This window comes from Castanea sativa, chromosome 12 (genome assembly GCF_040712315.1).
Source record: "Castanea sativa cultivar Marrone di Chiusa Pesio chromosome 12, ASM4071231v1".
NCBI lineage: Eukaryota > Viridiplantae > Streptophyta > Magnoliopsida > Fagales > Fagaceae > Castanea > Castanea sativa.
The window spans coordinates 48,165,902-48,306,221 of NC_134024.1; the positions used below are offsets into that span (position 1 = coordinate 48,165,902).

General features: G+C 34.7%; 6 protein-coding genes, 2 long non-coding RNA genes and 5 pseudogenes across 16 annotated transcripts; 5 read left to right on the top strand and 8 right to left on the bottom strand.

Annotated features, from left to right (window-relative positions):
* Window positions 1–21,257: 21,257 nt before the first annotated feature.
* On the bottom strand, window positions 21,258–23,198 carry LOC142619244 (7-deoxyloganetic acid glucosyltransferase-like; annotated as a pseudogene).
* A 4,190-nt stretch (window positions 23,199–27,388) lies between these two features.
* Window positions 27,389–31,310, bottom strand: LOC142618480 (7-deoxyloganetic acid glucosyltransferase-like; annotated as a pseudogene).
* Window positions 31,311–39,541: 8,231 nt separating this feature from the next.
* LOC142619981 (oleoyl-acyl carrier protein thioesterase, chloroplastic-like) lies at window positions 39,542–47,938 on the top strand. Of its 3 annotated transcripts, none has more exons than XM_075793400.1 (8): window positions 39,755–40,237; window positions 41,199–41,332; window positions 41,421–41,534; window positions 43,723–43,818; window positions 45,603–45,690; window positions 45,767–45,835; window positions 47,135–47,419; window positions 47,793–47,938. In XM_075793400.1, exons 1-7 carry the CDS (start codon window positions 39,884–39,886, stop codon window positions 47,411–47,413), a joined length of 1,134 nt encoding a protein of 377 aa, XP_075649515.1. In that variant the 5' UTR covers window positions 39,755–39,883; the 3' UTR covers window positions 47,414–47,419; window positions 47,793–47,938. The 3 variants fall into 3 exon arrangements, with proteins under 3 accessions (XP_075649513.1, XP_075649515.1, XP_075649514.1); XM_075793399.1 differs by having other exon boundaries at window positions 47,494–47,854; XM_075793398.1 differs by having other exon boundaries at window positions 39,542–40,237; window positions 47,135–47,854.
* A 4,977-nt stretch (window positions 47,939–52,915) lies between these two features.
* On the top strand, window positions 52,916–63,327 carry LOC142618641 (eukaryotic translation initiation factor 6-2-like; annotated as a pseudogene).
* LOC142621064 (uncharacterized) lies at window positions 55,208–59,418 on the bottom strand. Its single transcript, XR_012841693.1, has 4 exons — window positions 58,759–59,418; window positions 57,028–57,105; window positions 56,388–56,472; window positions 55,208–55,708 (listed from the first exon to the last, which is right to left on the bottom strand). It is a non-coding gene; the product is annotated as an uncharacterized LOC142621064 (long non-coding RNA).
* A 776-nt stretch (window positions 63,328–64,103) lies between the features above and the next one.
* Window positions 64,104–69,541, bottom strand: LOC142620978 (putative disease resistance protein RGA1; annotated as a pseudogene).
* Window positions 69,542–75,087: 5,546 nt separating this feature from the next.
* On the bottom strand, window positions 75,088–80,595 carry LOC142618351 (putative disease resistance protein RGA1). The gene is made up of 2 exons (XM_075791275.1): window positions 77,992–80,595; window positions 75,088–75,342 (listed from the first exon to the last, which is right to left on the bottom strand). Exon 1 carries the CDS (start codon window positions 80,551–80,553, stop codon window positions 78,004–78,006), a length of 2,550 nt encoding a protein of 849 aa, XP_075647390.1. The 5' UTR covers window positions 80,554–80,595; the 3' UTR covers window positions 75,088–75,342; window positions 77,992–78,003.
* A 284-nt stretch (window positions 80,596–80,879) lies between these two features.
* LOC142618642 (vacuolar protein sorting-associated protein 60.1-like) lies at window positions 80,880–90,568 on the top strand. Of its 7 annotated transcripts, XM_075791611.1 has the most exons (8): window positions 80,880–81,271; window positions 82,094–82,273; window positions 86,607–86,694; window positions 86,770–86,892; window positions 86,990–87,067; window positions 88,238–88,413; window positions 89,748–89,818; window positions 90,477–90,568. In XM_075791611.1, exons 3-8 carry the CDS (start codon window positions 86,611–86,613, stop codon window positions 90,491–90,493), a joined length of 549 nt encoding a protein of 182 aa, XP_075647726.1. In that variant the 5' UTR covers window positions 80,880–81,271; window positions 82,094–82,273; window positions 86,607–86,610; the 3' UTR covers window positions 90,494–90,568. The 7 variants fall into 7 exon arrangements, with proteins under 7 accessions (XP_075647726.1, XP_075647720.1, XP_075647724.1 ...); XM_075791605.1 differs by lacking the exon at window positions 90,477–90,568 and having other exon boundaries at window positions 89,748–90,012; XM_075791609.1 differs by lacking the exon at window positions 90,477–90,568 and having other exon boundaries at window positions 86,788–86,892; window positions 89,748–90,012.
* Window positions 84,108–84,767, top strand: LOC142620815 (pentatricopeptide repeat-containing protein At3g26630, chloroplastic-like). The gene has a single exon (XM_075794120.1). It carries the CDS (start codon window positions 84,108–84,110, stop codon window positions 84,765–84,767), a length of 660 nt encoding a protein of 219 aa, XP_075650235.1.
* Window positions 90,569–92,450: 1,882 nt separating the features above from the next.
* On the bottom strand, window positions 92,451–98,706 carry LOC142620816 (uncharacterized protein At3g06530-like). The gene is made up of 11 exons (XM_075794122.1): window positions 98,675–98,706; window positions 98,483–98,536; window positions 98,246–98,394; window positions 97,883–97,965; window positions 97,682–97,795; window positions 97,511–97,585; window positions 97,021–97,189; window positions 95,312–95,451; window positions 95,066–95,158; window positions 94,176–94,356; window positions 92,451–92,546 (listed from the first exon to the last, which is right to left on the bottom strand). The coding sequence occupies exons 1-11, from the start codon at window positions 98,704–98,706 to the stop codon at window positions 92,539–92,541; spliced, it is 1,098 nt and encodes a 365-aa protein (XP_075650237.1). The 3' UTR covers window positions 92,451–92,538.
* A 6,182-nt stretch (window positions 98,707–104,888) lies between these two features.
* Window positions 104,889–107,058, top strand: LOC142618644 (uncharacterized). The gene is made up of 4 exons (XR_012841323.1): window positions 104,889–105,007; window positions 106,092–106,156; window positions 106,358–106,423; window positions 106,516–107,058. It is a non-coding gene; the product is annotated as an uncharacterized LOC142618644 (long non-coding RNA).
* A 4,517-nt stretch (window positions 107,059–111,575) lies between these two features.
* Window positions 111,576–116,959, bottom strand: LOC142618353 (putative disease resistance protein RGA1; annotated as a pseudogene).
* A 7,525-nt stretch (window positions 116,960–124,484) lies between these two features.
* On the bottom strand, window positions 124,485–129,864 carry LOC142618354 (putative disease resistance protein RGA1). Its single transcript, XM_075791277.1, has 2 exons — window positions 127,250–129,864; window positions 124,485–124,709 (listed from the first exon to the last, which is right to left on the bottom strand). Exon 1 carries the CDS (start codon window positions 129,812–129,814, stop codon window positions 127,262–127,264), a length of 2,553 nt encoding a protein of 850 aa, XP_075647392.1. The 5' UTR covers window positions 129,815–129,864; the 3' UTR covers window positions 124,485–124,709; window positions 127,250–127,261.
* Between the last annotated feature and the right edge of the window lie 10,456 nt (window positions 129,865–140,320).

A 140,320-nucleotide genomic window follows, 5' to 3' on the forward strand; every position in this document is an offset into this window, starting at 1 on the left:
ACTCACGTCAACCTTGTCAAACGACTCAAACCCACTATCTCCAATAGAGATGACAATTTTGCCCTGCGTGGATTTTCTCCACCTCGCAAAGGTGGTGGGGCGAGGATGTGGCGAAATTTTAGCCTCGCATTACACGGTGGGGCAAGGATGAGTTTAGATTTTCTAGACCTGCCCCACATTGATAAAAGATATAGACTTTTTGGACTATTTTGATATATGTTATAATATTGCATTGTTAAACATTTGGATAATATTATTCAATTTTTGCTAAAAATTAGTTTGATTTGATATGATAAATTTAGTTGTAATTTCAAGTATATTTTTATTAATGAAATATGTTTTATTAGAAAAATGTATAATAGTTGTGGAGCAAATTGACATGTAGTGCTTTACCGGGTGGGGCGGGGCTTCGCAGGGTCCCAAGGGGTGGGAATGGAGTAAGAAAATTTTCTCCAAGCGGAGATGGGACAAGACAAAACCATATGGAGCGGGGACGAAGACCCTTTCCTTTGGCCCCATCCTGCTCAAATATTACCATCCCTAATCTCCAACCCAAAGATCTCACTCACTGTCCACAAATCCTCGATCATGCAACCAATTGACGTTGCCCGAGCTACAAAAATCAAATACCTGTTCCCATAGTAGCTATTTCTTTGTTTGGCCAAAACCAAAATCAAAGAATAGCTCCCACGTTAACAAATAAAAGCCATCCATTTCGCCACACCCAAATCCGCCGTCTCATCTCTCGAATCCAACTACAAAACCCTTCACTCCATATCTGAATGCTCCCCAATCAATTTCAAAGTGAAGTGTCGACCATTTGCACAAAAACACTTGAGAAATTTTATCTTTTGACAGGGGAAGAGATAGAAGTGAAAGAAAGTTTGAAGGGCATTTCTTTTTCCCAGTTTGAATATACTTTTTGTTAGAATTTAGACCCCCTATAAAAACAAGATTGTTTAACCTAATTAATTAACCAAGTGAATATTTAGATTTATTATTCAAATCTAGGTTAAAACAATAACAATCATATCATGCAAAACAACGGAAATAATAAATAACACAATGATATAATGACCCAGGAAAACCAAACCGGTAAAAAACCTAGGGAGGATTTAACCTAGCTATCCTCAAGGTAAACCTGAATTCACTATGAAAGAATCGAAATGTACAATAGCGACTTAGACCACTAACATCCTATTGCTACCCACCAGTAGAACTTGCTGACACGACCACGTGCAAATTCTGAGACCATGGACTCCTTCTTTCTTGGATTCTCCAGCAAGTACAAGCACTCCCGCTTATGTATCTTTAAGCTCTTATGGCAGCAATTGAATAATCATCAAGTTCTTAAAGTAATCTCCTTCTTGATAATCCTAAGTTTGTGTGAAGGCAAGCACCTCTCTGATCTCACAAGAGATTCACACAAACAACAATATGAGCAACAAAGACTCTAGAGAGATTTTGGGTACAAACCCTAGATACAAAAAGAGGCACACTCTTCTCTCTCTTAGAAGCCCTTAAAAACGTGCTTAGGGTTTCCTTTTTATAGTGAGAAAAGTAGATCTGAAACCCTAATCCTTAATGGGCTTGGGCTGAGTTGGAAAAATCTGCAGAAAAACAATCTGTACGACTTTCGATCAGTCGAGTCTAATTCTCGATCGATCGAGCCAGGCAGAATTGCACAGTAAATTCTGCAGCAACTCGATTCCAACTTTACATAAAAGACACATACTTTGAGCAGTCTAAACAAGACTTAAACGTTTTGATCATGGTTTGCCAACATTACAAATTAGTGTTCTAATACATTTAAACCTAAAAATCTTAGAACCTAACACTTTCCAATGATAAATTACCAATTATTCCAAAAACTTAATCTTATAGAAATTTAGGAATTTAGTCACTTAACCATAATTTTAACATTTTTTTTTCAAATGTGAGACCAAACTCTACACTAATAAGTGAGGCCTAACATGTGAGATTTTTAAATAAGAGGTTGAATGGAAATGAGAATCGAATTCAAAACTTCCTACTCTAATATTATGGTAAATGGTTGATTGTCCTAATAACCTAATTAAGCTATTAGGAAATAATAAATTTAATCACTTAACTATAATTCTAACATTTAAAAATTACTAATCTTTTTTCCAATTGCTCTGTGTTTTTTAGCCTTTTGAAATCAATTTCCCATTAATCTAAAATGGTCTAAGTGTGTAACTAAGGTGAAAAACAACTTTCGCTCTTGTTTTAACATTAACATGTTCTAAACAATGAGTAGTTCCAACCCTGCTTGAGAATATGGAAGCTTTATTGTGCACTTGACGTTATATATATGGATTTAAAAGAATTTTAATTCATTAATTAATAGAATAGATATTGTTATGAATATTTATTCTTTATTAACCCACTTTCATATATTTAAGTTATATTAAAATTTTGTGTTGTAAATGAAAATACTGACGAAATAATGTACCAACTTGAGATGCAATTCTCAACTATCAATATTTCCACTACTGATCTACTATTAAGGTTAAGTAGATTGAGGTATAATTCATGTACAATATTTATATTTTTTGTACCTTATATGTTATGTTTTATTCTTAAAGCTTTTTTTTTTTTTTTTATAGTAATCCTTCTAAACAATTGAACTTTATTATTATTTTGCATACAACATGTGCACTAGAGGAGGTTAACAACTTGATGTGGTCTATGACATCTAGTTTTTTTTTTTTTATGGTGATGATATGATGATATCATTAATGACTTTAGATTGTATATTTGTATGAAATTAAGAATTTATATATTATATAACTTTTACTTTTAAGTTTTTTTTAAAAAATTTTTGTGTTGGAAGGAAGATAAAAACAATATGATCATATTATTATTATTATTATTATTATTTGTTCGTAAAATATACAAATCAACATGTAACCCGATTGAACTAACTTGTATGCAATCTGTTTAGGACGATTTGTGTTGTGTCAGTGGCTTATATTGGTCAAGGTATATTGATAAAGCCCTTGTTAGATTAGGTCGTTGTGTCACCGACTTTAATAAGTGTTGTAGCAATTGCAAACCTATTGCCTAGCCGCGTATGTTAGTATATAAATATACGTAGGTTCTCGCATATTGAGTGTGCCGCATATTAAGAGAAAGGGTGTTGCAATAGTAGAGCAAATATTATGTGTCTGTTTAGTAACAACTTATTTAGCTGAAACTAAGAACTTTTTACTGAAAATACTATAGATAAAGCTAACAGGTAATTGAAATAGTATAATAAAACTTATGAATAGTACCAAAAAATGCAATGAGACTTATAAATAATAGTAAAGATAAACTAAATAGTAAAAAAAAAACTGGTTTTTTAAGCTAATGTCAAACACATGCATAATAGGGTGTTCTCTATTCTTTATGATAGAGAGTCAATGGTGTATATGGGGTTCAAGTCTTGTGAGAGAGCATGTGTGCTACTGTTGTCTCTTTATTTTATAGTGGAACTTTCTCTTGTTGCCGCCCATGGGCTTAGGCATTTTGCCAAACCACATAAAATTTTTGTGTCTATTTTGCTTAACTCTTCTTTAATCTTGCATAAATGGATTATTTTAATAACAACTTGTTTTTGGCTTGAACCCGATTTGACTCAGGACACTTCTTGGTTCCAAGCAAAAATATAACCTTCATATATCTACTCTAAGGCTCTGTTTAGTTATAGCTAGGGTGAGGGAAGAGAAAGGTAAAAGAAAATCATTTTCCTTAGCTGTGTTTAGATACAATAAGGAAAGAAAAGAGAAAGAAAAATATAGAAATCCAAACATAAAATTTATTGAGCATGTAATTATTATAGGATCTTTTTTTTTTTTTTTTTTTAAGGTCAGAAAAGAGAGTCTCCGGTGTGGATTCACCGACCCCACACCCCATTGGTTGTTGTAACTTGTAACCAGTCAATGGGTACCACTCAACAAGCCATCATGGGGCTACTTGGACACCTCACCCCCAAACTGGATAAGCAAGGGGAATATAAGTGCCACTACTCGAATCACAATGCCCGTACCCGTAAGCGTGATGGAACTGTGGCTCCTACCACTAGGCCACACCCTTGGTGGTTTATTTTTATAGGAACTTTATTGTGAATAGATTTCACTATCAAATCTTATTCAATAGTACACTAAAACTCAAAGTTATTCAATAAGTAAAATTTTACAAGCTTGATACAGAAGGGAAAAAAAAGTCTACTATATATATATATATATTTTTTGAATAAATAATAATACTTATTAGAACACACACAAAAATAATAATAGTGTTTTAAACCGAATTTATAATGCATTACATAATCAGAGTACAACTATAAAAGGGTCTAACCTTTGTAGTTGTAGACTGCAGTTATAAACAGCAGACACTAGACACACACAACCAATGTGAGATATATATTCCTTTTTTTTTTTTTTGCTCTAATGCTGTATATCATAAACTTCGACAATCATGTGGACAACCTTGATAATAAGTCATCATCATCGTGTACCTATAATGAAGGAAGAAACTTTCAATGAGAATGATAAGTTTAGGATTTTCAAAAAATTACTGTATACTAAATGATGTTTTCCTAATGTAAAATGCATTCAAAACATTCATTATCAATAATTTAATTTGTAAATTATACGTTCTATTACGTTTTTACTAGCTAGTAAGAAAATTCATGATGTCTCAACTCATTCAATATTTCTTGAATTGGTATCAATTTACTTATATTTTATGTAGAATTTTACATATGCAACTAGCCAAACAGATTCAATAACTTTAACTTTGTAGCCATCAAATTAGTGGTGGAGTCAGAAAATTTTCTTCAAGGGGCCCTGGTTAACCTAAATATTATATTTTATTTATTATGAATTGAATTCAATTACAAATTTACAATGGTCTAAAAAGAATAAGTATCAAGATAAATTTTGATGAGGCTACATTCCCTGACCTAGGCAAAGCAGGACTGGGTGTAGTGGTCAGAGACTGCAATGGTAGTGTGGTGGCATCCCTATCAGAACAGGCCCCTCTTCCGTTCTCACTTGAAATTGTGGAAGGCCATGGCTGCAGACAGAGCAATCCGGTTTGCCTAGGAGCCTGGTATCAGTCCCTATATCCTTGAGGGGGATGCAGAGGTTGTAATCAACACCCTCAAGTCTGATGAAGAATCCCTCTCTTCATTCGGGCACATTATTTTGTCTGGCCAACTCCCAACAGTTGTATTTCTTTCTCTTATGTACGTAGCGTTAGTAATAAAATTGCTCATAACCTAGCTAGACATGCTAGACATGTTAGAGGTTTGTCGGTGTGGCGGGAAAATGTTCCTCCACACCTTTATTCTATACACTTTGCTGATTCTGGCTAATAATATTTGACTGTCTTCTTTCTTAAAAAAAGAATAAGTAACACAAAAGCATACGAGATTTATTGTCAAAATAAAATTTATTTTAAAAATAACCTTATTGTACTATGATATACTGCTTCACTAAAATAGTTACAACGTATATTCTAATTATTGTAAAAAAAAAGTTTGGGTGTAATATTTAAATGGTTATAATAGATACAAGAAGTTAAAATGTACCCCTATTCCTCCAACTTTGATTATTTTCTAATAACATCTAATAACACCACCTTCATTTTACTATTATTTTAATCTGAATGTGGGTTTTTATTTTTTGCTTTGTTTTTTTAAAAGCATCAGAGCCATGTGACTTGGGAAATTTTTTTATTTTTATTTTGAGAAAAAATATGACTTGGGAATTGGGGTTGCCTTAATCACACTACTTTTTTCCATTACTTTTGAAATATAGTCATTGGAATTCATGTAACTTATAAACCAATAATTATTTGATGAAACTTTAACCAAAAAAATAATCATCTTTATTTTTTATATTCAAAATAAGTAAAATAATTTTTTAATATTTTATGTTATTATTTTTAGATATTTTTATACGTAAAAGAAATTTATATAAGTGGAGATTTTATGTCTTAAAATACATGTCATGTATCAATGATTTATAAGTCACATGGGTAATATTTTAAACTTTTTTTTATAGGAATATTTAAACACTTTCTTTAACAATTTGTTGACAATAAATTATACCAGGATTCTGACAAAATAAATTCTAAAATTGTAGAGTCATTATCAAAATATTTGACACTAAATTGAATAATAAATAAGGAATCAATTTACAAGAAACATTATTATTACATTTTGCACAAAAGCAATTACGTTTAATTTATATTCTAGTACATTTTCTATATATTTATATAAGATCATATTAACGGATGCCATTAGGGCAATGGTTAACAAACCATAATAGAAAGTTTTGACACCACTTTCATGAAAAATATAAAAAGTTGTCAACAATATTTATTATTTTATCATTCTCCCAATAAAATGTTTCTAAAAATAGTTCTTAAACCAATACTGTAAGTGCACAGTTGCACCTGGACCCAAAAACAATCAAGGGCTCAGGCCCAATGAGCCTTAAACAATAAAAATTTGTAGAGCATGGGCTTAGAACCTAGGTTAGAAGTACTGGGAACTTCACAACAGGCTTTTGTAAATAAACACAAGTAAATAACGAACGACAATGACAAATGGATCTCCTCGGACTCGAGCCGAGGACTACTTCTTTGTTATTTCTCTTTCTTCCTTTAAGATTACAATTTCTTAATTTCTTTCTTAGTTTTTCTCCTCCCCCATTTCTTTGGCCTTTACCCCCCTTTTATACTTCCTTCCCTGATACATTTTGAACAATGACTAGAAGTTTTCATCTCACTGTTCAGGGGTCACCTCCCCATTAATGCGGCCAGGGAGGTAGGTGCAGAGCCTTTAATGCGGAGGTGGCAGCCTTTACTCTTGATATTTTCTTTAATACTGGTGCATCTAGAAGATTCAGGATGTCCCATTTTAACCACTGGTCTTTCCAGAGTTGTGCTTTGACCTTCATAATGAAACTTTGAATTCTCTAAGGCTTTTCCGAGGAGAAACTCGTCCTCGGCTGTGTCCTCGGACCCTCGGCGTATGGGCCAAATCATAAAGATTAATCCTGGAGCAGGTCGGCCCTCCATGTTACAGCCCAAAGGCCCATATGCCCATTTGGGCTCTTTTACTCCCCACAATAGCCCCTCAAAACTCTAATTTTCAACATCCGAGGAGAAAATTAGGGTTTGATCCGATGAGGACTAACTCTGCATACTACGTGAATGATTGCACGTGTGGAAACCGTTTCGCGTTCCAGAAGACGCCATTTGGCGGTTTTATTTTCAAAAACGCGCGCATTTATTACTATGAGTTACACCTTGTCCCCCACGTTCAACGGTGAGATGGGCATCCAACGGTCCTCGTTATTTCACGAAAAATTGGGCGGGACAAATATAATTTCGAGGCCGCTTTCCGCACACCATGACGCTTTGGGAACCTGCGCCTTCATTTAATTCATCAAGGACTAATCCCATCAAAACATCAGTAAACATACTTTACCCGCAGAAAACCATGGAACTCTGCACAACTTGAGATTCGTAAGTTTTTTATTCTCCTTTTCTTAACCTTTTCTCCTCGGATCTTGTCCTCGGCTATACTTGTAGACTTTTTCCCTTTTAGAGTTTAGTCTTTCGTCCCTTTCTGATGGGAAAATTTAAGTGTCTAGTTGATACCGCCGCTGGAATGGAAGGCTTCAGAGCCAAGTATCACATTCCCGGCGATGTAGGTTTAAAATATTGCCCGGCAGAAGCCGTGGCCGGCTCTAGAAAGGAGGGAGAGGTTATCATCCCAATGATAGCCTTTGTAGAGGGTGGGATGACCCTCCCAATGAAGCCTGTAACTAGGGGGTACCTTCGCAACCACCGGTTGTGTCCCGATCAGTGCCTCCCAAACATTTTTAGAGTTTTGGGTAGCGTCGATGCTCTAAACGAGCAAATGGGTCTAAACCTCACCTGGCACGATGTCGTCTTTCTGTACGAGTCCCATAAACTCTCCAACGTAGGTTACTACATTAAATCCCGCTCCAGCGTCGTTAGGCTAATCTCCTGTCTGCCCAAATCCAACAAAGGCATGAAGGATGACTACCTGATCGTCTCTGGGAACTGGCACAACGGCCTCCACTGCCCAATTGAGTGGGGAGATCCAGATGCGACACCTTAGGATTAACCTCCCCCCGCACAAATTCCTCTAACACTCACAAAAAATGCGTATTCACTTGTATTCACGTTTATTTAGGTTTATTATGTGTTGTGTGAATCTGACCATGTTTATTTGCTTTGGTGTCTTTCTTTGCAGATAAGCAACACGTGCGCCCACGCTTAAGCCACTGCAACGTTGCAGATCTCAACCGAGTACTGCGCTCCGAGGTGTTTGTCAGCGAGGACCTACAACTCAGGGCTGCTCATCTGATTCTGGGGTACAATCCCATTTCTTCGGACTTCCAGGAGATAGAAAACGCCATAGTCGCGGGTGACCGAAGGTGAAAGAAGATAAACGTAGCCCGGCCCCACTTTTTGGACGACCACGATCTCCCTGATGCCCCCCACACCGTTTTGTACACACAGCCTATAGCGGCAATTCCCCTCGCCGTGCACTCTCAGGGCATTGCTGTCCCAGAGGAGCGAGTGTCCTCTTCAAACACTTTGGACGAGGAGATAGAACAGTTCCAACTTGAAGACACCGACAGACCTCGAGGGAACCAGTTCGTTGTACTCTCTGACGAGGAAGAAGAAGCCACTAAGGCCTCTGGAATTGCAGGGTTAGTCGTTGCCCGACCAGAGGACGAATCCGAGGAGGATATGGACAAGATGCAGGATCTCCTAACCAAGAGAGCTACGAAGGTTGCTGAGAGAAAGACGGGGAGGTCCCAAGCTCTTCCATCTTTGCCACCTCCCCCTCCTCTAGCTGAGCCAAAACTTCCAGCCGAGGATCCCAAAAAGAAAAGAAAGGGGGAGGCCGAGGGGACAGGCAGCAAGGAACCGAAGAAACCGCGACAACAACCGCCACCCGTTCAGCAGCAGAAGTTGGATAAAGGCAAAGGCAGCGCCCGCTCAGTTGAAAGCGGGGAGATCAGGGACGAGGCCGAAGTGCGCCGAGCACCGGCTGCCTGGTCTCTTGACTTAAGGCTGGACGGCGCACCTATCTCCTGCCAGTCCAGTATCAGGGCGGCCCAGCAAGGTCATGCCCATCACTTGGCAGAAATGTTGGAATGCCCTCTTCTGCTGCCGAAAGATATGGAGACCTTGGAGAGGATGAGCCAACCTCAATTATTCCTGTCTCTAAAAAGGGATCTAGCCCTGGTAAGTTTAACTTTTTAGGAAGATTACATTTTTAACAGCATTGGATTATTCATGAGTGTCCTGCTATACCTAATTTCCTCACACTTTATTGCAGGCCGTGCAGGAAGTCTTCGTGGCCGAGAAGTTTATAGAAGATACTAGGAAGAAAGCCAGAACAGAGCTTGAAATTCGGATGGAGACTGAGAAGTCCTTAGGCACGGCCATTGCTGAAAATGAGAAACTTATCTCTGAGGTGGCTGAGCTAAAAAGAGAGAGGAATGGGGCCGAGGCAAACCTGAAGACCATGAAGACCCAGATAGAAGGGCAGCGCAAGCTCCTTCATGAAAGAGATGATGAGCTCTCCCGAGTCCAAAGGGAACGCTCAGATTTGGAAAAGGAACTTGCGCTGATGAAGAAAGAAGCCGGCGCATTTCAACGCTCTTTAGAAGCTGCCAAGCAGGCGAGTTACGAGGAAGGGGTAGTTGCCACCGAGGAGCAGCTGACAGAGGCTTTCGCGGCCTTGTGCCGGGAATACTGTCAGAAAGTCTGGGGGGAAGCTCTAAACATAGCAGGAGTTCCTCTAGCCTCGGAGCTGAGGAAGTCCGAGAATGTTTGGCTTCCCCTGGAGATTCAGGAGATTGAAGAGGCTCCTGCTGCTGTTCCTACCCCTGAAACAACTCTTCCTGCTCTTCCTCCCATGGTCCCAAAGCTAATTCCAGATCCTACAGAACCTTTAGGTTCCAATAAAGAGAAGGAAGGAGGCGGGGATGCCGAGAAGGGCCTGAGCCAAATTGTAGAATCCAATGTCCCTCCAACGAAGGCAGCAGACAAAGGAAAGCAAGTTCTGTCTCCTTTTGAGTTGGAGCTGAAAGAGACCGAGGCAACCAGCACTTCTCAGCAAGATCCTCCTCCAAAAGCTTAGGACCTAGCTTAGGACTTCTCTTTCTCTATATTCAGACTTAATATGTAATGTATATCTAAATGATTAATGAAGAACAATTTTGTTTGATTCTTACTCGTGTTGTAACTGTTTTTACTTTATTCTTTTTGTACTTGTCGAAAAAGTTTCCCATTAGTACATAGCTAAAAAAAAAAAAAAAAGGGTCAGAGTAAACAAATCTAACTCCAAGGATTGCACAATCATAACCTCCACGCAGTCATGCGCATGTTTTAGCATTAAAAACTTAACAGCAGATGACATGGTTGAGATATTTTAAACAATGCCTTGGTTAAAAAAAAGACCTCATATAATGATTAAACCCTTATAATGTGTGGTAGTGTTTTCAGTAGGATGTATGATCCGAGGACCATTCCTTGTATAAATTTGCTTAACGCTTAAAGATATAGAACTTAAGATCCGAGCTAACGACCAGTAAGGCGCTAATTTCCAGACGCAATAAGAAATTAACTTTAATCAAGTTTGTGGTCCGAGGACAAGACTTAACCAATTTCCTATTTGATTCTTAAGATCAGTAACTTTAAATGTTAATTTTCCCAAAGTAGGAGGTCCGAGGGCCCGGCATAACTAAGGTTTTGTTTAACAAATGACAAGACATCAATTTCCACAAGGTTTGTGGTCCGAGGACGACACTTAATCAAGTTTCTATTTGATTCTTAAGAACAGTAGCTTCAAATGTTAATTTCCCCAAAGTAGAAGGTCCGAGGACCCGGCATAACTAAGGTTCTGTTTAACAAATGACAAGACATCAATTTCCACAAGGTTTGTGGTCCGATGACTGCACTTAACCAAGTTTCTGTTTGATTCTTAAGAACGGTAGCTTCAAATGTTAATTTCTCCAAAGTAGGAGGTCCGAGGACCCGGCATAACTAAGGTTCTGTTTAACAAATGACAAGACATCAATTTCCATAAGGTTTGTGGTCCGAGGACGACACTTAACCAAGTTTCTGTTTGATTCTTAAGAACAGTAGCTTCAAATGTTAATTTCCCCAAAGTAGAAGGTCCGAGGACCCGGCATAACTAAGGTTCTGTTTAACAAATGACAAGACATCAATTTCCACAAGGTTTGTGGTCCGAGGACTGCACTTAACCAAGTTTCTGTTTGATTCTTAAGAACAGTAGTTTCAAATGTTAATTTCCCCAAAGTAGGAGGTCCGAGGACCCGGCATAACTAAGATTCTGTTTAACAAATGACAAGACATCAATTTCCACAAGGTTTGTGGTCCAAGGACTGCACTTAACCAAGTTTCTGTTTGATTCTTAAGAACAGTAACTTCAAATGTTAATTTCCCCAAAGTAGAAGGTCCGAGGACCCGGCATAACTAAGGTTCTGTTTAACAAATGACAAGACATCAATTTCCACAAGGTTTGTGGTCCGAGGACGACACTTAACCAAGTTTCTGTTTGATTCTTAAGAACGGTAGCTTCAAATGTTAATTTCTCCAAAGTAGGAGGTTCGAGGACCCGGCATAACTAAGGTTCTGTTTAACAAATGACAAGACATCAATTTTCACAAGGTTTGTGGTCCGAGGACTGCACTTAACCAAGTTTCTGTTTGATTCTTAAGAACAGTAGCTTCAAATGTTAATTTCCCCAAAGTAGGAGGTCCGAGGACCCGGCATAACTAAGGTTCAGTTTAACAAATGAAAAGACATCAATTTCCACAAGGTTTGTGGTCCGAGGACTGCACTTAACCAAGTTTCTGTTTGATTCTTAAGAATAGTAACTGCAAGCGTCAGAGATAATCATAACTTTAAAATGTTAATTGACAAAGGCACATTTTATTAATAATAATACCTTCTAAGATTATTTACATTCCATGGGCGTGGTACAATTCTATCATCTAGGTCAGCTAGCCGATATGACCCTATGCCTGCTACTGAAACAATACGATAGGGTCCTTCCCAGTTGGGTCCTAGCTTACCCCAAGCTGGGTTCTTAGAAGTGCCTACAACTTTCCTTAGTACAAGATCACCAGGTGCAAGTGGCCTTAGCTTCACGTGGGCATCATATCCCCGTTTTAGTTTCTGTTGATAATAAGCCATTTGGACCATAGCTGCCTCGCGTCGTTCCTCGAGTAAATCAAGACCTTTCTCCAGGAGTCCATTGTTATTCTCCGGGCTAAAAGAGCTCGTCTTTAGGGTGGGAAAACCAGATTCCAGAGGTATCACCGCCTCGGCTCCATAAGTCATAGAGAATGGCGTTTCTCCCGTGGACCTGCGCGGTGTGGTCCGATACGTCCATAGAACATGAGGGAGCTCTTCTACCCATCTGCCTTTCGCATCGTCCAACCTTTTCTTAAGCCCACTGACTATGACCTTGTTAACGGCCTCGGCTTGCCCATTTCCCTGAGGATAAGCTGGGGTGGAGTATCTGTTTATGATACCCATGTCGCCACAATATTGCCTAAAGGCCTTGCTGTCAAATTGAATGCCATTGTCGGAGATAAGTGTGTGTGGTATACCGAATCTAGTGACAATATTTTTCCAGACAAACTTCTTGGAATCAATATCTCTGATATTTGCTAAGGGCTCGGCCTCAACCTATTTGGTGAAATAATATGTTCCCACAAGAAGCCATCTTTTGTTTCCTGCAGCTCTCGGAAACGGCCCCACTATATCCAATCCCCATTGGGCAAAGGGCCAAGGACTGGAGAGAGGGTTAAGAACCCCCCCCAGGTTGATGGATATTAGGGGCGAACCTCGGGCATTGATCACATTTTCTGGCATAGTCCTGAGCCTCTCTCTGCATATTAGGCCACCAATAACCTTGAGTCAAAGCTCTATGGGCTAAGGATCTTCCCCCAGTGTGGCTGCCATAAATCCCTTCATGCAGTTCTTCTAGGAGCCCTTCCGTTGAGTCAGGGTGCACACACAGCAAGTACGGTCCTGAAAAGGATCGTTTATACAGTTTCTGATCCTCGGACAACCAGAAGCGTGGCGCCTTTCGACGTATCTTATCCGCTTCAGATTTGTCCTCGGGAAGGATGTCATTCTTAAGAAAAGACACGACAGAGTCCATCCAGCTAGGACCAGGCCTTATCGAATGAATGCGAGGCGCGTTGACAATGATAAGAGAGGGTTCTAGCAAATCCTCAACGAGGATAACCCTAGGTAAACCTTGAGCCGAAGACGTTGCCAGCGTGGCTAAGGAGTCTGCATGGGTGTTTCCGCTCCGAGAGATATGAGTTAAGACGAAGGAGTCAAATTCAATCTGCTGACGCTTGACTTGGGCCAAATATTCCTGCATCCTTAGATCTCTAGCCTCCATGGTCCCCGTGACCTGGCCGACCACCAGTTGAGAGTCCGAGAACACATGGATTTCCTTTCCACCCATCCTACGTACCATCTGCATGCCTACCAAGACTGCTTCATACTCGGCCTCATTGTTAGTAGCCGAGAAGGCCAATCTTAAAGATTTTTCGAAGACAATTCCTTCAGGAGACATTAGAACAAGTCCAACACCAGACCCTCTCTGATTAGCAACCCCATCCACATACACTTTCCATGCCGAGGGCACCGCGGCCGTGATTACTCCAACTGATTTTCCATCCATGTGTGCTTCTTTTAGAGTTTCTTCTAGCAATGGTTCAGTAAACTCTGCCACCAAGTCAGCGAGGACCTAAACTTTCACCGAGGTGCGAGGCTTGTATTTAACATCAAAAGCTCCTAAAATGGTTCCCCATTTTGCCACCCTACCAGAGTAATCGGCGCTGCGTAGCACTTCTTTAAGAGGCAATTGGGTCAGAACCACCACAGTGTGAGACTGAAAATAATGAGGAAGTTTGCGCGTGGCGTGGACTACGGCCAGAAGCGCTTTTTCCAAGGGCAGATAGCGCACCTCGGCCTCATTCAAAGACTTACTAACGTAGTAGACCGGTCTTTGCACCCCGCTTTCATTCCTTATAAGGACAAGGCTGACCGCGTGGACAGCCACTGCCAGATAAGCAAACAAGACCTCTTCCGCCTCGGGGCGAGACAAAATGGGCGGCCGAGAAAGATATTGCTTGAGTTGTTGGAAAGCTAACGCACAGTCCTCGGTCCATTGGAACCCTTTCCATTTATTCAATAATTGGAAGAAAGGACGGCACCGGTCAGCTGACCAAGAGATAAACCTATTCAATGCAGCAATCATTCCGATCAATTTCTGGATCTCTTTTGGGTTCCGAGGCGGCTGCAAATTCTAAATAGCCTTGACCTGTGCTGGGTTCACCTCTATGCCTCTGTGAGTAATCATGTATCCCAAAAAATTTTTGGACCCTACTCCAAAAGAGCATTTTGAAGCGTTAAGGCGCAGCTTATATCTTCTTAGTACTTGGAAGGTGTCGGCTAGATCTTTGACGTGTGAAGGTATCGTTTTGCTCTTCACCACCATGTCATCTACATACACCTCAATGGTCTTCCCCAATTGCTGTTCGAACATCTTGGTCATCATTCTTTGGTAAGTAGCCCCAGCATTTTTCAAACCAAATGGCATGACCTTATAATGATAATTCCCCGTCGGAGTAATGAAGGCAGTCTTTTCTTGATCCTCCAATGCCAAGGGAATCTGATGGTAACCCTGGAAGGCATCCAAAAAACTCATCCGAGGATGTCCGACAATGGCATTCACCAGTTGATCAATACGCGGCATGGGGAACGAATCTTTGGGACAGGCCTTGTTCAGATCAGTAAAGTCCACACATACCCTCCACGTTCCATTCTTCTTTTTAACAACGACTGTATGGGCCAACCATTCGGGGTAGAAAACTTCTTTGATAGCCCTAGCCCTTTTGAGTTTAAGCACCTCTTCCTTCACAGCCTCGGAATGTTCTCTGGAAGAACACCGAGGTGGCTGCCTTCTCGAAACAATGGCTGGGTTGACATTTAAATGATGACAAATGAAGTTCGGATCGACGCCCGGGGCTTCGTAAGGATCCCACACAAAAACATCAATATTGTCCTTCAGAAATTCTAACAATTCGATCTTCTCTTGGTGTGGCAAAAGTATGCTGACTTGGAAGAACCTCTCTGGGTTATCGGCTATTGGAAACTTCTCTAGCTCCTCACAATGTGTCTCCTCTCCTGTCACCATCCCAGATGAACCAGGAGCTGTTAACTGCTATAAGTCCTTGGTGATTAAAGCCGAAGACTCGGCTTCTGTCTGATGCAATACTACAGCCGATATGCATTGCCTGGCCACCGATTAGCTGCCGAGAACTTCCTCAACATATTCCCCCGAGGGGAATTTAACTTTAACATGCAAAGTAGAGGAGACAGCTCCCAGAGCGTGCAGCCAAGGCCTGGCGAGGATGGTCGTGTATGGAGAGTACGCGTCAACCACAATGAAGTCCACTTCAACCGTTTCTGAGCCGGTTTGAACGGGCAAACGAATCTGTCCCTTCGGTATAACGGCCTTCCCCTCAAAACTTATCAACGGCGAGTCGTAAGGGGTGAGATCCTCCAACTTCAACCTCATCCCCTTAAATAGATCAGGGTACATGATATCTGCACCGCTGCCCTGATCTATCAACACCCTCCTCACATCATAGTTCCCAATCCTAAGCGTAACTATAAGAGCATCGTCATGGGGTTGGATAGTCCCTACTTTATCCTCCTCAGAAAATCCCAAGACGGGCAAATTGAGCTTCAACCTCTTCGGCCTGCAGCCTGTATCCTCGGCCTGGGAATGGGAAACTGCCATCACCCTAGCGGGAGCTGAACCGGTCCTGCCAGGTGCAGCAAAAATAACATTAATTGTTCCTAAAGCCGGCCGAGGTGAATTATTCCTCTGATTGTTTGAACCAGATCGACTGCCCTGCCCGCTGGGTTGGCACAGGTGCTGCTTCAAGTGGTTCCAAAGGGTCCGACAGTTCTCAGTAGTGTGGCCCACATCCTGATGGTACTGGCAAAAGAGGTTCTGATTCCTCTTCGCAGGGTCTCCTGCCATCTTATCAGGCCATTTGAAGAAGGGTTCCTTACGAACTTTCTCCAGCAGCTGATGTACTGGTTCTCGGAACACAGTGTTCACGGCCTGAGGAGCTGCCGAGGCGGATTGCCCAACGTAATCTCTCCTCGGCCTGTTATTGTGGTACCTGTCCGACCTGAAATCCCTTCTTTCCTGCGAGATAACCTTCTCCTTACCCTTTCCTTGCTGTTGGTCTTCCTCCACTCTCTTATACTCGTCAATACGGTCCATGAGGCGACGTACACTGCGGACGGGCTTTTTAGTCAAAGACTTTCTCAGGTCGTGATCAGTAGGAAGGCCTACCTTGAAGGTATTAAGCGCCACCTCATCAAAGTCACCATCTATTTCATTAAACATCTCCCAATAACGGTCAGAGTATGCTTTCAACGTCTCCCCCTCCCTCATGGTCATGGATAACAGCGAGTCTAATGGCCGAGGGACTCTGCTACACGTAATGAACCGCGAAGCGAATGCTTTAGTAAGCTCCCCAAACGAACCTACAGACCCCGATTTAAGGCCGTTAAACCACCTCATAGCAACAGGTCCCAGGCTAGAGGGGAAAACTTTACACATCAGGGTCTCGTTGTGAGAGTGCACCGCCATCCTCTGGATAAAGTGACTCACATGCTCCACCGGATCAGTCCGGCCATTGTAGATGGTAAAAGTGGGCTGGGTAAACCTCTTGGGAAACCTTCCTTTCTCAATCCTCCGTGTAAACGGAGATTTGGAGAGTTGGTGCAACGCCCTACTCATAGCATCGTTGTCTAAGCCCCTAGAACAAAACTTCTTACGTCTGCGGGTTGGCTGGTCGTCCTCCTCACCGGAGGACGTTGCACTGGTGGGGGAACGCGACCTTGAGCTGTAGCCATCTCCCCTATCCTCCTCTGAGGAAGGATTAGATGAGGACGGTGAAAACCTACGTTTAGCACGACGTAACTTTCTCTTCAAACGATTAATTTCCTTCTGCATGGATTTAGAACCCTCCTCGTGGGTGGTGCTACCCCCACCATGAGTATGGCTAGCACCGGGGTATTCTGTATGGACACTTCCCTCACGATCCCTCTAATGCTCAAGGCGCTCGAAACGATCCTCCGGTTGTGATCCCTGTGACTCTGCATGGTGAGAACCCAGGCCTGCCATAGTATCCCAACTCCTTCTAGACTAGATTCCCACAGACGGCGCCAATTGTAAGTGCACAGTTGCACCTGGACCCAAAAACAATCACGGGCTCAGGCCCAATGAGCCTTAAACAATAAAAATTTGTAGAACGTGGGCTTAGAACCTAGGTTAGAAGTACTGGGAACTTCACAACAGGCTTTTGTAAATAAACACAAGTAAATAACGAACGACAATGACAAATGGATCTCCTCGGACTCGAGCCGAGGACTACTTCTTTGTTATTTCTCTTTCTTCCTTTAAGATTACAATTTCTTAATTTCTTTCTTAGTTTTTCTCCTCCCCCATTTCTTTGGCCTTTACCCCCCTTTTATACTTCCTTCCTTGATACATTTTGAACAATGACTAGAAGTTTTCATCTCACTGTTCAGGGGTCACCTCCCCATTAATGCGGCCAGGGAGGTAGGTGCAGAGCCTTTAATGCGGAGGTGGCAGCCTTTACTCTTGATATTTTCTTTAATACTGGTGCATCTAGAAGATTCAGGATGTCCCCTTTTAACCACTGGTCTTTCCAGAGTTGTGCTTTGACCTTCATAATGAAATTTTGAATTCTCTAGGGCTTTTTCGAGGAGAAACTCGTCCTCGGCTGTGTCCTCGGACCCTCGGTGTATGGGCAAAATCATAGAGATTAATCCTGGAGCAGGTCGGCCCTCCATGTTACAGCCCAAAGGCCCATATGCCCATTTGAGTTCTTTTACTCCCCACAAATACCTTTAGGATATTTCTCATTTATATATACTATCAGTTGACATGGATTTGGGAGAACAATAAGTTAAGTTTTTTATTTTTTTTTATTTTTTAGTATTGTTTATATATATACTTATACAAACAAGAATATTGGGGAAAAATTAGAAGTACTTTTTTTTTATACCATGCATAATAAAAAATCTTAAAACATTTTGGGAGCCTCTATATAGATCCGACTATGCTTCAAATGTCTATGTATAATTTAGTACAATTGAAAGTCATTAAATCTTATGTCCTCGATAGAGACCACCTCTACATCTAGAGTAATAAGATGCAGAGCCAATTTCTTGTCTTCAACGACAAAATTCACCAAATATATAGAAAATAGATTCCAATGGCATATTATGTGTTTAGGTATCATAGAAAGGTTCTTCTAAAAAAAAAAGGCATCATAGAAAGGTACTTGGGCTTATTCTCATACTAAGTATAGCACAAAGACTTTATAAAATTTCAAGGGGCATCAATCTTTTCATCTTTGCTAGAATAAAAAAATACTAACATAAAGGCATTTGACTACTAATCGCTATATGAATGTCCCTTTCTTCCCTTAAAACATTTGGAGTGCAAATTAGATCATGCAGTAATTAGAGGATATGCTATCAAATTATAACATTTACCAAGACAAACAAAATTTACCTGTAGCTTGAAACCTTTGTCTGTGTATATATATTAGCAATAAACAAAATATAACAAAAATATTAGAGGAATTTTTTATGGTTTACATTTATTGTCAAAACTACAAGTTATAAAAGAGCTTTTACAAGTTATGCATCACACTTAAAACAATTTAATCAATAATAAGTTTTTTTTTTTTTTTATCTGATATAGAAATCTTACTCAAGCCTAATCTAAGTGTATACGTGTAAAGTTTCCTTGTGAAAACTTGAACCTTTACCCTTACTCCCCCCACCTAAAAAAAATTTATACATGTAAAATGATTATCATGCTTAGGGTGCACGATAATTAATCTATAATAAGTGTGTTTGCATTGATGAAAGTTTCGTCATCTTTGACATGCACCTGTGCATGGCTAATTTTATTTGAATTTTAAAATGATATTTTACTAGTACGTCTAATTGTCTATTCCTTAATTACTAAATGGGTAGCTCATGATAAACAAAAGAGGCCGCTGTCATTTTGAGTCCAAAATATAAATAGCTTAGCTGCCATGCCATCAAGCGTCACACTCCTTAGCTACCTAAATGGTCCATATCTTAATTACACTTTTTTGGCTTTTTGATGATGGCTGGCCCCTCTATGTTAAGTCTATTATTTGGAGGGAGGCTGCTTGCTTGGCTGTTTTGCAGTGTTTGTTGTGTTAGACAGAAAAGAGGTCACTGTCTTGACTCTTGACAGCCTCCTTAAGAGCATTCTCATCAAAAATGCTAAAAGCTAAATTTTACCACCAACACACAAAAATATCTACTACATCAAAGATTTTAAATGCCAAAAATTTTGACACACAACTACAGTAAGCTGTTATCAATAACAACTCACTGTAGCATAAATCTTAAACCAAATATTATATTTTTATTCCCAACGGTCACTTTTTCTCTTTCTTTTTTATTTATCTCTTCTTTCTTCTATCTCTTCTCTCACTTTCCTCTTCTCTCTTTCTCGTAGCTTCTGTTTCTCTCTATTTCACGGTTTAAGCTCCTCCCCTCTAAGATTTGTCGGTCGAGAACTTTAAAACCCAAATGCCATTGGACACGAAATCCACTTCGCCTTTGGAGTGTTGCCGCCGATTTGGAGGTAGAGCTTGACAGTGAGGTGATTTGATTTTGTGGGTCTGGGTTTGTGGGTCTCTAACTGGCGTGGGCATTGGCGTTGAGGGGAGATCGGTGTGGGTCATCGGCTAAGAGTTTGGCATGGGTCATTGAGTTGATTGCGTGGGTCTTTGATCGGCGTGGGTCATCCAGTTGATGTGCTTTCGCTCTCTCTCGGTGGTTGTTTTTCTTTTTCCTTTTTCTAATTGTTGGTGGTGATGAGGTTGTGGGTTTGTGATTTAGTTGTGATTTTGGAGGGTTGTTTGTCTTTTTCTTTTTCCTGTTGTTGGTGGTGAATGGTGATGAGGTTGTGGGTTTGGGTTTGTGATTTGGTTATGATTTTGGTGGTTGGTGGTCATGGTTATGGGTGGTGGTGACAGTGGCAGTTGTTGTAGCTATGGCGGAGCTAGCGGATGGTTTTTTTTTTTAATTTTTTTTTTCAATGGTGGTGGCCAATAGCGGCTAGCCATGGGTGTGGGTTTGCAAAGAAAGTGGTGGGTTTTCAGAGAAAGGGAGAGACACAGATAAGAAGAGAGAGAACAAAGAGAGAAAGAAACATTCAAAGAATAAAAAAAATAATATTTAAATGAAGTGGTAAAAAAATAGAATCTTTGATGTATGATGTATTATAAAGTGAGGTGTTAAAAGCTAAAAAGTATGGTATATGCTAAAAATTTTAACTCCCTTGATGGGAATGCTCTAACACTTTAGAATAATAAAATTGTGATCGTTGAAATATTATATTTATATGAAATTAAAATAAAACATATATATGGGGCGGTATATATATTTTTGACAGGTAGATGCATGTGACTAAAACTTGTTGCACATGTGTATGTGTTGTACAACAAATGCTGCCAATATGGATGCAATATTATTATCATTGTGTTGTAATCACGTTCAATCAGAGCTATCTATATTTTTTTTTCAAAAACTCTAAATCTAGCAGTCACAAAATTAAAATAAATAAATAATGTGGCCGTCTAGAATCCATATGAAGCAGTTTTGATTTGATAATAAAAACCAATTGGCATCTTGGTTTGATAATAAAAGACAATTATCTTGGAGCAGGCAATATAGGTTGAATTTTTTTTTTTTTTTTTTGTGAATCATATGAAGCGGACATCTTAATTTGAAATACTATCGTATTTTAAAATAATGATAAAAATAAAGTAGGACTAACCTTTTACATGAATTCATTAGTGGCATCATTTTTATGGAAAATTAATTACAATAAATCAAGTCATTAATCATGAAAAAGTAGGTAAAAAAATTGTGTCGCCACACTTCTGACCATAAAAATTTGAATAGTGCCATCTTTCTTAATTTGCAATTACTAAGGGAAACCACTTGGTACTAAAATTTTAAACAATAACAACTCAAGAAATGATAGTACATACTATTTTGTTGTAGCCATGCTCATTAATCTTATATCCTTAATCAAATGGTCCAAATTACAGTAAGAGGACCCACCTTCACTCACACTTTCTTTTGCCAACCTAGCCTTCTCAGCAATTGATTTTATGAAAATCTCCCTCGTCTCCTCCATCAGATGATTCACCATTTTTTCTACCATAACTCTATCACACACATCCTTCATGTCTGTTCCCAATTTCCAAACCTCGCTCACAAACCTACTATTTATTTGTTGATCAGCAAAGTAAGGCCAACAAATCATGGGCACCCCAGCCACTATGCTCTCTAAGGTAGAGTTCCATCCACTATGCGTCAAAAACCCACCTACAGCCTGGTGGGCCAAAACCTCCTCTTGTGGGACCCAACCCACCATATACCCTCGATCCTTTGTCCCTTCAACAAGTTCTTGTGGAATTTGACCTTCACCATCTTTTTGGGTCACCATGTTAGGCCTTATAGCCCATAAAAAGCGTTTTTTGCTATTAACCAAACCATACCAAAACTCCATGAGCTCGTCCTTTGTCATGACTGTAATGCTTCCAAAGCTTACATATATTACAGATTTCAAAGGTTGGGCATCAAGCCACACCATGCAGCTTCTGTCCACCTCGAAGAGGCTATTTGGAGACTGAGATTGCAACAATGTCGTTTTGGATTCAAGTTTAGATTTAAGTATTGCGTGGAGGGGTCCAATGGTATAAATTTTGGGACATTTTGTGCGAATGTGGGAGAGTACAGGTCCTTCTAAATCTTCAAACGTGTTGAGTATGACGCATGGGCTCGAGGGGATTGCATAGTCTTATTTGCAATGCGCTGAAGACTTGGGTCTGCTAGGTTGCTTACTCGGCAAGAACTAGGTAAGTCTCGGATTCGGAGAAAAGTTTCCATGCCTGGAACACTTCTTATTGGGCAGTCCATGTCTTCATTTTCTAGGGTGGTTACCATACTTCTCGTTAGTAAGAAATTTGACTCAATATTTCTTTGTGGAGAAACGAAACAAATGTTAGTAACAAATTTCACTAATATTTTTAATACGTAAAAAATAATAGAACTATCATAGAATTATTCATATTGTAACTGAGAAAATTTTAGCTATGTTCAAAAGGTATTGTGAGATATTAACACTTCAGAATAATAAAATTGTGATTGATATGTAAAATTGTGATTGCTGTAATATCATATTAATATGAAATTATTGATAACACACAATGTTTGTTATGAGTTCATCAAAAAAAAAAAATGTTTGTTATGCACCAATAACAATAGTCATGACTACAATAATTATGAAAAAGATTTTAAATTTTTTAATGTAATTAAACAATAAAGCAATGCCACATGACTGAGTGAAAAAGATTACCTCTAATGGGAAGTTCACCAGTTTCTATCATATCTTGAATACAAAAGCAAGCCCAGAAGTAGCAAGCACTGGCTGTACGAAAATGAATGACTGGAATTCCAAGCTCATTGCCAACATCAATAGGAAAGCTCAAGATTCCATCTGCTATAATGCAAGTCACTGGCTGTCCAGTAGCTGAATTTAATTGACCAGAACACAACATCTCTCTAAATAATGGCTTAGTTACCAATTTAATGGAATCAAATATTTCCCTAAATCGGTCACCAGCTCGTGGGTGATCATCTGGAAGGCCATCTGGGATGGTCTTGAATTGGAATCCAGGAAAACATGCAAATTGGTGTAGAATATTGGTGTGAAGGACAAGGCGATTGTGGTTGTGATCGGTGTTGAGAAAGGTGATGTTGAGGCCAGCAAGTGAAAGAAGTTGAGCTAGATTGAGCATGGAGTTGACATGTCCTTGTGCTGGAAGTGGAAAGATGAGAACATGTGGAGCTTTTGATTCTGGAGATTCCATATGCATATACTTTTCTTTAGGTTTGCTATAAGAAGTTGTGAACGAAGCTCAGGTTTGCTTACCATTTTAAACTCTCTTCTTCAGGGCTGGCCCTAGGCCTAAGCCACTTAGGCCATCACCTAGGGCCCACTAGAGAAAGGCCCCAAATTTTTGGGCAAAAATTAATATATTTTTTTGAGATATAGGAAAAAGAAATTAGTTTTACATTTTTTTATCTACTTTTAAGAAGTTTCAAAGAATTAAATAGAGTTAGAGATAATACAACTTTTAATATATAAGTCTTACAGATATATGTATACTAATCACAATAAATATTTCAGATAAAAAAATACTAGAAATATTATTAATTTTACTTGAAAACCTTTACAAATTAATATGACAATCAATATGATATGTGAACGTCAACAACCTATTAACTACATTTTTTAATTACTTTTTGTGATTGTTGATATATCTTTGTAAGTTTTATGTTGTTAAATTTACAATATCTCTAACATTATTGTTTTAAATATTTGTTTATTATCTTCTTGAAATGTCATTAATCTTATCCATTGCTACATCGTTTGTAAGTTGTTTTTAGTAAATTTATTATAGTTTTAGTATTTTTCCAAAAAAAAAGTATATTACAAATAAAAAAGAATGGATATTTGTTATACAAAAATTATGATATTAAACACTAGTTAAATATTATTTAAATGATAACAAAAATGCCTAATTTAAATATATCGCCTTAGCCCTCCAAATTTGTTGGGCCGTGGGTGGCAAAGATAGTAATTTCAATTTAGTGCATGTGGTCCTCATGTGAGTGAGTCATGAGTGGTCCTGTGACTGTGTCAGTGGATGTGAGGTGGTACGTTTTTCACAGGTAGATGCAATGTTGTCTCTTCTCGTTGCGGTTAATAATGTTTTCTTAAAAAAAAAAAAAACAATATTAATGAGTGATTATAACGATACAAATCAATTTACAATTTTTTTTCTACAATTTAAATGGTATATTGTGACTAGTTGTATATTGTTTACAACTCTTTCTCACACCCTATGATAAAAATTAAAAAAAAATGCTAAAATTACAATATTTTACAAACTGTTAATGTGGTGAATGATTATTAATAAATGAAAAAATGATGTTAGTGGCAAACTAATATGACAAGTTGACAACTAGTAAGAATTGGTCAAATCAATAATTTATAAACATATTGTAAAATAATTTGTTCTTGTAATATTACTCCCCTACTGTGTTATACTTAAAGCAAGAAGTTAGTAAATAATTTGTAATCTTAATTTTTTTTTCATATTATTATCGTTGTATTGTTGCATAAGTAAATTCCAAGTTCAGAAATTAATATACCTCTTACGTAAGCTAATATATATATTTTCCCAACTACTCCAAATGTGGCGGTCTTGAGTCCACATTGATCATTTCAACTCTTCAAAAGGAAGCAAGTCTTATCAAAAAAAGAAATGCTTGGGCAGAACTTTTATTAGGTATTAAAAAATAATAAATAGTGGGTCTCGTTGTTTTAATGAAATAGGGAAACTCAATAGGAGGTGCTATACCCCATCTATCATGGTTGGGTAGCCAAAAAATATAGATTGATAATTCAAGGTATAGATTGCTATACCCTACTGTGTTATACTTATAGCAAGAAGTTAGTAAATAATTTGTAATCTTATTTTTTTTTTCACATTATTATCGTTGTATTATTGCATTAAGTAAATTCCAAGTTCAGAAATTTATATACCTCTTACGTAAGCTAATATATATATATATATATATATATATATATATATATATATATATATATATACATATTTTCGAACTACTCCAAATGTGGCGGTCTTGAGTCCACATTGATCATTTCAACTCTTCAAAAGAAAGCAAGTCTTATAAAAAAAAAAAAAAAAAAAAAGATTGGGCAGAACTTTTATTAGGTATTAAAAAAATAATAAATAGTGGGTCTCGTTGTTTTAATGAAATAGGGACAACTCAATAGGAGGTGCTATACCCCATCTATCATGGTTAGGTAGCCAAAAAATGTAGATTGATAATTCAGGAATAGGAGGTGCTATAAATAGGAAGCCTGAATTATATGGTCCTCCAACTATGGGTTAAAGCTAATTTGATCCCTCATGTATTATGGTCCTCCAACTGTGGGTTAAAGCTAATTTGATCCCTCATGTATTAATTGTTTGAATTTAGTCTTTTTTAGCGCACACACAAAAAAAAAAAAGTCTTTTAAATACTAATTGTGCCAAATTAAATGCTTCAACTTTCAAAATAAAGACAATTTCATCTTTAGAACCCATCTTCAATTCTTCATATAAACCTTAATAAGATAATGTCACATGCCCTTGCATAAGAGCATTGAGCATCTGGTCTCTTTAAAAAAAAAAAAAAAAAACTACTTTAATACCCAAAATATTTAGTTTTACTACTTAAACGTACGATTTCACAATTTATCCTATCACTCCATCTTCTTTTCTTCTTCTTTTTTTTTAACTCATTAAAATAATATAAAACAATTAAGAGAGAGAAAGTGTCGAGAGGAGAGAGAGAAATGTATATATAATAAAATAAAATAAAAACAGTTACTAGTTGCTGCATATATAGTGCTAATGCTCACTCCATCAAGTGCTAAACATTTTGCAAAATTTTTGTGAAAAGCACACCAGTTGAAAGCCTCTTTTTGGTATTTGGTGCACTTAAATGGTATTTGGTGTGTTTTAGCAATTATTACTTAGCACACTAGATACTAAAAGCATTAACATCCGATATCTTCAAACTTTTCTATTTTACTATCTCAAAAACTACTTTATCTATTATACTATACCATTTTACAATATACATAACATATTAACTTTTATTTTATCATACAACATATTAAAATAATATATCTACACAGTAAAATAATATAACCCAAAACCATACCTATTCTATCCCATCTCTCTCCTCTCTCTAATTTTTGTCTCTCTTCCTTTGTCTTTCTCTACCACCACCTCCACCATGAACAAACCCAAAAAGGCTACTGAAACTCAAACAAACCACCCTTGCCTCACTGTCCATCACCCACCACTGCAAAAAAAAAAAAAAAAAAAAAACCAACAAAACCTAGCAAAATCAAACAAAACCCACAAATGACCAACAAAACTTAGCAAAGTCAAACCCACACCAATCCAGCAACATCACCGAAATCGGAACCAAAATCAGACCCACACCACCGCGCCTCCATCACAGGACCTACCAAACTGTGCCCTCAGTGAAACGCAACAACCTTGCCACGCCACGCCAATCGCCGAACTAGAAACCAGAAACCTCCACACCACCACTAGACCCACGACCCATGTCAGATAAACACCACCACCATGAGAGAAATATGTGAGAGAGAAGCTTGGAATGTTGAGAGAGAGAGATGAGAGACTAATAAAGAGAGAGAAAGAGACAGATATTTAATGGTGGGGCATAAAAAATAATAAATTGGTTTAGAACATTGCTATAGTTCTATCATAAATATAGGATGGTACTGTAGCATAATTATAAGTTTTTTTATAATTAGAAGACCGGGTAATTGGCCTTTTTGGTGCTTTGATGCTAAAATATACCAATGTATACCATTTGCATCACCGGGTACTGATGCTCTAATGCTCTAATAATTTTTATGTAGGTAAGAAGCATGCTAAAGCGACGTCATGTCATTAATGATTATGACTTGTCATTAATGCTATGATGTGATACGTTGGGGATAATTTATTTTCCTGTCATTTATGGTTGTAATTGGATTAACTTGTCGGTGAGTACCAATTAGTTTAATTAGTAAAGTCTCTAACGTCAAATATAAAATCTAAGGTTTAAACACCACATTTACCAAAAATCAATTAGTATATTGATTTAATAATAAAGATAAATCATCATATGATGAATGCCATAGGTTGATTTTTATTTTTAAACGATATAGAGCAGATGTCATATGTTGAAATTCTATAGTATTAAAAAATGACTAACCTGCCCTTTTACATGAATTTATTACTAACATCACTTTAATGATACATTAATTACAATAAAACAAGTCATTAATTATGAAAATGATGGAAAATAAAATGTGTCACCACATTTATGGCCATAAAATTTTTTAAACAGTGCCATCTTTCTTAACTTGCAATTACAAGGGAAAACTAGTTGGTACTAAAATTCTAAACAATAACAACTCAAGAAACAATAGCACATACTATTTTGTTGTAATCATGCTCATTAACCTTATATCCTTAATCAAATGGTCCAAATTACCATAAGAGGACCCACCTTCACTTACACTTTCTTTTGCCAACCTAGCCATCTCAACAGCTGATTTCATGAAAATCTCTATCCTCTCCTCCATCAAATGATTCACCATTTTTTCTACCATAACTCTATCGCACACATCCTTCATGTCCATTCCCAACTTCCAAACCTCACTCAGAAACCTACTATTTGTTTGTTGATCAGCAAAGTAAGGTCAACAAATCATGCGCACCCCAGCCACTATGCTCTCTAAGGTAGAGTTCCATCCACTATGAGTCAAAAACCCCCCCTATAGCCTGGTGGGCCAAAACTTCCTCTGTGGGACCTAACCCACCATTTACCCTCGATCCTTTGTCCCTTCAATAAGTTCGAGTGGAATTTGACCTTCGCCATCCTTTTGGGTCACCAAGCCAGGCCTTATAGCCCAAAAAAAGCATTTCTTGCTATTAACCAAACCATACCAAAACTCCATGAGCTCATCCTTTGTCATGACTGCAACGCTTCCAAAGCTTACATAGATTACAGATTTCAAAGGTTGAGCATCAAGCCACACCATGCAACTTTTGTCCACTTCGAAAAGGCTACTTGGAGACAGAGATTACAACAATGTCGTTTTGGATTCAAGTTTAGATTTAAGAATTGCATGGAGGGGTCCAATAGTATAAGTTTTGGGACATTTTATGCGTATGTGAGATAATACAGGTCCTTCTAAATCTTCAAACGTGTTAAGTATGAGTGCATTGGCTCGAGGGGATTGCCTAGTCATATTTTTAACCTGTTGGAGATTCGGGTTTGCTATGTTTCTTGCTCGGCAAAAACTAGGTAAGTCTCACATACAGAGAAAAGTTTCCATGCCTGGCACACTTCTTATAAAGCAATCCATATCTTCGTTTTCTAGAGTGGTTACCATACTTTTCATTAGTAAGAAATTTGACATAAACGTTTCTTTGTTGAGAAACAAAACAAATGTTCGTGACAAATTTCACTAATATTTTTAATTCATAAAAAATAATAAAACTACCATAGAATTATTTATACTTTCAAACTGAGAAAATTATAGCTATGTTATATATATGCAAACAAGTGATCATCTGCGACAGTGACAACACCAAGAAATGAAGGAATGGCAAATTAAAAGAAAGAAACTATCACATGATATCTCGGTAGGATCAAATATATCTATGATTTTTCTTTTTATTTTCCGGTTATTAATATTTTGCATTTTAGTGTTGAAGAATGTCAATATGTATAAAATCAATAACTCATACGAAAAATTCTAGTCTTCTCTATCCAATTAGTTTAGCCAGAAAACAAAAAGGTTCCAGTATAGCTCATGAAAGTTTCGTCATCTTTGACATGCACTTGCGCATGGCAAATTTTATTTGAATTTTAAAATGATAATTTACCAGTCTAATTGTTTGTTCCTTAATTACTAAATGGGTAGCTCATGAGAGCATTTCCATCAAGTGTTCTATAAATATGCCATTTTGACACATCAAAAAACTTACTTTATTATTTCAACATACCATTTTACAATAACGTATTCCCTTTTTCAATTCTATACATTAAAATAATATATAAAAATATTTAAAAAACCATTAAAAAAAATACAAAATAAAAACCCACCATTATACACAAGCACAGCCTGCCACCACCACCATTACATGCGATCTCCACCGGTCGACCTCATCGGTGAGGCTGAACTCCATGGCAACAGCCGATCTCAATGCATGGCAAAGGTCTAGGTGGAGAGAGAGAAAAGCGTAGAGAAAGTGACAGGAAAAAAAAAAGAAAAAAAAAAAGAGAGAGAGAGAGGTGAAGATTCTGGAGAAGAAAGAAGAAGAAAAAAGGAAGTAAGAGTGATGAAGGGCCGAGAAAGAAAGAAGAAAAAAGAAGAGAGAGAAGAAAGAAAGTTATAAAGGAAGAGAGAGAAGAAAGAAAGTCATAAAGGAAGAAAGAGAAAATGAATAATTTTTTTTTTAGCATTTTCGTTCGTACCGTTCCAAAGATGAAACAATACTGTTTATACATGCCAAATATTATAGCATTTAAAACATCTCATGAAAAGGGTTTTTTAGTTTTTGGTGTTTAGTGTGCTAAATGTCAAATATTTGATATTTGGCACACTTGATGGGAATGCTCTGTTATTGTCATTTTGAGTCTAAAATATAAATAGCTTTGCTGCCATGCCATCAAGCATCACACTCCGTAGCAGGGACGGAGCTACAGTTTGGCATTGGGGGGCCATTGCCCCCCTTGAGATTTTGAAAAACCAACAGCCATATATATGCAATAGGCTTGAGTTACAATTTAGGCCCAAGAAGAATTAAACCTGCCCCCCATCTCCAAACTCTTGGCCCCTTAAAAAAAAATGTCTAAGCAACATAACAAACCAACCCAAATAATAAGACAGATCAGCCCAAACAATTTAGTGTACGTGAATAGCAAACATTTCTTTTCACTTCCTCCATGCCCATTTATGTATTTTGTTTATCTCTTGGAATCTCCCTCCATACCCATTTATGTTATTTGTGTCTCTGTTTATGATTGCATTGTTGTTGTTTTTTTTAATTTTATTTTAAATTTTTCTTTGTGAAATATGTTGTAAAACTATGAAGTGTTGAGTGTGTGTGAGCGTGACCTAATATAACTTATAACGAGAATAGATTGAGTGAGTAATTACTAAAAAGTTACTTAATAAAGTTAAAGAAACTTATTAAAAAAAGTAGTTAAAGAAAAAAATAATTGTACAATTAATAAAAACATTTGGTTGGCTAATGGGTTGTTGAGGGAAATGTGTTAACTATAACAAGCTAATAAATTTATAAATTGAAAACTAAATTATGAATTGATAAGAAATAAATTTATAATTAATTTTTTATGCATACTATCCGCATTCTTATATTTGTCTTTATTTAGTAATAATAATTAGTCCTTTTGTTCTTATAAAAAAATAAAAATGAGTCATTTTGTGAGATTCAATCTTAGAAGAATTTTGCCCCTCCTAACTCGAAGTTCTGGCTTTCCCTAGCTACCTAAATGGTCCATATCTTAATATCTATGGTCCCTAGCTTAGCTGCTTGCTTGGCTGTTTTGTAGTGTTTGTTGTGTTAGACAGAAAAAGAAGTCACTGTTTTGACTCTTGACAGCCTCCCGAATAATTTAGAATAATATATAAAATTGTGATCGGTGAAATATTATATTTATATGAAATTATTAATAACATAATGTCTGTCTCTTAGGCACCAATAATGACATTCACTACAATAATTATGAAAAGGATTTTAAAATTTTTTATGTAAACAAGAATGCAAATACGAATTTAGCCAGAGTGAGAAAGATTACCTCTGATGGGAAGTTCGCCAGCTTCCATCATATCTTGAATACAAAAATAAGCCCAGAAGGAGCAAGCACTGATTGTATCGGAAATGAATGACCGGAATACCAAGCTCATTGCCAACATCAATAGGAAAGCTCAAGCTACCATCTGCTATGATACAAGTCACCGACTGTCCAGTAGCTGAATTTAACTGACTAGAAGACACCATTTCTTTAAATAATGGCTCAGTCACCAATTTAATGGAATCAAACACTTCCATGCATCGGTAACCAGCTCGTTGGTGATCAACTGGAAGGCCATCTGAGATGCTCTTGAATTGAAATCCAGGAAAACACACAAAACGGTCTAGAATGTCAGTGTGAGGGATAAGGCGATTGTGGATGCGATCGGTGTTGAGAAAGGTGACGTTTAGGCCAGAAAGTGAAAGAAGCTGGGCAAGATTGAGCATGGAGTTGATATGTCCTTGTGCTGGAAGAGGAAAGATAAGAACATGGGGAGCTTTTGATTCGGGTTCCATCTGAGCTCGATCCAGGGTGCTAATTGCTAAGTTTTCAGTGTGTCTCTGGCAAGAACTAGTGCCATATACATGCATATATATGGGGTGGTAGATATGTTTTAGACAGGTAAGTATGTTAGGATGACTAAAGTCATGACCAATGTTAGGATGACTAAAAAGTCAGGTTTGGTTAACTTGCACTGGCCAATCACAGTTTGGAATTTTGGTTTTGAAACAAAGCACCATAATAAACAAGGACTACAATATAGAACCCAGAAAGGCTCTCAACTCTCAAGCCTAACCCAGGCCCAGGTCCTTTATCTCTGGGCCTGAACTTGACCAGATGCATTAAGCAAACTGAACAATACTACAGTGTCTGAAATTGCCTATGCGATGCTCTCTAACCAGGTCATCATCATGGCTGACTATGACTTGCTTTGCAGTTCTTTCCTTCAGCTGAAATTTGCAGCATTGATTACAATTGACTGTTAGCAAAATGTAAATTTTCAATAACAAGACATTTAGAAATTTCAGTTCCTCAGTCAAATGACCCACAAATGAGAAACTTCCTCCCTGTGTTTGTAATTCCTGCATAGTAACAAGAATTTCTTTTCAAAAATAATTCTCTGAAGACTCAAATCTCTAGCAAACAACAAAGCTATCTTGTAAACTGCTAATTAACACCGTTTTGGGGGCCCCAATCCCTCTCAACCCAACCCAAATTCTTTATTTCTCATTTGTTACTAACAATAAACAAAATATAGCAAAAATATTATTATTATTTTTTAAAAGAGATTTTACAAATAGAGAAAACATTTTATTGATGAAGTTATAATAATAATAAAAAAGAGAAGATTAATTCTTTTCCAAATATATTTATTGCTTATAGAATTTTATTGATAATATAGTACTATTGAAGAACTCTAATATTAAAAAAAATATTCAAAATTAAAATTGATAAAATCTTACTTATGATTTATTATGTCACAAAAAAGACTAATAAATTGACAATATTACCAACTGAAAAAAAAAAAAAAAAAAAAAAATTCTAACAAAATTTGAATACAAACACTTCATTTTGGCGTACAATTACAAGCTCAAGTGCCAAACCATAGTCATTGAGCCTCTGTTTGGATTGCACGTTTGGTGTTTTTCAGTGCGCGTTTGGCGTTTTTACGTGGGTCTCGTGCACTGTTTACGGGACCCTCAAGTACAGAAAACACATTTATTATTTTAAAATTGGGTCCTACAGTACTATTTACACATTTAAAAACTATTTTGCTACAGTGTTTTTCAATTTTTAACAATAAGTGATATTCAAACAGACTCTTAATCTAATGGCACTCCTCTCGTTCCTTCTCATGCCATTTAAAATGATAGTGCCTCTTAACACTACATTAGATCAACAGTGCCCATTCCCAAAATTGATCTAGCCATGGAATAAAGGCACCTCATTATCCAGTTTGATTTCTATTTATACCTTCTTTTTATTTTAATAATATGATAGTTAGGAAACTGGATTTAAATCTAAAAACGTCTTCATTCAAAAAAAATCTAAAAGTTTTAGTTGAGTTACAAAACTCTTAACTTATTCTTTATGTATGTTATTTGTCGTTTTCTTTATTTATTTTTCCTACAACTTTCTGTTTTACCGTTTATTAATCCTCTTCTATGGTTAAATTTATGCATCAAGCTTAAAACAGTTTAATCTATAATGAGCGTGTATACAAAATTTGTCAAATCATATTTAATTCAAAGTTTGGCAGGAAACCAAAAAGAGAAGAAGAGGGACTTACTTGAGAAATTTGATTTCCACAATCTATTGAATCCACCATTTTTAAATGCGCCTGGACTATTGTTGGAAAATATGCAAGTGAAGTCTTACAAATTTGAAAATAGCCGAAGTTTTCAGTGGCGAAAGACTAAAAAATAAAATTGGCTTGAACCAATGTTAAGATGACTTTAGAGCCCGTTTGGTATATGTGTTTAAACAACAATTTTCAATTTTTTAAAAATACATATGGGTGAAAAAGTGTGTGAAAATACATATAATGTTGTTTAAAAACTTAAAATATATGTTTAAACACATGTACTAAACATGCCCTAAAATGTCAATTGATTTGGTTAGCTTGCACTAGTCACATCACATAGCACCACTAATATATATATATTTTTTTTTTGACAATTAGTACCACCAATAATAATGACAAAGACTAAAACTCAAATTCTTTTGGGTTGCGTTTCGGAACTTAAATTTGGATTTGGATTTAAATTTGAATTTTAAATTAATAGATTTCAAATCAATTGATTTTAGGAGTTATTTCAAATCCAAGTATTTTAAAGGGTTTAAAATCCTTGGTGAATTTGTCAAATCCAAATCCTTAACCTTTTTTAAACTTTCCAAACAAGTTATTTGGATTTTAATCACCCAAATCCAAATCCAAATCCAAACATCCAAATCATGTCATCCAAACACACCATTGATGTTTTTGATGAACACAAATTCCTTTGATGTATATGTTTTTTAACAACAGAAAGTTATTTTGTTAAGCATATATACCTAGAAATCGATACTGATTGAGTTGAGCAAAAACCTAGAAAACCTGACTCAATCACCTACTCGAACCTGACTGAAAGGTCTTAGGCGGGTTAAATGGTTGTTAAGGTTAGATTCGGGTTAAACACATGGGCTTCCTTCGGATTTCAAGTCAGTCTCGGGTTTAGCCAACTTTAACCGACCCACCCAACCTAAGAGAGGGGGTGAAAAAAAATCACTAATTAATTTCATCAATCTGGCAATTTTACAATTTATGGCAGAGACTTTTAACCTTTATGATGAATGATATTTTCCATGATTGCAAATCGACTAGGTTCATATAAAAGAGCTTGACTTCTATATTAATAATGTAGTAATATTTATTTATTTTCCTCAAAAAAATATTTATTTATTTATAACATTTTTTAAAGTATTTTTTTACTCCATATTCCTATTTAAATTCTCAAATAAAAAATATAAAAAATATTTTTATGCATAATTTTAATCTACAAAACTTGTGTTTGGAGGAAATAACACACTTTGTATCATTAGGGGTGTACCATTATTAGGACTGAGTACGGGCTGGGTTGGATCATGTTATGACTTGACTCGCAACCCAACCCAATAGATATGACCCCAAATCTCTCTCATCCAAATTAGCACATCCAAGGCGGGTTGGGTAAATAAGGCTTGAAGTCAGCTCTCCCTCTCTCTCTCTCTCTCTCTCACACACACACACACACAAATAAAAAATTGACAAAATTTATCTACCAAATTAGCTATAGTCTTAGACTACAACCTTATTTAATATCTCTTTTATTAGAAGTGAATTTTGATAAATCCACCATTGGATTAAATTTTTTTCTTATATCTTCAATGTTTGCAAAATTTCTAAAAAATTGAAAATCAATATCTATGTCATCAATAAATTGTTTAAATTGTGAGTTTTTGTAGTTTAAAATTATGCGTAAAATATATTCTTATAGTTCATATAATAAATAATATCCAATTGGTACAAAATTTGACATATGTACTAAAAGCGTAAAGAACATGCAATATAACGGTTAGATTTTTAAAATATATATTAATGTTAATGTTTTTAAAGAAAGTTATAGCCTTATGTTACAACCAATTTTATAACTAAATTTTGTCCATAACTTAATATTTTTTCACAATAATTATTTTAAATTTTAAAGTGATTCACTAATTATTATAGTATAATATTTTTTATAATATTTGAAAAATATCTTTTGTGCTAGGTGTTAATTTTTTTTTTTTTTTGGGTGGTAATTACACTTTACCATTATCTTGGACGAAAAACCAAATTTTAGGGTGTAAAGGTGTAATCGGGGAGTATAATTTAGGGTGGTAAAATGTAATTTCTCCTTTATTTTTAAGGAATTGAAAAGATAGGTAATTGAGTTTTTTCACATGGTGCCATGCTTTTCAGTCTAAATTAACAGAGGGTTGCAAAGTGAAAAATGGGTTATAGTTTAGGGTGGTAATTGTACATCTTGAAAGTTTAGGATGTAAAGTGTAATCAAGTGTATTGTTTAGAGTGGTAAAATGTAATTTTTTTTTAATAGATATGATAAAATTTCAACCAATGAGACATACTTCGTGATTATTGCTCTTAAGCCTTTATAATTAGACCTAAGACATCAAATAGTTTTTAGTATTATCAAGATTTAAATCTCAAATCTCTTATTGCATGACAAAAAACTTTACAAGTTAAGTTAACTAGAATCCACTAAAAATTTGAACTTTAGACAAGCAAAATTATGGAAATCAAGATAAAAAATTGAGAACTGAAATAGAATTGCATTAGAATTAGAGAAGTGATATGTCCACAACATTTTTACAACAAAGCACAAGTGGTAAGTTGTTATTGGTTTTAATTTGAACCCACCACTTGAATTACTTTTGTACTCATTGATAACAGTCAATAACACCCAGCCACTTAAAATTTATTATGAAAATGTTGTGGACATAGCATTGAGAAAACGGAGAAACAAAGTTTCTGTTCAGATATGAAACTAAGTTAAAGTTATATTAAAAAATAAAAACTAATTATTCTCTTATACAATAAGCCTATTTATAATCTCTAAGAGTATTCACATCAAATGTCTTAAAAATTTTAGTTTTTAGCACCTCAAAAAGCTACTTCATCTATTTTAACATCTCAATTTACAATACACCATGCATCAAATCTTCTATTTTTACATACAATATATTAAAATAATATAAGCAACTAGGGATGGCCAAATCCACTAGGTAATAGGTACTTGACCCGACCCAAAAGTTTCGAGTATTACTCAATATATCATGGTAAAAGATAACCTGGTTGAATTTTACTTCAACCCAAAAATCTCGAGTCAGGTTTGGATATTACCCGAGCCCAATCCGTACTATTTATATATATAAAAGAAAAAAAAACGTAGGGCATTGTAACAATGAAATGATTAATGACTATAAATTATGACAGAAGAAAAGAAAAACAAAACAAAACAAATTCGGATTGGTCACACTTCACTGTACTTGCAATTTGCAAAGTGAACCTGACCTCCAACAAAAAATTTGCAACTATCAACGGCCATACAGCCTTACATTAATCACTGAAAATTCAGAAGTTAAGAACCAGCCCAGACCACACAAGCATGTAGTAAACAAAATTTGAAAATGAATTAAACAAAGATTTAACAAAAACTAAAACAAGACAGCAGTAAGGTTATGGAGTCACAAGATAGCAAAACTTTGGGCCCGTTTGGTAATGTTGTTCTAGTAATGTTGTTTGTATTTTTTTAAAATACGTGTGGGTAAAAAAAATGTGTGAAAATATGTATATATTGTTTAAACACTAAAAACTGTTATTTAAATTCACCAACCAAACAATTCCTTTTATTTGACATTGTAACCTTTTCTTTTGTTTGCTATTGTTATTTGTAGCTTATTTTGATGTCCATAGTAATCATACTTGCAATGAGGAGTCCATTGTTCAGCATCCAAAAGAGCCAATTTGGATGGTCGGTCGATCTGTTCTAGAAGCCTTAACACACGTTTTTTTTGCCAAATCTGTGTTTTTTAAATAATGTATTTTTGTGTTTTAAAAAAAGCAATTTTCTTGTGCTTTTTCAAATTCACATGATTTTTCAAGCCACTTATTTAGAAAAAATGAGGGTTTTGGCAACAACCTATGCAGCCGGGCCCAAAGTTTTGACTAAATGAATACTTTGAGCACAAAAATTTTCCTATATAACGCACATACATAATTGTTTGGGTGACCACAAACAGTAAAATTAAAGATTTTTGTAGGACATGAGGACAAGATTATTATTATTATTATTTAAAAAGAAAACTAAAAATTCTAGGTAGTAATTGGGCATGGGTGCTAATCAGGTATCTTTGCTACTCACGTTTAAACATTTTTTTTTTCTTTTCCTTTTCTGAGTTTTTTGCTCCTTACTTTGAACCATTTTACATTGAAACATTTTTTCATTTTATTTTTTTATAAAATATTTATATATAAAAAAGTTATGTAATAGGAGTATAAGAGTAAATTTATACAAATTTTATTTTCTATACCTTTATTTTTTCACCATCCAATCAAACACAAACGAAAGAAATTAAAATTTTTTTTTATCTCCCCCCTTTTTCACCCCCTCCCTAAGGATGGAGGTTTGTTACATCACAAAAGTAACCAATTAAAATAATATAAACAACCCATGGGCATTGGAATCAAGTTTTGGTTAGGTCTGGGTATCCATGGATAAGTATCCAGGTAACAATCGAGTACCAGTGCTAATCGGGTATTGGAATCAAGTATCCACAGGTAAAATATTCAAATCGGGTTTGGGTATACCCGATCTAAACTTGGTCCATGACCATTCCTATAAACAACCAATTAAAATAATATAAACAATCCAACATATTAATTTCTCTATAACCTCTCTCTCTAAAACCCAAAAAAATAAATGAATTAAATAATAGTAACAACGTATTACAATGATTTGCTCCTAGCATGTTACTAATTTTTTTTTTTAGCTTTAGCACCTTTGATATAACATGTATTTTGGTGTTTGAAGTGCTAAACATAGGCTTTTAGTGGTTTTTCAACCACCGTCACGAATACTCTAACTATTAAGAGACAAAGTAGCTAATAGTTATAGCTACGTTGGCTGTCAAGACCACACGTGGAAGCTTTATTAAGAACTAAACTAACTAAAAGTTATAATTAGGCCGGCTCTCAGCACCAAAAGTCAAAACTCTACTAAGAAATAGACTAGCTAATATTAGCTCTCAACACCAAAACTTGAAGCTGAAATTTAGCTAATAGTTTCAGCTAAATTAAATTCTCAACACTATAAGTCAAATTTGAAATTAAAGAGGCATAATTGAGAAGACAAAACAAGTGGCAAGTTCCTATCAAAAAAGAAAAGAAGAGTGGCTAGTTGTACCCTAAGAGATTAGAAATGGTGGCTGTCTGCTTGGTTTACGAGTAAAGAGACTGACTATTAGTCCTCGAGTGAAGGGTGGCTAGGAGAGGAGAAATTTCTGTTTAACTTTTTTTTTAATCATTAATTAACTCAACAATTTTAAATAGGTGTGAGTATTTTAGTAGAATAGTAGATTATAAAGCAAAAGTGACGTAGTCCATAAGGACAATATAATTTTTGAAGAGTAGTGTTAGGGACATATAATTTGCCACAACTCGCCACTTGACGAGTTGTGATTCGCAAATGTGTGATGATGAGTCATGTGGGAATACACTTTTACTAATCACATGACAAATTGTGACATAGTATTGTAGCGAATTACGTGTCTTTAGCCAATGGCGGCTCCAGGAATATTTTCCAAGGTGGTCAGTAAAAAACTTAAATTATATAAAATTTAATAAAAATAGAACTTCATATATTGACTTAAAAAAAAAAACACATACACATGCACCGAAAGACATAAAGTCTAACAATTTTTTTAAATTTTTTTCTTATTTTAAAAATCTTTGCGTGACAATCTTATTATCAATGCTGCAAATTACATATTTTTTAGAATTTTAGTTCCATAAAAATTTTCTTGGGCATTTTTTTTTTGTAAGGATCTAATATAGTTTTAAGGGGATCAAAGTTTAAAGAAAAGTTTGACTACAAACTAAGCTGTATCCTAAGGCTACAACTCTCACTAAACAAATTAACATGGTTACATATTTTGAAAATTTAAATGTTAAATTGTATGTTCTTAAAACACTAATCAAATTTCATGTCAATTAGAAGTTATTTACTATTTACTTTAGAAATTTATTTTTTACGTATAATTTTAGCTAACAAAAATTTGAAATTTAAAGATTTGAGTGATGACATAGCTTTTGATATTTGATTTTTTTTTGAAATTTTGTAAGTATGGAGGATTTAAGAAAATAATGTAATCTAATGGTGGATTTGCCAAAATTCACATCCAACAAAAAAAAATTAAGTGAAATTGTAATCTTAATTTACAACAAAATTTTGTCCTAAGTGTAATTATATTGAGCCTAAGAAAATTTAGGGTGGTCTTAAAAAATTTTTAAGAATAAAAAATCATTAAATTTTTAAAATTTACATATAATAATTAATTTCTTCAACCTTAAACTCTATGCGGAGCCGCTAGCGTTTCTAGCATTACTCATGTACGAGATTAGAGGGCTTTGGTGGTGCCTTTGCTTGCTTATAGAGACGGTTCCATCTCCACTTGTCTCACTTTATGTCTATTTAAAATTTTAAATCCCAACACGCAGTTTTCTCCGTCTCTTGTACTTGTACCTATCCAAAGTCCAAACTCTTCTCAAGTACAGTTTGGAGAATGGCATCGTCGTTATTTCCCACCAACCCCAGTGGCATTTTCCTCTCTCCAACTCCTTTCTCCTCGGTCTCATCGACCAAACCTTTCATAGTAACCTTTTAAAAACACAGACTCAGAGACCCAAAAAAAAAAACATTTAAAAAAGAAAAAAGAAAACACACACACACTCTCTCTATCTCTCTCTCTCACACACACAAAAACACAAACACTTTGTGTGCGTACGAAAAGAGAGAGTAAAATGTTGAAGGTCTCGTGCAATGTGTTGAGTGACCAAAGTCAAGCGATAACCCAATGTGGGTTTCTGGGCCGTGGGCCCATTTTGACACGTGGGCACCGGAGAAATGCCGTCGTTTTACGCTCTGGTTCTGGTTCTGGTTCTTCGTACAGAGGTCCAATTTTGGCTGTGGTGTCTGACCGGGTAATTGGATCCGGGACAGGGTCAGGGTCAGGGTCGGGGTCTCTGGCGGACCGTTTGAGACTTGGGAGCTTGACGGAGGATGGGTTGTCTTATAAGGAGAGATTCATAGTGAGATGCTATGAAGTTGGGATTAACAAAACTGCCACTGTTGAAACCATTGCTAATCTCTTGCAGGTTCTTTCGAAAATCCCACATTGTGTTTTTTGTTCTATTCAAAGATTTTTTTTTACTTTGAATTGATTTAATTTTGGGTTTTTGTTAATGGGTTTATCGGTTGGGATTTGTGGGTTTTGGGTCTCTTTGACATGCATTTGCAACTTGTTCTAACATTTTTGTGGGGTTTTCTCAACTGGGTATTGTCGGTTTTGGATGTCTGGGTTTGATTGTGATTGTTTTGTTCTCTGTTACATGCATTTGCTACTGATTGTTTTGAATTTTCAAGATTGTAAGTAAGTTTTTTCTTATTGTTGGTTTTACTATTTTCTCTCATTTGTATCCGTAAAGATCTAAATTTTTTACAATCCTTTTTTTTTTTTTATAATTTTTTTTAAAATGTGTGTGTTAGCAAATATTGGTTTTTTAGCAACTGGGTGTGTTGTAAGTTGTAAATCTCTATCTGTCTCACTGTCCATTTCTTTGTCATGTAGATTTCTGAATTTTAGCGCCTGAGTAATGTTGCATGGCTTTGTTGTTGACTTGCTTAGGCTGGTCACTGTGCTCTGAAAACATTTCACTCTGCTTTCTATTATTATCTGTGTCAAGATGCATGCTTGTTAGTTACTAGACTCTACATTTATTTGAATGCTACCATGCTGGAATTTGAATTCTTTTGTCTTAATATCTCTGATTTGGATCAAGAAATTGTCAGTGAGCATTGAATTCTCAATAACTCTTAGTTAGGGGCTGCTGATTAGTTCAATATCTAGAGATTGGTAAATGGTAATTCAGAAGTTATGGTCCCATTGTTTTTGATGCTACCCATGTTATGAATGAAAAGTTGGTTTCCATTTTCAGAAATCTAAAAAAGGAGAGAAAAAATAAATATGCAGTTACTCATTTCATCTTATTGGGCAAGGGAGAGATACCTTTTGACCTTAAATAAATATGCAGTTACTCATTTCCTTGTGTGATGTAGGAGGTTGGATGCAACCATGCACAGAGTGTAGGATTTTCAACAGATGGCTTTGCAACCACCCCCACCATGAGAAAACTGCATCTCATATGGGTTACTGCTCGCATGCACATTGAAATCTACAAATACCCAGCTTGGTGAATTTTCTTCTTCTTTTTTATGTTGTGAGTTTGATTGGGATTCTTACATGATAAACTCCATTTTGATACATGGTCGGTGGTACAGGAGTGATGTGATTGAAATTGAAACTTGGTGCCAAGGGGAGGGAAGAATTGGAACTAGACGAGATTGGATACTCAAGGACCATGCTACTGGTCAAGTTATTGGAAGAGCAACAAGGTGCATAATAAGCTACTCTTTCTTTTTTACGTCCATTCCCTTGCAAAAGAGACTTATAAGGTGAAATAAATGAAGCAACGATATTGAAAGAGAGGAATCTTTTTTATAATCTTAAATGGGGAAAATGTTTTTGACAAATGCATCACTTAATTCAACCACATTTCACTTGTTTATATGATTTTCAAGTCCTGAGTGTCACTTCTTTGATGACTATAGAATGCTCTTCTGGGTGATTTTGATGTATGTTATAAACTCATGTATCAATTAGTCTCTTGTTGTGGTTTTGGGAAACTGCCCTCTTTCTCCATTTCAGTGTCATCTAATTTTAGAGCAATTTTGTTAATAAATCTCATGATTTCATGTAGCTGTTGCTCAAACTACCCATTATAGCCTTTTATTTTTATTTTATAAGTAATAAAGTTTCATTAATAACAAAAAAATCAAGTCGCCAAGTATACGAAGTATACAATTGGGGACCATACAATCAATTATGCAAATTACATAAATCTTTCAAATCAGTAATTGAACAAAGAATTGACTATGTAAAAATCCAACAAAGTTCTAAAAAAAAAAAGTTTTAGATCAGGAATAGATCTCTCTGTATCTTCAAAGCACCTGGTATTCCTCTCTCTAGAGATACCACATCAAGCAATGCGGGGTAGCCATCCAAATAGACCCATTCCTATCTTATGACACCCAAAATGGCCTTTGCCAACCAGCTTTCAAAATTATTTATATTTCCGAAAAATTTTGAGATGCCTTTGTAGGAGAAGAATAAGAATGCAGTATAGTCCATAATTTCCTTTATCTTAATTTTTATTTTCTGGGTAAGTGACTTGATCATACTGTTATGTTATTGCTAAGTTAATTTATTATATTGATATGAAATTCCCCCGAAAGTGATGCATAAACATGATTTTCTACCTAAAGTTGCCATGATAGAACCATATATAAGATCATTCACATCCAGTTCTGCAAAATCTTTTCATGTTTTGAAGAAAATACCCACTTTTCTACCTAGCCAAAAAATAAAAAATAAAAACCCACTTTTCTATTTTAGCTAGCCACTTTTTAAATACACCTTACATCACACTCTTCATTTTCGATACGCTTTAAGTGGGCCAGGGGGTTTCAAATCCTAGATGTTTTCCTTGGAAACACTAGGAGATGATGCCGATTGGCCTAAAGGTTGTTGGCATCCCACCCTTAATTTTCTTATACATCCTATTAAATATTCAAAAAAATTCTTTTTGTATTTTCCTTTCTTCCCATCACTTTTTTCACTCCTTCCCCTATTCCCACCCCCTTCTGTTAGGCCCCTCTCCTAGGCTCCCCCTACAATGTCTGATGACACCAATTTTCCACCCCACTGCCAAATCAGCAGCCTAATGGCCAGATCAGCCACCCACCAACAACACCAAGTTCAAGTTGGCCACCCAACGACTGGTGAAGCCAAATGGCCAACAACATCAGCAGATCACTTTGCAGATGAGAGAGAGAGAGAGAGAGAGAGCTTTTTTGAATAGCAATGAGTAATGATGAGCAGGGTGTGGAGAGCTTTTTTTTTTTTTTTTTTTTTTTTGTGTGGTGATTCCTAGCTACAGTTCTCAACAATTTAGCTAAAAAGATCATTTGCAAAAATGGATGTGACTGCTGTTATGGGGATTGAAGAGCGACCATGGATTTATATGTATTTTGTTGCATTTTGTCTTTCCTTATAATATTCTGAATATATATATATTCTACTCTAAGGTTAAACATTTCAATTCCTTCCTGTAGTAGCTTCTTTGCAAATCAGAAAATAAATGAGGCCACTATAAATAGATCTAGAGGTTATTTTGCTGGAACACAATTATTCGTAAATTTAATGCTTCTCTTGACCATTGACAAAAAATTATGCTAGTCTGCTGTGTGCCAGAATGTGCTTAAATTATCCATCTTAATATTTTTCTTTTTTTTACTTTGTAATTTACGACCCCCCCCTGCACACTTTTTTTGGGGTTAAAATTCTGTTTATTAATTAATCAATCTCATCTTGATTCAAAGATCACCTTTGTGGAAGCTATCAAACATTTGTTGTCAGATTAACTCAACAACTTGACTTAGCAATTCTTGCAATTATGTCTAACTTTGTCTATCTGATTTGAGATGCATTGTCAAAGTTTATAACGTGAACCTTATGTTTCAGCAAGTGGGTGATGATGAACCAAGACACCAGACGTCTTCAGAAAGTTAGCGATGATGTACGGGATGAGTATTTAGTTTATTGTCCGCGAGAACCCAGGTAAGGATGCCTTGTTTTCTCTAGGTATAAAATATCTGATTTTCTTGTAAATGGTTTTATACAGTGTACAAAATGTAATTCACATGGCATATTGGCTTCATCATAATTAACACTTGCAAGATGGCATGATTTTGCTTGGCATATTTTATTGTGTGATGGTGGAAACCCTTTTGCTCACATCTTTGTCATATGCGTGATTGGACATTGTAAATAAGATAATATTCGTCAATATATTAAAATTTGATAGGAACTAATTTATTTATTGAGATTGGGGTTATAGATAGTTTTACAATACATAGGTTCAAGGTTCTACCTGTTCATTTGAATACCGCTTATTTTGCTGAAACTGAAAATTTATTACTGAAAGTAATGTAGATAAAGGTAAAAGTTATTTGTAATAATACAATGAGGCCCAAGGTTAATACCAAAAAGTGTAGTAGGGCCTATAAATAATAGCAAAAATAAGCTAAATAGTGAAATAATTTTTATTTTTAAGTGGTATCCAAATGTAGGCTGAGAGAGAGCATTTTGAAAATGTAGAGTACACCGTTGGAAATGCATTAAATCATAAGGAATCTAATTATCTAAAGCAAGAGTGTGAGAAATAGTTAAGTTGGTATGATAAACTGACTAAATTATTAATGAAGGTTGTTGAATATTTTTACATTAAAAAATGTCAGAAGATGTTAGTGTAGAGCTGGAGCAACTATGTTATTGAATCTTGCTCTACAATTGCAGACATTTAACAAAGCTTGAGTTTACATGTAACAAATTGAAAAAGTAATGGAGATTGATATATGTGTAATGTTTTTAGTAACATTTAATGAAGCTTGGAAAAATTTAAGTCATGTGAGGTATAATGTTTTATAGTAATATTTAATAAATTTTGAGGTTTTTTTTTTTTTTTTTCCTCTAAGTAATGATGATTGAGTTTTATGTAAGTAACAAACTCAAAAAGATGAGAGTTGCTTTATATGGTTTGCTCACTTGCAAAGGAGAGTAATTAATTCACCAATTAAAGAGTTAGTTGATTTAAGTCGATGGAACTAGAGAAGGTAGAGGAAGACCTAAACTAACACTTAAACACATGCATTGCTATTTTTATATCCTATGATTAAGCATAACCAAAAAAAAAAAAAAAGAATGTCATGCATGGAAAGGGCATAACTTCAGAAAAGTTGAAAGGCTCAAGAATTAAGTTTTGAACTCCCCCCACAAGAAAAATTCCATTCTCTCTTAATATTCTTTCTTTTTGGGTAAGGTCTCAATATTCCTCAAATCAATGGTTTTGCCTGGTATATTGTTGAAATAATCACTTGCAACAATAAATGGTCAATCCTTTGGTTTGTTTTTATTTATTTTTTGGCCTGAAAAGCTTTGCTTGTAATAAAAGATTTTACTAACATGGAAGCAGTGCCATTTTTTTCTTGATCTACCCATGTAGGAGCTACTCTTGATAAATTCTTCTGTTACTGGAAATTGTCTATATTAAGGACTATGACCTTTTTTTTTTTTGGAAGAGTGGGGGAGGGATTAGATGGGGATGTAATTTTATGCGAAATGAAATAACTGAAGATTGTGGTAGATATTGTTACATCATAAGATATAATTGGAAACATCCCAGGTGAATATAACATGGGGTTTATAGATTACTTATAGCTTAAGTTGATAAATTCTGATCATCTCTAAACATCTCTATATTTTATACTACTGTTATTCTCATTATTGACTTTTTTTTTTTTAATATTTTTAATTTTTATGATTTGTTGGTTTGGCTTTTCTAGATTAGCAATTCCTGAGGAGAACAGTAGTAGTTTGAGAAGAATACCAAAACTGGAGGACCCTGCTGATCATTCTAAGCTGGGACTTGTGGTAAGATCATTTGGTTGATCTAAATTATTTGAACAGTTTTTTGAGGTCCCACATCTCAGTATTTGATTTTTTGCAGCCCAGAAGAGCTGATCTGGACATGAACCAGCATGTTAATAATGTCACCTACATTGGATGGGTTCTGGAGGTTGGTTGAAGCCATCTTTTTTTAATATTAGCATTACTCTTGTTAAACAGATGCCAATGCTTCCTAATCCCCACCCCCTCTTTTCTTTTAGTCACTGACTTTTAATTAAAAGTATCCTTACAACGGATCCACTTTCTAAAGCACTTCAGCAACCATGATTTGTATAGGGTTGGAGAGGTCCGTAGTATATTCCATGGCTTTGTTTCCAGGTTGGGTGCCTTGTAAAGTGGGTGAAATAAATGGTACCTAGAAAAACTCCTGCTGAAAAACTGCTTTACTTCTCAGACATGGGTGGAGAGTGCCTTTTCAAGCATCTGAATTTCTTTTGTTTCTCCAAAAGGAGGACCACAAATTAAAGAACTAAAATTAAATTAAAAGGGGAAACTTTATACATAAAAAGCTTGGTAGTGATAATATTTCTTATTACTCATCAACAACTAAAAAAAAAAAAGAAAACAGAAGAGCAGACTTATCAGGAAAATAAAGTAATAAACTCTAGATAAGGTGTCTCTACATAAATATGCCTTATATAAATGGTCTCTATAAAGTGACCATTGAAGGGAATGCAAAGTCCTGCATGGATTCAGCAATACATCATGCTATAAAGGCTAGTCGGCAAATAAGAATATTGTTCATGAAGTCTAGACCTTTGCAGCACTGTTTGATTTTCGTAGTTTTTTAACTTCTCATTGGGTTAAAGTGAGGCAAACTTGGATGCAGTCTACCAACTTGTATGCTCCCTCAGAGCAATCGAGTTGAAGCCCTTAGGGGCTTGCTTGTAATTTATATGTTTTTTTTCCATGTTTAATGGATTTCATCTATATAGCCCCCAAAAACGAAAAAGAAAAAGAAAGATGGCATTATTCACATTTTGTTGTTTTATTAGTAAGTTACCTTCTCCTAGTCTGTTTTGAATTCACAACCTTGCCCTCCACCCATAATTATGGGAGGAGGAAGTACTGTTATTTTTAATGATGACATTATTACATATGAAAAATTCATTGCTGATTCGACCCAGTTCATCCAATTATTGCTTTCTAATTTTGGAAATCAATATGAATGTATGAATGTAATGATTAACATCTGATAGAAAATTATCTTCTTATTGTTACGAGTGTTGAAAGGTTTGAATTCATTAGAATTTAAGGGGATCTTTGTAGCCTTCCCTACCCACCTATAAATATCTGTACACTGCATCATTCTTAAGTGACTTATTATGGCTCGTGTTTTTGTTATTGATGATACTTCCTGTCAATATTATAAAGCTGGTTGAGTAATACATTTTTTTTTCTACCACAGAGCTTGCCTCAAGAAATCATTGATAGCCATGAACTGCAAACTATTACTTTAGATTACAGACGGGAGTGCCAACATGATGACATAGTTGATTCACTTACCAGTGTGGAACCAGTAGAGGATGCCGAACTAGTTTCTAAGATTCAAGGAACTAATGGGTCTACAGCTGCAACACAAAACAATGAAGATTTACGTCAGTTTCTACATTTACTGAGAGTGTCAGGTGATGGGCTTGAAATAAATCGAGGACGCACTGAGTGGAGAAAGAAACATGCAAGATGATACATAGTTGACTTTACTTTTCTATTGCTTTCAATGGTTCTTATTCAATCTTTCTTCTCATGTATTTTTTTAGTTTTCAGCTCGAAGGATTTTGCTCTAAAAATGTATTTGGAGGGAGAGAGTTTCTTATGCATCCATTGCACACAACAGATGTCTTGCAGTAATCGGGGACGGAAACGCAGAAAATTGTGGATCTCATCTGTTGTAAGACATCAGCTGCCTGCAATGGATGCACTAGATACTGACTCCGGTGGATCATGCATACAGATTGCTTTGAGAGACTCCCACGAGTCATTTGATGTATTTATTTCCAGTTTTTCTTTGATATTTATAAGCTCAATGTTCCATGTATGTTGCTGATATTTAACAATCTTGGCAGGGATATGCCTCCATTCCATTGCGAATAGACTAGTGTTTTCCACTAGTTTATCATGTAGAAAATGATTTGTGAACAAATCATTGCTCAAATGGGTCAGAAACTGTTATACTGGTTCCAAATATCAAGTGGAAAAGTCTCTTCTTTAACCCATTACGTTGTGGATTTTATAAGACTAATTATGTGTATAATTTAAACAAGTCACATAACTTATTAAAAAATTTATGTGACCAAAACTATGTGTTGATAGTTTTTTCAATTGTCATATTGTGGGTGGGTTTGCCGGAGTTAGCTTCAAGCCAGATTTGATATAAATTATTTCTTCTTATTTAAGCAAGATAATCCACATCAATAAAGCTTGTATATATATCTATCTTTTCTCTCAAATAAATGAATAAAGCTTGTCTAGGTTGGGGTTTGTTGTGGCCTAATGAAGCTCCAATTCAGGTTAATTTTGAACATGGACAGTCTCGCCAGCTTGAAGGCTTATGATTTGCAATAGACGTCTTGCATTCTCACTTTGGTTGACTGTGTTGCAGACATCGAAACATGTGCTACTTATGTTAGTGTCTGAAATATAAAACATATAGAAAAGCATTTGAAAGACGAACCGTTAAAATTAAAATACTCAACGAATACTGATTGAAACGTACGTATATATGTATTATAGTATTATATCATTGATTAGTGAAGTTCCATAATTGGTTTTTTTTTTTACCCAGTTATTAGAGCTGTTATATCCTCATATATAGCCATCAATTGACACAATTCTTGTTGGAGACTCTTTGTATTGTTGCTCAGATACCAATATTTGAAAAAAAAAAAAGGTATATGCACATGTAGGATTGATTAATTCGATCAAGTAACATCAACAACGAAAGCAAGGCAAATGAATCTCACCCTAAGGAGCCTAAGAACCCTTCCACCGAAAGTAGAAATAGAGAGTAGTTTTCCTTCTTTTTCTCGTATTCACATTCACACATTCACTTCCATCAATTATAGATTTTTGTCATGAATAGTTATATAGTTAATTACTGGTTGAAAGTCAAGAGAGGCCACTCTTGATTATGGACTACAATGCAGACTGCCAAAGGGAATCACGTTAATCTTTTATGTTCTTTGTCTTTATAAGCTCCTTTTTATTTAGACTCGCTTTTCCCCCTTGTATTTTAGTAAGAACAATATGAGCAGTTAGCTTTCAAAATAAAATATCTTACTACTTTTTTTTCCTTATTTTTTAGCTATCAAGAACCATATAAGAGCATCCATATTGGTGGTGCTAAATAGCTAGATTGCTATTTTTAGCACTACCAAATACCAAAATATGCCCTATAATGGTGGAGCCAAAGCTATATTTTTTAGCTCCACAGTGCATTACTTTTTACTGTGCACTGTAGCAACTGAAAGGTTAAAAAAAAAAAATTATTTGTGCGTTCACACTACTGTGAATTATTTTACTTATTTTTATTCTTTTATTCTTATTTCTCTTCTTCTACGTTCACACTGCTATTGTGTGTGCGTTCACACTTCTTTTACTCATTTTTTTTTCTTTTTTTTATATAGCGTTCACATTGCTATATATTGTTTCTACGTTTACATTACTATGGTTCTTTTATTCTTTTATTTTTCCTTTTCTTATATATTGTTTTTTTATTTGTGCATTCACATTGCTATTGTAGTAGATATATTATTTTATTGTGATGTTTATATTATTTTATTGTGTTGAATGCTAAAATAGATTCACTAATACTGGATGTTTTGTAAAGTGAGTAGGTAAAATAGATAAAATAACTTTTTGTGGTGTCAAATAGCTAGAAAATAGCTCCACCAATGTGGATGTTCTAAGCAGTTAGCGCTGAAAATAAAAGAGGGCATAAAAAAATCCACACTAATTAATACTTAAAAAAGAATTGTATTCAGTGTATAAAGCTCTCACTTAGGAGAAGTGATTGGCAGGTTACCTCATACCTCATGATTCTCTTATGGAAATTTCATGAACCATTGTTACTAGTTTCATAATAAAGGTTAATTTGAGCAACATCTCATCAATGGAGTCCATCACTGACCACAATTATCATGCACTAATTACACCATATTTATCAAGCTTACTATTTTTTCAGCCATGAGGCCAAATTTTTGACCTACACGCTACACCTGCTCAACTTCTCTACCTATGCTCTGATCCATCATATTATTCCACTTAAAAATTATATGCTTGAAAATGATTTTGCAACCTGACGCATTAACTTTATGGGGTCATGAATCATGATGCTACTAGCAAAGACACAACTATTGGAAGATTAAGAAAAATCTACTACCAAAACGATAAAGGAAATGCCCATGCAGATTTAATTTATCAACTATTTTACGTTAAGTCACCTCATTATTCTTTCTAAAATAACCAAGCCTCCCATGCATAGAACATTAAATTTCATGCCCAGATCAAGTTAAGTAAGAAAACCTTATTTTCACAAGTTGCACTATAAATTCGAGTGGCCATGAAGCAATTCTCTCCATACTAAAAACAAAGACAAAAGATAAAAATATAATGGAGAAGACTACTAAGGCATTGCTCGTTTTCACTCTATTTCTTATGGCATTTCTCACTGGTACTGAAGGAGGAAGAGATGTGCCAAAGAAAGATGATCAGGTCTACCGGCCTCAGAATTTCGACTTCGGCTTTACTTGGCCATTCTTATTCCCTTTCGGGACTGGATTCAGTATTTTTTCAGGCATTCCTGGCTCAGGTTATCTTGGAGGCTCTCCTGGTTTTGGTTCTGCGGGTCCTGGTATTGGAGGAGATGGTAGAAATGGGGACATTCCTAATGCTGGTATTGGAGCTGGAGGCAACTCTCCCTGACCAATCAAATGGAACTAGCATGTTTCGAAGGTGTTTAATATAAGGGTGTGTTTTATGATAATAGTAAATAAGCAATGAGCCTCCAATAGGCTGTGTCCTATTTGTGCTTGTTCAATCATCTTCTATACATATGGCTAGTGATATGCAATGAAATAAAAGTGTGCTTTAGCTATGTTATCTCCTCAACACTTTCAATAAATTAGGACCCTGTCTCAAGGGGTCATTCCTCTTAGGAATGTGATTGTCTCACTCTTACACTCCCATTTCACACCATCCCTGATGTCCATATATAGATTGTGTGAAATGGACTATGAAATAACTATTTTCCATCCTATCGTACTGCAACTCAAAGTACAGTCCAAAACTTTTTTTTTTTTTTTTTAAAATCTCTCTTGAATTTAATCCTTTTTTAATAATGTTAAAACCCTACCAATTTTAATGCAATCACGATGTTAAAGAAATGACATAACCAGTTGACTGTGAATACTAAATGTGAATGTATTATCAATTTTTCTTCAATGACGAAATGAGTCCTCATTTTGAGTAGTTTTAGGTCTTCTTAATTATTTAATGAAATCATAACCTGTATACATATAGTATAAATGATGAAAATTGCATTGAAAATGTGAAATTATCTAAATGGTGATATAATATTTTAAATTTCTTGTATCTTTGGTAGTAGAGATTTACATAAAGCAAACTATATTAGTAATTGATTTAATAGGCTAATGGTAACAACTACAATTTTGACATATTTTTATCTTTATTTCTTGTTTGAATCATAAGAAAATAAATTACTAAAATTTTGTGAGATTAGTTGGCTTATGTACAAACAAATAGAATAAATTTTTTTTATCACACACACCAAGTTATTACAGCCATAGGAAAAATCCACTTGGAGATTGATGATCCCAAATTGCTAGCAAGAAGTTTAAAACATAGAATTTCATATATATCACGAGGTTTAAGAAACCAACAAATAGTCATAAATTAAAAAGGAGGATTAGTGATTCTCAAAATAAAAAATAGTATTTTAAGAGGCCCTATGTTAATTTGCTTGAGTGGATTTAATTTAAGCTCTAAAAGGTTTAATTACCCTTTTGGGCTGATAGTTTTAAAACCTGGACCTTTTAATGAACCGTAAAAGCTTTTGAGATTGAACTGCAAAGGTTTGACCGATATCGAATAGTGATGATGTCATTGTTAATTTAATAATTAATTAATATTAAAAAACATATAAAAGTTAACGATCTGATCAAAAATAATATTTAAAGAGGTTCAAGTCTATCTTAATTAAAAAAAAGGTGATATTACTTTACAAATTTATACAAAGATAATTATATATTCTACTATTTCAAATACTTTAGCAAAATTGTATTACCACATAACAATTTTTTAGTATACCAATATAATTTAAAAAGTAACTTCAAATGTTTGGATTACTGTATTCCGGCCATTTAAACTTTCAAAAGAAAAACAAAAAGAAAAAAAAAACCAAAACTACAAATGTCTTGTTTCATCTCAAATAATTAGTTTAAATACAAAATACTACTACCTTTTTTGGAGTCTGGACCCTGGCCTTGTAAGTTGTAATTTGAACCTACTCACCTAGAGTTTCAAACGGTAATAAAGAGAAGAGAAAAAGAAAAAAAAAGAAAAAAAAGAAAAAGAAAAAGAAAAAATCTATATATATATATATATATATATATATAGCCAGCCACTCAACACGTATCATCTTATTTAATTTTAAAAATTAAACCATGTTTGGGCCAAGTTGCCGAACCTACTCACCTAGAGTTTCAAACGGTAATAAAGAGAAGAGAAAAAGAAAAAAAAAAAAGAAAAAAAAAAAAAAAAATATATATATATATATATATATATATATATATATATATATATATATATATATATATATATAGCCAGCCACTCAACACGTATCATCTTATTTAATTTTAAAAATTAAACCATGTTTGGGCCAAGTTGCCGAAACCCTACTCCATTGAGAATGTTAGTCAGGCAATTTAAGAGGGTGTTTGACAGAGTAGTTTGAGATGATATTTTTGTAATTTTTTAAAATACGTGTAGGTGAAAAAAGTGTGTGAAAATGTGTGTAATGTTGTTTAAAATGTAAAAATATAAGTTTAAATATGCTTACCAAACAAGCCCTAAAAAGTCCTCAGCGCGCTTTCATTCTTCTCACGTTAGTATTTAAAGAGTGCAGTTTTTTTTTTTTTTTTTTTTTGACTCTGCCTCAACCTTGCCAATCATGGCCAACAGCAAGTGTTTATGCTATTTGTTTTATTATTGCTATTATTATGTTATTAATTTGTGATTTATTTATTATATTATGGAGTTAGAAAATGATTTTGATAAATATATACGTACTTATACAGGAATTCTATATGATCATGTGGGTGTATATTCAAAGCTCACCAATGCTTACTGTTTGGTTGTCATTGATGCTTCTGAGAACTTCTATAAGTTTCTTTTTCCTTTCTTATTACGTTATTTATTTCATGTTTTTATATGTATTATTTGAATTCAAATTATACCTGGTGTAATTCTAAGTTAAAAACCTTTTTATAAGATTAATATTTTAAAAAATTTTAACATTGGATTACATATTTTTTGTATGTTGTTAACATGCCCACCAAGTTTCTTGTCAATTAGATGTTACTAATCGCTAACCCGTGCGATGCATAAGATATTTAAAAGAAAGTTATACACATTCACTTTTATTGTTGAAACCAATCAAATTTGATAATTGTAATTCAAAACAATCATTGAAAATATGAATAAATAGATTAGTCAAATAAACACTATTCATCTAAAAGCCACAATGATATGGTTCAAGCATGTTCCAATAAAAAACCATTTCAAATAATTACAACATATCAATTTTTGGAATGAAACCTCGTCCCCAAGAAATAATGAGCTATCCACATCAAACATTGTAATGCTTTCTCTTTTTTAAATTATCTAGATAAAAAAATAAAAATAAAATATAAGCAAACTACATACTACCTATAGATTATTACCAATTATCACAATAAAAAATGATATGACTGAAAATAATGGTGGAAAAATACTAACAAAATTATATAAATCACAACAATGAGCTATTATACATTTATAGGATTTGAATACCACATGATTTAAAAAGAGGTTGAATTTAAGGGTAAAGTAATGATCCTAGACCAATTAAATATTTTATTAAGCCACTCTACCACTCTCTACGTCCTCAAATTACAAACAAAGTCCATTAAACACACTCAATTCAAAATCACTAATTCCAAAGAATTTCCAAGTATTATTTTCTATACTACAAACAACATGTAACGTCTTATCTACTTTTGACTTACAAAAGAGAATTTGTAAAATCATATCCCAAAAGGCATATGGGATACAATGGAAGGACTCTGATGTGGCTCTTGCACCACAGCTTGTGGCAAGATACAATGGTTCAGATGAAAGTTTATTATAATGGCAGACCCTTAAGGTATGTACTGATGCTATAAGAGCTGGAGGATAGGTGGGTATTAGCAAAGGAGCTTGGTAATTGTTGTTTTGTTTGAAGAAAAGGAATGCAAACTAAGTAGTTCATAGTCTTAGTACAGTGGTTTGTTGGAGGGAAAAAAGAGTTTTGTACTGTTTAGTTGGCTTGTAAATTTTTTTTTACCAGAATATATATAATTTCTCAATTTAGTTTGGCAAAATAATTTCTTTTTGCAAAATAGGCTTAAATTTTAATCATTCAATCACTTATTGCTCCACAATTGATTGTCCAACTGGTATAATTGCAGTTAGCGCTGTCCCTTTGAATGAGTAAAATAAACAGTACAAAAATCTCTAGTGTTACTGCTCAAGGCACCTTCTGAGGGAATTTTGCTGGAGAAATATAGCTACATAGGGCTCTACCATAAATGGAACTTACTTATGTTACTGTTTATTGACTAAACATAATGTCAGTCTCTTGGCCTTCATTGAATTAGAATAATTTCCGTTGGGATAACTTTATGTGTGGGGTTTGGAGATAGGAACTGAGGTGCGGAGGCTTTGGCTTTATAACCTAGTGGGGCTGATCCTTAGATTCAAATATGCAATTGTTGATTGGGTTTTCTAATGTGGAATTGCACAGGGTAAAAGTTGATCTCTATATTGGGTGCTACGGGTTGAGAATATATATATATATATACCTACCTAATCTTGTATACCTAACAGAGGTATAAGTAGATAATTATTGACTTATACAAACTTGATTAATATATAGATCGGCTATATTAACTATTAAGTAGTGTAAGAGAATATAAGGCTAAAAGAGTTTACCTATAAGGTTTCCATAGAGTTTCTGATCAGCTGCTACAGTATTGAAAACTCTAATCCAATTACCTTGGTATCAATCTACGCTGACACAGATACATACACAGATTTCTAATCCAATTACCTTGGTAATACATACACAAATTTCTCATCCCACTATCACAAAGGAAATTGGGAAATTTTTTTCACCTGTTACAATATTGATTTATATAAAATTGCCTTATTTCGCACACACAAATAAATTGTTGAGGTATCCACACTACAGGACTACATGAATAGAGTTGCACTAAGTCGTTGTAAGCACACAAGCACTACAAAAAAAAGGTTCTATAGCCGCGTTTTTAAAATATGACTATAGCTCAAAAAAACGTGGCTATAGGATGATTTGGTCTATAGCCACGTTTTTTTTAGGCTGCGTTTTTAGTCGTGGCCTAAAATACGTAACTATAGGCTTGAGGTGTCTGTGGCCACATTTTTTTAAACGCAGTCATAGTTGTGAGCTAAAGCCGCGTTTTTAAAACACGGCCATTGTTGTGGGCTAAAGCTGCGTTTTTAAAACGTAGCTTCAGTCCATCACTATGGCCACGTTTTTAAAACGCGGCTTTAGCCCACAACTATGGCCACGTTTTGAACGCAGCTATAACCCCTGAATACTTTACAACAGCCTGCTCTACACCCTCATCCCCCTTCTGCTTTTTGGCAACTTGCTTCTCTAGCTCTTGTTCAGCTTCTCTCTTGCCTTCAAGAAGATCAAAAGGAACACAATTACAATAGGAACATTTTTTTCCTTTGACTTTCCTACAATTTCTCAGCAATGAAACACAAAATTGATGCCCACAGTTCAAACAGCAGGATATAACAATCATAATAACAATCAAAAAATAGATAAACTTTCTAGTTTTCACAAAGCATCTATACACTGAAATTCCAAAAATTTATTTGCCTACATCACAACAATAATGCTATTTTTGTGATGGCAAAAAGCCTCCCAATGAACCAAACCTAGCATAACTCATCAACTCTAATAAGACAATAAGACAAGTGATATTAACCAATTTCTTATAGGTAGCAAGAAGAATAGCAAGAAAAATATCCTAGGAAAGCATTTCTAAACTTATGTAGGAAATCATGCTGGATAAGCCACAAAATCTTTGCAGGCTCAAAGGCAACCACACACATACAAAATCTAGGAAATGACTATCCTACTATTCTCATCCTCAACTGCAGATTTGGTCCTTACATAAACTAAGAAAGTAGTTCAGTTCCAAGCAAGAGAAGTTAACAAAATGATGAAGAAGTAAAAAATAAATCTCGTAATTCTCTTTTCTTTCAAGTCAAAATTTCCTATCAACAAAACAAAGAAAAACAAATAAAGAGATTGATCCAGAGAAAAGAAACAAAGAACAAGGGATTCTTACAAAATTCTCTTTTCTTGCACATTCACGCAGTATTGTGTTCAAACTCCTAGCTAACATCTTAAGGCCATCCCCAAGGGATTCTTACCTGTAATTATTAGCAAATAGTTGGGTACTTGAAGAGCTTTTGAACATTCACATAGCCAAAAAAAGAAATAAATAAATAGAAAAGAGATTCAATGACTTATGCATAGGATTTTTGCATTTGCCCATTGTCCACGTAAGCTATACAAGCAGAATCAACTGAATTATAAATGAGTAATGGTACAAAGAAAATATTTTTGACAAACAAATTTCACTAAGTTTTCAAGTTATTATTAATTCCCATTTGGGTCCACCACTAACACTACTTTATTATTAACCATTTACAACTCTATTACACCTCAACTATTGTGAAACAATTTGTATCTTTTAGACTTATTGATTATAAATTGAGTTCTTTGGTTCATACGCACCTCTACACACACACACACACACACACACACACACACACACACAAATTTGTTCACAGAGGCTATGAAATTTGATAACTTTTGATTAAATTATAAGTTGATGATAGAACAAACACTCATGCAAACAAAGATATTCCAAAATTCCACCACTAAAATCAAATGTTCAGTCAGCAGAGTGTAACAATACCCACCTTTTTAGCTGCTGCTGCTTCAGAAGAGTAACATTTTGATGAATTTAGTAGATGTCCAAGTCCAATCCTTTGTAATGACTGATCCACACACACATGCAGAGCAACCCAAAAAAATAAATAATTAATTAAAAACAAAAAACGAAATGAACAAATACTTAAAAATAGTAAGTAAATATATGCTAATAACAAAAATGTTGATTCTAATAGTAACATACATACATAATAAGCAGAGTAGCCTCCAAGTCTTTGTGACTCCTCTTCAATTTCTCTTTATTTTTTATAATTTTTTTTTGAGAAGATTCTTTTTTCATAGGATTTTTATTGTTTAATTGTACATATTATATATATAAAATATATAGCATATAATTAAATTGCCTATCAAACCATCCAACATTGGAACTAACACATAATGTGACATGCGTAGGTGCTTTCCTGTAACCAATTTTTCTTTATTCAAAAAATATGTAAATAAAGCCCTTTCTAAATATTGTGGCACACCTTTCCACTTCTGATGCCTACATTTACTAAAGAGGCTGGTCTCCTAAATATAATGAAGGTAACAAAGTAATAAAAAAAATCTACACATGCCCACACAAATGAATGATAGGCAAAGGAACCAGAAATCCAACTCATATAAACACAGGAAAACTCCCAAACTGTCCTTATAGCGTAGCTTCAAAGGTTTTTATTTTTATTTTTAATATAGTTGGGAGATATAAGGTGCATAGAACTTAGTAGCTGAAAAGAAGACTAGTTGAAATGCGCAATCTATATGAGTATATAGAGAGCAGCCAACACAATACAAAAGAATTAAGTAATATAAATTTAAGTTAAAATATAAGAAATATCACTTGTAAGGCATAAATGTGCAAAACGCTAAAACCATAGTTTGACATACACATCAAGTGGCATAGAACAAAAGCCAATGTGTTTGGCTGCACTTGATCAAGCACAAATCATGAATCTAATGGGTCATTCAACCTGCAAGGAAAGGCCCTCTCATAATTCAGATCAAAACCTCAAAACAAATTATGCTTACCTAAGTTGCTAACCTTAAAAAACAAATTATTTCCCAATTTTCATAAACAAAATCCAAAACCCAGATAAAAGCATTCACAAAACAAAAAACAAAGGACCACAATCTTAGCTCATAATTTCTCTACAGCCATAAATTCAGCATGTAAATCAAAATAATAATTAAAAAAAAAAAAAAAGTGGGTCTACCAAACAATCATCCAATTAACAAAATTCAATTAATATGAGAACTCAATAAAGAAAGAAAGAAAAAAAAAAAGTCTGAAACTTTGAAGGTAATTCACCCATCCCATACACTCTTGGTAATTACATTGAAGAATCTTTTAGGACTGGCCCTAAGGTATTGATTAAGAGACTTGAATTTGGGACCCCATGGATGGCATGAAGCCATGAACCATTAGACTAACCCCTTGGATGTAAGTTTAAAATTAATTTCCTCTACATTAAACTTTGAAATTTTCTGTCCATTTCCCCCTCATATATTAAAGCTATACATAGTAGCATAAAACAATCCAATGTTGCAACGTTGCTTTTGGGAGCTAAATTTAAAACATCAAGAACTAAACTTTTCGATGTGAAATAAACTAATGAAGAATAAGATAACTATATATTTCAAGTCTATGGTGCTTAGAAAGTAGAAGAATATGAAACCAAATAGAGAAAAAGGGAAAGATAATAGAAGAGAGACCCATTTACCAAGAAGCCACGAAAAGCAATTTGGATTCGGATAGCAGCCCATTCTTGTCATACAGCCCTGAAATCCTTAGGATGAGCACGAACCACTGTGGCCATTGCAGCTGTAAAAGCATTAGCCACTGGAGAATCAGGCCCTTCAGAAGCTGCTCTGTGGTTTCCTTTGAAACCTTTCCATCAGGACCCCAAATCCCTTGAAGAACTCCTCCATAGCCTCTATTTCTTGCTCTTGCCACTCACCTTCTCCTAAACACAACACAAAGTTTTAGACTTTATGCATAAACGGAGAATGAAAGTGTTAGAAAGTAGGATGTCCAAAGGTGGGGAAGGTCTAAAGGTGGGGGAGGTCTGAAGGTAGGGGATCCGAAGCAATAAGATTGGAAGACTAACGAAGAGGACAGCGCGAAGATCTTGTGGGCGAGATCAGCGAAGGCTGGGCTAGCATGGGCTTGGGGCGAGATCGACGATGGCCGATGAGATCAGCGGAGGCTAGGCAAGAATGGTGCTAGCTGGAGAGATTGGTGGCGGCTGGAGAGGGTGAGACCATTAGAATGAGAGAATAAAAGAGGAAAGAAAGAAAGTGGAGGGTGAGGGCTTGAGAGATGGAGGCTTGGAGGGTGAGGGTTGAGATCGGATGGAGGGTGAGGACTTGAGAGATGGAGGTTGATGATGTGCGATGGGAGAAGGGTGTAAATTCTTTACTATACTATTTATACAAAGCCTAAAGCTGCGTTTTTAACATGCGACTATAGGCAAAATCTGAAGCCGCGTTTAAGAAACGCGGCCCCATCCCAAACTAAAGCCGCGTTTTAAACACGCAGCTTCAAACTAAATTTAAGGCCGTGTCTATAAAATGCAGCTTTAGGCAAGCTGGAGCTGGGGTTTTTTAAACGAGGCCATGGTTAAGATTTTTTATAAAAAAAAAATAAAAAAAGGTCCTATAGCCGCGTTTTTTAAACGCAGCAATAACTCTGCTCAGAAAAACGCGGCTATACACACTAAAAACGTGGCTCTAGACATGGGCTATAGCCGCATGTATAAAACGCGGCTTCATATGGATAACTTAAGCCACATTTTTAAAAAACGCGGCTTTATCTCGTCTGTAGCTGCGTTTTTGAAAACGCGGCCTAAAACCCGCGTGTTTTGTAGTGAGGATAAGACCCAATCAAAAAACTAAAAAGGGAATAAAAAACATCAAGCAAAAGAATAAAGCACAAAACAAAATGGGATTTAGAGATACCTCACCCGAAGCATCCAGCTTCTATCAGTATTTATATACTGTGAGGAGAGGAGGAAGGAAGATAGAGAGGCTACCGTTAGAAGGGAGAGAGGCTGGAATTTGAAACCGTGCAATAAAAGACTGGGATTTGAAACCGTAGAACAAAAGCCGTGCAACAAATGAGAAAGTGGGGAGACTGGAATTTGAAACCGTGCAGCAAAAGAGAAGGAAATACAGAAAGATGTAACCTATAACCGTGAAAACAAACCATGCAGCAAAAGAGAAGGAAATACAGAAAGTTGTAACATGTAACCGTGAAGACAAAGGGTTTCACAAAGGGTTTATGTTGAAAAGAATTAAATTTATAAAAAGTGAGCAGGTGGAATTAAATTTATAAGAAGTAGGCTTTATGGTGGAGATGGGCTGGAAATTATTTTAAATTTATTAGTATTTAAAATTGATAAAAATTATTTTAAAATTGTAGGACAAATTTAGAAAAGATGATGGAAATGACATGGCTGCTAACATGGCTCAATATGAGAGCAACAACATTAAACACTACGTTTCAGCTTTTAGTATTATATAGATATAGATAGATATAGATTTGTTATTTGAATTAAACTTTTTAGAGCTTAAACGGTATACTTTTGAATTTTTTTTTTTTATATATTTGATCAGATAATTTTACATGTAGAGAATAAGAAGAGAATCTAATCTTAGTGTGGATTTGTTATAATTTGTTTCAAATTAAAAATATTGAGTGGTGTAATATAATTTAAATTTACATTAGGTATAACTTGAACCAATTCCTTATATATTATATTTGTGTGTGTATGCATACTTACGATGAAATGCAAAACTTTGCAGGGCGTATGAGGCTGAGTTAGCAGATGTTATCCCTGTGGTTAAGACTTCCATAGCTGGCACTAGCATTATTGGACGCCTTTGTGCTGGTACTATTAATGATTTTTTAGAAATATAGATTGATATATTAATGGGTACAATACAATACAAAAAAGTACCCTCTAGGTTTTGGCTTATGTATGTATTCTAAGACTTTTCAAAACTATTCAATTTGCTAACTAAGCATAAATGGCTTGAAACACTATTTGAAAGTTCTGTCTAGAGATGGAAAAGGAAGCAAGAGGAGAGGGGGATTTTTCAAATGGTGTTAAGTAGCAATTGTGTTTAGAGAGAAAATCGGATATTTTTGAGACGTTATGGTTGTACATGACATTAGTGAAGACCTCAGGATAGTTTTTGTATTTTACCCAATTTAAATAATTGCTTTCACATTTCATAACTACTTTCAACCAAAATGAATTATCACCTTGCTATCATTCATGCTTTGCAGGAAACAAAAATGGGCTTCTATTTTTTTACAACACCACTGACCAAGGTTGGTTTAAATTCTCATTCGGGACTGAAATAAAATGCATTGTTATTATTATTTTTTCTGATATAATTAACGATCTAAGTTAACCACTTTATGCTAATCCGGTTAGCTTCTACCCTACTAAAACAGTAAATTTCACAACAATAGATTTGCAATATTTGTGTGTGTCCGCTATGTGTGTAGTCATCTTGATCTAAAGTTGCTTCATAATCATAAGAAGTTCCAAGTGAAATATTGGACTCTTTTGAATTGCCAAGTACTTTTTCTGAAATTTTTTTAATTTAAACTTATTTGATGGCCGGTTTTGCTTATTCCTGTTCTCATTAAAAGCATCAGCATTTGGATTTGGCTGAAAGATATGTTATAGGAGCTGTGAGTTTGTTCAGGAAAATTCTTTTGGCCTTGATGTATACTGGAATAATGTGCAGAGTTTGTTGGAGATATGAATATAAAAATTGGACATACCATTAATTTATCTTTGAAATATCTTTCTATTTACATATTTCTCAAAAAATAGGCAATGCACCGTAAGCTTGGCCTTGAGAGCAATTCTGAAATTTCAAATGAAGGTAGAGGGAAATTCATAATATTTTGAATTCAATTCATGTTCTCTGGCGATAATGTGGTATTGGCATGAATAGATTCCAATTTTAATGACACAGAGCCATATTTTCTTTAAAATTCATAATTAATGGGCAATTGACTTGCAAGTTGCAACTCATTTTACATTAGCAATAGTGATGCATTTTATCCTCCAATTTTACAATTTGATTGTCTCCAAGAAGCTCATGACTTTAGATAGGATAGAATGGAGGAAGGGAATACATATGTTTGACTTTAACTAATTTGTTGAGGTTCCATAGCTGACCCCAAAAATTTTGGGATTAAAGCTTTGTTTGTTTGTTGTTGCTGTTGTGTGGTCTCCAAGACGCTCATGCATAGCTTTCTGTAGCATTTTATCATTTTTAATGAGATATTGGGAAATGGCATGCCTGGTCTTTTAAAGCTTGCAGCATTTAAAACATTCACTCTTATGCTCAGTAAAGTCTCAACTTTTAACTGGGGTCAGCCAAATGAATCATTTTTCTGTTGAATAAGAGGGAAAAGGGCTTTCTAAAATTTTATTCTCTACTTGATATAGACATCAATGAAATTTTTATTATCACAAATCTAAAAGGGTTTTGTTTATCCATACTAATTTACCTGCCATGGTTAAATTGTATTCTATTGATGTCTTACTCTTATTGTTTTCTGCCTAATATTGCATGCAATGATCATGTTGCTCTTGCTCACACAGATCTTGGAAGGGTATTATTGTTTTATCTGTAGAATGAATATTTTTTAAAGCTGTTTGGCAGCCCAATCTGAAGAAGAGATTGATGAAAATATACTCAAATATTGATCTCTCCTTTCCTTTTTAGCTAGCACCATTAACCCCATTTATCAGCTTGAAGTTGGTCACTTTTTTAGGATACTCATGTTGAAACATTTTTTTTTCCAGGAAACTGAAGAGATCATTGCAGATGTTCTTGGAGTCGAAGTTTTTAGGCATACAATTTCTGATAAAATGCTTGTGGGCATTTATTGTGTCCTCTCAAACAGAGGTGCTCTGGTAAGGAAAAATGGTTCTCCTTGGAATGGTGTTTATTGAGGCATCTACTGAGTCATGTTTTGTATAACTTACTCTGTTTTTGCTGAATACTATACAGGTTCATCCCCATACATCCATAGAAGCAATGGATGAATTTGCAACACTTCTTCAAGTTCCAGTGTCTGCTGGGACTGTGAGCCGAGGCAGCGAGGTGATAGGTGCTGGTTTGACTGGACAGCATTTTGTGGTTGGGATACCACAGCAGCAGAACTCAATGTTATTGAAGCTGCATTCCAATTGAAGCAAGCCCAGCCTAGCACGTTTATGGATGTGATAAGGAAATCATTGATTGAGAGCTATGTTTGAGTCTTGCATCTCAGCCTTCAGCCAAGGATTGATGACAATATATTATAGTTATGAAATTGAAGCACTTTTGTTCATTTGGACTTCTTTCTTTTCGTCATTTATATTTTAGCTCTGCTGATGTTTTAATTTAATCAAGAAGCACTAATTTGGACCGATCAAAAAAAGGAAAAGGAAAAGATAAAAAATTAATTTGGGAGTTTGGCAATTGTTTTTGACATTGGAATTTTGGTTGTGGTTATGATGGAATGAATTGAGTCTCTGTTAAGTAGAAAAACTTTTTTTTTTGAGATATTAAGTAGAAAAACTTTAAAATCACTAACAATGCATATTTGTGGCCCACTGGAATATTGGTAGTGCAGGAGCCGTATATCAGGCCTTCAAAACAGTCACTTGCCCTTTGAAGCCCGAAGCATCCAGTCTATTGATTTTCTTCGCATTATCAAGCATTATATAGAACAAAATCATGAGACAAAAGTTTTCAAACCATTGTCAAAAACTTAGAGGTCCTTTAAGAGTACTAGTTATCAAGCCAAAGGAATGTGTTCTCCATTACCTGGCCAAATGATGTTTAACTATACTCTATACCCATTAGCTCCCCTTCTCGTCTGAGCTCATGAGTCATGAGCAAGCCATGGGCACTGCTCTAGTGTATGAGCAATCCGTAGATATTATGCATGTTCTAGATTTAAAGGCATCACATATGTAATGCCATAACATTGTGCATCTTTAAATCAAAATATTATCATTGTCTCACATGTTAGGCTAAGCTTACCGTTAAAAAATAAGATTTAATATCCATAAACTCCAAAATAACATTATAATCCAACTTCTAATGATAAAACATAAATAAAAATCTCAAATAACTCATGATAGAGTAAACTCGCAAAACAAAAGATTGAATTTCAAATACAAAAAGAAAGTCCCCGAAACTAACAATGCACTCAAGATTTCAATGATAGTCCACCTGACGCTCAAAACATCATGTCCTAAATGATCTTGTAAAACTGTAAACACAATCAGCTAATCTGCAAAAATATTGAAACAAGAAATAAGGCGCTAAATAAACCTTGTAAGTGATAAATCACAAGATTTGTATTGAAACAAGGTGTAAATAGAATAGTAGAGGTGAGAAAAATATTATTGGTTTCTTAATGGGTTCAAAAATGTCAAAAAACTCACTGGATAATAGCGTAAGAATCAGAGGCAAGTCAAAAGAGAACAAGATCGTGTATTATATAATGGAAATGACACTCAATAAATATATCACAAGTTTGATAATCTAAACGTGCGTGTCTTGTGTATTGCTCCATTTGATATGGTCACATTATTATCTACAAGGTTTTGGGTCAATGAAATATATCTCAACTATCAAAATTATTATCAACATAATCACATTATGAATCTACACAACCTCCACTACATCACATAATCTAGATGGGTTACTGAAACTATCTTATAGCCAAAAATTCAAGTCCAAGGAGTATACATACATCAATATAGTAAGCCAAAAAGCAAGGTGTGTAGCTAACCCACCAATCCATCAAAGCCAATCCAATCCATCGGTTGGGTCGATATTTAGGGGTTGGTAAGTTGGGTTGGGTTGCCAAATTTTATTTTACAGCAAGTTGGGTTGAATGCGGATTAGCAGATTTACAAATTCGCCTAACCCAACCTGATCCACCTATATTTTATATATATTTAAAATATATATTATATGGTTTTTATTATTTACTCTTGATTTAATGAAATGCCAACATATTTATAAGATTTCTCATATAAAAAAAACATATTCATAAGATTCTAAATTTGCTTTTATTTGTGTTGGTTTGATGCACTAATCATAGAGTTTGTATTAGTTTGGTGCTATGCTTAGGTTTAATTAGTAAATCTGTTGTTATTTTAAATGTCCAATCCGATCCACGTGAGTTAGGTTGGACCCCTATGATGGATTGGGTTGGATTGAGTTTTTTTCAACTTGAATATAGTGGATTGAATTGATTAACTTAACCCATGCACACCCCTATAAAAGATTATGAAGCTATAATGAGTTGGAATTGAAAACATCAAGAATATGCCGTATAGAGAACACTTTTGGATATATACTCCTAGATCTTAGTTACATGGTGTTCCCTCATTTCATATGAATGTTAGATCCTACCATAAATTATTTATTATTATTTTTTGGTTGAATCGCCATGAATTCAATTAATAGAAGCCACAATAATGTGAAAGGAGGCAATACAACATAATTGTACTCTTAGTGGATCTCGAAATTTTTTTTCAGGAGGTCATTAAAAAACTTATATTAAATAAAATTTAATAAAAGATGAATTTTAATATATCAAGTTATTGACAAAAAAAAACCGCAAATATATGAACTTTTACAATTTCATCATAAGAGTTTTCAAATTTTGAAATCATTGTATAATAGATCATTATCAGTTGTCATTATCTACTGCCAGTGTAGGTAGGTGTTACCATTTTATTTTGTTAAGTTTGAATAACATTTTTGTTTTTATGCAGTTGTCATTATCTATTTGCCATTATTTTTATAAAAATATTTTAAACTAAATGAGAAAACACAACCTACTAACACAATATTAATTATTGACCTACACAGCCATACACATCCACATATAAATAATACACTAAGTGTCTACTTAACTAATCAAATGCTTGAACAATCACTCACAACTTTACTATTTTTTTTTAATTCTTTAACTTTATAACAAAAATTATTATAACATGATAACAATACACATACATGTAATAAATCACATTTATTTCCTAATTATTAAATTATATAACAATCACACACCCTTGGTGTGATGGTCATTCCACAAGTATAAGTACTTGTGGGGTGTGAGGATTAGAGTCGGATTTCAAGTTTTCAAAAAAAAAAATATATAAAGTTATATTATATTTATACAGTAAATGCACACATCTACACGCACTCACAAAATTCACTCTTTGTTTGTGTGTGTGTGTGTATTGAAGTGTCCATACAAACTTTTTTTAATTAAAAAAACGTATTACCTTTTTGTTTTATTTAATATGGATATAATTGTAGATTTATACCAACTTCATTTTCTATCTCTCCATTTTCCATCCTCCCAACCAAACATATATGAAAGAAAATAAAATCTCTTCTATCTTCACAATTTTCTATCCCTTCTTCATTTTCTATCCTCCCACTTTTCAATCCCTCCAACCAAACGCACCTTTATTAGAGGATAGAAAAGAGCACTTGAATAATTACTCTATAATATAGTCTATAAGTATCTCCACCAATTAAGAGCACTTGTACAGATTAAGCAGTTTATAAAATCAAGAATATGTCCATTAGTCCATTAATACTTCCAATTTCAACATCTAATTAACATAACAAGAATTCCGACTTTGACAAAATTAATGTACAGTACAGTGGACATATAATGCATATTTATATGTATTAATCTATATATTGATTTACAATGCTCACACTACCAGAGATAGAATAATATTTTATAAATGTTAAACTCATGGAAGAAAGAATAAATAAGAGAGAGAGAGAGAGAGAGAGAGAGAGAGAGAGAGAGAGAGAGAGAGCAATTACTCCATACCTAATTATCAGCTTATTTAATCTGCTTGCCGTCGAGATAAATGTCTGAGGCATGAGCAATCATGTGCCAATACTCTCCGATTTCCGGTTGGCATCTTCTAATCAATTCGGGACAATCTGCAATTCTGAAAGATCTTAGAGCTGGGAGACAAAGCTTCCCCTTCGATAGAGCAGACAATTTTGGGCAATTCAAAATTGTAAGTCGTCTAAGAGATTCGAGATTCACCAGCCACTTTGGAAATGCTGTCAAGTTAGGACAACCGTCTATTTTAAGGATTTGTAAAGAATTTGCAGAGCGTTTAATCCAATCGGGCATAGCCACCAACTGTGGCAATCCAATAAAGCCTAATGCTTGAAGGCTTGTTGGGATATCATCTTGATTGTCTTCCATTTCAATCAGATCAAGCTTCTCACAATTCTCAATAACCAAAGCCTCTAATGTGGTAAGGAATTTTAGGATAGGAAGCAAAGAGATCAGACCCCCACAATTGTCAATTCTCAAGAACCGAAGGCTTGTACAGACTTGCATCGTTTCAACTAAAGATTCTAGATTGCCACAATTTGATAATTCCAAAAATTGTAGGGAATTTGGGCACCCAGGTAGAGACTTCTGTTTGGTTGTCACCAAAAACATTCTGAGTCTGATTAGGTATCTTATATCTTTTGGTAATTCTTCTAATTTTTCACATCCTCTAAGACTTAAAGTTTGCAAATTTTGAAGCTTGCAAATGGAGTTAGGGAGTTTATGAATTCTACAATTGCTACTCAAATCCAACAGCCTTAAATGCTTCATGGTGCCAATGGAGTTGGGTAACACCTCAAAACTTGAGTCACTTAAATCAAAAAATCGCAGGTATCTAAATTTTGAGACACATGAATCAACAAAGGATTTAGTATAAGGTCCAACTCCTTCCACCACAGAAATAATGGTTCGTAAACTCTTTGATTTTTGTAAACATTTTAAAACATTTTCATTCTGCAAAGTATATATGACACATGCCATACCTTTTTAGAGATGTTTTGGATCTGACAATTAATAATTAAGCACTCACTTTGGGCTAATGATAGTGCTAGATCATGTGCAAGATCATGTATTTTAAATTCTCGCATGTAACCTAAATCAATAGAATCTTCAAGGAAACATCTTGAATAGAGCTCATCTATATATTGGTTGCCGATATCTTCCATCTCATTTTCATTTGGTGATTGAAGAAGCCCATTTGCCATCCAAAGTGGAATTAAATCAAAAGTAATGAATTCATGATCTTTTGGAAAAAGTAAAAGAAAAGCAAAACATTGTTTCAAGTAAGATGGCATCTGATTGTAACTCAATTGTAAGACCGACAAAATATCCCCTTCTTTTCTGTTCAATTTCCACATTTCATTATCTCTTACAAATAGCCAATCACGTTCATCAAGCTTTGAATATAGTAGGCTTCCTAACGATTTCACTGCCAGGGGAACCCCTTTGCATTTCTTCACAATCGCATCCCCAATTTCCACAAGGTTTGTGTGCTGCCTCTCTTTTCCTTCATCAAATGCCCATTTTATAAATATGGACAGACAATGTTGATGTAAAAGACCTTCCAAGTTGTATGGGGACATGGTGCCCATCATGGAAGCAATTGTTGGGCTGCGTGTAGTCACAAGAATCTTACTTCCATTGGCACCCCCTACCAACAAATTCCTCAACTCAATCCATTTCCCCCTGTCCTCGTTCCATACGTCGTCCAAGACAAGAAAGAATTTCTTGCCATCCAAATTATTTCGAAGTAGCACTTGCAACTGCTCTTCATCCAAATCGCTACGATTTTCACTAGTTATTGATTTGATCATTTTAACCAGTAGTTGTTTTAAAACGAATTCGTCAGACACGCACACCCAACACTTTAACTCAAAATGCTCTATCACTCTTTCATCATTGAACACTAGTTTAGCTAACGCAGTCTTGCTAAGACCTCCAATCCCAACTACAGGAACTACAGAGATGGATTGACCATCACTAGGACCCATTAGATGCTCCACAATATTTTCTTTGTCATGGTCTCTTCCTATCACATCTGAAGGCTGGACAAAGGAGTAACTCATCTCCCTTCCACGCACCACATGCCTATCATCCGACCGTGGAGAGAGATGAAACTTAGCCCTATCGGCTGCAACCTCATCTAATCGTGCTCTGATTTCTTTGACTTTGTGAGCCATCTTGGTTCAGAATATAAGTGGATTAGAAGAAGAAAAGAAACGGCGTACCTTCCGAGTGGTGCTCCCCTGCATTTCCACCACTTGCTTTCGCAGCGCTTCACACTCGAACTCATCAAGGACATCTTGAGCATCATAAAACACTTCTCTGAGCTGCCCAAGCCAGACGGTCAGCTCCTGATTATGAACTTGCTGGTCTTCTGCATCCAACAACACAGCTTCGACGTTAGATAGGGTGTTTTCAAGTCTTCTCAGATCGCTTTCCACACCCCATACCAAGCAAGCTTCTTGGAAAGCCGGGGACACTAATTCCCCAAGCAATTTGGCTGCGATGTTAAACACAAATGTCTCTGCTGCCATTTTTAGAGAGACAAAGAGAAATAGAGTTTTCTAGAGAGAGAGAGAGATTGAAATGGGTAACAGAATGAGAGTGAGAGGTGATTAGGAAAGTCAAGGGATTTCAGATCGAGAAGGAGTCTTGGCTCCAAGTGGACCCACTTTTTTTTTGCTTTTAGTCTACTTTACCTGAGCTGGAGCCAACTCACAAACAGAGAGTCAACAAGTTCAGCTGCCAACTTTTCTTCATGTTGACTGGTTGATTATTTTGGAGGGGGGGGGGGGGGGAACAAAATGTTGACCGGTTGATATTATTGGACACATGGTGCTATGCCTTCTTTTTTTTTTTGGCTAAACATATGGTGGCATGGTGCTGTACCATGTAAGAGCACTATCCTAGAAAATCCATTTCTTTTCTTTTATGTGATTACTGTGCATAATCTTGATTGATTTTGCTTGAATTGAAATTCCTTGGATGGGGGATAATTGGTGATCACTTCTAAATACTATTGTCATCCTTGGGGTAAGTTTGCACTCATTCTATTGACATTGTTTAAATTAAGCACTCGTTGCTCACATTCGCATTATTGGATTTCAGTTATGTACTACATCAAACCTTTTACTTCAGTCATGAGAATTGTATTCCAAACGAAAAAGTTCTTGTCTTAACTTTCAATCTGAATGTAAAAATTGTTGTATGAGTTTTAACTGTCTGTTTCCTGCTACAAAAGGCAAAATCTTTCCTTATTGTTGCTAAAAATGAAAGAAATGTAGCTTGTAAATGATGATTGGCACTCAAGTCACTTGGAAGCTTCTGACCTATTGCTGTTTTAATGTCAAATCTTGCCATCTGAATCAATTTTTTCAATAAGATATCCATGAATTCAATACTTGTCATAGTGAATTACACTAAATCAAAATTGACTAATGCTAATGAACCCTTTTTTTTCCCTATAGATCAGGGCTAACTGAGACAAAGGAAAAATGCTCAAAGTCAGTTTTTATTCGGGGTGGGCTAACTGGCTGGAACTTCTGTTATATTTCTTATATTACTGTGGGGATCTTAGGTAACTGTTAGCAAGCGCAACCTTGAAGAATCAGTTGTATGTAACAGATTCGACAAAGAGAAAAATAATTTTAGTATATTTAGCATTTGCTCATACTTCCCTTTGCATTTAGTAGGGCTGTGGGTGCGTCATTGGGCGCTTTGAAGAAATGTCGGCTGGGTTTCAATTAATTGAGTGACAATGGCGTGCATGTGTTTGCATAATCACTATAAATATGGGCTCTACTTGGCTGAGTAATTGTTAAATTGACAGTACTAAATTGATTTACGCAACCTGGTATATCTTGTTTAATGTCCATCTAAAGCTTCTTAGTAAAATTTTGTAAAATGATCCAATTCCATGGCTTCTGCCAGAGAGTTCTTCTTCAAAGTAACCACCATGTTCTTAATTGGGTGTATTAATTATTATCTTCAGGTCCAGTAGCTCCTGCAGAGCGAACCTTCAAAATAAGATATGCCGAAGTCATATATGGTGATAAACAACATCAACCTCGGATCTAATCCTATTAAGATTTGAGGCTTTAGGCATGGTCTATAGTTATGTGTGTGTAATAAAAAATTTGGAAAAGTGAGTTTTACTAGATCTAATCCTAATAAGTATCAGAAAATAAATAAAAGTAGGAAAATTATTTTGGCCTTTGGTGGCGCACATCTACTTTTTATTTTGGCCTTATGTGCCGGACTTTGATGTATACAACATTGGTGGCTACGTATGCCATTTGCGCCTATTTGGAACGATGTGAAAACAGGGCAAAGCAGGTGCCAACCCAAATTAAAGCAATTTCGTGTCTTGTATGTGTTGTGTGAAAGAGATAAGAATACTCAAAGAGATAACAAATAATGATTTTAACTAAAATCCTAAAAATCATAGCATGCTTGCAATACACAAAAACAATGTAAGTGACGAAGGAATAAAAAATTATTACAGACAAAAAGCCATATCACAGTACGAGCAATTGAATGAACTAACTTTTAGTCCCCTTAACTAGCACAGCAAGATTATGAGAATGGTTCATGGATTTGGGAATGCTTACCACTCTATGATGATGATAAATATGAATCATTATATACTAAATGCCATAAGTTAAAATCCCATTATATAATATAATTATAAAAAAAAAATTAAAAAGGAATTAAAAGATTTTGGCATTTACAAGCTCTTATTTTGATTTAAGTTCTGAACTCAATTCTGATTTCTATATTCATCGTATTCAAATTTGAATTCCGGTCCTATATATAAAATTGAATTTGGATTAAAAAAAGAAGCCTCATGATTTTAGCTTTTTTCATCAATCACTTAACAATAGAAAATATTTTAAATTTTTGACACAAACACAACACCAAAAGGTTGAGGATTGAAATGACATATTTGAAATGTTATGGATCGAATTGACATAGTATAAATGCTAAGGACTAAAAATGTAATTTACCTAAAATTGAATTTTGGATTAAAAAATCTGGTCTAATATGAGCCCGTCTTGTTGATAGGCCTAAATGGCTACGTACGTGTAATAGCTTTTGCATTTTGAACAAAAACAATGGCGACCTAAGAAAGGAATGCATCCATTTGGGCCTAAGAAACCATGGGCTCAGATGAGGATTATTAGTTGTAGAATGCTTCCTTTCAAACTTATTGAAAATGTACGCAACATTCTGATTATAAAAAGGTGTAAATGCATTTTCTTCCTTATATTTTGGAGTCATTTTTATTTTAGTTTTTATATTTTTATTTTATTATTTTTAGTCCTTAAAATGAAAAATGCGTTCTATTTTGGTCCTTACTGTCACTCACTAAATGAAAATATCTTACATGGTAAAAGGAGTGCACTATTGATACAGTAAATGCTGAGGTGTCTATTAAATAATATTTAAAATGCCATGTCAGCATCCATGTGTCCATTAAAATAAATTTATCAATTTTAAAAATTAAAAAAATTACAAAAAATAAACATAATTAAATCTATCAATATTACTTTATCAATTTCTATTAAACTTTCTGGGCAAACAAACACAACATAAAAGTTATTAAATCTTAAAAACTCAAACAAAATCTCCAAGCTCTCTTTGTGAAAATCTCAAGCTCTCTCTCCAAGTTATCTCTTTCTACAAAAGTCTCCAAGCTCAAGGTGAAGGTAGAGGTGATTGAAGGTGGGTTTTGGGTGAAGGTGGAGGTGACTGAAGGTGGTTTCAGCTGAAGGGGCTGACTAAAGGTGAGCTCTTTCTCTCTAATCCGTGGCCGAAATCCCAACTCTCTCTCTCTTTAATTTCATGGCCGAAAACCCAGCTTTCTCTCTCTCTAAACCTTGGCCAAAAACCCAACTCTCTCTGGCCAAAAACTCAGCCCTTTCTCTCTAAACCCATGGCCAAAAACCCAGCTCTCTCTCTCTCTCTCTCTCTCTCTCTGTGTGGTTATTTGTGGTTTCAGATCTTGGGTTTTGTTCATCGATTTGGGATTTGAGTTTTGAGTTTTGAGTTTGGTTTCTCAGAAAGCATAAGAAAGTTTGGGTTGAGTTTTGTGTTTGGGGCCGAAAAATCTGGGTTTGAGTTTTGTCTTTGTGTAATTGTGAATGTCTTTGAGTTTTGTCTCTATGTAATTGTTGAAAAAAACTGGGTTGAGTTTTGGGTTTGGGTTCCAAAATTTTGTCTTTGTAATTGTGGGCATGTCTTGTTTGTGGGTTATGATTTTTGTTGATCTGGGTTTTCACCTTGTTGATTTGGGTTTTTGTTGATCTGAGTTTTGAGAGGCAACAACGCACCATTCAGTATGAAAGTTATGGGTTCCTCTCAAAAAATGGGAAAACCCGATGCATTCGGCGTCCACGGCCATATGGTCACAATCTTTCAAAAAAAGTGTAGCTCTTTATAAAAGGGTACATAAGTTAATATGCTTTAGATTGCCAGAACATTGGGTTTTCACTTTTCATCCCTTACATTTTCTAAAGAAACTCAATCCATGTAATTTCCACGCTCATGGAATTTCATCTCTCTAACACTAACATAACATTCTTGTATAACTAGTAGTGTTAACTCTATTTTTTTTTTTCTTCTGAATAATTTGGTTTGTGTATATATATATATATATATATATATATGGATTGATTTTTTTTTTGTACAAAATTCTTTTATGATTTTCTGTTTTTTATTTCTGAGTTTGTATATTTTTTTGAGTTTGTGCTCTTGTGTTTTCTTGATGAGTTTGTATGATTTTTTGGGTTAATGTGTTATTTGTGTTTGTGATCTTGTTTTAATGTTTAAAATTGAGTTTGTGTTTTTTGTGTTTGGTTCTGGGTTTGTGCTCTTATGTTATTGTGTTGATGTTTAAATCTGTGATATTGTTTTTGTGTGTTCTTGTTGAAAATGAATTAAATCTAAATTTATGCATTTTATTGTTTTTAATTATGTTTTTTCCTTTTTTATTTTGTTAAAATTGATTGGATAATTTTTTATATATTTAGAAGCTGACATGGCATTTTTTTAAATGCCAATTAAAAATTTTTTTTTAATGGCCACATCAGCGTTTAATGTGCCAGTAGTGCACTCAATTTGTCACATAAGCAATTTCCGTTAGTGGCCTAACGGTAAGGACCAAAATGGAACGCATTTTTCATTTTAGAGACTAAAAGTGGTAAAATAGAAATATAAAGACCAAAATAAAAATGACTTCAAAATATAAGGATCAAAAGTGCATTTACGCCTTATAAAAATAAAAAAATAAAAATCATCGAGAGGAGAATATAAAGATTGATGATCATGAAGATTAGCTTTAGCAGCAAGACACCCAATGTTTACTCTATGAAACAAGTTGATTTTTGAGGGTCTAAGTCTTGTTGCATGGAACAGCCTTACTATCAATCAGCAGCATTATAGGGCATCCTAGTCATGCCTTGTGACAGACACATTGGCCCTTTTCTATGTCACTGGACTAGAGGGTGTGAAGCCAGAAGGGTCTTGGGCCCGGTATTTCTCATTCTTTCTCAATGATTTGTGTTTCTTGGCCCAGTATTTCTCTTTTTTTTTCTTTTTCTTTTTTTTCCCTTTTTTTTTTTGAGAGGATTAACTGCCTCTACTTTTTTTTTGGTGAATTACTTTAAGGATATTAAGTAGCATAAAAACAAATTAATTAAATAAATTAGGATGTGCTAAGAAGGAACCAACTTTGTTTGCAATAAAATATAAAAATCATTTGTAACTTGTTGGACACAACCAATCACTGAGCTTAAAGACGTTAGCATTATATGGAACAAAATCATGAGACAAAAGTTCTCAAACTATTGTCAAAAACTCAAAGGTCCTTTAAGATTACTAGTTATCAAGCCAAAGGAATGTGTTCTCCATTAACAGGCCAAATGATGTTAACTATACTCCATGAGTACTAGCTCCCCTTCTCGTCTACCCTCATGAGTCATGAGCAAGCCATAGACACTGCTCTAGTGTATGAGCAATACATAGATATTATGCATGTTCTAGATTTAAAGGCATCACATATGTAATGCCATAACATTGTGCATCTTTAAATCAAAATATTATCATTGTCTCACATGTCAGGCTAAGCTTGCCGTTAGAAAAATAAAATTTAATATCCATAAACTCCAAAATAACATTATAATCCAACTTCTAATGATAAAACATAAATAAAAATCTCAAATAACTCATGATAGAGTAAACTCCCAAAACAAAAGAGTGAATTTCAAATACAAAAAGAAAATCCCCCAAATTAACAATAATGCACTCAAGATTTCAATGATAGTCCACCTGAAGCTCAAAACATCACGTCCTAAATGATCTTGTAAAGCTTTAAACACAATCCGCTAATCTGCAAAAAATATTGAAACAACAAATAAGGCACTAAATAAACCTTGTAAGTGATAAATCACAAGATTCGTATTGAAACAAAGTGTAAATAGAATAGTAGAGGTGAGAAAAATATTATTGGTTTCTTAATGGGTTCAAAAATGTAAAAAACTCACTGGATAATAGCGTAAGAATCAGAGGCAAGTCAAAAGAGAACAAGATCGTGTATTATATAATGGAAATGACACTCAATAAACATATCACAGGGTTGATAATCTAAAATTGCGTGTCTTGTGTATTGCTCCATTTGATATGGTCACATTATTATCTTCAAGGTTTGGGTCAATGAAATATATCTCAACTATCAAAATTATCATCAACATAATCACATTATGAATCTACACAACCTCCACTACATCACATAATCCAGAACGGTTACTGAAACTATCTTATAGCCAAAAATTCAAGTCAAAGGAGTATACATACATCAATATATTAAGTCAAAATGTAGGGTGTGCGGCTAACCCACCAATCCGTCAAAGCCAATCCAATACAACCCAATCCATTAGTGGGGTTGATATTTAGGGGTTGGTAAGTTGGGTTGGGTTGCCAAATTTTATTTTACAGCGAGTTGGGTTGAGTGCGGATTAGCAAATTTACAAATTCGCCCAACCCAACCTGACTCACCTATATTTGATATTTATTTAAAATATAAATTATATGGTTTTATTATTTACTCTTTTAATTTGGTGAAATACCAACATATTTATAAGATTTCTCATAAAAAAAAAACATATTTATAAGATTACAAATTTGCTTTTATTTGTGTTGGTTTGATGCACTAATCATATAGTTTGTATTAGTTTGGTGCTATGCTGAGGTTTACTTAGTAAATCTATTGTTATTTTAAATGTCTAATCCGATCCACGTGGGTTGGGTTAGACCCCTATGATGGATTGGGTTGGATTGAGTTTTTTTTTTTCAACCTGAATATAGTGGATTGAATTGAAAATATCTTAATTCAACTCATGCACACCCCTATAAAAGATTATGAAGCTATAATGACTTGGAATTGGATCTCAAGAATATACCGTATAGAGAACACTTTTGGATATATACTCCTAGATCTTAGTTACATGGTATTCCCTTGTCTCATATGAATGTTAGATCCTACCAAAAATTATTTATTATTATTTTTTGGTTGAATCGCCATGAATCCAATTAATAGAAGCCACAATAATGTGAAAGGAGGCAATACAACATAATTGTACTCTCAGTGGATCTAGGAATTTTTTTTTTCAGGGGGTCATTAAAAAACTTATATTAAATAAAATTTAATAAAATATGAATTTTAATATATCGAGTTATTGACAAAAAAAAAAAACCGCAAATTTATGAACTTTTACAATTTCATCCTAAGAGTTTTCAAATTTTGAAATCACTGTATAACAAATCATTATCAGTTGTCATTATCTACTGCCAGTGGAGGTAGGTGTTACCATTTTATTTTGTTAAGTTTGAATAACATTTTTATTTTTATGCAGTTGTCGTTATATATTTGTCATTGTTTTTATAAAAATATTTTAAACTAAATGTCAAAACACAACCTACTAACACAATATTAATTATTGACCTACACAGCCATACCCATCCATATATAAATAATACACTAAGTGCCTACTTAACCAATTAAATGCTTGAACAATCACTAACTTTACTATCTTTTTTTTTTTTTTAATTCTTTAACTTTATAACAAAAATTATTATAACATGATAACAATACACATACATGTAATAAATCACCTTTATTTCCTAATTATTAAATTATATAACCATCGCACACCCTTGGTGCGATGGTCATTCCACAAATATAAATACTTGTGGGGTGTGAGGGGTAAGGGTCGAGTTTCAAGTTTCAAAAAAAAAAAAAAAAAAAAAAAAAAAAAATATATATATATATATATATATATATATATATATATATATATATATATATATATATATATATATATATATATATATAATGCACACATCTACACACACTCACAAAATTCACTTTTTGTGTGTGTGTGTGTATATATATATATATTGAAGTGTCCATACAAAAATTTTTTAATTAAAAAAAATGTATTACTTTTTTGTTTTATTTTATATCGATATAATTGTAAATTTATACCAACTTCATTTTTCATCTCTCCATTTTCCATCCTCCCAACCAAACATATATGAAAGAAAATTAAATATCTTCTATCCTCACAATTTTCTAATCCTTTTTCATTTTCTATCCTCCCACTTTTCAATCCCTCCAACCAAACGCACCTTTATTAGAGGATAGAAAAGAGCACTTGAATAATTACTCTATAAATTAGTCTATAAGTATCTCCACCAATTAAGAGCACTTGTACCGATTAAGCAGTTTATCAAATCAAGAATATCTCCATTAGTCCATTAATACTTCCAATTTCAACGTCTAATTAACATAACAAGAATTCCGACTTTTAACAAAATTAATGTAAAGTACAGTGGACATATAATGCATATTTATATGTATTAATGTATATATTGATTTGCAATGATCACACTACCAGAGATAGAATAATATTTTATAAATGTTAAACTCATGGAAGAAAGAATAAATAAAAGAGAGAGAGAGAGAGCGATTACTCCATACCTAATTATCAGCTTATTTAATCCGCTTGCCGTCAAGATAAATGTCTGAGGCATGAGCAATCATGTGCCAATCCTCTCCGATTTCAGGTTGGTATCTTCTAATTAATTCGGGACATTCTGCAATTCTGAAAGATCTTAGAGCTGGGAGACAAAGCTTCAAAGAAGACAATTTGGGGCAATTCAAAATTGTAAGTCGTCTAAGAGATTCGAGATTCACCAGCCACTCTGGAAATGTTGTCAAGTTAGGACAACTCTCTATCACAAGGATTTGTAAAGAATTTGAAGAGCGTTTAATCCAATCGGGCATAGCCACCAACTGTGGCAATCCAATAAAGCGTAATGCTCGAAAGCTCGTTGGGAAATCATCTTGATTGTCTTCCATTTCAATCAAATCAAGCTTCTCACAATTCTCAATAACCAAAGCCTCTAATGTGGTAAGTAATTTTAGGATAGGAAGCAAAGAGATCAGACCCCCACAATTGTCAATTCTCAAGAACCGAAGGCTTGTACAAACTTGCATCATTTCAACTAAAGATTCTAGATTGCCACAATTTGATAATACCAAAAATCGTAGGGAATTTGGGCACCCAGGTAGAGACTTCTGTTTGGTTGTCACCGAAAAATTCCTGAGTCTGATTAGGTATCTTATATCTTTTGGTAATTCTTCTAATTTTTCACATCCTCTGAGATGTAAAGTTTGCAAATTTTGAAGCTTGCAAATGGAGTTAGGGAGTTTATGAATTCTACAATTTCTACTCAAATACAACAACCTTAAATGCTTCATGGTACCAATGGAGCTAGGTAACACCTCAAAACTTGAGTCACTTAAATCTAGAACTCCCAGGTATCTAAATTTTGAGACATATGAATCAACAAAGGATTTAGTAGAAGGTCCAACTCCTTCCACCACAGAAAAAATGGTTCGTAAACTCTTTGATTTTTGTAAACATTTTAAACCATTTTCATTCTGCCAAGTATTGTCAGTATATGACAAATGCCAAACCTTTTTAGAGATGTTTTGGATCTGACAATTAAGAATTAAGCACTCACTTTGGGCTGATGATAGTGCTAGGTCATGTGCAAGATCATGTATTTTGAATTCTCGCAGGTAACCTAAATCATTATAATCTTGAAGGAAACATCTTGAATAGAGCTCATCTATATATTGGTTGCCAATATCTTCCGGCTCTTGATTTTCATTTGGTGATTGAAGAAGCCCATTTGCCATCCAATGTGGAATTAAATCAAAAGTATTGAAATCATAATCTTTTGGAAAAAGTGAAAGAAAAGCAAAACATTGTTTCAAGTAAGATGGCATCTGATTGTAACTCAATTGCAAGACCGACAAAATATCCCTTTCTTTTCTGTTCAATTTCCACATTTCATTATCTCTTACAAATAGCCAATCACATTCATCAAGCTTTGAATATAGTAGGCTTCCTAACGATTTCACTGCCAAGGGAACCCCTTTGCATTTTTTCACAATCGCATCCCCAATTTCCACGAGGTTTGTGTGCTGCCTCTCTTTTCCTTCATCAAATGCCCATTTTATAAATAGGGACAGACACTCTTGATGTAAAAGACCTTCCAAGTTGTATGGGGACATGGTGCCCATCATGGAAGCAATTGTTGGGCTGCGTGTAGTCACAAGAATCTTACTTCCATTGGCACCCCCTATCAACAAATTCTTCAACTCAAACCATTTTTCCCTATCCTCGTTCCATACGTCGTCCAAGACAAGAAAGAATTTCTTGCCATCCAAATTGTTTCGAAGTAGCACTTGCAACTGCTCCTCATCCAAATCGCTACGATTTTCACTAGTTATTGATTTGATCATTTTAACCAGTAGTTGTTTTAAAACGAATTCGTCAGACACACACACCCAACACTTTAACTCAAAATGCTCTATCACTCTTTCATCATTAAACACCAGTTTAGCTAACGCAGTCTTGCCAAGACCTCCAATCCCAACTACACTCACAACAGAGATGGATTGAACATCACTAGGATCCATTAGATACTCCACAATTTTGTCTTTGTCTTGGCCTCTTCCTATCACATCTGAAGCCTGGACAAAGGAGTAACTCATCTCCCTTCCACGCACCACATGCCTATCATCTGACCGTTGAGAGAGATGAAACTTAGCCCTATCAGCTGCAACCTCATCTAAACGTGCTCTAATTTCTTTGACTTTGTGAGCCATCTTGGTTTGAAATACAAGTGGATTAGAGGAAGAAAAGAAACGGCTTACCTTCCTGGTAGTGCTCCCCTGCATTTCCACCACTTGCCTCCGTAGTGCTTCACACTCAAAGTCATCAAGGACATCTTGAGCATCATAAAACACTTCTTTGAGCTGCCCAAGCCAGACGGTTAGCTCCTGGTTATGAACCCGCTGCTCTTCTGCATCCAACAACACAGCTTTGACGTTAGATAGGGTGTTTTCAAGTCTTCTCAGATCGCTTTCCACACCCCATACCAAGCAAGCTTCTTGGAAAGCCGGGGACACTAATTCCCCAAGCAATTTGGCTGCGATGTTAAACACAAATGTCTCGGCTGCAGCCATCTTAGAGAGAGAGAGAGAGAGAGAGAGAGAGTTGTTCTTTGGTGAGAGGAGGTGAGACTGTGAAAGAGATTCAGCTTTTAGAGGGCGAGAAAATAGATAGGATATGTGAGGAGAACTGGGATTCCACGTGGACAGCCACTATGGTTCTCAGACCTCAGTCCACCCCGCCAAATAATTAATAGATGTGAGATAAATAAGTAATTTTATTTTGATAATAAAGGATGCTTATATTCTTAAATCATGTTTATATTATTTTGTTGTAAAAAAAAATATATAGTTGACTTGAACTTGACTTTCACCCTTCTGACTTCAGAGGTCTTTCTGTTACCTTTATTTGTTTCCTGCTTGCATACTTGGACACTAACGAAGCATTTTCCAAACTTTAACATGGCAAAGAAGCTTAGATTTGACCTCTTAGCCATACTTTTCTTCCTTATTACACTAGCCTATCCCTGCTAGGGAAGTTTCCTTATGAAGTTCAACGCGTTCAGCTGCCAACATTTCATGATAACCGTTTGATTTCATCGGATGATTGTGAGCACCAACACTGTCCTAGGAAATGGCTTTCTAATTCTTGTATATGCTTATTGCATTTACTGGGCTGCTAAGATTTTGACTGATGGAAGTGAGATTTTGCTTGAGATTCTTGGTCCGGGCATCATTGGTGGTCTCTTCTTGCTCATATTCAGCTCACTTCCTAATGCTATTATCATCCTTGGTAAGTCTGACTTGCTTTTATTCTTTGTTGGAATTATTTCAAACCATCACTTTCTGCGTACTACATTGCTTATACGGGCATCATTGTCCTTCAATTCTTTACTTCTTCAAAGATTAAAGGTCAGAAAGGACCAGGGGTGCCGTTCCAAATTCTAAACCATAAAGCCCATGTGTTAACTGTCATTTCTAAGTTCTAACTGTAACATTATTATGATTCGATTATAGATCCGTTTGTTCCTTAGCCAGAGACTTTATCTTAGAGTACGTAATGTTCCTACGAAAGGCAAATTCCATCCATTTAGCGATGGTAACAGCCCGTAAAGAGATGGGTACCCACCCGGCAGTCACGGATTTTACCCGACCCATTAGAGGATTTGGATATAGGGTATCTGGGTATAGGTATTTCCTGTACCAAATCGGTAAGGTCGGGTAGGGGTACGTAGGGTAATACCTGTTAAATGCCTTGACAGAATTTGTTTAACGTAGAAACAACTTGAGTCGAGGCACTTGGAAACTTCAGATTTATGGTTGTTTTTATGTTAAATTGTGTTATCTAAATCAATTTGTTGTTTCGAAAAAGGTCAATTTAATCACTTAACTATTATTTATTATTATTTTTATACAAGATAGAATTCTACTCTAGTCTAATCTAAGTATATATATGTGTGAAGTTCCCTCTTCGAGACTTGAACCTCGGCCCTTGCCCCACATTCCACAAGTATAAGTACTTGTGAAGTGTGGAACCATTATTAAGTACCTGTTACAGTGATCTGCAATAGATGAAGATTCATTAATGCAAATGAACTTTCTTATGTATTTTTAGCATCGGGACTATCCGAGACCAAGGAAACTGCTCAAAGTCAGCTCTCCATTGGACTGGCCTTGCTGGCTGGAACAGCTGTTAATCTTCTGACATTACTTTGGGGATCCTCTGTTTTATTTAGCAGGCATGACCTTGAAGATTCTGCAGATTCAACCAATACAAAACGCTTTAGCTTTACTGGTATTTTCTCATACTTCACACAGCAAGGCTGTGTATGAATGTGTGTGGGCGTGCATGCAAGTTTTCTTTGAAGATATGCCAGCTTGTTTTCAATGAATTGAGGGAAAATGTTCAAGCATGTTTTCAATACCTGGCAGTTAACTAAACTGATTATAGTAACCTGATATATAATCTTGTTAGTGTCTATTTTCAAGCTTCTCAGCAAACTTTTCTAAAATGACCTAGTTCCATGGCTCCTGCCAAAAGTTTTGCAAACTTAGCTGAGTCTTAGACTCCATTCACCAAGAACTTAAATGTACTATTTATGAGCTGAGACCTAATGTACCACCCCCAAAATTGTTAATCCCTATTCATCGAAATGTTAAACCATCTCTAAATGGCATAATAAGTTGATGTCAAATAACCAAGTCATCTAAACTCAAAGATTAAGCATAACCAAAAACCTTAAATAAGTCTTGATAGAACTACTCCCAAGATAATATTACAACCTATAATACATGAAATTCTCCGGACATAAATGTTTGCTTGAAATCTTAACATTAGCTCACTTGAAAGCAAGAATGATCGCATCCTAATAATCTGTTATGACTACGACCTCAAGCAACTAATCTGAAATTTTTTTAAATAATATAGTGAGTTACACAACCTAGTAAGTAGAAAGTCACAGACCATTGAACAAGAGAAAGAAGGTAACTAGGTAAGTCAATAAAATTTTGTAGAAATAATCAAATTGCAAGGAAAGAATTATCAATTATAAACTGTGTCATTTCAAAACAACGATAAATGATAGTAATGAAATCAATAAACTATGAGGTAGGCAGATCTCAAATGAGTATAAAATAATAGAATAACTTATCAAGTGGGAGAAAATTTTTAAATAACTATAAAATTGAAACTATATTATTAGTAGGACAAGGTTTGAAACAAATTGCATATCTAACAAATCGAGTCCAGAGGACTTGATTTTGGGCTTATAAATCGAGTATTTTGCACTCGGTTTTCCTGTTGCGCCAGCTGCTGAGGTGGACAAAAGTGTCCACGTAGGCCTGGAATCGACTCTTCAAACCTCGCGCCACTTGGAATCCTCACAGTCTCTCACTCTCACTCTTCAAACTCTCACTCTTCAAACCCTCACTCTTCAAACCCTCACTCTCCTTCAAACCTCGCGCTGCGCCACTGCTCAGCCTCATCACTCTTCAAACGTTCAGAAGCAGAATTTGAAGAAGAGGCGGAGAAATTAGGGGTGGTTCATAAGCATAATCTCAAAACGGCAACACAAACAGAGAATTAAGTACAGTTTGGAGGGCTAATACTTTCATTATATATAGGGGCTTGAACTTTTCAATCAATCCCATCCCTGTACACCTTGCTCTTCAATTCAAGTTATTCCTCTCTTATCTCTCACTCTCCTCAGTGGCTGTGGTATGCTGGTAGTGTCAACAGACTAAGTCCGAGGTAAAACCTTTTTTTTTTTTTTTTAATTCGCAGCATCTATCTAAAAAAAGGTGTGAGTGACTGTATCTCATCATTTCCATAACAAGTTATGTCATGTGCTAATGCTAGCAATAATTATGTGAAGGTTGACAATTGCTCACAAAGTTCTTTACTTTATATCTGAATGTGTTCCTTTCTAGATGCAAAGAGTGGAAAAGTATTAAGATTTGTTCCATTTCTTCTTGTTATATTGTTGATAGGCCTTTTTCCGCTAAAATTAGCACAGTTGTTTAGGTGTTGTACCTTAGTATTTTCTTGTGTTAATAGTTATTAACTTGGCATTGGCGATACTGTGGTTAGTTGTCACGCTCAACTTGGTGGAAGCCTGGTTATATATATAATGGTTGCATGCCTTTCATGCACTCCTGATGCATTTCCCAGAACAAACCCATTCCCGTTTTCTAAACCACAATTTGGTTCACAAGAAGCTCTTCTATCACTCCACAAGTGCACCAATTTCAAACATCTTAAGCGAGTCTATGCAAAGATAATTCGCCACGGTCTCTCTCATGATCAGTTACTTATTAGGAGACTTCTTAGTCTTTGCTCTTCTTATGGGAAAATGGATTTTGCTACTCTTGTATTCCATCAAATTCAGGGCCCTCTTACCTTTACTTGGAACCTAATGATTAGATCTTATACCATCAATGATTGCTCAAAACAAGCCCTTCTTCTGTTTAACCTTATGATATCCCAAGGCTTTCCACCCGATAAGTTTACCTTTCCATTTGTTATCAAAGCTTGCAGTGCTACTTCTGCAATTGAGATGGGAAAAGTGGTTCATGGGCTAGCTATCAAAACTGGTTTTGAAGGAGATTTGTTTGTGCTGAACACTTCAATGGATCTTTACTTCAAGTGTGGGAAGGTAGATTTTGGGTGTAAGATATTTGAAAAAATTCGTGTCCGCAGTGTGGCTTCGTGGAGGAAGAAGCAGAAGGAAGAAGAGAAATTGTTGTTTACTTTTGGAGGATTATTTCTTGTTTCTAGTCATTGTGCTTAATTGGGGCTCTAACTCAAATGGCATATCTTCTCTTGTAATAGTAAGGTAGAGGGTGTCATAGTTTCAACATGCACTGGCTGTACATGTAATACTGACTCCCAAAAAAAAAAATCATAGTTCAGATGCTCCTTTATTTTATGTTGGGGTTAGCCAGGATGCTTATTTAAAAAGTGCTCAAGGCAAGTGTTCTCATTTGCAGATATTGTAGCTAAACTAGGACATAGAGATGTGTCAAATCTCACGCCCACTGCCATAGCAATTGAGGTAGCTCTCTCTCTCTCTCTCTTCATTGAGCTTCAACTGGTGCAATGATTCCTAAGTAGTATCCTCAGGTGCATTGCCCAACCACTGTACTAGAACTTCATTAATAGACCTAGACCTCAAACTCTTAGTTCGGGTTTGTAGAACAGCTACAGGTTCTAGAATAATTTGACCTGTCTCATCTAGGGTGGTAAAGTGGGCAATGGAGAGATTTGTTGTCCCAACTTCAGCTTCAAAAAAGAGACATGAAAATTGGACGTATCTTATTGTCACTAGGTAAATCCAGATTGTAGGCTACCTCCCCACCCTTTCAAGCACCTGGAAGGAGCCATAAAACCTTGGAGATAACTTCCATTTACCCTTGGAGGCTAAAGACTTCTGCTTGTAGGGTTGCAACCTCAAAACACCCAATCTCCTACTTGAAAAGACCTTTCAGTTCTGTGTTTATCTGCAAAAAGCTTCATTCTCTCCTGAGCAGCCACTAGATTAGCCTTGAGAGTAGCTAAAATCTGCTGCCTCTAAGTAAAAAGAGAATCTAGTGCTGCCACCCTCGAAATGCCTGAAATATATTTCTTGGCTTTGTTCTTTTAGCCCTCCATTTGGATTTTGAGGAAGCTGGGGAAATGAAATAAAAAAGATTTCAACTTTGATGCCAATTTTGTGTTCTGAAGGAGCAATTTTGGGGCTTTGTTTGGTCCATCAGTGTGTTTTGAGGTTTGCTATAAAGGAGTTTTAATGTTCTTCCTGAACTGAGGGGAGGACTAGAACAAGGTTTTTCTTATGGGGTCCCTGAGAGAAAATGAGAGAAAGAAAGGAATGTGAAATTTTGAATTCTGTGTTTGGTTAAAGTGGATACTTTGTTGCTATCTTTGTTTTTGGATTCTTCAATTTAAGGCTTTTATGGTACACCATCTTTGAGGTGAAACTATGAAAGTGCTACAGTTTATGGGGTTTTGAACTTTTGACTGAGCAAACTGAGTTTAGGACTAGAACTTTAGTATCTTTCCTTCACGCCCTTTGTTTACTCTCTAAAAATGTGAGGAAAAGAGTGGCAAAGAAATTGTGATTTTGAATCACATATTTTACAGTGTACTTTGAATCTCTGATGCCTTTTCTTGATTTTTTTCTATTCCTGTTTGAATTGACTAGAGTAGGGCTTTATCTTGTTTGTTTGTTATGGTAATGGGATTTGATCATTCATTCTTAAAGAATGATGCTTTGCTTTTATAGGTGGGTTTCTGTGCTTTTTACTTTTACTAATAGAGTGTGTTCTATTGATTTATTCTTTTGCCTCTATTGAATTTTTATTCCAGAGTCAGTGAAAGGCCGCACCTTAAGTTGTATAATTTGTGAGATTAAGATTTCTAGATGCATGATTCTAGCTTTCCTGAAGAACTTTTTTTTTTATCCAAAGTTTGAGTTGACATACTAATCAAAAAATTTGAGTTGACATGGTCATTGTAATCATGTTCTCCACTAATACCCTTTTTTCGGATGTTGTTCTGTTGATAAATGAGAATGGTTCTGAGAGGGATTGGCTGTAACTTTCTGTAATTGTTTACATTGTGTTGGGAACAGGATTATGTGCCGACTGTATTTGAAAATTTCAGTGCGAATGTGGTTGTGGATGGGAGAACTGTTAAATTACTCCTGTGGGATACTGCTGGTAAGTTCGGGACCTGTTATTTTTCATTCTTCTCCCTGTCTTTGAGAGTTTCTTGTCTTGGGTCTGATGTTTTAGATTTATGGAACATGCCAGGAAGATTATAATAGATTAAGACCATTGAGCTATCATGGGGCTGATGTCTTCTTGCTTGCATTCTCACTCATAAGCGAGGCCAGTTATGAAAATGTTGTGAAGAAAGTAAGACTGGTGTTAACTATGTGGGTTCTTTCTTTTCCCCTTTCTCTTTCTAATGATGTATGATAAATTCTTCATGCTTTTATGTTTTGATGCTCAGTGGATTCCTGAATTGAGGCATTATGCACCTGGTGTTCCAATTGAGTCTCCACCGTCGATTAACGACGCCTCCGATAGGGTTTCTCACTTTCCTTTCCTTTCCTTTCCTTTCTCTCACTTTATTTTATTTTTATTTTTTTAATTTGTTTAATTTTTGTTGCATTTGGTTCCGGAGAAAATAATAATTCAGGAATTAGGGCAAAGGGAATCGGAATTCCGATCTGTGATTATTATTTTTTTTTGTTAGGTTTTTATGAAGGTTGAAGTTTTAATTGGGTTTAAAATGATTAGATTCTGAAAAAAAAAAACATAGGTTCATTTTTTTTTTCCTTTTGTAGTATTTTGATTTGGTTTCTTGAAGAGCTCAGATTTGTAATTGAAGGAAATTGTAGGTGAAAGGGTGTGTTTGGAATTGCCAATAATTGTGAATTTGTCCGAATTGAATGATAAATTAATAAGATGTTATTTCTATTGAAAAAAGATTAGAAAGGATGCAAGATGTTGTGAAAGAAAATAGAAAATGTTACATACAGCAGCAATATTAAAGGACAAGTATGAACCCATGTTCGCTGTTAAAATTTTGAGCTGTTGATGTAGAAACTGAGTGGAAGGGATGTACTTTTCAGAAAAACTTTTGGGACCTCCATGGGCTTGGAGATCTATTATTTAGATGGCATTGGCATTGTTGCCTGTTACAATAATGTGATTTTGAAGAAGCTTTGAATATTTTCGCCTAATTTCTAAGAACCACCTCTCAAGAAGTTGAGGTGGTAGAAATTTGATGCTGCTTTCATGAAGCCTTCTCATCTGCAAAACCATATACTGATTGGATAACTTGTAGTAGTTTTGGTAAGATAGATGATTTTTTCTTGTATGGAGAACATTAAAGTGACTGTAGAGCATCTGGTTGTTAACGTAGATTCTCAGTCCTTACCTTTTCCTGTTACTCATGTTAACATCTATGATGGTAATAGTATTCATCTTACACTATGATCTGTTGGTTTGAATGTATTTTGAGAAGCCTAGAATTTAGATATTCTGCTTGGTATTCACATATGTTTTAGTATTTTTTTTTTGGATTAATTTTCAAACGCTAGTTTGGCTGCTGCAATTATATGTTTAAATTCACTGCTTTGCATAATTTTTAATTGAAATTTCTTGCCATGTTATTCTGTTCTCCAATATTCAGTTCCATTGTATTTCTACAGCTTGTTCACTTGAACTAAGGTCTAAATAATATTCTTTCCAGATCAATAGAAGAGGTGAAACAGTGGATGAGAAGATCAAAAGGCTTGATGTTGAGCTTAGTAGATATAAAGAGGAGATCAAGAAAACGAGACCTGACCCTGCTCAAGAAGCTGTTAAAGCTCGAACCATGAGGGCTGTTAAAGCTCGAACCATGAGGGTTCTCAAGCAAAAGAGAATGTAGGTGCCTCTTCTAATGTCATTAAATCTTTATTGCACTTTTATCTGGGGATAACATTCTGCATGTGCTGTTATATATGTGCAATAGTTCTTCTTGAAAGAAAAATGCATAGTGTTTGCAAAGTACTAGGTGTTTAGGTATAACATAGTTTGAAAAGCTTTGAATTTGATGGGAATTTTTCAAGCAGGTTTGAATGGGTAAAGAGCTTGACTTTTAGAGAGTATGTATAGGTGATAAAGCTAAAGCTGTGTTGAAGACACAGGGAAGAAAGGTTAAAAATTTGAAGTTATAATCATTAAGAGGGAAGAAGCTTTTTGTTAGTTTTGAGGATATTTGTCAAAAAAGAAAAGGCTGTTATGGTTTCAAGGATAAAATAGGTTTATTAAAGACTTATACATAACAAGTTAAAGAACAACCACAGAAATATTATGGAAAATTGAAGTCATTATTTATGCAGTAATGCTGGGGGGTTATAGGCCTCCAAAAAAATAAAAGAGAATAATTTTAATTTGAAAATTGACCTATTCATTGTTTTTATAAGTAGTTTTTTTAGTAGTATAGAAGAACCACATCCAAATACACAGGTTGTGTACTTGAAAGGTAACACAAATCAAGATCATTCATTTTTAATCATTAAGAAGGAAGCGAGATATGGAAAATTTTGTCATCCTCTCTTATTGGACAAACGCATGATGTTTAATTCATGATTGTCTTGTTAAGGGTTCCAATATGATTTGGTGTCGATAGTGTCACTTTGGTTCAAAATACCATTGTTTTTTTGGACACTTGATTTTGGTTTGCAAGAGACGGCTTCTTACTTTATGATATGAAACCTAATATTGGCTTATTGATACACATTAATTTGTTTAGTGAATGGATTAATCTATACTTCTGTGCATCTAGATTTTTTCCCAATGTTAGTGCATACATAACTTTGGCTAAACCAAAGTGCCATGAAGTGACCTAACATTAACTTTCACATTATTGGAATTTATCTACACCATTGGTTCAATAATATGATATCTTTAGATGTTAATAAATCAATACAACATGTGACGTTGCTATGTTTTGTAGTGTCAATACCTTGGTGTCTTTTACCAGTGTTAATGCCACTATAGGTTCCCTTTTCAGTATTAAAACTTACTACGTCTTGCTGGACTTGCATTAGTATATCCATGGTTCCCTAGAAAGTGCAGATTGGCCTCTCTCTCTGTGATATCTAAATTAATTTACTTTGTTGAAAGGAATATGTGTATATGAGTATGCAATACAGCTTGGATCATATGTTCTTATTTTCTCCATGATTTATACAATCTATTAAGCCTCTGCACAGGTATGAAGGACAACGGGACATGCTGTACAATCAGACATTCAATCTTGATCAAGTTTCCTTTGCTGCCGAGGGTATTAAAGATGCTCAGCAAACAGTATGTCCTAAGGAGCTTTTTTTTTTTTTTTTTCCTTACAGAATACAGATGTTTACTATTGAAAATTGACCTTAATGAGCTCTTTTGGCACGGCCATTTGTGTGACTGGCCTGAACCACAGTATGGGTAATTATAGAATTACTTTTTTTTTTTTTTGTTTCAATTGAGTGGCTTCCTAAAAATTTACTAAAGGCTCTGTTTGTTTCAGCGTAACAAGTTTTCAATTGAAAAAAATTTCAGGGAAAATTGCTTATTTTCTGCTGTTTAATTCCAACTCCAAGAATACTTGGGAAACATTTTCCGGCATTTTCTCCATATGGAAAATCAAATTTTTTTTAATGATTTGATAATATATTTATAACAACTTTTATTCACTACTTAAATATCAAAATTAAAGAAGTAAAAAAATCAACTTAAAAATTACTTTTAAGAAGAGATACATACATAAGGCATAACCAAGGAATTTATATAGTCATACACATAAAGGATGCAATTTATAGTTTTCAGCTATTCTGTTTATAAATGGGTTTAGATGAATTACGAATTTAGACTAAGTTTCTAGTATCACTTTGTACCGGTTTTGGAGTACTGGGGTTGTGCTGTTTTCACCTTCAAACATTTGTTTTTCTTGGTAGCGCCCCAGGGGGCATAGTTCAAGGCAGCTCAGGCGGAGCTTTATATGTACCCTGATTGGAACCTGCTGCCTACCTCATGAGAGGTAGGGGACAAACTATTTGTCACGAGGGCCGGATTTTTTATAAATATATGTTGAATCTAGGTTCTGGACTCTTATTTCTTGACCATTCAGGTTATAAGAGAGAGATATAACTAATTCCCGAACACTATCAAATAACAAAAATGAAGCTAATCTTTAATGTTTAATTCCAACTTCTGGAATTAAATAGTTTAGTTTCTTTATATCATAGGCACGCTACTGGCCTTATACATGGCTTATTATCAATAGAAGAATCTAGATTTTTGTATACATAAAATCATGCATATATTATTTGGAACTCAAGAAGTTACAACATAAATAGCATAGGTATCTGAAAATTGTATCCATCATTTATTTGGAGACTCTTGCACCAATACAACAACAACATCACAGGTTATTAATTAGGTACACCAATACATTTTATGATAGCAAAAAAAAAAAAGAGCATAACTCTTTGAAGATGCCTCAAGACAGTTAACCACGAAATCAACGCCATATGTTGAAAGTTGTGCAAGTGTCCAGCGACCATATGTCCATAAACTCACATCATAACCCACACCGCTAGATAAAATCAAACATTGGGTAGAAATGTTGCTGATTTTGTCATCTTTTGGAGGTTCATATGCCGGCCGGTTTTCAAGTTCTGCTTCAGCAGCAACGAGATTGTCTTGAGCTTAATGATTCTTTCTTGACGACATTCTTCTTGCTCCTCAAGTCTTCCATTTCTTTATATTTTTCCCTCGTACTTGCACCCCTATAGAAAATGTAAATGAACCTCCAAACCTAAGAATAAATACAATCGTGTGAGAAGAACCGTACAGCTACTGTGAAAGATCACCAAGTATCTTTCTTCACAAAATTTATAGCTGACTCTTCAAAAGTTATAAGATAGAACACTTACTTTAGCATACATTGTCCGCAATTTCGCGAGTGAAGGTAAAATCAGGCGAAGACATAACCAAAATTCAGTTGTAATAATGTACCTGATTACAATTTTGATAATCGTCTTAACATGAGGAAGAAGGTGAAGACATAACCAAAATAGAACAGTTGTAAGTCTAAGACGAAGAGAAACTCACATTAACACCCGCTGAAGACAAATTTTTTGTCATCTCCTCTCCAAACTTGTCCTTTCCAATGGAGCCAATGTAGCCAATTGCACCATTACATTTGGAGCGTCCACAACTATCAGACAAAAAAGGGAGACAAGGGTAGGGAGAATTAATCAATTCTATTTCATACAAATTTAGCCTAAAAAAACGTGAAAGATGTTTCTTGGAAATACGAAACTAGACCTGGGCAACTTTGATTGAATTCCAATGTAGCACCTAGAGTCTACTGTGTATGATATGAGTTCCCCATTACAAGACAGATAAGAACACCAAATAAAATCATGTAGGTCTCTTGAATAAAGACATATTAGTAGCGGTATCAATAGGCATTCATGTCAATGTGAAAAGAGACATTACGAAGAAGTTCCTCTCAATCTTCTATTGACTCCTTCGTCATCTGGATGGCTCAAAACAAGCATCACTTTCAATGACAGTATCACTCTTGTCTCCTAAATCCTCAGGTTTACATTCATTTACATTTTCTATAGGGGGTGCAAGTACGAGGGAAAAATATAAAGAAATGGAAGACCTGAGGAAGCAAGAAGAATCTCGTCAAGAAAGAATCATTAAAGCTAAAGAGAATCTCGCTGCTGCTGAAGCAAAACTTGAAAACCTGCCGCCATATGAACCTCCAAAAGATGACGAAATCAGCAACATATCTATCCAATGATTGATTTTATCTAGCGGTGTGGGATATGATGTGAGTTTATCGACATATGGTCGCTGGAGACTTGAACCACTTTCAATATATGGAGTTGATTTCGTGGTTAACTGTCTTGAGACATCTTCACAATGATAAGGTCTCTTGGCAGGCTATTTTCAAAGTTTATTAGGGATGGAGGGACAAATCCAGCTTCAAATCCATATTTGCTATTGTCCTACAAAAATTAAGAGTGCGTACATTACATAATTGATGGAGCACTAAACAAGGCAATTAATCATGTTCCATTGGCATATTAGTTAGGTAACAGTGGGCAGAAAGGCAATCACTTTAAGATGTAGAACTCTGAAGTGACTTAAAGTCTTGTTTAATTAATAGTTCAATGCATATATCATTTCCAATGGTCATGTGAGGATGTTTTTCTTCTTCTTTTTGAACAATGTTTCTTGGTAGACCCAACTCCCCCCAAAATCACAGTTTACATATTTCTGACTTTCTTCCCCGCATGCATTTTCCAATATGTGACTATGGAAACGTTGAAAACTCTTCTCACAACTAATGCATGTCCATAGTTATAACTAATGAATGTCCAGAAAATTATTAATTAGGATGAAACTTAAGATAGATAGAGTAAGCAAACAAAATTATAATGAGAATGACAGTTTTCACTCAAACACTATTGCAAATATAGTAAAACGCATAAACAGAATATAATATTTTTATTCTTAAAAATTAACAGAATGCACAACATTAAAAAGATAATATTTCCTATCCAAGGTTTAATTGTTAATCATTAAAATGCGTTAATTAAAATTTGAACATTGTAAGACGAAACATTCTACTGGTCAGACGAAGAGCCTTTTTACTTGGTGGAAGGCCTGACTTCTTTTTTATTTAATTATTTTTTGACCGTATTATAAGACAAATATATATATAATTTATTTTTTTATTTGAAGAGGCCATTGCCTAAATAGCCCAATGCCTGAGAAAAAAAAAAGGTGAAGAAAAAAAATCATAGTTGACATTAGAATAAGGAGGTTTATTGCTATTAAAAGCAAAAATCTTGGTATGAAGAATTCAATCACAATAATTAAAATATGGAGGTACAACCCCCGTTGCATAACATTAAAAACTACTTTTTCCATTACAATCGTCAATCACTACTCTTCACAGGAACCAAGAAATTGAAGCTACTTAAAATTCAATTAACAGATCGAAGGTTTTATTGGCGGTGTGGGAAAAAATGTTGTTGATTTATAATATATATTAACGTGAAAATATTAACCACTATAGTTTGTGTCTCTGTAACTTAAAGTACCCAGGGAAATACAAAAACATGGAAGCCTATATAAGAAACCCCACATCCCACCACGATTAAATGTGCTAGACCCAAATTACTTTTCAAAAGAGGGAAAGAAAATAAGAATGTCCCAAATACATGCATATATATACATGACTCTAGGAAAAAGGGCTTTCGTATAATCACCCTAAAAAATTCAAACTTATAAATATGGTTAATGATTTTGCTATTTAACTGGCTCTAACACAATTTTCAAGAGAATACCTAAATTACAGACTTAGGGTTTATAGGAGCAAGGAGAATGAGACATATAGAGAAAGCGAGCATATAAAATATTTAATATACCATTACTTATCAAAAATCTATATATATATATATATATTTAATATACCATGCTTTCAACAAAAAATTAATAATAAAATACCTTCTAAAATACAGCGTGAACTAAACATGTGATCAAAGTTCAAAAAGAAAGAGAATCACAACCATTAAAACAGAAAAAATAGATAAATCAATTCTCGATTACAGTGAAAAAAGAGAACACACCATTTTTCATCATAATAAATGACTGCATCAGCATAAAGAGTAAGTGTGTCTTTAACAACTGAAAATCATTGTTAATCTTGTTAAGCCAAGCCATATGTTCTTCAGGGTGCATCAAAAAAGCCTCAGCCAAACTAGTAACCGTCTTCATATTAATGGAAGAAAGGGTTCCAGATTGCAATTTCTGCATTTCAAATGCAACGTCATAATTCACGGGAGAATAAATAAATAAGGAGATAAATAAATAAACCAACATAAAAACATATCCGACAAACATGAACCATAAAATAAAAATATCAGGCAAAGTAGAATAACAACTGAATGCTAAACTATCCACCGACATGACACTAAAATCATGTTGTATGGGTCGAACCAGCCATCTAATCGGGGTTCATGTTAACACACTCAAATCCAAGTAGCTGACCCTAATGCATATAAGAAATGGCAATTTTTTATCCACACCAACAATTTAAATGCCAATGTTTTAAGTGGATTTCCACATAACATTTAATATTTCATTAGATTGACTTTAAATGAACATTTTCCTACTACATTGCTGCTCCTTGATCTCATCCACCAATCACAGTCCTTTTCCAGAAATATATAGATCATTCATAGCGTGATATTTGGCAGTGCTACTGGTCATTCATGAATTGAAAACTTCTAACCTAAGTTTATATTGTAGGGGCACATGAACATACAGGAACCCCCTTTTGACTATGGCCAATACACACAAATAGAAAGTTATTAATATTTTCCTTTTCTATGAAAATCCAAGAATGATCAGGAGATCAAGATAATCTATCAAACATTACACACAGGAGTTCTTGTGAAAATATAGACCAACTCAATATAGTGAGCTAAACAGAATCTCACACGTCAAAATAGTTTACCATTTCTGCACTGGGGGCAACAGCAAGATTCTGGTAAAGCGGCCACTTTACTTCCTTGGCTAACTGCAAAGCCTTCAAATTTAGCCTCTGTGTCTGTACATAGTAAGACAGAAAAAATAAAAGAATCAACAACCAAACAAAATAAAAATATAAAAAATATAAAAAAAAAGTATAAGATGCATGATTGATGCCACAATGGAAATATTAGAAAATCAAACATAAGGTCAAAGATAAAGAACAAAAAACCTTTGGTAGAATTAAGAGTAAAGGAAACAGCATGGCAGCAAATGTCTTCAGATAATCATCATCATGACCAAACTTTGAGTTGGCATTCTCCAGGCATAAAATAGCTACATCAGTAGCTAGACTATTTTTATCTGATGAACCTGCAAACAGAAACAGAACAACAAATGAGACATGTTTTATAACGGACTACACGACAAAGAAAGAAATTTAATTTTGCAATTTTTTTTTTATTCCCTAGTCTACTAGAATATATCTAATGAGTTTTACTTATTTAGGTAGAGAATTCAATAAAATCTAAGATTGATAAATACTCCAAGAATTTCCATGAGAATCTTCTCTGACTGGACATCTAGTTTATAATTTCCTAATGACAATTATATAATAAGCCCATTCTGCCTCTTTTTTTCTTCTTTGTATTAGTAAGTTACACATGCACCAAGTAGGTCTTGAGCCCATAACTTTACCATCCAATCCATTATTATGGGAGGACGAAGTCAGTTGAGCTATAGCTCAACAGACCTATTCTGCATAGCATTTATGTATATCTTCAATTCGTAATTGCTCAGAAATTTTTCTTGATGGCATGCACACCACAGACTCAATTCTATAATTTGATGTATAATATGAACAGAAAATAAACAAAAGCATGGGTTCATTAAGCCCCCAAACATGGCCTAATAGGGGACAAATTTCTTGGCCAGAAAAGCTACACTGCAATTTCCTTCTAAGCAGAATAAAACTATAAAACAAGTTGATTCCCTATGCCTTTCTTGGGTAGAAAAGATTTTAGTTTCCTACCAAGTTTTATTGGTAGGAGATGAGGAAAAGTGGATTGATAGAAATTATATTATTAGTATGCCCTTATTTTAGTTTGAAATAATGAGGTAATAGGGGTAATAATTCCTTTTCAATCTCACATTTTCATTGCCATTTTCCTTTAAATTTGGGATTATAAGTTTTGGTGGGCTTGGGTGGAAGACATCCCCACCCATCATTTTCCATCCACCCAACCAAACAATGGAAAACTCTCATTTTCCTTCCACAATTTTCATCCTCCCCTTTTTCCACCCAACCAAACGGACCATATGTGAAACAAGAAACTACTCACTGGCTCCCTAAAACTCAAAGCTAAATTTATTGAATGGTACAGTCTTGATGTTAATACAGCCTTCTAATGCAGAATATAAGGCCATTTTTAATTCAAATATTGACCAACAAACGACATTGGGTACAAGGGGGCAATATCCAAACTTGCACAATTAGGAAAAAAAAAAAAAAGAGTCAGAACCACCCATTTAAACTAATGTGATTCCAGAAAACAATAGCTCATCATGGAAATTTCACGAACTATAGCACCCAGATATAAGCTGTGCCCCTTCTAGCCATATTTGATAAATGTAAGATGTCAATTGACTATGATGCACCAAAACATAAAATTATGATGCTATAGATCATCATATGCATCATGTGACTTTCATTTTAACATAATAAGAGTAGCATATTAGTGCAATGGCAGAAATAGTGAAGCATATAGAATAAAAAGATTCAGGGCAAAGCATTCTAATTACAGTGCAAAACACCATCACATTCATCATGTGGCTTTCATTTTTAACATAATAACAGAAGCATATTAGTGCAATGGCAGAAATAGTGAAGCATATAGAATAAAAATATTTAGGGTCAAGCATTCACTATATCTTCATACTCACTTGACATTAGAATGCCAATGCATCTTTTAAGCACATATTGCAATTCTTTTAGAAGATCGGAAGAACTTATCATATCAGACAATTCATCTAGAGATAGAGTTGCCCGAACCACAGTTAGATCATCATCATGAAGCTGTCGTAATATGGCATCTTCAATAGTTACAAGACTCTAGTACACAATAAGGGGAAAAAAAGTATGAATAAGAACCGGATCTTCAATAGTTACAAGACTAGTCCACAAGAAAAGATTTAATTTGTCTTTATAAGTAATAAACTTTATTAGAACATAATTGAGTCACAAGAGAATAGAAGAAAATTATGATTGAGAACCAAAGATTTTGAATCTGGAATTTTGTTGTCTAATATATATATATAAAACACGTCATTTTCTTGATATTTTAAAACCCTATAACAATGTAAATTAAACAAAAGGTTGACACAGTTATGTTTCTGGGTCAGAATATAATATGTGTATAGCACTAGATACTACCTGTGAATCAACAGCCTTAATTTTCAGAATGCCAGAGGAATTTAAACGGGACAGTGTAGCACATCGGACCACAGCCTATGCCATATGTTGACAAGATAAAAGTGTCAAACAAAAATAAAGCAAAAGCATTAGCAAACCCAGCCCCAAAAAAGGATGTCAAATAACTAATACCTTTGGATGATGCAATGCCGACCAAAATTTTGAATCCGATATACCCAGTGACATATCCAAATTTGTATCCAACACCTTCCCCAATATCTCATATGTTGACTCCCCTTTCACATCCTATTGAAAATGGCCAAAAGATTAGAGCTGGAACTAAAATCAGAGAGGGGGGGAGGGTTTGAGAAAGAGAGAAGGTGGTCAATGGACCTCAAGGAACTTGCGAATTGCTGCACGTAGTTCAGATGGATAATGCTTATTCACAACCACCAAAATTCTCTTTGCCCAGCTTCCTGATTAAAAATTCAGAGTCGTGGTGAGAAATAAGAGCCAACTGCCTAAAGATACTTGCAGCAAATGACAAATATTCAGCGAAGTAGCTCTAAAATGACTTTCTTTTTTTAAACAAAAACAAAGTGACATATCTGAGGAAGTAATCACCAAACAAACATTCAATAATATAGAAAAAATTATGACAGAAGATCAAAAGGCAATCAAATACTTGAGTCTTTACAATATACACCAGTGCTGTAAAAGAAAAACACCAAAAAAGGTGGTATGATAATAGCATACCAGATTCAGATGATCCTAGGTCGCCAATTTTTTGTGACAATTTCAAGCAGGACAATAGCACCTTACTGACTACATGGAAAACTTCGTCTTTTACAGGAACTGTCTCTATTATTGATACCAAAGCAAGACGGCACAATTCATCAGAAGAACTGCAAACATATAATCATCATTTTCAAATACTGAGTAAAAAAAGTGACAAATATAAGGATAATTGGAAAAAAAGAATCGGTTTCCCACCTGCAGTCAACCAGGACTTCGAAAAGCATATTTTGTTGCATCAATATTGAACTCCTTCGACAATCCGAAAAGAATCACAACCAAATCCCTACAAATTGGGGCAGGAAAGAATTTTAGAAAGCACAAATGAAAAATCAAGAAAAATATTAAGCACTTAATAAGCTCAAGGATGTTTATGGTAGTGAGGAATACCTTATATCCTTCAAAATATCCAAAGCCTTCATTGGAAACATATATTAATTTTGCATCTGACAAAATTTATGCAAACTAAAGTGAGGAAAACCACGAACAAAAAATTGATATTCAGCAAATATACGACTACTTCAAAAAAAATTTGTGTAATACTAAAAAATGACTCTCAAATAGACACAACAAAATTGGCGGTTGTCTCCAATAAAAGGCACATTCAGCTCCTATGTTGAAAAAGAACCCATTAGGACCATTGAAAAACAACCACTTGTCCCAAAAGATAAAGATTTTAGAAAATTATGAATTTAATCATTAAAAATTACTCTAAATACTCCCCCCACACATGTGGGCACAGACTCCCCTTAAATAAGTAAAGACCAACATATAGGATTTTTAACTTTTTAGATAAAAAAAGATCCGAACTCAATAGTCATACCACTTGGTATAGGGGTAATAAAAAAAAGGGGGAACTACTTTGCTAAACACATATCAGAATTGCGGAAAAAACCTACAAAACATTTGAAGATTATCGCAACTTAGGTAGAAAGGGACGGAGCATAAGTACAAAGAAATTGACTGATACTTCTAAGTTTATGCAACTGGAATGTTAAATGACTATATAAAACATGAGAAGATTATCGCAACTTAATTAGAAAGGGACAGAGCATAACTACAGAAAAATTGACTGATGCTTCCAGGTTCATGCAACTGGAATGCTAACTGATTATACAAACAGTGGTACCTGAACAAGGTTAATTAAAGCCAAAAGTGACAACCGAAACCATTGCAAATCAGTTGATTCTTTTGCGTCCTCTCGAGCAAGCTCAGAAATTGACCGAATCAAACTCTTCACAAGTTTAGGGGACAATGCAACTTTATTTGCAAGTAAACCAACAATCATCAAAGCACCCGCCTACATATGAAAGAGAACTTTGAACTAAAAATAATGCACACTTCCAAAACAACAATAAGAGTCTGGACCTCTTCACTAATGAAGATTGTTTTGATTCAATTTTTAACCATTAAATTAATATTGCTTACCATCTTCTTCACCCGCATCAATGTCATTTTGGCCCCCTAGGTACACTTGATCAATCACCTAGTTCCAATAATGTATGTTAAAACCATGGTGGAAAACAAAAATAATAGCATGCAGTACACAACAGTAGATTGAAATGTGAAAAGAATACCACTGGGAAGAAAGTGTGTTGTTTGACATTAAGCATTGAGTTACCTTTTTTGAATCTTACGTCGTCTCGTATAATGAGGAGGAGGTCTTGCATGTCCTTCGTCAAATGCCTCGGGCCCAGCGTTGTGTCCATGTTTGTGCCCCCCTGTCCCACAAGAAGGTGCTTTTGATATGCGTATCGGCCGACCTTCTCTCACTGCAGGTAACCCAACAGTCTGCTTAGCCGGAACATGGGGTGGGTCGATGGCTGAAGAAGGGCCAGTAGGGGTACTATGGGAGGGTAGCTCTTGCTGCATGTCAGGTGGGGTTGGATCAATACCCGGGTCAAAGGATGGAATAGGTGACAACTGAGGAAATGACTGTGGGGTGGGTGGACGAATGTCGGACCCAGGACAAGGATGTGGGGTGGGTGGAGGGATGGTGGGGCAAGGAGATGGATGTGGGGTGGGTGAAGGGATGGTGGGGCTAGTGGATGGATGTGGGGTGGATGAAGGGATGGTGGGGCTAGGGGATGGATGTGGGATGGTGGGGCTAGGGGATGGATGTGGGATGGATGAAGGAATAGTGGGGCTAGGGGATGGATGTGGGTGGATGGAGAGGGATCAGGGGTAGGGACAACCCTCGGGGTAGCAACAGGTCGACAAGGGCGACATCTGGCCGGAGCTGTGCTCGTGCTTGGGCCTTCAGTAGTACTTGGGCCCGTAGGGGTAGCTGCCTCCTCATTCAAGGCCTCAGGGATAGGAGGTTGTACACGTTCAATCGCATGCACGGCCGTCAGCACCTCAGTAATGTCCTTGTGGTCCTCCGTGCCCACTGGGTGACGCCTCAACAAACGGACATATCCTTCAATCTACACATGGAAAACCACACATTAGTAATGCAATACGAAATCAACAATGCCAATCGATAATAAATACAATGTTGGTTCTGAATTTGATTCCAAGCAACCATTATTGCAAATTATAAGGAGACTAAGTGCTAAGTAGAAAATATAGTAACGTATATCATGTTCTCTAAACAGTGGTTTCATGGTAGGAAGTACAGTAAGATGTAAAAGACATTGAGAAGTTACCAGCACAGTCACTATAGCACCGGGCCTATCGATGAACCTCCGAGTTACCCTTTTGAACCAGTCGTGGTACTTGTGCTGTGGAGGCATATCACCAAGTACTACTTCACAACGCCGTTGAAGGCGATTACCCCACTCATCGATATGCACAGCATGTTTTCTCGTCCAATCAACACCGACCTTCCCCCTCAAATCAATGTCATGAAGCACTGTGTCAGTGTCAACATCGCGGGAAATTTCTTGGATCATCCCAAATTGACGAACGACACGATCCGGTGTATGTTTTTCTACTAGGTGGAAACATACAAGCGGCACCGTTGCCGTCCACACAGCCCTCCCTGCAACGCACCACGGCGGAAAGTCCTCTAACTCAGCTTCATATGGCTGCCACACCACCTACAACAGCCACAAAACAAGTACACAACACATTAGACAACAATGTTTATAATTCAAAGCTCACCAAACCTATATCTTGTTCCTAAACATGTAAAACAATGCATTTTCATACCTGGGCTGGCAACATTGAAGCTATTTGCTCGCGATACCTGTCCCTGAAGATGTGGGCGGGCCTATTTTTCTTGTTTGGAACCCATAACCACCTACAATCAAGAACAATGGATCAATATCTACAACTTTCCTACTAAGATAATTCCAATGTTAAAACTATAATGTAATCACATATAAATACTGAGATGTACGTTATAGATATTTACTTAATTAATAATATCACTAGAATAAGAAACAGTCCGTATAAAAAACAAAGCACGTTCAAGCCACATGACAGTCATTGTATTAGAGTATATTAACCTAATCATATATATTGAACCTCAGTTTAAAAATTTGTTATGTTCACATAAAAAATTGCTAGAAGCCTTTAAAATAAATAAATAAAATTAAGTTACATGATTGTGGGCTTAGGTAATGATCACATAATGTATATGACGTGCATGAGGTAGAAACTTACTTTAAGGACAGTGGACCACGCACTAGAGGACCATAAGCACCCATTGGCGGGCCATGCTCAACTGCTGGACACAAATAGGGGAACCTAGCCCATGCCCAATACTGGACCAATAGTAAGCACCCACCAATCTGACTGGTGTCCTCGCTTGCCCTGCATAGCTCTCGGTACAACCATGCAAGGCAAGCACTTCCCCAACTGTACCTTCGTGGGTTGCGAAGGTCTTCCAACTGCTGCACCCACATTAGATGCACCTTATCGCCGGATTTTTCCATGAAAATTGTGTCCCCCAGTAGCGCTAGGATGTAGCATCGTGCGTACTTATGCAGCTGATCCTCTTCAACATTAGGCGGCAAAGGATTAGCAACTTGCTCCAAAAGCCGGTTGATGAGAATCCTCTGACCAGTAAGTTGCTTATGGTTGCCTTCATTTCTAGGTTGAAAGCCAAGGAAGTCCCGGCACACATCCACCCACGTTTTCTGCGTGCTCCCTGTTATAGCGTCACCATCAACAGGAAGCCCGAGAAGAACCTCCACATCCTGCAATGTGATGGTGACCTCACCATGTGGCATGTGGAATGTGTGAGTCTCGAGCCGCCATCGCTCCACTAAGGCCGTTATCAGGCCATGGTCAATCTCTCTACCCGGGACCCAAAGGAGTCCCTCCAAACCAACTGCCTTGATGATGTTCTTGAGTCGGTCGTCAACCATTGGCTCTCGATTGGAGAACTTTGAACTACGGCTACGGCAGGTAATGGACCCTGGATCCTGCACAGAACAGAACCATGGATTAATATATGACAGCAAATGCATGTACATTGTATGAATTAAATGCATGTACATTAGTTAAATCTTTAGTGTTGTGTTTTACCTGCCCATTCCAAATAGCTTCGGATCGATGCTTCAACTGCTGTGACAACACCGACGTGTCAATGGGTCCAGGCTGTGTATAGTCAATCTGCCCAGCATTTGTAGCAGCCATACTACAGAAGAAAGTAAAAGAAAGTCAATAATTGAAATAGAATCAAATAAAATATCCCAACACAGTAAATGCAGGCAATGCAAGAACTTAGCAAATAAAATAAAAAATATAACACTACGGATATATTACATTAACAAGAAAAGATAAATTAAAAAAGTTATAAATATAAAGATAAAGGCATATCAACAAATAACAAAGATCGCCTCTGCCCCCAATTTCAGTTTTCTTCCTTGATAAGTATTTTATCCTACTTTTCCATTCAACAATAATTTAATGAACCAGGTTTGTAACCAACAGCTTAAAACTAAATTAGTCTGCATATCGTCTCAAGGGCAATTGTATAGTTAAAGCAAAAAAAATGTGTTAAAGTAATTTCATGTGTGAAACGTGAACCCTTGTGCTCTGATAGTAATATAAATTGCTCAAGATATAGCATTTCCCTATCTGAAAGTTCAAACACGAATCCTACCAAAGAGACAGGTAAGATGACTGAAAACAAAAATGGAAGCAGAAGAAAAAAAGAAAGAAAGAAATACTTCAAGAGAAACCAGCAACTAATTCAAGCTCTTAACTTTTATGTTAGTGCAATCCTTTCAATTGGTTAGTTGCAAACAATGTTTACTTGTCCCCTAGTCACTATTGGACACCATCGCATGGAAAATACAATGGACCATTCATAAAAGCATTTGTTTCTTTTGTAAGTAAAACAGATGATTAAAGAATCATAAAAGCATTTGTTCTCCATATTCTTACAGAAAAAGATGACCTCATCACCCTTTGTTTGGTTCAAGATATCATCATACTTCAGAAGAAGATTATCTCATCACACTTCAAGAAAGTTTCACCCTAACAAATAAATCCCAGAGAACTTGAAAGCTTATAGATGAAAAAGAGGATTAACAATGTAATCTCATCTAACATAAAACCACCGAAACACCGTAGAACGAACAACAGCAATATGAACTTAGCACGGAACAAGCTGAATATGATAGGTACTATATCTGTATGATGTCTCAAATTCTAACAAAAGTTCTCTAAGATACACTCATATTTGTCATAACACAAGAAGAGTAACTAAAAGGAAATTAAGTAGTCAACTCTCATAATAACCGTAAAATTGATAATGGCAGTCAATACACATGATAAAATTATAGAATGGGCCTCTATCCAGTACAAGAATGTCAGCAAAGTACCAGCATAGCAAAAAAACACCCTGAAGTAAAATAGAAAAAAACTTTGATTTTTCCCACTGTTTCTCGGCAACCAAATAGCGACTGAAGACAAAGCCACTCACCTTTCCTTTTAGTTTTGAGAGACGCGGTCTGAATCGAATGTCGTGGCTTTGTGAAATCTTTTGGCGAAGCGAAGGCGATCAATGTGGAGCTTCAGAGTGGAGACTGTGAGAGAACAGTGAAAGAGGAGAGGCTGCGCGAGGGAGAGAGGAGAGGCTGAGGTTCAGTGTGAGAGAGAGGGTGGGTGAGAGGGAGGAGTCTGCTCTTTGTCTCGGTGAGTGAGAGTGGAGAATGTTTACAGGTGAGAGGCGTTAAATTCGAATAAACCCCAAATTGAAATCGAGTCTTAGAGACTCGGTTTCTGTTTTCCACGTGGACAACGTGGACCAACCACATCAGACCCAGATGGCCACGTCACATAAATCGAGTCTTTAAGACTCGATTTCCAGGTGGAGGCCACATGGGCAAAACGCCACATCATTCTGGACAAACCGAGTCTCAGAGGCTCGATTTATAGCCCAAAATCGAGCCTCTGAGACTCGAGATGCTAGTAAATGATATAGTTTAGAAACCGGGCCTGCTAACTATATAGTTGAAACTGAGAGTTAATTTGCTATTTTCGCCGCTAATTCATGTAGGATGAATAGGCCTTGTTAATCTAATCTGCTAATTCTTAAGTAATGGATCTGATCTGACCAACATTATAAATATACTCATGTCCTATTCCAACAATTATTTCTTTTGGGCAGAACTTGATGCTTTGGAAGCAGACATGAGAACTGAAGCTGATGGGGTGCCCTCTTATCTCCAACGCGATACAGAATCTGATTTGGATTCGGAACTCAACTTGCCATCAGCGCCCACGGGACAAGCAGTTGTACCAGCTGGCTGATCCAATGCCCAGGTAAATTCCATTGATTTTTTGCAGAAATGCAGGATATTAGAGTTTTTTGTTGAATTGAAGAAAATTGTGAGAAAGGAACCCTTGAATTTCATGAGAAAGTTTTGCTAATTAACCCTCCTTTTGGATCCTCCACAAATATCCGACTTCTTGATTTCTGACTACAAAAAAGCTGTTTAGCACTGTTGCTTAGTTGTTTGATAACTCAACTTAAATGTGATTCTGGTGAATCACTTATCAAAACTGACTACAAAAAGGTAAAATAGTAGTAGTCCATTTTTTTGACATGTTACGAAAAGTTATTTTCTTTTTAACGATGAAAATCTCACCTTTTTCACTCTCTGTCTGCTACTGACTGACTTACTGGCCATACACTCACCGTGTTCATCAGTCTCTGCCCCTTTTGGACCAATGTCCACTGTCAGCACTGCCTACAAACACCACATATTGCCTCCATTGCCACCATCAATCAATGACAACACCCTGACCAACCCACCACCGACAACCCCAATAGCTACTTCAAATCAACCAACAAATTTTTATCCATAAATTACCCCAAGGTTGTGAATAACTTCCCCAATGGCCAGCAATGTTAGTGATTAACCAATATCTACTTACACTGGCATAGATATTGTATTTTGTATTGTGGGAAAAAAAAAAAAAAAACTATTATAACAAATGCAACTTCAATCAAACAACTTTTCAGATTCTGACAATTACTGTTTTCAGCACTACACCAAACATTACTTCTCACCTTAACAACTGTTAAGAAAAACATTAAATTATTTATTGCACTTCTCAGCACTTCTTTATTGCTTCTACATAAAAGTTTTGAATGAAACTGAAGTCTGTGGTGTACCTTGGGAACTACTATCATGAGGATATTCAATTATGTAGATTGTAAATTTTCTGCAGTTCATTCTTTTATTATTTTGGACTAGCTATGGCATTCCCAAGTGATTATGTAGTCTTCTTTATACTTGTGTCTTCTGTCCCTCACCCCGACACCCCCCAAATGGATCCAAAAATAAGTTTCAGTAGCCTGTGGGTCTATAATTTTAATAACAACTAAATTTGCTTATTGTAGATCTTCGGGATGATGAGCAGTTCTTTATAGACCACCCTGGTGCAGTGCCCATCACCACAGCTCAGGTATATGCTTATATTTTCAGTGCTTGTGACTACAATTTTTGAGTCGCCATTTACCGTGTATCTTTCTTGTGTTACTGTTTGTATTTGGTGCTCATGATCATGGCATCAACTTATCTGGTATACATCTTTTCCTTTTCTTTTTTAATTACACTTCTTGAAGGGGGAGGTTTTGGGTCTAAGGCTTAGTTGTTGTTTTTGAAGGGGGAGGAACTGAGAAAGCTGATTGGCGCTCCAATTTACATTGAATGTAGTTCAAAAACACAGCAGGTATGTAATTCTTAGTCACATCATTTTAAATCTCTGGGGGGACATATGCTGCAGCCTCATTGTTAACAGGTTTTGTATTCTGGTAAATACAGAATGTCAAATCTGTTTTTGATGCGGCCATTTAGGTGGTTCTCCAGCCACGAAGGCAGAAGAAGAAAAAGAAGAGAAAGGGACAAAGGGGCTGCTCTATATTGTGATTGTGAGAAGGATAACTACTGGAGGATATCATCACAAATGGCATTAGTCTCTCACAGTCACCATATATCTTACAATATAGCACCTTGAGGAAGAAGCAAGCCGGGGTTTAGTCTCAACTGATAGAAGTAGGGAGCTCTTTTTTAAGCATCAAGTTGTCTGTTTCAGTTTCTTAGCCGTGTGCTGATTTGTATATTTATAATTCAATTGTCTTGGTGAAAGTGCACTCTTCTGTGTCGAAGGGACTATATTTTGCTTATGTATTAACTCTAAAAACAAAATTGTTTCCTTCTGTAGACACCAATTATATTCATGTTCTGTAACCTGATTTAGTACGTCTTAAGAAACTTTCTATATGTATATTGATTTGCATTGAATTATATATTAGATATAATCATTTCAAAAACTAATTTAGCTGAACCGAGCTGATCTTCATCAAATGCTCATTCCAGCATTTTCATGTTGTATGTTTCTTTTGATGGTGCACCTTGGGGGTTTAGGGGATTGTTTGTTTGAAGTCACTTATGGTTCTCAACTCTTAGGTCCTTGGTTTAGAATAAAAATAAGTCTTGTGATAAAAATTTTCACAAATTTATTTTTAAGGTGACCTGTTGTGATTGATATATAATAAAAGTGGACTCAAATCAATCACAACATAAGACCTTTGCAAGTTTTGATAAGGGTCATGAAAAAAGCTGTGTTTTTAGCATAAATAGAATACAAATGGCTTGTGGAATGTTGTGAAGGATTTGAGTTCTTCTTCACTGGTGCACACACATCAAAATAAAATTCTTTAGTTTTTTTTTTAATTATTTTTTTTCTTCCAACCATGAGCATATGAATCTTAATGAGTGCAATACTAAGTGAAGAGGTAAACAATTCGTTAAGACATTATGTTGCTTCGTTTAATTATTTGTTAAGATATCATCTTTCTATATAAAGGAGAAATGTAATGTTACTTTCTTTTTGAGAAAAAGTTTCATGGAATACTATTAAGATGATGGTAAATCAGCAGCAATTACACAACATAGATTTAAGTGGTTAGATGGAACAGACTCCATCCAAACTAAATCTATGGTTGAAATAATAATTAGTGGCAATAATAATTGTCAAACACAATCATCATGAGCTGCAGCTGCTAAAGTCATGCGTTAACTGGGTGCCAAGTTAATTACTTGCAGGACTAACATCATTCAAAAGATCCTCCAAAATCATGTTTGACTAAGATTAAAATAATGTACGACCCAAAATAGTTCCCATAGTAATGAGTGTTAAAATTTTATAATCCAAAACTCTGGCTAATCTAATCAGTGATGCACTATGCAATATATCTTATTCTACAAATATCAATTATCATGAAATTGTAATATACATCAAAATCGTTCATTGGCAAGGCGAAAAGGCATGACAATTATTTAAGATTTATGTGACGTGCTTCTAATAGTCTAATAAAGTTTCTAGCAGTGATTGAGTCAAACAAGTTTCTAGCAGTGGGAGGAGGGTTTAGGGAAGGAAAGACCATCTCATCCGTACAGACACTAACACAATTTTTTTCCACTAGCAATTCATAAGTGGAATTCCAATCCCTACATTTGCAATTATCACAGAGATTTAGAAAGTAAAATATCAATGAAAGGTAGAGAGCAAAACTTTGACTTAGGCTTTTATAAAGGTCACACCCATCATCACAAAACAAAAAATATCTCAGCATTTCTTTTTCTAACTTTCCAAATCTAGCTATTACGTTACCTTAAAGGTGCAATACCAGACCACACCAATGCCAGTGCAACTTTATGTAGGAAGCAGTAGGAAGCCATTAGCATTATAGTTCTTCTTCCAGAACTATCAGTTCAGAAAATAACTAGAAATTTAAAAAGTTAAGATAGAGAAGGGCTTAACAAGAAGCACTAATGCAAATGAGAAGAGCAGCTAATGAAAAAAGATTTATAGTTACTTATCAAAAAAACAAAAAAAGACTTATAGTCTCAACAAGAAGTACCAACATAGATGAGTATAGCAGCTAATGGAAATAAGTAACAACCAATTGAAAGACAAAATTAAACATTCATAATATCACAATCTAGAAACAGGTACATTGGATATAAAATACTTAGATTACAAGTGCATTCAATGATAAACAAGATAATAATTGTGCCGACACAACCCAATAGTAAGTTCGAATACACAATAAAGAAAACCACAATTTACATCTATAATGTCATTCCAAAATCGAGTATTTGCATACCTGACAAAAATTGAAATATTGTCATTAGATACCATAAGCCAAAAATTGAAATATTTTAACATTTTTTTTTTTTGTATTGGCTGAAACACCCGAAATATGTCCAATACAAACCAGTACAACTCGGTATTTTTTTGGTATATTTTAGAGAAGTACCAATATCGATTTAATGGCTGCTACGATATATTTTCCTCATTACAATTAATACCAATACAATATTGACTTTTATAGTTTTTTTTTTTTTTTTGAGAGAGTTTCAACCTATGACATCCGCTCCTAATAATGGCTCTTTATTATCAGACCAAGACACTAATCAGTTTTTGGTATACGCGGGGATTAAATCCTAGATCTCTTATACAACCATCAGAGACTTTACTAGCTGAGCTAACTAAAATGACTTTTTTAGTTAAAATGGCGTGAACCCATCCCCCAAGAAAGCATTTATTCTCATTGAATTTTCGATTCTTTCTAATTTTTAGATGGACACGAGGAAAAAGTATCTTGTATCAATGATACCACATCTATCAAAACTCAATAAATGAGAGATATATATATATATGCAAAAATAACTACCCACTAACACATGTCTTTCAATTATTAGTAAATTAGTTATTTTGTCTTTGTGTAATTGTCGAATGTCTTTGAGTTTTGTCTCTATGTAATTGTTGAAAAAAACTGGGTTGAGTTTTGGGTTTGGGTTCCAAAATTTTGTCTTTGTAATTGTGGGCATGTCTTTGTGTTTATGGGTTATGATTTTTGTTGATCTGGGTTTTCACCTTGTTGATTTGGGGTTTTGTTGATCTGGTTTTGAGAGGCAATAGCGCACCATTCAGTATGGAAGTTATGGGTTCCTCTCAAAAAATGGGAAAACCCGATGCATTCGGCGTCCACAACCATATGGTCACAATCTTTCAAAAAAAGTGTAGCTCTTTATAAAAGGGTACATAGGTTAATAGACTTTAGATTGCCAGAACATTGAGTTTTCACTTTTCATCCCTTACATTTTCTAAAGAAACTCAATCCATGTAATTTCCACGCTCACGGAATTTCATCTCTCTAACACTAACATAACATTCTTGTATAACTAGTAGTGTTAACTCTATTTTTTTTTCTTTTGAATAATTTGGTTCGTGTATATATATATATATATGGATTGATTTTTTTTTTTGTACAAAATTCTTTTATGATTTTTCTGTTTTTTATTTCTGAGTTTGTATATTTTTTTGAGTTTGTATTCTTGTGTTTTCTTGATGAGTTTGTATGATTTTTTGGGTTAATGTGTTATTTGTGTTTGTGATCTTGTGTTAATGTTTAAAATTGAGTTTGTGTTTTTTGTGTTTGGTTGAGGGTTTGTGCTCTTATGTTATTGTGTTGATGTTTAAATCTGTGATATTGTTTTTGTGTGTTCTTGTTGAAAATGAATTAAATCTAAATTTATGCATTTTATCGTTTTTAATTATGTTTTTTCCTTTTTTATTTTGTTAAAATTGATTGGATAATTTTTTATATATTTAGAAGCTGACATTGCATTTTTTTAAATGCCAATTAAAATTTTTTATTATTTTTTTAATGGTCACATCAGCGTTTAATGTGCCAGCAGTGCACTCAATTTGTCACATAAGCAATTTCCGTTAGTGGCCTAACGGTAAGGGCCAAAATGGAACGCATTTTTCATTTTAGGGACGACTAAAAGTGGTAAAATAGAATTGTAAGGACCAAAATAAAAATGACTCAAAAATATAGGAATCAGAAGTGCATTTACGCCTTATAAAAATAAAAAAATAAAAATCATCGAGGAGAATATGAAGATTGATGATCATGAAGATTAGCGTTAGTAGCAAGACACCCAATGTTTACTCTATGAAACAAGTTGATTTTTGAGGGTCTAAGTCTTGTTGCATGGAACAGCCTTACTATTTATCAGCAGCATTATAGGGCATCCTAGTCGTGCCTTGTGACAGACACATTGGCCCTTTTCTATGTCACTGGACCAGAGGGTGTGAAGCCAGAAGGGTCTTGGGCCCGGTATTTCTCATTCTTTCTCATTGATTTGTGTTTCATGGCCTGGTATTTCTCTTTTTTTCTTTCTTTTTTCCCTTTTTTTTGAGAGGATTAACCGCCTCTACTTTTTTTTGGTGAATTACTTTAAGGATATTAAGTAGCATAAAAACAAATTAATTAAATAAATTAGGATGTGCTAAGAAGGAACCAACTTTGTTTGCAGTAAAATATAAAATCATTTGTAACTTGCTGGACACAACCAATCATTGAGCTTAAAGACATTAGCATTATATAGAACAAAATCATGAGACAAAAGTTCTCATACCATTGTCAAAAACTCAGAGGTCCTTTAAGAGTACTAGTTATCAAGCCAAAGGAATGTGTTCTCCATTACCTGGCCAAATGATGTTAACTATACTCAATACCCATTAGCTCCCCTTCTCGTCTATCCTCATGAGTCATGAGCAAGCCATAGACACTGCTCTAGTGTACGAGCAATCCATAGATATTATGCATGTTCTAGATTTAAAGGCATCACATATACATCTTCAGATCAAAATATTATCATTGTCTCACATGTCAGGTTAAGCTTACCGTTAAAAAAATAAGATTTAATATCCATAAACTTCAAAATAACATTATAATCCAACTTCTAATGATAAAACATAAATAAAAATCTCAAATAACTCATGATAGAGTAAACTCCCAAAACAAAAGATTGAATTTCAAATACAAAAAGAAAACCCTGAAACTAACAATGCACCCAAGATTTCAATGCATAGTCCACCTGAAGCTCAAAACGTCACGTCTTAATGATCTTGTAAAACTGTAAACACAATCAGCTAATCTGCAAAAATATTGAAACAACAAATAAGAAGCTAAATAAATCTTGTAAGTGATAAATCACAAGATTCGTATTGAAACGAAGTGTAAATAGAAAAGTAGAGGTGAGAAAAATATTATTGGTTTCTTAATGGGTTCAAAAATGTCACAAAACTCATTGGATAATAGCGTAAGAATCAGAGGCAAGTCAAAAGAGAACAAGATCGTGTATTATATAATGGAAATGACACTCAATAAACATATCACAAGTTTGATAATCTAAAATTGCGTGTCTCAACTATTGCTCCATTTGATATGGTCACATTATTATCTTCAAGGTTTGGGTCAATGAAAGATATCTCAACTATCAAAATTATCATCAACATAATCACATTATGAATCTGCACAACCTCCACTACATCACATAATCCAGATGGGTTACTAAAACTATCTTATAGCCAAAAATTCAAGTCAAAGGAGTATACATACATCAATATAGTAAGTCAAAAAGCAGGGTGTGCAGCTAACTCACCAATCCGTCAAAGCCAATCCAATCCAACCCAATCCATCGGTTGGGTCGATATTTAGGGGTTGGTAAGTTGGGTTGGGTTGCCAAATTTTATTTTACAGCGAGTTGGGTTGAGTGCGGATTAGCAGATTTACAAATTCACCTAACCCAACCTAACCCACCTATATTTGATATTTATTTAAAATATATATTATACGGTTTTATTATTTACTCTTGATTTGATGAAAAACCAACATATTTATAAGATTTCTCATTCAAAAAACATATTTATAAGATTATAAATTTGCTTTAATTTGTGTTGGTTTGATGCACTAATCATAGAGTTTGTATTAGTTTGGTGCTATGCTCAAGTTTAAATAGTAAATCTTTTGTTATTTTAAATGTCCAATCCGATCCACATGGGTTGGGTTGGACTCCTACGATGGATTGGGTTGGATTGAGTTTTTTTTATCCTACATATAGTGGACTGAATTGAAAATATCTTAACTTAACCCATGCACACCCCTATAAAAGATTATGAAGCTATAATGAGTTGGAATTGGATCTCAAGAATATACCTTATAGAGAACACTTCTGAATATATACTCCTAGATCTTAGTTACATGGTATTCCCTCGTTTCATATGAATGTTAGATCCTACCATAAATTATTTATTATTATTTTTTGGTTGAATCACCATGAATTCAATTAATAGAAGCCACAATAATGTGAAAGGAGGCAATACAACATAATTGTACTCTCAATGGATCTAGGAATTGTTTCAGGGGGTCATTAAAAAACTTATATTAAATAAAATCTAATAAAAGATGAATTTTAATATATTGAGTTATTGACAACAAAAAAAAAAAAAACCGCAAATATATGAACTTTTACAATTTCATCCTAAGAGTTTTCAAATTTTGAAATCATTGTATAATAGATCATTATCAGTTGTCATTATCTAGTGCCAGTGTAGGTAGGTGTTACCATTTTATTTTGTTATGTTTGAATAACATTTGTGTTTTTATACAGTTGCCATTATCTATTTGTCATTGTTTTTATAAAAATATTTTGAACTAAATGACAAAACAAAGCCTACTAACACAATATTAATTATTGACCTACACAACCATACTCATCCATATATAAATAATACACTAAGTATCTACTTAACTAATCAAATGCTTGAACAATCACTTATAACTTTACTATTTTTTTTAATTCTTTAACTTTATAAAAAAAAATTATTATAACATGATAACAATACACATACATGTAATAAATCACCTTTATTTCCTAATTATTAAATTATATAATCATCACACACCCTTGGTACGATAGTCATTCCACAGGTATAAAGGTGTGAGGACAAGGGTCGGATTTCAAGTTTCCAAAAAACAAATTATATAAAGTTATATTATATTTATACAGTAAATGCACACATCTACACACACTCACAGAATTCACTTTTTGTGTGTGTGTGTGTATATATATATATATATATATATATTGAAGTGTCCATACAAAATTTTTTTAATTAAAAAAATGTATTACCTTTTTGTTTAATTTAATATGAATATAATTATAAATTTATACCAACTTCATTTTCTATCTCTCCATTTTCCATCCTCCTAACCAAACATATATGAAAGAAAATTAAATCTCTTCTATCCTCATAATTTTCTATCCCTTCTTCATTTTCTATTCTCCCACTTTTCAACCCCTCCAACCAAACGCACTTTTATTAGAGGATAGAAAAGAGCACTTGAATAATTACTCTATAATATAGTCTATAAGTATCTCCACCAATTAAGAGCACTTGTACCAATTAAGCAATTTATCAAATCAAGAATATCTCTATTAGTCCATTAATACTTCCAATTTCAACGTCTAATTAACATAACAAGAATTCCGACTTTTAACAAAATTAATGTAAAGTACAGTGGACATATAATGCATATTTATATGTATTAATGTATATATTGATTTGCAATGATCACACTACCAGAGATAGAATAATATTTTATAAATCTTAAACTCATGGAAGAAAGAATAAATAAAAGAGCGAGAGAGAGAACGATTACTCCATACCTAATTATTAGCTTATTTAATCCGCTTGCCGTCAAGATAAATGTCTGAGGCATGAGCAATCATGTGCCAATCCTCTCCGATTTCAGGTTGGCATCTTCTAATTAATTTGGGACAATCTGCAATTCTGAAAGATCTTAGAGCTGGGAGACAAAGCTTCCCCTTCGATAGAGCAGACAATTTGGGGCAACTCAAAATTGTAAGTCGTCTAAGAGATTCGAGATTCACCAGCCACTATGGAAATGCTGTCAAGTTAGGACAACTATCTATTACAAGGATTTGTAAAGAATTTGCAGAGCGTTTAATCCAATCGGGCATAACCACCAACTGTGGCAATTTAAAAAAGCCTAATACTCGAAGGCTCGTTGGGAAATCATCTTGATCGTCTTCCATTTCAATCAGATCAAGCTTCTCACAATTCTCAATAGCCAAAGCCTCTAATGTGGTAAGGAATTTTAGGATAGGAAGCAAAGAGATTAGACCCCCACAATGTTCAATACTCAAGAACCGAAGGTTAGTACAGACTTGCATCATTTCAACTAAAGATTCTAGATTGCCACAATTTGATAATAGCAAAAATCGTAGGGAATTTGGGCACCCAGGTAGAGACTTCTGTTTGGTTGTCACCAAAAAAGTCCTGAGTCTGATCAGGTATCCTATATCTTTTGGTAATTCTTCTAATTTTTCACATCCACAGAGATCTAAAACTTGCAAATTTTGAAGCTTACAAATGGAGTTAGGGAGTTTACGAATTCTACAATTGCAACTCAAATCCAATAGCCTTAAATGCTTCATGGTACCAATGGAGCTGGGTAACACCTCAAAACTTGAGTCACTTAAATCTAGAACTCGCAGGTATCTAAATTTTGAAACACATGAATCAACAAAGGATTTAGTAGAAGGTCCAATCCCTTCCCCCACAGAAAGAATAGTTCGTAAACTCTTTGATTTTTGTAAACATTTTAAAACATTTTCATTCTTCAAAGTATTGTCAATATATGACACATGCCAAACCTTTTTAGAGATGTTTTGGATCTGACAATTAATAATTAAGCACTCACTTTGGGCTGATGATAGTGCTAGATCATGTGCAAGATCATGTATTTTGAATTCTCGCATGTAACCTAAATCAATATAATCTTCAAGGAAACATCTTGAATGGAGCTCATCTATATATTGGTTGCCGATATCTTCCAGCTCATTTTCATTTGGTGATTGAAGAAACCCATTTGCCATCCAAACTGGAATTAAACCAAGAGTACTGAATTCATGATCTTTTGGAAAAAGTGAAAGAAAAGCAAAACATTGTTTCAAGTAAGATGGCATCTGATTGTAACTCAATTGCAAGACTGAAAAAATATCCCCTTCTTTTCTGTTCAATTTCCACATCTCATTATCTCTTACAAACAGCCAATCACGTTCATCAAGCTTTGAATATAGTAGACTTCCTAACGATTTCACTGCCAAGGGAACCCCTTTGCATTTCTTCACAATCTCATCCCCAATTTCCACAAGGTTTGTGTGTTGCCTCTCTTTTCCTTCATCAAATGCCCATTTTATAAATAGGGACAGACACTCTTGATGTAAAAGACCTTCCAAGTTGTATGGGGACATGGTGCCCATCATGGAAGCAATTGTTGGGCTGCGTGTAGTCACAAGAATCTTACTTCCATTGGCACCCCCATCAACAAATTCCTCAACTCAATCCATTTTCCCCTATCCTCGTTCCATACGTCGTCCAAGACAAGAAAGAATTTCTTGCCATCCAAATTATTTCGAAGTAGCACTTGCAACTGCTCTTCATCCAAATCACTACGATTTTCACTAGTTATTGATTTGATCATCTTAACCAGTAGTTGTTTTAAAATGAATTCATCAGACACGCACACCCAACACTTTAACTCAAAATGCTCTTTCACTCTTTCATCATTGAACACCAGTTTAGCTAACGCAGTCTTGCCAAGACCTCCAATCCCAACTACAGTAACAACAGAGATGGATTGACCATCACTAGGATCCATTAGATACTCTACAATTTTGTCTTTGTCTTGGCCTCTTCCTATCACATCTGAAGGCTGGACAAAGGAGTAACTCATCTCCCTTCCACGCACCACATGCCTATCATCCGACCGTGGAGAGAGATGAAACTTAGCCCTATCAGCTGCAACCTCATCTAAACGTGCTCTAATGTCTTTGACTTTGTGAGCCATCTTGGTTCGAAATACAAGTGGATTAGAGGAAGAAAAGAAACGGCTTACCTTCCTGGTGGTGCTCCCCTGCATTTCCACCACTTGCCTCCGCAGTGCTTCACACTCAAATTCATCAAGGACATCTTGAGCATCATAAAACACTTCTTTGAGCTGCCCAAGCCAGACGGTCAGCTCCTGGTTATGAACCTGCTGCTCTTCTGCATCCAACAACACAGCTTTGACATTAGATATGGTGTTTTCAAGTCTTCTCAGATCGCTTTCCACACCCCATACCAAGCAAGCTTCTTGGAAAGCCGGGGACACTAATTCCCCAAGCAATTTGGCTGCGATGTTAAACACAAATGTCTCTGCTGCCATTTTTAGAGAGAAAAAGAGAAATAGAGTTTTCTAGAGAGAGAGAGATTGAAATGGGTAACAGAATGAGAGTGAGAGGTGATTAGGAAAGTCAAGGGATTTCAGATCAAGAGGGAATCTTGGCTTTACATTTACGCACCAGCTCCAAGTGGACCCACTTTTTTTTTGCTTTTAGTCTACTTTACCCGAGCTGGAGCCAACTCACAAATAGAGAGTCAACACGTTCAGCTGCCAACTTTTCTTCATGTTGACTGGTTGATTATTTTTGGGGGAAAACAAAATGTTGACCGGTTGATATTATCGGACACATGGTGCTATACTGCTATGCCTTCTTTTTTTTTTTTTCTTTTTTTTTTCTGGCTAAACATATGGTGGCGTGGTGCTGTGCCGTGCAAGAACACTATCCTAGAAAATGCATTTCTTTTCTTTTATGTGATTACTGTGCATAAATTTGATTGATTTTGCTTGAATTGAAATTCCTTGGATGGGATTTAATTGGTGATCACTTCTTGCCCATATTCAACTCAATTCTAAATATTATTGTCATCCTCGATAAGTTTGCACTCATTCTATTTACAATTTTTTAAATTAAGCACTCAGTAGGTGCTACGTTGCTCACATTCGTATTATTGAACTTTAATTATGTACTACATCAAATTTTTTACTTCAAGAATTGTATTCCAAACAAAAAAGTTTTTGTCTTAACTTTGAATCTTAGTGTAAAAATTGTGGCATGAGTTTTAATTGTCTGTTTCAGATCTAGAGGGAATCTTGGCTTTACATTTACGCACTTGCTCCAAGTGGTCCCTCTTTTTTTTTTGCTTTTAGTCTACTTTACCCGAGCTGGAGCCAACTCAGAGAGTCAACATGTTCAGCTGCCAACTTTTCTTCAGGTTGACTGGTTCATTATTTTTTGGGGGGGGGGGGGGGGGGGGGGGGTGACCGGTTGATATTATTGGACACATGGTACTATGGCTTTTTCTTTTTTTTGGCTAAACATATGGTGGCATGGTGCTGTATTATGCAAGAACACTATCCTAGAAAATGCATTTCTTTTCTTTTATGTGACTACTGCGTATAATCTTGATTGATTTTGCTTGAATTGAAATTCATTCGATGGGGGATAATTGGTGATCACTTCTAAATACTATTGTCATCCTTGGATAAGTTTGCACTCATTCTATTGACATCGTTTAAATTAAGCACTCGTTGCTCACATTCATATTATTGCACTTCATTTATGTACTCCATCAAACCTTTTACTTCAATCATGAGAATTGTATTCCAAACGAAAAAGTTCTTGTCTTAACTTTCAATCTGAATGTAAAAATTGTTGTATGAGTTTTAATTGTCTGTTTCCTGCTACAAAAGGCAAAATCTTTCCTTATTGTTGCTAAAAATGAAAGAAATGTAGCTTGTAAATGATGATTGGCACTCAAGTCACTTGGAAGCTTCTGACCTATTGCTGTTTTAATGTCAAATCTTGCCATCTGAATCAATTTTTTCAATAAGATATCCGTGAATTCAATACTTGTCATAGTGAATTACACTAAATCAAAATTGATTAATGCTAATGAACCCTTTTTTTCCCCTATAGATCAAGGCTAACTGAGACAAAGGAAAAATGCTCAAAGTCAGTTTTTAGTCGGGGTGGGCTAACTGGCTGGAACTTCAATTCTGTTATATTTCTTATACAACTGTGGGGATCTTGGGTAACTATTAGCAAGCGCAACCTTGAAGAATCAGTTGTATGTAACAGATTCGACAAAGAGAAAAATAATTTTAGTATATTTAGTATTTTCTCATACTTCCCTTTGCATTTAGTAGGGCTCTGGGTGGGTCACTGGGCGCTTTGAAGAAATGACGACTGGGTTTCAATTAATTGAGTGACAATGGCGTGCATGTGTTTGCATAATCACTATAAATATGGGCTCTACTTGGTTGAGTAATTGTTAAACTGACAGTACAAATTGAATTATGCAACTTGGTATATCTTGTTTAATGTCCATCTAAAGCTTCTTAGTAAAATTTTGTAAAATGATCCAATTCCATGGCTTCTGCCAGAGAGTTCTTCTTCAAAGTAACCACCATGTTCTTAATTGGGTGTATTAATTATTATCTTCAGGTCCAGTAGCTCCTGCAGAGCGAACCTTCAAAATGAGAACACCATATGCCGAAGTCATATATGGTGAGAAACATCAACCTCGGATCTAATCCTATTAAGAATTAAGATTTGAGGCTTTAGGTAATAAAAAATTTGGAAAAGTAAATTTTACTAGATCTAATCCTAATAAGTTAAAAAGAAGCAAACATTTAATAAGTTTCAGAAAATAAATAAAAGTAGGAAAATTATTTTGGCCTTTGGTGGCGCACATCTACTTTTTATTTTGGCCTTATGTGCCGGACTTTGATGTATACAACATTAGTGGCTACGTATGCCATTTGAGCCTATTTGGAACGATGTGAAAACAGGGCAAAGCAGGTGCTAACCCAAATTAAAGCAATTTCGTGTCTTGTATGTGTTGTGTGAAAGAGATAAGAATACTCAAAGAGATAACAAATAATGATTTTAACTAAAACCCTAAAAATCATAGCATGCTTGCAATACACAAAAACAATGTAAGTGACGAAGGAAGAAAAAATTATTATAGACAAGAAGCCATATCGCAGTACGAGCAATTGAATGAACTAACTTTTATTCCCCTCAACTAGCACAGCAAGATTATGAGAATGGTTCATGGATTTGGAAATGCTTACCACTCTGTGATGATGATAAATATGAATCATTATATACTAAATGTCATAAGTTAAAATCCCATTATATAATCTATTTAAAAAAAATTAAAAAGGAATTAAAAGCTTTTGGCATTTACAAGCTCTTATTTTGATTTAAGTTCTGAACTCAATTCTAATTTCTATATTCATCGTATTCGAATTTGAATTCCGGTCCTATATATAAAATTGAATTTGGATTAAAAAAAAAAAGCCTTATGATATTAGCATTTTTCATCAATCACTTAACAATAGAAAATATTTTAAATTTTTGACACAAACACAACACCAAAAGGTTGAGGATTGAAATGACATATTTGAAATGTTATGGATCAAATTGACACAATACAAATGCTAAGGACTAAAAATGTAATTTACCTAAAATTGAATTTTGGATTAAAAAATCTTGTCTAATATGAGCCCGTCTTGTTGATAGGCCTAAATTGCTATGTACGTGGAATAGCTTTTGCATTTTGAACAAAAACAATGGCGACCTAAGAAAGGAATGCATCCATTTGGGCCTAAGAAACCATGGGCTCAGATGAGGATTATTAGTTGTAGAATGCTTCCTCTCAAACTTAGTGCCTGTTTGTTTCAACTTTCCTAGCCAAAAAAGCGCGTTTTGAAAATGCACAGCCCAAAAGCCCGTTTGGTTAGGTTCAAAAAGCAACTTTTTGTTAAAAGTTGCGTTTTGGATTTGTGAAGAAAATGTGTGTTTGCAAAATGGAGCTCTGAGCTCCAGTTGCAAAATGCACACTCACGTATACAGAATAGTAATATTACCGTTGGTGGGTTTTTTTTCCCTAAATTGCCCATAGTTTTTTTTCCTGCTCCTCTATGCTACTATGCTGTGGCATCTCATCTTCTTCTTCCTTTTCTTCTTTTTTTGTGCTGCTTCTTCTTCTTCTCTTCTCTATTATTTATTTATTTATTTACGTACATATCTAATCTCAAAAAAAAAAAAAAAACTTTTGAATTTGGTAGAATTTTTGATAAATGGAACCTTTGGAGACATGGAGTAGAGAGTGGGAGCTTGAGAGAGAGCTTAGACTTCTTTGTGTGTTGGAGACATGGAGTAGAGAGGGAGCTCACGCGAGAGCTCAGACTTCTTTGTGTGTGTGTGTGTGTGTGTGTGTGGGTGGGTGTGTGTGTCTGTGTGTGGAGGAAAGTAAAAGGAAAGGTAGATAAGAAGATAAGGACGAACTGAACATGTGGAGGAGAAAAAAGTGAAAGAAAAAAAAGAAGAGTTTTTGGGTTTAGTTATGCAACGTGGAAGAAAATATAATGAGCAAGAACACAAATTATTTTACAACTTTTTTTTTTATAGTTGTGATGTTATAGAGTATATGGTGGAGAAAAAATTGTGGGTACTAGAACAACTTATTTAAAAGATAAGTGTTAATAAAATTTTATTTTACAAAGATTAATTTTAAATTAGTATTATGAAAATATTGTGACATTTTATTATATCTCTAAACTTCTTAAGTTAGTACTATTTTTTTTTAGAAAAAAAATAGTACTATTGACAGAATATTTTTATAACAATTTCATAATAAAGTTTACATAGTAAGTTGTTATTAGTTCTCATCTAGACCTACTAATGACATTTTTTTCCCCTACTATTAACAACTTGTTATATAGACTTTATTGTGAAATTTTTGTGAAAATATTGTATGCATAACTTGCATTAAAAGAGATAATTAAAACAAAAAATTCTTTTTATATAGACATTGTCCTTTTTAGTAATTTACCCCTCAAACTGCCACTTTTATAAGTGCTAGCCAAACACTCAGCTTTTTTAAAAAGCACTTTTTAACAGTTTTTACCAAACACTCAGCTTTTTGAAAAATCACTTTTTCATTATGCACTTTTTAAAAACTCAACTTTTTCATTATGCACTTTTTCAAAAAGCCCAACCAAACTCACCCTTATTGAAAATGTACTCAACATTCTGATTATAAAAAGGTGTAAATGCATTTTGTTCCTTATATTTTGGAGTCATTTCTATTTTAGTATTTATATTTTTATTTTATCATTTTTAGTCCTTAAAATGAAAAATGCGTTTTATTTTGGTCCTTACTGTCACTCACTAAACGAAAATATCTTACATAGAAAACGGAGTGCACTGTTGATACAGTAAATGCTGAAGTGTCCATTAAATAATATTTAAAATGCCACGTTAGCATCTACGTGTCCATTAAAATAAATTTATCAATTTTAAAAATTAAAAAAATTACAAAAAATAAAAAAATAAACATAATTAAATCTATCAATATTACTTTATCAATTTCTATTAAACTTTTTGGGCAAACAAACACAACATAAAAGTTATTAAATCTTAAAATCTCAAACAAAATCTCCAAGCTCTCTCTGTGAAAATCTCAAGCTCTCTCTCCAAGTTATCTCTTTCTACAAAAGTCTCCAAGCTCAAGGTGAAGGTAGAGGTGATTGAAGGTGGGTTTTGGGTGAAGGTGGAGGTGACTGAAGGTGGTTTCGGCTAAAGGGGCCGACTAAAGGTGAGCTCTCTCTCTCTCTCTAAATCCGTGGCCGAAATCCCAACTCTCTCTCTCTCTAATTTCATGGCCGAAAACCCAGCTTTCTCTCTCTCTAAACCTTGGCCAAAAACCCAACTCTCTCTGGCCAAAAACTCAGCCCTTTCTCTCTAAACCCATGGCCAAAAACCCAGCTCTCTCTCTCTCTAAATTCGTGGTTATTTGTGGTTTCAGATCTTGGGTTTTGTTCATCGATTTGGGATTTGAGTTTTGAGTTTTAAGTTTTGTGTTTGGTTTCTCAGAAAGCATAAGAAAGTCTAGGTTGAGTTTTGTGTTTGGGGCCGAAAAATCTGGGTTTGAATTTTGTCTTTGTGTAATTGTCGAATGTCTTTGAGTTTTGTCTCTATGTAATTGTTGAAAAAAACTGGGTTAAGTTTTGGGTTTGGGTTCCAAAATTTTGTCTTTGTAATTGTGGGCATATCTTTGTGTTTGTGGTTATGATTTTTGTTGATCTAGGTTTTCACCTTGTTGATTTGGGTTTTTGTTAATCTGGGTTTGGAGAGGCAACAACACATGCTTTAGTATGGAAGTTATGGGTTCCTCTCAAAAAATGGGAAAACCCGATGCATTCGGCGTCCACAACCATATGGTCACAATCTTTCAAAAAAAGTGTAGCTCTTTATAGAAGGGTACATAGGTTAATAGACTTTAGATTGCCAGAACATTGTGTTTTCGCTTTTCATCCCTTAAATTTTCTAAAGAAACTCAATCCATGTAATTTCCACGCTCACGGAATTTCATCTCTAACACTAACATAACATTCTTGTAAGACTAGTAGTGTTAAATCTATTTTTTTTTCTTTTGGATAATTTGGTTTGTGTGTGTGTATATATATATATTGTTTTTTTTTTGTACAAAATTATTTTATGAGTTTTCTGTGTTTTATTTCTTGGTTTGTATATTTTTTTGGGTTTGTGCTCTTGTGTTTTCTTGATGGGTTTGTATGATTTGCTGAGTTAATGTGTTATTTGTGTTTGTGATCTTGTGTTAATGTTTAAAATTGAGTTTGTGTTTTTGGTGTTTGGTTCTGGGTTTGTGCTCTTATGTTATTGTGTTGATGTTTAAATCTGTGATTGTGTTCTTGTGTGTTCTGGTTGAAAATGAATTAAATATGAATTTATGCATTTTATTGTTTTTAATTATGTTTTTTCCTTTTTTATTTTGTTAAAATTGATTGGATAATTTTTTTTTATTTAGATGCTGACATGACATTTTTTCAATTAAAATTTTTATTATTTTTTAAAGCCATATCAGCATTTAATATGGCAGCAGTGCACTCAATTTGTCACACAAGCAATTTTCGTTAGTGGCCTAACGGTAAAGGCCAAAATGGAACACGTTTTTCATTTTAAGAACTAAACGTGGTAAAATAGAAATGTAAGGATCAAAATAAAAATGACCTCAAAATATAGGGACCAAAAGTGCATTTACTCCTTATAAAAATATAAAAATAAAAATCATCAAGGAGAATATGATGATTGATGATCATGAAGATTAGCTTTAGTAGCAAGACACCCGATGTTTACTCTATGAAACAAGTCGATTTGCAGATGATTTTTTAGGGTCTAACTCTTGTTGCATGGAACAAATTTATTATTTATCAGCAGCACCATAGGGCATCCTAGTCATGCCTTGTGACAGACACATTGACCCTTTTCTATGTCATTGGACCAGAGGGTGTGAAGCCAGAAGGATCTTGGGCCCGGTATTTCTCATTTTTTTCTCATTGATTTGTGTATCTTGGGTCCGGTATTTCTCTTTTTTTTTTTCTTTTTTTGAGAGGATTAACTGCCTCTACTTTTTTTTTGGTGAATTACTTTAAGGATATTAAGTAGCATAAAAACAAATTAATTAAATAAATTAGGATGTGCAAAGAAGGAACCAACTTTGTTTGCAATAAAATATAAAATCATTTGTAACTTGTTGGACACAACCAATCACTGAGCTTAAAGACGTTAGCATTATATAGAACAAAATCATGAGACAAAAGTTCTCAACTATTGTCCAAAACTTAGAGGTCCTTTAAGATTACTAGTTATCAAGCCAAAGGAATGTGTTCTCCATCAACAGGCCAAATGATGTTAACTATACTCCATGAGTACTAGCTCCCCTTCTCGTCTACCCTCATGAGTTATGAGCAAGCCATAGACACTGCTCTAGTGTATGAGCAATACATAGATATTATGCATGTTCTAGATTTAAAGGCATCACATATGTAATGCCATAACATTGTGCATCTTTAAATCAAAATATTATCATTGTCTCACATGTCAGGCTAAGCTTACCGTTAGAAAAATAAATTTTAATATCCATAAACTCCAAAATAACATTATAATCCAACTTCTAATTATAAAACATAAATAAAAATCTCAAATAACTCATGATAGAGTAAACTCCCAAAACAAAAGAGTGAATTTCAAATACAAAAAGAAAATCCCCGAAATTGACAATAATGCACTCAAGATTTCAATGATAGTCCACCTGAAGCTCAAAACATCACGTCCTAAATGATCTTGTAAAGCTGTAAACACAATCCGCTAATCTGCAAAAATATTGAAACAACAAATAAGGCGCTAAATAAACCTTGTAAGTGATAAATCATAAGATTCGTATTAAAACAAAGTGTAAATCGAATAGTAGAGGTGAGAAAAATATTATTGGTTTCTTAATGGGTTCAAAAATGTCAAAAAACTCACTGGATAATAGCGTAAGAATCAGAGGCAAGTCAAAAGAGAACAAGATTGTGTATTATATAATGGAAATGACACTCAATAAACATATCACAGGTTTGATAATCTAAAATTGCGTGTCTTGTGTATTGCTCCATTTGATATGGTCACATTATTATCTTCAAGGTTTGGGTCAATGAAATATATTTCAACTATCAAAATTATCATCAACATAATCACATTATGAATCTACACAACCTCCACTACATCACATAATCCAGATGGGTTACTGAAACTATCTTATAGCCAAAAATTCAAGTGAAAGGAGTATACATACATCAATATAGTAAGTCAAAATGTAGGGTGTGCGGCTAACCCACCAATCCGTCAAAGCCAATCCAATACAACCCAATCTATTAGTTGGGTTGATATTTAGGGTTGGTAAGTTGGGTTGGGTTGCCAAATTTTATTTTACAGCGAGTTGGGTTGAGTGCGGATTAGCAGATTTACAAATTCGCCTAACCCAACCTGACTCACCTATATTTGATATTTATTTAAAATATAAATTATATGGTTTTATTATTTACTCTTTTGATTTGGTGAAATACCAACATATTTATAAGATTTCTCATAAATAAAAAAACATATTTATAAGATTATAAATTTGCTTTTATTTGTGTTGGTTTGATGCACTAATCATATAGTTTGTATTAGTTTGGTGCTATGTTGAGGTTTAATTAGTAAATCCGTTGTTATTTTAAATGTCTAATTCGATCCACGTGGGTTGGGTTGGACTCCTATGATGGATTGGGTTGGATTGAGTTTTTTTTTCAACTTGAATATAGTGGATTGAATTGAAAATATCTTAACTCAACTCATGCATACCCCTACAAAAGATTATGAAGCTATAATGAGTTGGAATTGGATCTCAAGAATATACCATATAGAGAACACTTTTGGATATATACTCCTAGATCTTAGTTACATGGTATTCCCTTGTCTCATATGAAAGTTAGATCCTACCAAAAATTATTTATTATTATTTTTCGTTGAATCGCCATGAATCCAATTAATAGAAGCCACAATAATGTGAAAGGAGGCAATACAACATAATTGTACTCTCAGTGGATCTAGGAATTTTTTTTTTTGTTTTCAGGGGGTCACTAAAAAACTTATATTAAATAAAATTTAATAAAATATGAATTTTAATATATCGAGTTATTGACAAAAAAAAAAAACCGCAAATATATGAACTTTTACAATTTCATCCTAAGAGTTTTCAAATTTTGAAATCACTGTATAACAAATCATTATCAGTTGTCATTATCTACTGCCAATGGAGGCAGATGTTACCATTTTATTTTGTTAAGTTTGAATAACATTTTTATTTTTATGCAGTTGTCATTATATATTTGTCATTGTTTTTATAAAAATATTTTAAACTAAATGTCAGAACACAACCTACTAACACAATATTAATTATTGACCTACACAGCCATACGCATCCATATATAAATAATACACTAAGTGCCTACTTAACCAATCAATTGCTTGAACAATCACTAACTTTACTATTTTTTTTTTTAATTCTTTAACTTTATAACAAAAATTATTATAACCTGATAACAATACACATACATATAATAAATCACCTTTATTTCCTAATTCTTAAACTATATAACCATCATACACCCTTGGTACGATGGTCATTCTACAAGTATAAATACTTGTGGGGTGTAAGGGGCAAGGGTCGAGTTTCAAGTTTCCAAAATATATATATATATATATATATATATATATATATATATATATATATATATATATATATATATATTGAAGTGTCCATACAATATTTTTTTAATTAAAAAAAAATGTATTACTTTTTTGTTTTATTTAATATCGATATAATTGTAAATTTATACCAACTTCATTTTTCATCTCTCCATTTTCCATCTTCCCAACCAAACATATATGAATGAAAATTAAATCTCTTCTATCCTCACAATTTTCTATCCCTTTTTCATTTTCTATCCTCCCACTTTTCAATCCCTCCAACCAAACGCACCTTTATTAGAGGATAGAAAAGAGCACTTGAATAATTACTCTATAATATAGTCTATAAGTATCTCCACCAATTAAGAGCACTTGTACCGATTAAGCAGTTTATCAAATCAAGAATAACTCCACTAGTCCATTAATACTTCCAATTTCAACGTCTAATTGACATAACAAGAATTCTGACTTTTAACAAAATTAATGTAAAGTACAGTGGACATATAATGCATATTTATATGTATTAATGTATATATTGATTTGCAATGATCACACTACCAGAGATAGAATAATATTTTATAAATGTTAAACTCATGGAAGAAAGAATAAATAAAAGAGAGAGAGAGCAATTACTCCATACCTAATTATCAGCTTATTTAATCCGCTTGCCGTCAAGATAAATGTCTGAGGCATGAGCAATCATATGCCAATCCTCTCCGATTTCAGGTTGGCATCTTCTAATTAATTCGGGACAATCTGCAATTCTGAAAGATCTTAAAGCTGGGAGACAAAGCTTTCCCTTCGATAGAGAAGACAATTTGGGGCAATTATAAATTGCAAGTCTTCTAAGAGATTCGAGATTCACCAGCCACTCTGGAAATGCTGTTAAGTTAGGACAACTCTCAATTGAAAGGATTTGTAAAGATTTTGTAGAGCGTTTAATCCAATCGGGCATAGCCACCAACTGTGGTAATCTGTCAAAGCCTAATGCTCGAAGGCTCGTTGGGAAATCATCTTGATTGTCTTCCATTCCAATCAGATCAAGCTTCTCACAATTCTCAATAACCAAAGCCTCTAATGTGGTAAGGAATTTTAGGGTAGGAAGCAATGAGATCAGACCCCCACAATTGTCAATATACAACATCCGAAGGCTTGTACAGACTTGCATCGTTTCAACTAAAGATTCTAGATTGCCACAATTTGATAATCGCAAAAATCGTAGGGAATTTGGGCACCCAGGTAGAGACTTCTGTTTGGTTGTCACCAAAAACATCCTAAGTCTGATTAGGTATCTTATATCTTTTGGTAATTCTTCTAATTTTTCACATCCACTGAGATCTAAAGTTTCCAAATTTTGAAGCTTGCAAATGGAGTTAGGGAGTTTATGAATTCTACAATTTCTACTCAAATTTAACATCCTTAAATGCTTCATGGTACCAATGGAGCTGGGTAACACCTCAAAACTTGAGTCACTTAAATCTAGAACTCGCAGGTATCTAAATTTTGAGAAACATGAATCAACAAAGGATTTAGTAGAAGGTCCAACTCCTTCCACCACAGAAAAAATGGTTCGTAAACTCTTTGATTTTTGTAAACATTTTAAAACATTTTCATTCTGCCAAATATTGTCAGTATGTGACACATGCCAAACCTTTTTAGAGATGTTTTGGATTTGACAATTAATAATTAAGCACTCACTTTGGGCTGATGATAGTGCTAGATCATGTGCAAGATCATGTATTTTGAATTCTCGCACGTAACCTAAATCAATATAATCTTCAAGGAAACATCTTGAATGGAGCTCATCTATATATTGGTTGCCGATATCTTCCAGCTCATTTTCATTTGGTGATTGAAGAAGCCCATTTGCCATCCAAAGTGGAATTAAATCTAAAGTAATGAATTCATAATCTTTTGGAAAAAGTGAAAGAAAAGCAAAACATTGTTTCAAGTAAGATGGCATCTGATTGTAACTCAATTGCAAGACTGACAAAATATCCCCTTCTTTTCTATTCAATTTCCACATTTCATTATCTCTTACAAACAACCAATCACGTTCATCAAGCTTTGAATATAGTAAGCTTCCTAACGATTTCACTGCCAGGGGAACCCCTTTGCATTTCTTCACAATTGTATCCCCAATTTTCACAAGGTTTGTGTGCTGCCTCTCTTTTCCTTCATCAAATGCCCATTTTATAAATAGGGACAGACAATCTTGATGTAAAAGACCTTCCAAGTTGTATAGGGACATGGTGCCCACCATAGAAGCAATTGTTGGGCTGCGTGTAGTCACAAGAATCTTACTTCCATTGACACCCCCCACCAACAAATTCTTCAACTCAAACCATTTTCCTCTATCCTCATTCCATACGTCATCCAAGACAAGAAAGAATTTCTTGCCATCCAAATTATTTCGAAGTAGCACTTGCAACTGCTCTACATCCAAATCACTACGATTTTCACTAGTTATTGATTTGATCATTTTAACCAGTAGTTGTTTTAAAACGAATTCATCAGACACGCACACCCAACACTTCAACTCAAAATGCTCTATCACTCTTTCATCATTGAACACTAGTTTAGCTAACGCAGTCTTGCCAAGACCTCCAATCCCAACTACAGGAACTACAGAGATGGATTGACCATCACTAGGACCCATTAGATGCTCCACAATATTTTCTTTGTCATGGTCTCTTCCTATCACATCTGAAGGCTGGACAAAGGAGTAACTCATCTCCCTTCCACGCACCACATGCCTATCATCCGACCGTGGAGAGAGATGAAACTTAGCCCTATCGGCTGCAACCTCATCTAATCGTGCTCTGATTTCTTTGACTTTGTGAGCCATCTTGGTTCGGAATATAAGTGGATTAGAGGAAGAAAAGAAACGGCGTACCTTCCTGGTGGTGCTCCCCTGCATTTCCACCACTTGCCTCCGCAGTGCTTCACACTCAAATTCATCAAGGACATCTTGAGCATCATAAAACACTTCTTTGAGCTGCCCAAGCCAGACGGTCAGCTCCTGGTTATGAACCTGCTGCTCTTCTGCATCCAACAACACAGCTTTGACGTTAGATAGGGTGTTTTCAAGTCTTCTCAGGTCGCTTTCCACACCCCATACCAAGCAAGCTTCTTGGAAAGCCGGGGACACTAATTCCCCAAGCAATTTGGCTGCGATGTTAAACACAAATGTCTCTGCTGCCATTTTTAGAGAGAAAAAGAGAAATGGAGTTTTCTAGAGAGCGAGAGATTGAAATGGGTAACAGAATGAGAGTGAGAGGTGATTAGGAAAGTCAAGGGATTTCAGATCAAGAGGGAATCTTGGCTTTACATTTACGCACTAGCTCCAAGTGGACCCACTTTTTTTTTGCTTTTAGTCTACTTTACCCGAGCTGGAGCCAACTCACAAATAGAGAGTCATCATGTTCAGCTGCCAACTTTTCTTCATGTTGACTGGTTGATTATTTTTGGGGGGGAAAACAAAATGTTGACCGGTTGATATTATCGGACACATGGTGCTATACTGCTGTGCCTTTTTTTTTTTTTTTTTTTTGGCTAAACATATGGTGGCGTGGTGCTGTGCCATGCAAGAACACTATCCTAGAAAATGCATTTCTTTTCTTTTATGTGATTACTGCGCATAATCTTGATTGATTTTGCTTGAATTGAAATTCCTTGGATGGGATTTAATTGGTGATCACTTCTTGCCCATATTCAACTCAGTTCTAAATACTATTGTCATCCTCGGTAAGTTTGCACTCATTCTATTTGCATTGTTTAAATTAAGCACTTGGTAGGTGCTACGTTGCTCACATTCGTATTATTGGACTTCAATTATGTACTACATCAAACCTTTTACTTCAGTCATAGGAATTGTATTCCAAACAAAAAAGTTATTGTCTTAACTTTCAATCTTAATGTAAAAATTGTGGTATGAGTTTTAATTGTCTGTTTCCTACTACAAAAGGCAAAATCTTTCCTTATTGTTGCTCCAAAATGAAGAAATGTAGCTTGTAAATGATGATTGGCACTCAAGTCACTTGGAAGCTTCTGACCTATTGCTGTTTTAATGTCAAATCTTGCCATTATTTGTTCAATAAGATATTCGTGAATTCAATACTTGTTATAGTGAACTGCACTAAATCAAAATTGACTAATGCTAATGAACCCTTTTTTTTTCCCTATAGATCAGGGCTAACTGAGACAAAGGAAAAATGCTCAAAGTCAGTTTTTAGTCGGGGTGGGCTAACTGGCTGGACCTTCTGTTATATTTCTTATATTACTGTGGGGATCTTAGGTAACTGTTAGCAAGCGCAACCTTGAAGAATCAGTTGTATGTAACAGATTCGACAAAGAGAAAAATAATTTTAGTATATTTAGTATCTTCTCATACTTCCCTTTGCATTTAGTAGGGCTCTGGGTGCATCACTGGGCGCTTTGAAGAAATGACGCGTGCATGTGTTTGCATAATCACTATAAATATGGGCTGTACTTGGCTAAGTAATTGTTAAACTGACAGTATTAAATTGATTTACGCAACCTGGTATATCTTGTTTAATGTCCATCTAAAGCTTCTTAGTAAAATTTTGTAAAATGATCCAATTCCATGGCTTCTGCCAGAGAGTTCTTCTTCAAAGTAACCACCATGTTCTTAATTGGGTGTATTAATTATTATCTTCAGGTCCAGTAGCTCCTGCAGAGCGAACCTTCAAAATGAGATATGCCGAAGTCATATATGGTGATAAACAACATCAACCTCGGATCTAATCCTATTAAGATTTGAGGCTTTAGGCCTAGTCTATAGTTATGTGTGTGTAATAAAAAATTTGGAAAAGTGAATTTTACTAGATCTAATCCTAATAAGTATCAGAAAATAAATAAAAGTAGGAAAATTATTTTGGCCTTTGGTGGCGCACATCTACTTTTTATTTTGGCCTTATGTGCCGGACTTTGATGTATACAACATTGGTGGCTACGTATGCCATTTGCGCTTATTTGGAACGATGTGAAAACAGGGCAAAGCAGGTGCCAACCCAAATTAAAGCAATTTCGTGTCTTGTATGTGTTGTGTGAAAGAGATAAGAATACTCAAAGAGATAACAAATAATGATTTTAACTAAAACCCTAAAAATCATAGCATGCTTGCAATACACAAAAACAATGTAAGTGACGAATGAAGAAAAAATTATTATAGACAAGAAGCCATATCACAGTACGAGCAATTGAATGAACTAGCTTTTAGTCCCCTCAACTAGCACAGCAAGATTATGAGAATGGTTCATGGATTTGGAAATGCTTACCACTCTATGATGATGGTAAATATGAATCATTATATACTAAATGTCATAAGTTAAAATCCCATTATATAATATATTTATAAAAAAAATTAAAAAGGAATCAAAAGCTTTTGGCATTTACAAGCTCTTATTTTGATATAAGTTTTGAACTCAATTACAATTTCTATATTCATCGTATTCAAATTCAAATTCGGGTCCTTTATATAAAATTGAATTTGGATTTTAAAAAAAAAAAAAGCCTCATGATATTAGTATTTTTCATCAATCACTTAACAATAGAAACTATTTTAAATTTTTGACAAACACAACACCAAAAGGTTGAGGATTGAAATGACATATTTGAAATGTTATGAATCAAATTAACACAGTGTAAATGCTAAGGACTACAAATGTAATTTACCTAAAATTTTGGATTAAAAAATCTTGTCTAATATGAGCCCGGCTTGTTGATAGGCCTAAATTGCTATGTACGTGTAATAGCTTTTGCATTTTGAACAAAAACAATGGCGACCTAAGAAAGGAACGCATCCATTTGGCCCTAAGAAACCATGGGCTTAGACGAGGATTATTAGTTGTAGAATGCTTCCTTTTAAACTTATTAAAAATGTATGCAACATTCTGATTATAAAAATGTGTAAATGCATTTTGTTACTTATATTTAGGTGTCATTTCTATTTTAGTCCTTACATTTTTATTTTACCATTTTTAGTCCTTAAAATGAAAAACGAGTTCTTTTTTGGTCCTTACTGTCACTCACTAAACGGAAATATCTTACGTGGCAAATGAAGTGCACTATTGGTACAGTAAATGCTGAGGTATCTATCAAAATAATATTTAAAATGCCACATTAGCATCCACGTGTCCATTAAAATAATATTAAAATAAATTTATCAATTTTAAAAATTAAAAAAAATTACAAAAAAGAAAAAAAAAACATAATTAAATCTATCAATATTACTTTATCAATTTCTATTAAACTTTTTGGGCAACCAAACACGATATAAAAGTTATTAAATCTTAAAATCTCAAACAAAATCTCCAAGCTCTCTCTCCAAGCTATCTCTTTCTACAAAAGTCTCCAAGCTCAAGGTGAAGGTAGAGGTGATGGAAGGTGGGTTTTGGGTGAAGGTGGAGGTAATTGAAGGTGGTTTTGGCTGAAGGGGCTGACTAAAGGTGAGCTCTCTCTCTCTAAATCCGTGGCCGAAATCCCAACTCTCACTCTCTCTCTCTAAAATCATGGCCAAAAACCCAACTTTCTCTCTCTCTAAACCTTGGCTAAAAACCCAACTCTCTCTGGCCAAAAACTCAGCCCTCTCTCTTTAAACCATGGCCAAAAACCCAGCTCTCTCTCTCTCTCTCTCTCTCTCTCTCTCTCTCTCTCTAAATCCGTGGTTATTTGTGGTTTCAGATCTTGGGTTTTGTTCATCGATTTGGGATTTGAGTTTTGAGTTTTTTGTTTTGTATTTGGTTTCTCAGAAACCATAAGAAAATCTGGGTTGAGTTTTGTGTTTAGGGCCGAAAAATCTGGGTTTGAGTTTTGTCTTTGTGTAATTGTCGAATGTCTTTGAGTTTTGTCTCAATGTAATTGTTGAAAAAAACTGGGTTGAGTTTTGGGTTTGGGTTCCAAAAATTTGTCTTTGTAATTGTGGGCATGTCTTTGTGTTTGTGGGTTATGATTTTTGTGGATCTGGGTTTTCACCTTGTTGATTTGGATTTTTGTTGATCTGGGTTTTGAGAGGCAACAACGCACCCTTCAGTATGGGAGTTATGAGTTCCTCTCAAAAAATGGGAAAACCCGATGCATTCGGCGTCCACAGCCATATGGTCACAATCTTTCAAAAAAAGTGTAGCTCTTTATAAAAGGGTACATAGGTTAATAGACTTTAGATTGCCAAAACATTGGGTATTCACTTTTCATCCCTTACATTTTCTAAAGAAACTCAATCCATGTAATTTCCACGCTCACGGAATTTCATCTCTCTAACACTAACATAACATTCTTGTATGACTAGTAGTTTTAAATCTATTTTTTTTTCTTTTGGATAATTTGGTTTGTGTATATATATGGATTGATTGTTTTTTTTGTACAAAATTCTTTTATGATTTTTCTATGTTTTATTTCTGGGTTTGTATATTTTTTTGAGTTTGTGCCCTTGTGTTTTCTTGATGGGTTTGTGTGATTTTCTAGGTTAATGTGTTATTTGTGTGTTGTGATCTTGTGTTAATGTTTAAAATTGAGTTTGTGTTTTTTGTGTATGGTTCTGGGTTTGTGCTCTTATGTTATTGTGTTGATGTTTAAATCTGTGATTGTGTTCTTGTTGAAAATGAATTAAATCTGAATTTATGCATTTTATCGTTTTTAATTATGTTTTTTTCTTTTTTATTTTGTTAAAATTGATTGGATAATTTTTTTTTATATTTAGAAGCTGACATGGAATTTTTTAAATGCCAATTAATTTTTTTTTTAATGGCCACATCAGCATTTAATGTATCAGAAGTGCACTCAATCTGTCACATAAGCAATTTTCGTTAGTGGCCTAACGGTAAGAACCAAAATGGAACGCATTTTTCGTTTTAGGGACTAAAAGTGGTAAAATAGAAATGTAATGACCAAAATAAAAATGACCCCAAAATATAGGGGCTAAAAGAGCATTTACACCTTATAAAAATATAAATATAAAAATCATCGAGGAGAATATGAAGATTGATATCTATAAACTCCAAAATAACATTATAATCCAACCTCTAACGATAAAACATAAATAAAAATCTCAAATAACTTATGATAGAGTAAACTCCCAAAACAAAATATTGAATTTCAAATACAAAAAGAAAATCCCCAAACTAACAATGCACTGTAGATTTCAATGATAGTCCACCTGAAGCTCAAAACATCACATCCTAAATGATCTTGTAAAATTGTAAACACAATCAGCTAATCTGAAAAAATATTGAAAGAACAAATAAGGCGCTAAATAAACCTTGTAAGTGATAAATCACAAGATACGGATTGAAACAAAGTGTAAATAGAATAGTAGAGGTGAGAAAAATATTATTGGTTTCTTAATGGATTCAAAAATGACAAAAAACTCACTGGATAATAGTGTAAGAATCAGAGGCAAGTCAAAAGAGAACAAGATCGTGTATTATATAATGGAAATGACACTCAATAAACATATCACAAGTTTGATAATATCAAAATTGTGTGTCTTGTGTATTGCTCCATTTGATATGGTCACATTATTATCTTCAAGGTTTGGGTCAATGAAATATATCTCAACTATCAAAATTATCGTCAACATAATCACATTATGAATTTGCACAACCTCCCCTACATCATAAAATCCAGATGGATTATTGAAACTATCTTATAGCCAAAAATTCAAGTCAAAGGAGTATACATAAATCAATATAGTAAGTCAAAAAGCAGGGTGTGCAGCTAACCCACCAATATGTCAAAGCCAATCCAATCCAACCCAATCCATCAGTTGGGTCAAATATTTAAGGGTTGGTAAGTTGGGTTGGGTTGCTAAATTTTATTTTACAGTGAGTTGGGTTGAGTGCGGATTAGCAGATTTACAAATTCGCCTAACCCAACCTAACCCACCTATATTTGATATTTATTTAAAATATATATTATATGGTTTTATTATTTACTCTTGATTTGATGAAATACCAACATATTTATAAGATTTCTCATAAAAAAAAAACATATTTATAAGATTATAAATTTGCTTTAATTTGTGTTGGTTTGATGCACTAATCATAGAGTTTGTATTAGTTTGGTGCTATGATCAGGTTTAATTAGTAAATCTGTTGTTATTTCAAATGTCCAATCCGATCCACGTGGGTTGGGTTGGACCCCTATGATGGATTGGGTTGGATTGAGTATTTTTGGATTGAATTGAAATATCTTAACTCAACTCATGCACACCCTTATAAAAGATTATGAAGCTATAATGAGTTGGAATTGGATCTCAAGAATATACCGTATAGAGAACACTTTTGAGTTGTTATCAAACTATCATATTCAAATTATTTTATGTTTATTTTTTAATGAAATTATAATTTCATATTGAGTGTTTCGTAGAACTTACCGAGAGATAAGGTGGTTGCGGTTCCTTTCTGTTTGATCTTTCCAGAAGATTGGAAAGAGTTTCATTCTTAATCTATTCAGTTCTGATTTAGACTTACGTGTTCTGCTCTTTTTGGTTTTTGTTCTTGAAGTTGTTTGCTTTATTTTGTTTCTTGGATTGAAAAATGTTTGATATACACTTGTGTTTTGGATATTAGGGACAAAAGGTTAGAATTTGAAGTAATTTTTGTTTTTGTTTTGTTTCTTTTTTTCATTTTTGTTTTGAATTATGGTTTTGATACTTTGGATTTTATATTAGGGGGGAGAAAGGTTTTACATTTTTATAAAATTTGTTTTATAGAATAATTGTTAATTTTTAGCATACTTTAAGAATTGATGATGCACAAAATTTTCTTACTAAATGTTGTTTAGGAATGGATATTTTTTCTACCTTAAAAATTGTTTTGCTTTTCATTTTGATACTGGAAAATTTGTTTTATTAATTATAGTGTGTGTATATATATATATGTCATCTTAATTATAGTATTGCGCATCGCCCAAATTAATGACCAGTTTGTAAACTTGAATTCATTTTTTTTAAATGAATTCATTTTTCTTGATGTAATTATCCAATCATTCATCTGATAACTACCTAGAACAAAATAGTAGTGTCGTCATTTCCTATATATATATACACACACATATTGTCTTGGTCTTGAATTCCTAAAAGGTAGAATTGGACCTCTAGTTTTGAAGATGGGTATAAAACAAAAATAGCAATCTTCGTATATGAGTTTTAAACTGGACGATAAGAAGAAAACCTATGTTTTACGATCATCTCTTTTAGGGATACTACGCTCTTTTAATTACTAAATTAAAAAGGACTCTTAATATGCAGTGCATTTTACTGTTAAACCATGCCGTTGTACTACGATCTATTAGCTACTAACAAGAGTCTTTACACGAATTACATTTTACTATTTTATATTCTATGAATAGTGTTAGGAATACAACATTTTTAATTATATTTTTCGATAACTATTAATATGATATGTTGTGATTGGAGCCGTACCACTTTGAATTGAGCCAAACTTTGACATCACTTTAATTAATCATGTACCAATCACAACCTAGAATCACTACAAAAAAAATGCATATTAGCAACCAAGAATTTTCGACGGACCCAAAAAGCCCTCTCAAAAAATATTATTTGTGATGGCAAAATAAAGCCCTTGCAAATACTTGGTAAAATGTAAAATATTTGTGACCAATAAAAAAAGCTGTCGCAATTATGTGTTATAGCCGTTACCAATACTAATATTTTGGAGGGAAATTTTCCCTCCATATTATTTGCGAGGGACAATTAAAAATCTCTCGCAAAAAGTGTATTATTTGTGACGGTTAAAAAAATGTCGTCACTAATACTAAATTATTTGTGAGGGCTAGGATCGACCTTCACAAATAATCATTAAAATGTAAAAAAATTTGGAGAGAAATGTTCCTACCAAATTATTTCCGAGGGACAATAAAAATTATTTGCAAAAAGTTTATTTTTTGTGTGAGTTAAAAATATACCTTTACTAATACTAAATTATTTGCGAGGGCCACAATTGGCCTTTGCAAATAATCATGAAAATATTAGTTATTCTAAAATTCAAAGAAAAATAAAAAGAAATACATAAACACATAGCACTTTGTATTCTTTAGATGAACCTTTTGTTTATAGCCTAAAAAAAATGTCTTTTATATACATCTTATATATGAAAGGTCTGTCCTTATTTTCTAATAAATTTTACCCATAAAAAAAATGATAGCTCTTTCAACTTCAAAATGGTAGCTTAAAATTCAAAAATAACAGCCTTTTGTACTCTCTCTTTCTCAAAAGTGAATAAAATTTTCTTCCCATCAAAGAAAGCGAGCTTGTCCAATTGAAATATAAGCCAATCACAATATAGCCGTCACTTGTTAGCTAGCTACTAAATCTTTCATTGCAAACTGTTTTGACAATTGTTTCTTCAGATCGTTATTCTCCTCAATGCTAGACCCTGTAGTGAGCATATCATCGACATACAACAGTAAAATGATATAAGAATTGTCAAAGAACTTAACATACCAACAGTGATCAGCTTCACATCTCTTGAACCCAGTTCTACTCATAAAAATATCAAATTTCTTGTACCACTGTCTTGGAGCTTGCTTTAGGCCATACAAGCTCTTTCTCAATTTGCAAACCAGACTCTCTTTCCTCTTCTAAACTTCATAAATTGAACCATAAACCCTAAACCTCCACTCATTAATTTGGTCCATTTGATAATATGGTTTATTACCTTCTCTAAAGTATAACTAATTAAATCTCAACGTGATTAAAAAAGACTAAATCCTTGTACATAGCCAACTGTAAGAGCCTACTGTTCTGTAATAGTAATATGGTCAAGATTTGACTCTGTTGAAGGTTAGCTAGATGCAGTCTTCTTAATTTTTGTATTGTATAATAGTCCAAAAGAGAATAAACGAATATTCACATATATTATATACATACAGTATTTAAAAATTAAAATAAAATCCACCCCACATGATGTACATCTGGAAGCGTTCATCTTGAGATTAATAGATTTACTTTATCTCCTCTCTTCTTATTGGCCTCTGCCGGCCAAGGAGATTAAAAGAGTTTTGCCTCCCACGTGGCTGACAAAACGTAACAATCGGAACACAGAACAGAACCCATAAATTAAGCAATACATGGTAAAAAAAGTAGATCATATATTGTTTCAATAGTCACAATAATGTGATTAAATCTAGAATTAGGCTATACAATAGTAAAAAAGAAAAGAAAAAGAAAGATCATATTATCTTAATAAGGTTAAAGAAACCAAGGCGTACCCTTAGCACTATAGATACTCTACAAGTATAAGTGCTTATAAAGTGTGAGAGGTAACGGTCAGGAAGGGTCAGGGTATTTCTAAGAAGGAGCTTCACACACATATAAACTTAGATTAGATTAGAATATAATTTCTATCTTGTATCAATAAAATAATATTAAATAAAATAAGGTTAAAGAAATTAAAGGATTAACTCTTAAAAGAGATAAAAGTTGTGATTTTTGTAATACATGGATGCTAATTCACACATATACACTTAGATTAAATTAGAATATAATTTCTATCTTGTATCAACAAAATAATATTAAATAAAATAAGGTTAAAGAAATTAAAGGATTAACTCTTAAAAGAGATAAAAGTTGTGATTTTTGTAATATACAGATGCTAATTCATTCAATTATGTTGAAAGCTATTGTCTCAAGATTAATATGAAGAATGAGAAATTAATCTACTAACTACATAAAAAGAGCCAATGGCTCTTTCTACAATAAATTTGGTTTAGTCAATTGGTGAGCAAAACTCATCGTTTTGTATTTTGCCTTTTTAAATAAATATATATATATATATATATATATATTTATATGAGTTGGCATATATATTGTTATACTGATGCAGCAAATTTCACAGTATTTTCATAATAATTAAAGTGTCAATTTTTTATAGATCAAAATAAAATAATAAAATATGAGACTGTGACCAACCACAACTGAAAATATATGTTTTGCAAAAATATTGCAATACTTGTTTTTTTCACAATATTTTCACAATTGTTGAGATCTCAATTTCACATTAATTTCAAAACAAATCATAGACGATTAGCTACTATTGATGGATAAAAAAGTTGTATCAGTCGTGGGCCCATTTTAAAATCTGTAACAACTTGCCATCTAAAATATATTATGAAAATATTATAGAGATAACATTTCTATAAAATAAATAATAAAATATTAGATTGAAACTGTGGGAGTAGAAGGACCCAAGCGGGTATTTGGGCCTTTGGGCTCTAGCAAGGAGGGCCGATCTGCTCTTGAGTTAAGAGTTTGTTAGTACTACGAATCGGCCTATATGCCGAGGGTCCGAAGATACAGCCGAGGGTGAGTTTCTCCTCTGACAGATCCAAGAGAACTTGGAGATTTACTACGAAGGGCAAGACAGAATTTTGGAAGGACTGTTGGTTAAAAGGGGGAAACCCTGAGCCTTCGAGGTACACCGGTGTTAGAAAAATACCAAAAGCAAAGGCTGCCACCTCCACATTAAAGACTCTGCACCTACCTCCCTGGCCGCATTAATGGAAAAGTGACCCCTGAACAGTAGAACTGAAACTTCTGGTCACTATTCAAAGGCACTAAGAAAAGAAATATCTAGGGGAGAGGGGGTCGGAACAACACGTGGATAAAGTATCAGGAAAAGAAGTATTTAAGAGGGATGAACGCCAAAGAAAAGGGGGGGCAAGAAACAAA

What these genes read in the sequence shown, in the direction of transcription:
- LOC142619981 (XM_075793398.1), top strand. Translation starts at nt 39,884, where the DNA reads ATGTTGAAGGTCTCGTGCAATGTGTTGAGTGACCAAAGTCAAGCGATA. An exon ending in CCATTGCTAATCTCTTGCAG is followed by an intron (nt 40,238 to 41,198) that starts GTTCTTTCGAAA and finishes TGTGTGATGTAG; the next exon opens with GAGGTTGGATGCAACCATGC. An exon ending in GTTATTGGAAGAGCAACAAG is followed by an intron (nt 41,535 to 43,722) that starts GTGCATAATAAG and finishes CTTATGTTTCAG; the next exon opens with CAAGTGGGTGATGATGAACC.
- LOC142618351 (XM_075791275.1), bottom strand. Translation starts at nt 80,553, where the DNA reads ATGGCTGCAGCCGAGACATTTGTGTTTAACATCGCAGCCAAATTGCTT.
- LOC142620816 (XM_075794122.1), bottom strand. Translation starts at nt 98,706, where the DNA reads ATGAAGGCTTTGGATATTTTGAAGGATATAAG. An exon ending in GAAGTCCTGGTTGACTGCAG is followed by an intron (nt 98,395 to 98,482) that starts GTGGGAAACCGA and finishes ATATGTTTGCAG; the next exon opens with TTCTTCTGATGAATTGTGCC. An exon ending in TACTCTTAATTCTACCAAAG is followed by an intron (nt 95,159 to 95,311) that starts GTTTTTTGTTCT and finishes TACTATGTACAG; the next exon opens with ACACAGAGGCTAAATTTGAA.
- LOC142620815 (XM_075794120.1), top strand. Translation starts at nt 84,108, where the DNA reads ATGGTTGCATGCCTTTCATGCACTCCTGATGCATTTCCCAGAACAAAC.
- LOC142618354 (XM_075791277.1), bottom strand. Translation starts at nt 129,814, where the DNA reads ATGGCAGCAGAGACATTTGTGTTTAACATCGCAGCCAAATTGCTTGGG.
- LOC142618642 (XM_075791605.1), top strand. Translation starts at nt 86,611, where the DNA reads ATGTGCCGACTGTATTTGAAAATTTCAGTGCGAATGTGGTTGTGGATG. An exon ending in TTAACGACGCCTCCGATAGG is followed by an intron (nt 87,068 to 88,237) that starts GTTTCTCACTTT and finishes TATTCTTTCCAG; the next exon opens with ATCAATAGAAGAGGTGAAAC. An exon ending in GTTCTCAAGCAAAAGAGAAT is followed by an intron (nt 88,414 to 89,747) that starts GTAGGTGCCTCT and finishes GCCTCTGCACAG; the next exon opens with GTATGAAGGACAACGGGACA.